The 142,663-nt window shown below is 45.9% G+C and overlaps 2 protein-coding genes across 2 annotated transcripts; both read left to right on the plus strand.

Annotated features, from left to right (window-relative positions):
* Positions 1-4,483: 4,483 nt before the first annotated feature.
* On the plus strand, positions 4,484-112,039 carry GDPD5 (glycerophosphodiester phosphodiesterase domain containing 5). Its single transcript, XM_084281550.1, has 15 exons — positions 4,484-4,603; positions 59,601-59,704; positions 73,795-73,888; positions 74,367-74,426; positions 77,426-77,524; positions 78,645-78,738; positions 82,362-82,507; positions 92,337-92,419; positions 95,204-95,354; positions 96,870-97,088; positions 98,702-98,859; positions 100,782-100,929; positions 103,667-103,749; positions 110,293-110,405; positions 111,715-112,039. Exons 1-15 carry the CDS (start codon positions 4,487-4,489, stop codon positions 111,828-111,830), a joined length of 1,785 nt encoding a protein of 594 aa, XP_084137676.1. The 5' UTR covers positions 4,484-4,486; the 3' UTR covers positions 111,831-112,039.
* Positions 112,040-119,666: 7,627 nt separating this feature from the next.
* Positions 119,667-125,237, plus strand: KLHL35 (kelch like family member 35; the record flags this gene model as incomplete). The annotated part of the gene is made up of 6 exons (XM_084291896.1): positions 119,667-120,556; positions 121,995-122,179; positions 122,756-122,874; positions 123,336-123,524; positions 124,063-124,251; positions 125,049-125,237. The coding sequence occupies 6 exons, from the start codon at positions 119,667-119,669 to the stop codon at positions 125,235-125,237; spliced, it is 1,761 nt and encodes a 586-aa protein (XP_084148022.1).
* Positions 125,238-142,663: the final 17,426 nt, after the last annotated feature.

Raw genomic sequence — 142,663 nt, forward strand, 5'->3', positions numbered from 1 at the left:
TTTGTGCTGCTGCTCTTCCCTTTGCTAAAATGATTACATAGAGATGGTTTAATGATGTTTAATGATCAGTCCTGCTTGCTCTGTTCTCTCCCAACTCCAGGCTTGTAAGGCTACAGCGATGGAGGAGTTAACTCATACAGGAAAAAAAAAAAAAAATCCAAATTTTTAGGCCAAATCTCCCCAGAGAGCTTCCCTTTTAAATTTGCAACGTGGATTCTCTTGCCGTTTTTTTTTGTTCCAAAGCTGTTTGGAAAGGAATAATGTGTCGCGGGCTGTAACGGATACCCACAGCCCAGGACCTCAGGAATGCAGTGTGTGCTAATTAGGCATCCCGGAGCCTTCAGAAAATGCTCCTACTGTATTTTCAGATGGATTCTTCCCTGCTCCCCCTTTTGGGACAAGCCGGCTTCCAAACTTGGTTATTCAGACCTAAGATGTTTGTAGCTATTGGCAGCTGATGCATCTTTAAAATCAAGGAGGATGGGCTATGTGCGTTTGCTTTATTTTATTTTTTTTTTCTCCTTCTGGTGCGTGTTGCTGGATTTGAATAATTAATGTATGTTGTCTTGCTTCCTGTTTTCATTTCTGTACGTAACGCTAACCAGCAGAGGTTTGAATCATTCATAGCCTGCTTTCTCCACCTCAAAGCTGTAGATGTCATGGGAACACTGATTGTAAGGTGCGGACTTTCTGTTTTTCTCCCTTAAATCCGTTTCTGGAGGCAGAAGTAAGTATGCAGTCTGTGATCTCAGCCGAGCAAGGAGCTCTGGTATCAGTTTGGCAACTTTATCCGTGGTTTGTCCTGAGCACCAGCATCGTGCTTGCTGTGCTTCAGTCTGTTCCCATACCTCCTGGTCTGTGTAGGTGTGGTGGGGAGGATGGGTGCTGTGTTGTTTATTTTCCTTTCTGCGTGGGGCTTCTGTGCATCTCCTAATGACATTGATGGAGAAGAGGGGATGATTTTAGGCCTGTAGGCTGTGCCTTGTGTAGTTCAAGGCAAAGGTGCTCAAGTTGCTATGTTCAGGAATGTCTTTTTCTAAACTTATGTCGGATTTCTTCTTTGGGCTTCTGACTTCTCTTATGGAAGGCAGTCTGAAATGGATGAAAGAGCTGCTGCACCCAAAATCTATGGGGTCCTATAGCGTGTGTCCCTGTAGTGGTTCAGCAAGAGGATGAGGGCAACAGCTTCACTTGGTGGGGCACGGAGCCTTCTCAGCTATATTTTGCCTTGCAAGTTTTATAAAACCTTCCAGAGGTGCCTTCTGGTGATGGTATTGATCAACAGATGTGCTTTTTTTGGCTGCCCTTTTACACCGAAAGCACTCAAACCCTCCAAAACTGTGTCAGGAGTCTGGGGGATGTTGGCTTAGATGCTGCTGTGGGAGGCTGGTGGATGCTTGTCAGAACTGGACATTAAACTTGAACAGTTTGCATCTCCTCTGGCTGCTGGTGAGGGTTTTTCTTTAGGAAGAAGGGTCAATTGCTGGTCCGTCTTCACCCGTGAAGTGCACTTGTACCTTATTAAAGCGATGCAATGCTATTTGAAAAGGCTCTGATACCTCTAGCTGTGGATGTGCAGCTTACCATGGTGAAAGCTCATGCCTTTAACTGTTGGCTTTGCTGGATAAGCCATCATGAGGAGGTGTGTGTGGGTCTTGAACTGCTTGATTCAGGGATCCTTGTGATAGCCCTGAGATGAAAGTTCTTTGTGTACCTGAAAATGTTAAACTGAAGCTTTATCCAAGCTTCCCATGCTTCCCCCTCCCCTGTATTTATGAGAGTCTGGGGTCCAAGTTGCATTCCCAGATAGACTTCTATTTAGTTCTTATTATTTTGGGAGAGGATGAACATGCAATCTGTGTCTCAGACCTGTCCTAGAAGACTTCTGGAAGCTTACGAGTATTCCCTTGCCTTGGTTTACTCTTTGACTATCTATAGCCCACCCCTGTCAAACAGCAGTACTGACTGTCATCTTCTCTTGCGTCCTATCCTTTTTTTCCCCCAGTCATTCATTTAGATTGTGTTCTCTTTTGGTGTGTAAGGATGTATGGATGGATGTAGCTCTTGTCTCTGGAAACCCCAGGTACATCATCGTGCTGTAATGATGCTAAGTCTGTAAAACTTTGAATTATAAAGCAAATGAAGCTTCATGTAGCTTCATTCATAAATGCTGTAGCTGTAACTTCCCTAAAGGACCGGTGGATCCAAGACTTGCACAGAATATGGGTTTTATTACTGCTGTAGGCACTTTCTGTTCACAGCTTCTTGGCATTTTGGATGAATTGGGTTTTTGTTTGAAAAGTCAGCCTTGCCGGCTTTGGCACTCTGCTGTATGGCACCACTTCTCCAGGTGTCTGGGCTGGACAAGAGCTAGTGGCTGCCGAGAAGAGTGGGGTGATGAAATGCTCAAGCGTAGCACTCCTGGTTGAGTTTGCAATGTGATTCCTGTAAGCCAGCAAATGAAACACCTGGTCAAAGCTCTTGAAGATGGAGAGGGTCTGTTTGTCCTCATCACTAAATAAAGAAGAGTTGGAAATGGGGAGAGATGCTGTCCTTTTGAAGTCAGTTCATGAAGGCTTTCTCATAACAACTGTGGTCTTCAGGACACTGATATGTGGCTTGGTGGTGGGGTTGTTAGACTGAGCATGATTTTTAAATCCTGCTTGTGTCCTGCATCTTAACATTACTTGCTGTTCAGGATCTTCATGTCAGACATCGTGGCTTTGTCCAAGTGCCTTAAATAGCATCAAGCTTCTCATGTCCTATTCCAGCTGACAGTTGTTTCTGCCTGCGGTGTGCTGCTGGCACGTGGGGAAGGCAGCCTGGGAAGCTCTGGTTAGGGACAAACCAAAGCAGACAGCAGCTGAGGGAAGGGAAGAGGCAACTTGTGCAGTAACTAATGCTGGGTTTTATAAACAACATGAGAAAAGATAAAGTGCAGGTGGGGAGGTGATCTCAGGCACGAGGCCATGGGGTTGTGGGGGCACAGAGCTTGGGGCAGATGAGTTGGGAGAGAGCAGATGTGATGTGATCAGCAAATAGCTCTGGTTTCAGACTGGATGTGCTTGTGCCTCCATCCTGTGTCCATCCTGAGGGGGATGAACTCAGGGGATGTGGCTAAAATGAGAAATAGGGGGTCAGCCTAGTTCTTCAAGGCTTCCCTCCATAGGACATGGCAATGAAGGGTTTTCAGATGGCTAAGATACTTTTTTCAAGCCACGTCAGGCTTTGCTGTCAGTGAGGATGTTGCTGCTCAAAGCTGTAGCAGCTTTTTGCAAGACCTGAGCACTGGGCATCCTACGTACATGGCCATGAAGCGGTTACCCTATAGAAAGTGCAATTTGCTTACTGCCCACATACTGCGTGCACTCTGGAAAGGTAGCAGAACACTTTGCAAGCTCAATGGCCCTTGAGCATCACTCAAACAGCACTGATTATCCAGAAGACAGCAGTGTGTGGGCTGTGGGTGTGTGCTTGTGCACGAGGAAACTGGAAAACCCCTGGTGGGAGTGAGTACAGCCGAAAGGCTGATGTGACGCCACGAGACTGGCGAGCGTTTGCTCTGAGGTTCCCATCCCCGAACGTTTACTCTATGAATTAGTAAGAATGTACAGTGACTCGGTCTGTTCTTGATATGAATCTCACCAGAGATAAAAGCAAAGCTTCTAAATATGTAATAATGAAAAAAAAAAAAAAGAAAAGCCCTGTGACGCACGGAGCCTGTAATCGATAGAGCAAAGTACTTTCCCTTCAAGCAGTGGTGTTCCCACGCGTGGCAAACTGAGCCTCAGAGTCAGGCTGGTCCTTTGGGAGTGGATGCTGCTTGGTAGAGAGGGAACCGTGCTGGGGGAAGGCTGCACCCAGCTCTGCATCCTGGTGAATGTTTGCTGTAAAGGTAGGGGGGTAATATCTGCCTCTTTGCAGCCTGCACGGAAGTGTTAGCTCCTTGCCTGGAACCGTTTTGCAGCCTCCATAGGATGCTCGCCGTAAACTGATGTAGCTTGGCAGGGTTTCAGCTTTGCAGAGGTCTCTGAATCAATTTTAAGGCTGTGCTTGCGGAGGGTACGGTTCTTTACATTTCAATCATTTCTATGAATCTAATCATCGGGCAGCAAGCAGTCTATCTCTTGCTCTTGTCCTTGTGTGGCTTCTCTCACCGGTAGCTCCCATGAATGCATTCCTCTTCAGTGGTGTGGGAGAAACAGCGCGAGGAAATAAAACTTGCAGACTAATTAAACTCCTCAGTCTTGTTGAGTAACAAGCTGGAGACATTAGCAGGGCTGGGAATAGATCTGATTATCATTTCTTCTCTCTCAATAGCCAGAGGACATGGTTAATTATTAAATTGCTTGTTAAAGTATTAAAACATCGCTTGGCACCTCTAACTTCCTTCCCCCCCTCTATCTTTTTTTTTTCCTCTTGCTGAAGGGCGCTCCCAGGACCTGATGGATTTCTGATACCCCATTCCTGAGGGGCTGGAAGGAGCATGGTTAAACACCAGCCGCTGCAGTACTATGAGCCGCAGCTATGCTTGTCCTGTCTGACGGGGATCTACGGCTGCCGCTGGAAACGGTACCAGCGCTCGCACGATGACACCACCAAGGTGGGTAGCGAACCGTGAAAACCCAGCCCAAGAGCTTTGAATGCAAGGGAGATGCTGGTTGAAAATGCTGGGTGCTTATTTTGTATGTGTGTTTTTTTTTCTGTTTTTATAAATTGCGTCTGGGAGAAGTCCTCGGCCTGTGGGTGATATAAGAGACGGGCATGGGTTGTTGGTCTTGGTGCTCCGTGGGGTTGAGTGGTATGGGTCTGGTTAAATCTGTCCTTTATTTTCCCTTTTGGTGCTGGGGAGAGTTTTGTTTTCTCCTTACTCCTCCATCATTTGTGCGTTTGCTCCATCTTTGGCCAAATATGTGGAACCTGCATTGCTTTGTACGCGTGGAAATACCTTTGTAGGTAGGTGAAGGCAGCGGGAGGTGAGAACCAGCTGGGGATGAACAGAGGAGCTGTTAGAAGTGACTGTTCCCTCCCCTGCACAAATGCAGCTTATATTCCCTCTGGCAGAGGGAATCCAGGCAGCTGGGGCCAGACTCGTGTGTCCCTGGTCATTTGGGGCTGGGAGATGGGTCCCTAGGACCCTCTGTGTTTGCAGTGAGGATGAAAAAACTGCTGTCAAAGCTTCAAAGCTGTCGTGTGAACAACAACTATTACCCAAAAGATGAAATTACTGCTCTTCTGTGCTCGTGTTGTCTTTTGTGTGTGTGTTTATTACTTAAAGAAGGAGGAAAAAAAAATCACAAAGCAAAACTTAAATCTCACTTGCTCTGGCAGTGCTCCCAGGAGACACTTTCATTGCTTTCTGAGGGCTCAGTTTTGCTCTGGTGACAGCTTGCTGTTTCACTTTTAAGTCTGTAACCAGGAATCTTTCAGGCTGTGGAGTGTCTCTCTGGAAAAGAGACTGTTAAGGAGAAAACACTTCTGGGCAGCGGATCCCATGCCAGAGTCCTCCTGGTTCTGAATCGCATCAATTGTTGGTGGCGCAGCTTGGCTGGGAGCTCCCATGTGAATTGAGAAGTCATGGCTTGTGTTTGTGCAGCGTAAAACAAATTTCCTTTTGCAGAGTAGAAGTGTTTGTGCTGTTTTCCCTCCTCTCTTTCTGGCCAGCTTATTCTCGGTGACTGTTTTTTCTGAGCCAGCAGCAAGTTTCCTTTGAGCAAACACCCAGGCACATCCGCAGCGGAGGGTGTAGTTGGGTTTTGAAGACTTGGTCAGGAAAACAGTGGGATGTAATGTCTTGGCATGCATGCGTGTACTAATTTAAATACTCAAAATGCCTTGTTCCTTACATCTTATGAACCAGAACATATGTATCTGAGCTAAAAATCCATAGGAAAAACTGTCATTGGCATAACTTCTCATTGAAATCCGGCTCCAATTGCACTGATTTTTCTTTTACCTGAAAATATAAGTGGCAGCTTTCCAATGCTACTTGGAATTTCAGTTGTTTTTCTGGTGCCGGATAAGAATTTGCTGTGTTTAAAGGTACCTTGGCTGGCCTCTGAGCCTGTTTTAAGCCTACATGGGGTCTCAACTTCCACTTCAAAGGCACAAATGGAGAAGGCTTATCTTTTGTGTGAGCAAGAGAAGGTCTAAAATTAGCTGCTGACTATGAAAAACCAAGGTGTGAAGAATCTGTCCCCATCTTGCTGTCAATAAACTGCCTCTCAGGTAGTCAGGTGCTGAGATAAACAGTTGTAGCACTATGGGGTGAGGGTAAAAAAAAAAAAAAAAAAGTGCAAATGAAAGCTGGTTGTCCTCTGAAGTGGTCTATTTGCATGTGTGTGAATACTGACACGGTATTTGGCTGTATCTGCGAGAGATTAGCTAGGAAAATATCATACCATAACTTAAGTGCCTATTTGCTTTGCACAAAGGCAGTGGCATATTGATGACAAGAGCTATGCTGTTACCCTGTATCCATCCCTATAGTAACTCAGCCACTGCAAACCCAGGGTAGAGCCAATTGCACTGTAATAAACCTCTGTAAGCATGGTTTCTATTATATATATTTATATAAATATATATATTCCATGCTTGGGAGGTCTTGCAAAAATCTAGAGCTACCTGAGAAGTGAAAAATAAGGTGTGTATATGTTACATCTATATATTCTGGATATGTGCTTTGCTTTCTGATAATTAGAGAGCAATTTATTTTAGATGGCTGTGATGTACCCTGCATTGCTTTCTATTCAAAAAATCAAGTTTTCTAGAATGAAGAGCTTTCACTTAACAGTGGGCTATGACCCAGCCTTGTAAAGAGCATCCTTGAAATGTGATGATCACGAACGTCTGTTTTCTGAATAGTGCTGCTGCTCAGCAGCCAGAGTTTTAATGATTCTGCTCCTCTTCCTCCAATTTTATGCAGCTCAGGCTTCCCATGAAACGCAAATTTGCATGAAAATAAGGATTTTAATTGTAAGCTTGAATCCCAAGTTTGTTTTGGGAGACTGCGTGCTGGAATTGTGATTATCTCTTGCCTTCCTAGAATGGCTTCGGTTGGAAGGGGCCCTAAGGATCACCCAGGCTGCCCCCAGCCCCATCCAGCCTGGCCTTGGGCACTGCCAGGGCTGGGGAACCCCCAGCTCCTCTGGGCAGCCTGGGCCAGGGCCTCAGTGCTCTCAGAGGGAAGAATGTGCCTCAGCTTTCCTGATCCCACCCCTATACTCTTCATTTCTCCTTTTGAGAGTGCAGGAGGGGGGCTGAAAGCAACCTGCACACTTGGTCTCCTTTTTAAATTGAGTTTAAACAGCTGTAAAATTTCTTCTTCTATTGCGTGGCTTCAGATTTACTGGCAAGGTCTCCTTTACTTTTTTTTTTTTCTTTTTAGTGAAAGGTATGTAAAAGAAAAATCGTCTTCCTGAAGTTCAGACCATGATAATCTCTGTAGCCACTGTGAAGGAGTGATTTCTGCTCTAACTACAGCTTGTTCAATGGTTATTCAACCAAGAAAGTCCTTAGGAAATCAGTGCATCTTCTTAACAGTGCTCTATCTCCCTGAAGGCAGAAAATGTGAATAAATAAGCTTTGGCTTGTAGTGGCCAGGCATGCTTTAAAAGGTCTAAAGTTCAGATGGCAACTTCCAAGGTAGCTCCTGGACAGCATGATCCTGTTGATGGATTGCCAGCAATTAAACACACAGAGAGCGGCACGGCTAATTGCTGTGTATAAACACAATGCTCCATGTGCAGCTTGTGTACTTCACCCGAAATGACCTGCTGCTGGGTATTACACCACCAGAACAGCTCTTGCTTCCAAGGAAGAGTCCAGAGCTGGCTGCAGCATCTTTTAAAATCCACCCAGAGCTCTTGCAGGATCGGTATCCACATGGGAGATATTGACGGGTTGCGTTGTATAAACATGAAGTTAGATTTATCAGCTGGTTTTGTTCTTTTTTAATTGATTCCAAAACCATGTTGTTTGTACACAGCAAATACCACACCTGGGAAATCATCCTGGGCAGGACTGGGGGAAGAGACGTTCTGCAGAAGAAAATTGCAATGATAATTTTTAATCTATCCAGCAATGAGAAGTAGCTATGTTCATTGGCTGGCTGTTTTTAGTGGTTACTAAATATTGAAGTCTTGAGAGTTTTGCAGTTCTATTTAATTTGCTGTCAAAGGGGATAAAATAATATAGCTATTTGCAAAGGACTTCTCTGCTTGGTGACAGGTTTGATTGATAACCATGCTTCCCAGCCATCAACCCTTCTGAGATACAAGTGGAGGTGAACAAAATGTCACGGGGATCTCTTCTTGTGTCCCCCATTGCTACTGAAACTTTCCATCTTGTCCTATTTTGGTGCATATACCATCTTCTTGGCAGTTTTGGAGAGGAAAAAGAGGCAAGGCTAGGTGCCTGGTTTGATTGCCTACAGAAGGAAGGGCTATCTCCTGGGACTGAAACCCAAATTGGCAGCTTTGGATCCCAGATGACTGAAATTGCAGGATTTCTGTGCTTTCTGTTCTTCAGTATCATTTACAATCTATTTAAATGGAGGTCTCTTCATCTACTGTGTGAATAGTGCCCTTCATGGGACTTGTACCATCTTTTTTACCTCCCGTTACTCTTGTGAACGCCCCTGGGATGTTGTGAGTGAAAAGAGCAGTGTTAGCGACGAAATCCCTTTCAGAAACTTGCAATCTGAATGCCCAAATCCTAGAGGTGTTAACCTGAGTGTCTAATAAACCACATTCTCATTAAGAACCTGGAAAGGTGGTGAAACTAGAGCTAATGAGGTGCAAATCCAAGTGCAGGAGTGGATTACTTTGCAAGCCTTCGAGGCAGTCAGGACTGATGGTCAATGAAACACGGGGCCCTCAAGGTTGGATTTTTGGGCATAACAGTAAGGTTTTTGTTGTCCTAAAAACATGACTTGTTCAGAATTTATCACAAAACAACAAAACAAAACCCCTCATCTTTCAGTGTAGCACAGAAGCAAGTTATTTAAAGTGGCTTTTTGCAGTGTCTGCTGCAATGCTTTCCTTTCTGCCTCCATCCTCTTCTGACATCTTCAGTAATTGCAGCGGAGACGTTTCCTCATTGCTGCTGCTTTGTAGGCATCCTGCTCCCATCAGTGAGGAGCTGTCAAGCCCTGAGCAATGCCTTGGCATGCATCAGCTCCTCTACACCCAGCAGCAGATGCTTCACGGTCCGTGGAGTTCAGGAGCTGTCAGGTTATGATATTAGAGGCTCTTTGGAAACACCTTGAGCCAGGAGTGTCACTCCGTCCCCTGTCCCTCTCAACTAGCAGGCTTTTATACCTGTGCTGGGCAAAATACTGAGAAGTGTTAGGAACACCTGGGGCTGCTCTGATTAAGTGCAATAAAAATTTCACAGGGCTTCGAGTGCCTCAAGCTCCCTGACCTGAGGCTTCTACAGAAGATGGGCACGTCCAAGTGGGAGGGAAGGGAGAATTTCCCAACGTGAACGGTTCTTGCACAGCACCCTTCTGGTTTCATCCTCCACCCCGTGGTCCAGTGTTAATGGCTGGAATTTCTAATCTTTGGGTGGAATGCCAAAGCTTTCAGCCCTCCCACATTCATTGTGCAGGGTGAAGCATCACTAGCCCCTCTACAAGCTTGCTTTTTTGTTCTGTAATAGCGTAAACTGAAGCACAGAAATCAAAGCTGATCTGTGGTGATGATCTGTGGTGACTTGGTGGTGGCCGGAACAGATGAATTTTGAATCCCAGGAGTCACACTAACATGGACACTTCTGAAATCTCACCAGGTCCCGTGAATATGCTTAGGGGCTGCCTGGTGGTGCTGGGTTTTTCCTGTCGGTTTTGAGGGGAGAAGCTGAGCACAGGGTCTGCAATGCCTTGGGAACTGCAGAAAGCTTGGTGGCTCAGGGTTGTTTGCTGTGACTATAACTTGGCTGCCTGTGGCTTCGTGTTCTGTGTAACAAGTGACCCACGGGCAAGGCTGATGTTTTCAGGGGTGATTGAATAGCTCTTAGAGCAACGGTTTGAAAATTTCTAATACTTTGTCATTACTGCTTTATTCAGAAACTTTGAAGCGATCCATGCGCAAGCTCCCTGCGATAAACAGCCAGACCAGCCCCCCTCGGATACACAAAGGTGCCTTGTGACTTTTCCAACGTTATGGGCCTCCAGGGTTTTATTCGGATTGTGGCATTTCCTCGTTATAGCTGCCAGATGTGCTCCTTCCAACTGTTTTTTCTTTATGCGTTGTACTAATTATCTGGGTGAATAATTACATTGCTGGAGCCCATTATTCCTCCCTCTCTCCTGCTTGCCCTCGTGCCTTTTTGAGGGGGGTGTAGCAGATGCTGCTGCTTCTGTCCTTCTTGAAGCCACTGCACACATCTTGTTGCCTTAAAATGCAATTTGGGAAGGTGAGCTCAGCATTACTGAGCATTGGTAGGTTGTTTGTCCACTTAAGATATACCAGAAAGTCTCAAAGTTGGCAAGGAATCTCCAGAAACACAGAATATCAACCTTAAAGAAGATTGTAGGGATGGACCTTTATCTTGCCCCAAGTTTTCATCCTGGATGGTAGTGAAAAGCAACCCTGAATTAACAGCTTAAAGCAGAGCTCAATAGTTGGTGTGCATGTAGTATGTAGAGACTAGTAAATCCAAGGACTGGTGGCCATATGCTCTCTGTGCAGGAAAAGGAGGCTTTGGGAAGTTGAGGTGGGAGAGAGGAAGAAAGAAAAGCGAGGAAAAAGTATAGGGGTAAAGGGTTTAGAAAATCCCTCTTAAATATTCCCAGGCAAGCTGGGACAAAAGGGGATTTCTCATTTTTTTCTGATATTCAAGAAATCTCCATGTTCTGTCTTTATTCCAGCAGCAGCTAGAGGAGGTAACTCTTCTACTCTCCCCTCCAAACCTCTTGTCTATGGTATCCAGAGAGGAGTAGGCTGCCTGTGTTACCCAGGGAATCCATTACATATTATCACGGGGTTAAGCCAAGTCTTTGCTAGGAAGTACTCAAGACATGATGACTTCAAGCTTGCTGTGCTCATCTTGGGGAGAAAAAAGGCCGAGAGCAGGTAGCATCGATGCCTTGGAGCTCTTGAGGATAAGCACAGCAGAAGGAGGAATTAAAGGCTCACGGTTGGCTGTGAGGACCCTGATTTCTGACCTGTTGCTGGAGTAAGCTTCTGGAGAGAGGGGCTGGAGTTTGCTGTGGGTTTCCAGGGTCAGATGTTGGAAGGGACAGGAAGAAGCTGCAGCCCATCGTGTTGTGCTATGTGCTAGGAAAGCTGATTGGAGACTTGGAAGCTGTGTTTGGTGCCGAAACAGCAAGAAAAATGACTTTGGGTGCTCTGGTTTCATTTGAGATGTTTTCACCCTGATTGTTTCCTTCAAGATTTTTCTCTGAATTCCTCCTTGGATGTTTGACTGTGCTGGTGTTTCCATGACAATCATCCAGATTTTGGTACTTGGAGGAAAATCTCGATGCGTCTACATCCTCCTAACACAGTGTGTCCCAGCTGGGATACTACAGACCAGGCTTGCTGAACACACCTTTTGCTTAAAATTTTTTTTTCTTTTTAAAGTCTAGAAAATTCCAAAGTGCTCTGTATCACCTGTTGACCAGTTATATTCTGCCCTTGGCATGTATATATGTGAGCTGATGCATCCTTCTACCCCTTCCTACCAGCCAACAAATGATGGCAGAGGGCAGTCATTATATGGGCAGGCAACACTTTAGGAACAAACCTGGTGAGGAGCAGAGCTACCCCAGTCTCTGCTCATGAAACTGATGCTGCATTACAGGGGGTGACAACGCTGGTCTAATTAGTGCTAATAAATGCTGTAGGTAGTGTTAGGGCACGCATTGGATGCTGCCAAGCTATCAAAGCATCTTCCTCTATGGGTATGTGCTCTCCTGTTGTGGTCAAAGCAAAGAAATTGGGACTGCTGGGGTACTTGAGAGAGCAGTGGGGAAAAGCAGAAATGCCCAGAGCCAGATGCATCTCCCTTGCATCCTTTTAACTTCAGCAGTGCTCATTTAGCAAGAAAAAGCAGAGAGCTGCTGTAACAGATTAGAAAGCAGACTGCCCCTTATGATTTAAATAAATGCTTTGTGCAAATGCCTTGGTTGGTGCGTGGTGTGCGAGGGAAAGGCAATGGGTTTGTTATGGCCCATGGGGCAGCTGAACATGCTCACCAGAAATCAGCGGTGTTGTTGGAGGAGGTGCACCACTGCTGTCCTCGATACGGTGTCTTGATGACACACATCTCCTAACCCTCTGGTTAAATAAATGTAAGGTGTCTGAAATGTGCAGATACGGGGGGAAGAAGACAGACTTACAATGTCTCTCCCTAACTTCAAAGTATCTAGTGCTGCTCGTGTAGCTGCAGGATGATATAAATTAGTTATCAAACCATTCCTAATAAATTAGGTGTTTGCTGTTAAAATTTATTCCCTTTGAGTAAAATGGTAATAATTCAAGATGGCTTAAAAACATCATGCGTCTTCAAGCTGGGGCTTCTGATGGCTTTTTTTTTTTTCCTTTTGGAAAATGATGAAGCTGTGAGAAGAATGCAGAGCTGCGATCCATCGACATAATGGATTGCTGTGCCGTGTCCATGATACGTGCATTAATTCACTTCGGAGTGAAATACTCTTGTAATTCCCGCTTGGTAAGAGCTGTTAAATGACTTGAACAGATGATCTGAGCCATGCTGGCGTGATACACCTGTGTGACTGGAGGGTTTGGAGCTGGGACTCTGCTGGGTCTTTGGTGTTAATCCCCCAATGGCCAAAGGTCACTGGTGTTAGCCCACAAAAATTGCTTGCTTTGCTGAAAACTGCAATTACAGGAAGGGTGAATTCACTCTTTTCAATGCAATTTCAGTTTGTTAATGTTCGTGACTGCAGACCTGAAGATATGGGAGCTTTTCATGAAAGATGCTCTTTGAAGCCTGTTTGCTTTGTGGTTGGCTCTAAGGCATCAGATGCTGGCTTCTGTGGTGGGACGTGACCAGTGATCCAGAGCTGGATCTCCATGACTGGATTTATCGGGTGATGTTGTAGTGGTGGGCTAAATTCAGGAAAAAATGCAGGAAACCCTAATTTTTTTAATTGTTGGATTAAATATTTGATTTACTTAATTTTAACCAATGCTTGCAATCAAAAGCAATGCTACCTTGTTGTCAGGGATTTACCCATCACTTAAACATCTTTTTAAATCTACCTTTTGAGCCATTCATTGGAAAGGGAGGCTATGAGATGACACAAGGAAGAGGTTTGGGGAGGGATGAGGTTTGAGATGCTCACAGCTGCATGCAGACACATCACCCAGCCCACATCACAGGGTCCAGTGCCTCCAGCTCCTGCTGCAGGTTTTACTGAACTCCCTTTGTTGTCGTGGCTGCCTTGTAGTAATTGTGCTATCTGTTTTTATGGCATCACTCACCCATAAAATCTTCCTTTTGGGTCTGGGAGATGCCCAGGAGTCAGGGAGAGGTGCTAAACCTCTCCTAGGGCTGCAGGTGGTTCTCCTGGGAATGTTGAGATTGTTCAAGTGTTTTCCTGTTCCGTGATGTACTTCAGAGGATGAATCCTAACAACATTAAGAGCTTCATCAGTAGTAGAAATTTCCTTCATGAATGAGCAGAATGTCTCTTAGTCTGGGCAGAAGTCCTACGGAAGACTGGCACAGAGCAGAGATGTCCTAGAGGCAAACTGGATCTCAGAAACTGGTCTTAACCTGGAGCTCGCTTATCACAGAGACCTACAATCTCAGCTCCTGGATGTCTGAGGCAGGGATGAACCTGCCACAGGGCAAGGCTGATGCCAAAACCATTGCCTGCTTAGACAAGTGAGTCTGCAGAAGACCATTGTTGGTCGCATCTAGATCCTACCATGGCTTTACAAGCCCAGAAAGCTGATGTGTTCATGATTGCTTGACCAAAAGTCCAGGCTGCTGGGCTGTGCTTCAAACAGCAGTCCATTAAATAGCTGCACTTCCACCCTTAATGGATTTGGGTTGCCCCCTGAGCTGTTCTTCAATGAAAAGTCACCGCTGACTGCAGATCTTGTGGCCTCTCTGAATTCCTTCCTGCTTGCTCCGTATGAAGGATGTTTCCTACTCCTGTAATGCTTGTTTGAAGGATGAGAAATCCCAAGCCCCAGGAAAGCCGCAGGGTTTGACTTGCTGCCTGGTGCAGCCTCACGCTGTCAGGGTGAGGATGTTTGACTAATGCTAAATCTCTGGCTTATTCCCCATGTAGGCAGAATGCCGGTGGGAGGGAGTCTGCAAAACCCATTGACTGCGCGCCTAGGTTCGGATTATGGGCTCAGACTGGGTGATTAACATGCCCTGTGATTTATAATGCTTTATAGGTGTCAAAGGTTTTTTACTGCAGAGCATCTGCAAAACGTGTTTCAGGCTGTAAACGGCCAGTGCTGAGCTGGAGCTGCATCTGGAGAAAGGGGAGAGGGAGGCAGGTGGAGATGCTTGGAAAAAGAGATGGGGAAGGGGGATCTTTGGGTCGTGGTCCCTTAGATCTGACCCTGTGCTTTGCTAATAAGAGCTGGTGGCTATAAAGTTTGGGTTTTGCCAGGGTATTTTCCCCAGGGACTTGGGGACAGTGATGTCCTTCCAGTCCAGAGGCAGTGGTGTGCAGCCACTCCTGCCAAATCTTCACTGATTTGAAAGATGCTGAGTTAGAGATAGGGTTTGGATGCTCAACCAGCATGGGGTTTAACCCATCACCACGTAGGGGAGAACGTCCCCCAGCTGCAGCAGCAAAAGCATCCCAAAGTGTGGTGGATTTCACCCAGCAGATTTTGTTATTGAGCTAATGCCTTAGCATTTCCACCAGGCTGTGGGAATTCAGCTCACTTGAGCTTTGTCATTGAAACTAAAGAGGCCAAAGGATGGCGTGTTGATTCCCTTAAATGCATGCACTGCTTTGCTTTGTCAATTTTTCTTTACATAAGCAAATACTTCACTTTCCCAGTACAGCACTTGTGGAGGGACTGGGGAATTCCAGCACTTGCAGGGAGGAAGGTGAAATATTTACCGAATGTTTTCTAAAAGGGGGAAAAAGGATATTATTTTTCTGCTTGCTTTCCAAAACAAATAAATATATTTTCTTTCTTGGCAGTGTATTTTCTTTCTGCCAGTGCTAGAGGTTGGTATTTTAGATTGAACTGGAAAACATCGTTTTTCAAAACAAGCAATGGAAACCAGGGCAAGCTTTAGAGCTTTAGCAGTGGCAGTGGCTCTAACACAGGTTAATTCGATGTCATGCTATTTACTTGAATATTTTGTCCTTTCCCATAAAGACAGCAAATGCTAGAAGTGAGGTGATATTAAAATCATGAAAGGTTGACCTGTTTTGGTGTGTGAAACCCTCTCTGATCCAGCGAAGGGTGGTGACAAAGCAGGGTCCTTCTCCAGAGGAGCCTTCACTTATCCTGATTCAGAGAGAACCAGGGTGTCCCTGCTGCCTATCAGATGAACTCCAGTGATTTATTTTTACTTTGGGGTTTGAATTCACTGGTCTACTGGTCCAAGTCTACTCTTGCAAAACCTTTCCCTGATTCCCAGGGGTGATGGTGCCAAAACACCTTTGGGAACTAAAGCTGCTGTGTTCCCCTGGGGATTGCTGGTGAGATGTCCTTTGCAAACAGCCTCCTGCTGGGGTCCTCTCTTCATTTTCAGCAGCAGATTAGATATTTATAAGAGCAATTTAAGCTTGGCACTGCTCTTGTTGGTGTTTTAAGTGGCTATGGATAGCAGCCTTCAGGGAAGGGAAACAAGAAAGTAAAGAGATTAAAGAGATTAAAGAGATCATTGAGTTGGAGGGGTTGAACTTCCCATAAAGACATGGATGGAGCCATAGATGGCCCAAAATTATGGTGTCCTGCCCCTATAGCTCTTCTTAGAGAGGTCTATCGGTGTCCAAGGGAGATGGAGATGTGTGGCTTTGAGGGTACTTCACCAGCAGGAGGGCAGACACAGTGACGAAGGGCCTGATTCTTGCCGGCTGGGATGGGTGGGAGATGCTGTGCAGATGTTGGGGCACAAGCTCATGTACAGGTTGTTGCTGTGGGAAGGGAATGTGGTGGAGCACCTAGCCAAGATTGGGATGGGAAGGCTTTAAGCATAGTGATGGGCTCCCAAATGCTTGGGGGTGTGAAAAGGGAGAACTGGAGGGAGGAGATGAGGCTTGGGCTGGGAGAGATGCTCACGTGTCCTGCATCATTTGAGAGAAACCCATCTTGGATGCTTGCTGTGTGAAAACATTTTGGAAGCCCTGCACTGCTCAGTACAGAGCTGCTTGTGCTGGGGCTTCAGATGTTTGCTGCAGAGTTCACAGAGCTGAACCTGCCCAGTATTTCTTTATTTCACCTAATTCCTCTGCCCAAAAAGTCACGTGCTGTCCTTCAACCCCATCCTTTTGGTATTGGATTAATTCAGAATTGAGAATAAAAGACTTGAAAAGAGCAGGTTTACAGTGACATAGGTAGTTGCTTTTGAAGGGTGAGAAATGTCTGTACAACTGGGAAAAAGGAGGATTATACCACTGCTCTCTTCTCTTTTGTCCTTTAAGCACTTGCTTCTTTGCAGAACATGGAGGGTTTTTATATACAAAGGTCTTTTGGCTAAAAATGGTAAGGGAAAAAAACACATCCTTCTGCAGAACTGTAAAGGTGTGAGGGATGGAGCTGTGCAATAAGCTTTGCTCAGAAATCTTGGCAGTGAGGGCAGCTTTTGGAGCTACTGAGTTCCTACAGATGCTGAAAATGAGCATCTGGGAAGAGTGGAGCAATGAATTGCTCTCCCACTGGGGAGCCTGCAGCTAAGAAACCTTTTTTCTGACTTGCCACGTGGCCCATGAATGTGAGCTCAGATAGCATCTGGTGGATGTGTATCCAGCCACTCCAAATGCTATGCCCAAATAGTAATTGGATTTTCTTCCTCTTGTCCAGCATAAGGACTGGTGTGTCTCAGTGGTCTCTGGTTTAGACCAGAAGTTGTAATCTGGGTCTAGGAAACCTCCTGATGAAAGATCTTGTGGTTTCCTGGAAAACTTCCCCAACCTGGCACTTTTTTTTTTTCTTTTTTGAAGGTCATGCTGAAAAATCCCGCTGCGCTGCTTTCTTCTAAGCTGACTTTTCTGAAAATTAAATTTCTTGGCAGTTGAGCCTGTAGCTCTCCTCCAAAGTTATGTATGTGGCTCTAAATGAAGAACATCTTGCTGTCTCTAAAGATGATGAGTGGTAATTGCATCGTGTTACAGTCCAATGGCGGACAAACTTGTGGGTTCTGGTGCTATGAATGCTTTTCAGTGGTGTTGGTGCTAGTTTGCAAATCAGCATCATCCCATATTGTGTTTGGTCTGATATTTTGGAGAGTGGGTCACCATATTTTAAGTTGAAAGTGATGTCCTCTGTGACCTTAAGCATGGAAGGGATAGTTTAAAGTCCATGTAACCATCTTCATTTGCATCTATGGATGATTTTGCTTGAACAAACTAACAATTCTTTGCACAAATGGGTTACTTGGACCTGTTTTTCCCTTCTCTACTGCTCTTTAGGATTCTCAGCCACCAAAACCATTGGGTCTCTTTCTGGAAAGTGTGCCTAGAAACCACGTTTAACTATAGCTCAGTACCCCAGTAAGGGGGTGACATTCAGTGGCATTTCTTGTACAGAAGTCAAGCTGGATGATTTAATAGTCCCTTTGGTTTTTCAAAATGTATGTGTTTTATTTTGTGATGTAAAAAGCTTCTAAATTGAGGGCAGAGGTTAGCTTGACAAATACATTGCAGCTGTTCATCCTAATTTGGAAGGAGAGGCTGCTAGAAGTTCTGGAACAGAAAGGCTTGGAAGCCAGAGTGCTTTTGCATAATATCTTCCTGCCTTTAATACAGATGTTCACATTCATGCCTCCTATTCTGGGAGTCTGGCCAAGCTTCCGTATAGAGTAACTGCACACAGTTCCTGGTCCTGTCCTTCACCCCAACATCATCCCAGAACAGGTACAGCCTGAGATTAATTTCCTTGCTGGAGTTTCCAATCCGTTTATTAATAAATCAAACAGCGCGCCGCTTCAGACACATGGCTGGCTTTTGCACTGGAGGGACGGATAGAGCATATTTCCCCACAGGGCAATCACTCTTCATAGCTTGCAAACTAGTCCCATTAAATTAAAAAGCCACCACAAACTGAAAGTCTGAAGCTTTCTTGCAGCATGTGGGTTATTGCAGTGATGCTCGTTCAGGGGATTGATTCTGATGGTTGCGGCTGTGGCTTCCTTCATCTTTACCAGGAAAAGACTGTAGCAGTTCAGCAGTTTTTGTTCTTTTTTTTTTTTTTTTTCTTTCTTGTATTCCTCTCGATTGCAAGCATTTTTTATTTTTTATTATTTTTTGAGAAGCAAAGCTCTGCATCAGAGAAGTCTCTATTCCCCAGGTAGCTTTACTACTCAAGCAAAGAGTTTTGGCATCCATAAATGTGGTTGACAGCACTAGCAAAGGCCAGCTGAAGCTAGGAAGCTCACAGCAAAGATTTGGAAGCACAAATGGGTTAGGAATTATAGTTTTGGAAATTGTTCTTATGAGCTTTTCTTAATAGAAGATGAATTTTCTTAATAGATGTTGAGCAAACATCCAGAGTGGCTGCCAGACCAGGTGTCCCGCGGTGCACACAGGTTTCCAATGCTTTCAGGAGTCATTGAGGTGTGGGCAAAAATGAAGCCATGCCCCATGACCACATGCATATGGGTGGTTTGGCTTCTGGTAGATAGCTCTATGGCACGCTGCGGTTAGGGGAGAAGAACTTGAAGAAATGTGGTGATGTGGCTTTCCTGGCATCCATCTAGGGCTCATTGCAAGGCGGTTTGTAGTCTGCCAGGAAGTCTTTTTGCAGATGACGTGGCTGCCTGTCATCTCTATGGGGATCCAGAGGGCCTCAACACCGAGGTGATCAACTTGGATGCCAAAAATGCTTGTGTTTTTATGGGCTGGAGACCTCTGTGTTAACTTGTTGGCTTATTTTAAAAAGAAAACGATTAGTAAAGCTTAAAAATGTAGATAACTGTTCTTCACTGTTGGCCATGAAGTTGACATACACTTGCCTGCCTCTTTGTCTTGTGAGTTCCTCTTGAAAACTTAGGAGCCTTGAATTTAGAGTTGTTTAAATGCAGATTCAAACTTCTTCTCCTGGTTGTTTCTAGGAGATCTGCTGCTGGGCTCCCAGGTGTGATTTCAAGGGTGGGTAGAAGCGACAGTAGGAGATGTGCAAGGAGAAGCTCTGCTTGTCTAGGGCTGGAGGTTTTAATAAGCTTTTTAGTGGCTGATACTTGTAGCTCATCTCAAGCTTGAAAATTTTTTTATCCCTTCGTGTCACCTCTACAAAGAGCTGTTAACAGGGAAGAGCTGATGAACTGGCCTGAACCCATAATTTGTCATGTTCTCCTTGACACACGGTTCTGAGCCTTTGTTTGGCGGTGTGCTTCTTTGCACATGACGTCAGGCAGCACTTGAGAATCAATTGACTTCAATACAGTCAAAAGAGGCCCTTTTACTGGGACAATTATAAGTGAGGGGGAAGAGAAAAGGAGAAAATAAAATTAAAAAAACCTCCCAAGATGCACCTTAAGGTCTTATTTGAAGTCTTTGCAACTTGGAGCATTCTGACTCTATTTAAAAATTGAGTCACCTGTGTTTAACTTCCTCGTGTGGTTTCCTGAAGCAAGCTTCCCAGAAGTCACAAAACTTGCTTATCTCAACCGGAGGAAATCACTGGGAGGCTTAGCAAAGGAACATGATGAGAAGCTGGGGCACTCCTCTCTACTAGAAGCAAGCAACCCCTCTCCTGATCAAGATGTTTGGGGTGATGCTTATTTTTTTGGTGTCGTGCAGGGCTCCAGCGCCATCATCCCCATCACCAGGTTGAACACCACCGGTTAATGGTGGAGGAAGAGCACGCGTTGGCTTTTCTGCTCTCCCAGACTGCTGGTTTCACCGCAAAGCTGTTCTTTCATTCTTGCTAGCTGCTGTCTCTTGTCTTTTTTTTTTTTTTTTTTTTGACTCAGCTATGCTGGGCTCTCTGGAAAAACAAACCACCTCCTGGTTCCTCTAATTCAGAACACGCTGCTATGCCTTGCTTTAGGGTTTGCTTAACAAGCCGACTTTGTAACCACCTAAACCGCTGCAGAGCTTGAGCAAACCGCGCTGCTGGGAGCTGCACTGTGTTGTCGTGGTGTTTTCCTTGCCAGGAAGGCCGAGAGCTCGAAGCTGAGCTGGGTGTGGTGGTGCAGCTTTTAGCTGAGTGATATCTGAAAAGGATATCTCATTTCATTGCTGTTCTTGAGGTCGATGTGAATTAGTGTGTGTGTGTTTGCAAGGGTTATTAGCAATGCGCTCGAGTCTGAACGAGTGATTTTATTGCATTTGTCTGCTGCCATCAGGGTTTGCTGCTCCTTCAGCAAGAAGGGAGTGATAAATGGGGCAATGCAAAATGAAACCTGCCTTGATGCTGTTGTGTTATGCTTTGGCGTGTTTTATCTGTGCTTGGTAAATGTGGCACTGCTGTGTGATGAGCAGACTCCAGCACTTATATTATAGCCATGCTGGTTGACTTTTTTTCCTCTATGTTCAGTCCTTGAGAGGTTAAAAAAAAAAAAAAAAAATTCTGCAAGGAAAACTTCTGTCCTTTCTCCTGATGGATGCTGGCTTTGGATACTCAGCTGCTGCTGAAGCTTGTGACTTCATTTGGTTCCCCTCTGGCAGTGCACTGAACCCGTTTAAATCTCTTACAGGCAAAAATAAGTAAATCCCTTCCATATGTCAAGTATTAGAAAAATACATGATTTCTTTGACTTGCACAAAGCGTCCCGTTGTCTGGCAGATAGAGAAACAAGTGCACCCTTGTTTCTGGGAAGCAGAGCTGTAACCTCACGCTGGTAAATCTGACATGTCACTGTCCACTGTTTCAGACGGTCTCTGTTCACGTTAACTTGGCATGTGGAGGCTGGGCAGGGCTCTGATCTTATCGATTTTTTTCCCCTTAAAAGAGAGAGACTTCAGTTTTCTCTGCTCTAAATCTCTTATTATAGTCTTTCAGGTCACTGGATTGCCCCCAAAGATGGGGGAGAAAGCGTTTTGTGTGTTAGCTTGCTCAATGGCTTTTGTTAGCAGATATGTCTTTGCCCTCTGGATCCCCCATCACATGGGATTAATGAGTCCGTGTATTGATGGGGCAGTGTCTCCTCAAGCAAAGTGCTAGCTTGTAGATCTTGCCAACTGGGTCAGACCAAAGGTCATTGTACACAGCATCCTGTCTCTTCGAGGGTCCAATGATTGATGCTGGAGAGAGGCAGGAGATCATCCTGGTTGTGCTCCCTTCTCTCAGCTCTTGGCAAGTACTTTTTGGATGCAAAACCATAAAACATCGCTCCATTAAAAAAATATAGTGTTGATCCATAAAGCTGCTTGTGCTCATCTGGAGTCACCTTGTGCCACCAGCTTGCTCCAGAAATATCGTAACTAGAAAATGCCCTGTGGTCTGAAAAATAATCATTGAGGAATTCCTGGGAATTCAGGAGCTGGCTTGTATCTGAATTGGGGTCTTCTTTGGAAGATCTCTTCCTGCTTCTAGCGCTTACTGTAACGGACGCTGCCCAGTGATGAATACACGGAATGAGACATGAACCTTGGGGTCTCTGGGCATCTCCTCTTCCCAGTGTGCTGGCTGGTCAATTTGGCCAAGAGGAAGATGAAAAGGAGATAAACTGGGCCTTGGGTGGGAAGGAGAGGAATAAATGGAGGTAGAAATGTGCAGAGAGCCTCAGCAAGAGCGTTAGGAGGTGCTGGCCAAGGGGCTGCAGCCTGTGCACTTGGTAAGCCCTTTTTCTAGTGTTTTCACCCCAGTAGAGGAGGTCTACATGCCAGGGACCCCTTGATCTCCTGCATGGATGATGGTCTACTATTAAGTTCCCTGTAATGATGGAAGCAGACCAGTGCAGTTGGTGGGAGGATGTCCCTTTTTTAGGGGGACATGAGGGTGCAGAGGTGATAAGGAACAAGACATTGGATTGAGCTTTTGGTCTGACCTAGGATGAGCTGGGGAAAAGTGCTCTACTACCAGGAAGATTATCCTTGTTCTCTTGTTCATCCCACTTTAAAAATAAATATAGAGAGGCTGCAACTTGCCTGGCACCCTTGTTTTATGAGGATTAAGAGCAGCCTGAGGGACAGATCCAGCTGAGCTTGGCTGCCTTCAAAAAAAAACTGATTAAAACACACCTGGAGACCCATGGACCTCAGAAATAAAACACCCAGAATACAGCAAGAGAAGGATTGAAGTTTGTATGTGGGTGATGAGGAATTCACTTGGCTAATCTGTGTCAAGACAAGAAAGTTTTCCAATGGCCAGGTATTTGAGCTAATGAATGACAAAAGGATGAAGGAGGTGAAGTAACTACAGGCTGCCCGTCAGCCTTGCTCCAGGTAGTCCATAGCATGAGTTTTGGTAGCCGAGGCATGGGAAGCTGGCAAAAAGAAGCCAAATTATAGGGTTGTACCTCTGATAGGCGAGTTCTGGTGGGAAGTCTTCCTTTGTGGCTCTTCCCCACCCAGCCCTTTTTGTTCCTTGCAGCACTCTTTAGCTAAACAAAAAGGGCTGGATTTCAGATGTTTTGTGCTGAAGAGGTTGAGTTACTTTTGTGGCTGCTGTCCTGAAGCAGTGAAACTTGTAAAACCTCAAGACAAGGCCTGGGGAAGAGGAAAGCAAGTAGAAAGACAAGTAAATAAAACAGAGGTGAGGAAGGATGTGCGTCTGATCCAGTAGTTGGCTGCACTTTTTGATTTTAATTACCTGATGTCTGTCAACTCACCTGGGAAGTGAACAGAAAAAACATTTCCAATTGAAAATATCTGGTGTGTGTGTGTGTGGGGACATTTTCTAATGAGATTATTCTGGATGGGCGCACTATTGCCTTAGAGTAAAAAAATGGCATTAGGGTAATTTCTGAGCATATTTCCTTTGAACACAGGAGAATTTTATGCGTGGTTGGAGCAGGAACCCCCTTAGGTATACAGGCTTTTCCACATACCTGTTAATCTAAGATATTGTTCTGCTGCTCTGAGCCCTTCTCAGGCTGAGCTTATTTTTGTGGGAGTAGAAATAAATTCAGGGTCACGTACTTTTGCTGGAGTTGTCTTGATACTCTGTAAAGACTCTTTTTTCTATATAGTTTAGTTTTGCTCAGGGATGCCATGATAAATACCAGCTTTGCAATATTTTTATTTAGGAAGCATGTGTTTTATTGGGTCTGAAACGAGTAAAACACTTTTTCTTCCCACTTCCAGTTCATAGTTCATTTATGGCTTGGTCGGGTTACTTTGCATCGTGGTTGCTCAGAAACATGAGCTGGGCACCCAAAATACTCACCCAAATCACTGCAGTTTGTTCATGTCTGACCCAGAGCCAAGCTGCAAGCTGTTCATGAATCATTTTGTTTTCTGAGACAGCCAGCATTGGTTAAGAACATTAGGCTGTGGGTGCTGTAATGCGTGAACTAGGGGAAACGAAACCCAAGTGTTTATTTCATGAAGAGCTTTCCCAATGGATGAAGCTTTTGGATCTGGATGCTTTTTCTATGTTATTTTTTTCTTCTATTGCTCAGCAGTAAATCCATATCTGCCTTTAACCAATGGAGTAACATGCTGATATTCTACAGCTTGTCTACATTTTTAATTTTTATTTATTTTTTTTTCTGGGTGGCACAAGCTGCTGCTGCTTTCATCCCAGCTCCTTAGGGATGCCATAGCAGGCCTGGTGCGATGCGGCTGTTTTGGTGGAAGATGTGATGAGATTTCTGCCCTGGTGGCAGAGGCGGATGCCAAGGCACGATCAGCACAGACACCAGGAGGAGGTGTCTGAGTGTTTATGGGTCTGTTTTTGATGGAAATGCTGGTCAATAATCATGACGGCTTGGATGATGCAGGAGGATTTGGTAGCTGAATATTTCCCAGGAGGCTGGTAGTGTAAATACATCCAGAAGAAGAGAGACAAGCACTGTCTGCATGCCTGGGTCCTCTTTGCAATGTTTGGCACAAAAAAAATCATCAAAGGGCACTGTTTCTCCACAATTTAGCAGGTGATGTGGGGAGCTTGGCTCCTCCAGGAGTGACCAGCCCATTTTGCTATTGGAGTAAAAATTTCCCTCAAAACAAAAACAAACAAACTTGGTTATTCTATTTTTTGATTATTATTATTTTTTTAAATCTGCATTACTGACTCTGGAATATAAACCTAAATCTCAACAATATCCCTTTAAAACTTCCAGCCAAGCTGGGAAATAGTCTTTTTTTTTTTTTTTTTTTTTTTCCTTCCCCATCTACCCTGGCTGGCTGGGATGGGGTTTTGAGTAACTCCCCGCTCTGTAATTCAGTGGGTATTCTCACTGGGTTTAATGTCATCAGCTCTAGCGTTGGCTCCTCTGCAGCAGCCTGTCACTGTTTCCATGATAAACTGCAATGTTTATGGGTGGCAGATAAGTCTGTGAAATACATCCTTTGTGTATGCATAAGCCTCCAAGCAGAGATCTGAGAGGAATTTTATATATTCAGTTATTTAAGTCAGAGCCAGAGGAAAAAGTTACCTGTTTCATATGTGGTTGTCTTGTATTATTATTTCAATAAGAGTTATAAATGATTTTTCTGTGTTTTCTTTGACTTGGACTGCTTGTGATTGTGGTGTACGGAAATTTGCTTGAGAGAAAGTATTTCTGAAGTTATGGGTAGTTTTCACCAGCACTTGTTGAAAACTTGGATTGCCAGCACTTCCAGTTTTATTTCTGGCCTTGTGATGAGAGATTTTTGTGATGGGGACAGCCAGAGCTCTGCAAATGTATTAAATCAAATGGGAGGTGGCCTGGCACTTATAAGAAGGCAGCTGAGAAAATGAAGTAAAAATAGTTCTCCTGCCCACCCTGGGCTAAAGTGACAGCAAAACACCATTAAAGCAACGTGTGCTCTTAGGGCAGCGTCCTCCTGTGGTTTCACTGGGATGAACCTGGAGGGATAGCTGGAAAATGAATTTCTTTGGGACAGATGACACACTCAGCTCAAAGCTGTCCCCGTAAATAGTTACTCAGAGCATTGGGTAACATCCTAAAATTGGCCAACCTCACAGCCCGGGTCTCTGCTCCCAGCCAGGCGTCTGGAAGGGTTTTGTATGGGAGAGGTGTAGACAGTCTTTCAGCCCTTGTCCAGAAACTGCAATTTATGAACCCAGCAATGTTCAGACACCGCAAAGTAAAGCATCTCTTGTGTAAATAAGTGCCTGCTGTTGCTGTGCAGCCGTCCCACGACTGGGGAGACAACTGGGGAAAGGGTGGATGTTTGTCTGCCTGAGCTGGCGTTCTCCCAAGCAATTCCCTCCCTACAGCTTAATGACAGCTAGAGCACCCAGCTGGGCTTTCATATGAATGAGGACAACGGCCTTCTCTCCTCTAACAAACTCATCTTTTGATATATAAGGAAATGGTACATGAGAGGATGTCCTAGATAAAGTGCTTACCAGTCAGCCTCTGGCCGTGCTTACGGGTTTTAATTGAGTTCAGTGGGAATAACCAGTGGGTAGATTGATGTGTAGCACCAGCACTTGCTTTCACAGGTTTTATGTCTGCAACAGTTCTTAATTAAGGAGAAAATGGGTGATCTCAAAGTGTTTTTCCCTCCTTTTCTCTTCTTCAAAGTCCTTTGTTGTACTTCCAGCCTAAAGCACATCTTTTGTGGTGCCGTACAGGGACATGTCCCAGGTGGATGCACCCTCTCCTATGGGAGGCAGGTGGTGGCTGTGCAGCAAAACTTGTAGAGACCATTGTAGGAAGTATAGCCTGGGCCATTTAGCTCAGCTCTGCAATTATGTGGCCCCTTTTATGAATAGGGTCATGGGTGTGAAAGGATGCCAACTGCCACCAGTGCATGAAGTGATGGCACAGCAGGTGGGGCGAGGAGTGCTTTGCCTTCACCCTCCATTTCTAGGCTGTAGGTAGAGGTGATGCAATGGATTTATCCTGATTTCATCCCACCAAGGTTTGATCTGGGTATAGGATAACACCCTCATGATCACCAGCCCGTATTCTGTTATTGTTGTTGGATAATGTCAAGCCAAACATCTGCATTTGGTTATTTCTTTCAACCTAAATTCTGCATTTGACTTTCTGATGCGCTTTGAGACCTGTCTGTGTGCCTGGTGTTTTGCAGTGTATGCTCTCCAGGCTGTTGCATGACCAAGATCTTGCTCCTCTGATGGAGTCTGGTGATATCTGTGCTCCTTGAATAGCAACCACATTACCCTAGCCTCTCCCCAGTGTGTTACAAACACGCAGAAAAATCGTTATCTGCCTTGTCTGATGGAGCCTGAGGTGAGGGACCAGCTGATTTTACAGTTGATCTATTAATATGAAATGCAAACTCATTTGGCTCTCCAGTTTTCTGAAATCAATGTTTTTGTCGAGGTTGTGTTGGGCTCCCTCAGGCCAGCAGAGCTGGTGGCCGAGCTGGAGAGAGAGGTGCCACTCAACTCAAACCTCTCCAATGCCTGAATGTGTCTGAGCTGGTTATCTTTCAGAAAATAAATGACTGATGTGAAACAAAACCACCTGGGAGTCTTTTTTTTTTTTTTTTTTACCAGGCTTGTTCCTGCGTGGGGAAGGCAGAGCACTACTGGGAGCTGCTGCTCTTCATTGTTCCCTTTGCTCTGGCTTTTTGACTACATTAAAATAAAGAATGGTGCATTTGCTTTGATGCTTATCACTAGCTCTTCCGCTGGTTTGCCAAGAACATCCCCATCCCAGACTGCAAGGTGTTTCCTCAGGCCCTATTGCCAAATCTCCATGAGCTGCTAATTCCTGGGGGCACAGGGAGCTGCTTGCTTCGTGCATGGCTTTTCTGAGCGAGCCCCGGAGTATGATGGCAGAGCCGAGTGTTATGCTAATAAACCATGATTCAGTGCATTTCATTGTGTTCTGTTGTGTGAAGACTGAAACTCACTGAATGAAAAAAAATGTGCTTGTTCCTAAGTTTTTTTTTTGTCATCTTATCTTTCTAAGCAGCCTGGACTGTGCCTGTGCTTCTTGCCTTAATATTCTGCATTTCTTTTCCCGTGGTTTTTTTTTTTTTTTTTTGTCTGTTTCTTTTTATAATGATAATAAAAGCCCTGAATGATAGATCTGGTGGGGAGTTGGTGAATTAAATACAGGCTCGGGATCTGGCCTTTTTATTGCCAGTCATTCTGTCTTTGGCTTTCAAGGTGGCAATTTAATCTTCCTTCCTCATCTGCTAATGGGGGAGGGCTGATCTGATATTGAGGAAACGGCATTTAACGCTTTACCATAGTTATCTCCAGAGTGGTGAAAGTGCTGGAGGTATGATGATGTTAAAGTTCATACCACTGTTTGGGGAATGGATGTTGCATTGGCCAAAAAGATGTGCTTTTGCCTGTGTTTAGGGGATGTGACTTGAAGTTGAGAGTGGCTGTGGGCGATGCCACCCACAATGAGGTTTGGAAATAAGGGAGGAATGGAAATAAGGTAGGAATGCATGTAATGCAGCTAAGCCTTAGTAGGCAGCACGTATTGATTTATTGATTTATTGCTTTTCTAGCATTTTAAGTAGAATCTTTTATGTTGGATATTTGCATATATACAAGTTTATTAGGATTCTTTCAGTGTCCTCCTGTGGTGTGTGGCCAAAGAACTGCCATCCTGAGATCTTGTAATGGAAGTGCTTAACACCTGCCTGGCACATGCGAAGTGTCTACAGGTGGATTTGGAGTGGCAGAAAGTCTACAAACACTTACTTATGGGGCATGGTGTCCTAAAGGGCTGTGAGATCTGCAGGAGCAGTTCTCCAGGCCTGATCTCTTCATCCTGAAACCAAATCTCCCCCGGGGAAACAGTGGCTGAATGTTTCTGTGCTCAGATACAGGGATCAGCAGATGAACTTCTCCGCGCAGTAGCCAGGATAAATTATTTAAAGTTATTCCTTTCTCTGTTTCCTAGAAACTTCTGCAAGTTTTAAGAAAGCACTTTTTCCTGCTCTAGGAAATAAAGATTTTTCTGTGCTGGTCTTGTTGCTTAAAAGCAGACCTGCGGGGAGCACCTCAGCAATTACTGTGGGAGAAGAATGAAGAAGTGACCATATCTGTCCTTTTTTTTTTTTTTTTTTTTTCCCCGTGCTCTTTCAGTTTGGTCAAAATTTGTTTTTTCTAGCCTGGCTTTGCAGGAAACACATTTAGGGGGGTGATGAGGGGACGGAGCCAGGCTCTGCTCAGGATGCCCAGAAGGGGGCTGGGGGCTCCTCCTTGGGAATCTCCAGCAGCTGCCTGGATGTGGGTCTGGGCCCTCTGCTTGTGGTGGCCCTGCTGGAGCAGGGCTGGCTCCAGATGACCTCCAGAGTCCCCTGCCAGCCTCAAACTTTGTGTGGAAAGGAGAGGGACTGGGAATCTTGCTTGGGGGCGAGCTGTTTTTGTGCACGGGCTTGGTTTGGGGCTCTGGATGGTGGATGCTCACTGGAGGCAAAGGCACCTTGTGACTCCATCATGAATCCGCACCAGCCTTGGGGAACGCGATGCTCTTAATCTGTTCCTCATCTCTTTGGCAAAATGCAAGTCCTCCAGTCTAAATTACAGAGTCCCTGATTGCAGGAGCCCATCCTCATTACCATTTCAATTGCCAATCTGTGGCAGTTGTCTGCCTGATACAACAGGGCCTGGAAGGGAGGCTCTGGCTGAGGCTCCCTGCAGTCGTCTTGGTTCAAATATTCTTTTTGCTGAGTGTTTTTAACCAATTCTGCACCCAGTTGCCATGTTTTTGCTTACATTTTGACTCCTTGTGTTCTAGCTCTTTGTTCCAACAAGTTGGAAGGGCATTTTGTTTGAATCTTGGACCATTACTAAAGGGATCAGTGTGTTGATGGCAAGAGGGAATTCTCATCTATGCCAACACAGGACACATTTTTGGTCCCCATCTGCATCAACCTGTAGGGATGCTTCAAGGCACTGAGTCAACTGGAGCTAAACCATTACGTTTTGCAACAGGGTTAAGGTCTAGAAAAGTTCTCCGCCCCCTCTGTCTAGGTGTGATTCATGAGATAATTCACTGCCTGTGCTCCTCGGTTGTCTTCCTTATCAACTATCACTTGTTCTCCAGCCTGTCATTACCAGCTGCTGGAAGTGCTGCTGCCGGCGTGGATAATGTGAGCTGCTGGAGCCGGGTGCACTGGTTGCCCAGGGGAATGCAATTTGCCTCCGTGGCTGCTGGCAGCAGTGATGGATGGGTTCACCTCAAGTCAGATGCTCCTGCCTTAAAACGATGCTGAGCAAGCGCAAAACCTGATGGATGGTGACACCCTGTCAGCAGGCGATGGGGTGATGTGGTTTGCAGCAACCCCAAGGGCTGCTGGAGCGAGTTGCTGGTTGCTTTTCCATTGACCTTTTGCTTCTGTGCTGCATGTAGGATGCTTTTGGACCCATTTTGTTTTCAGGACCAGCAGCAGAACCTGACTCACACCCGTTCTGCTTATTGAGGGCTATATTGTAAAGCACTCAGGCATCCCTGGAGATGAAGACCTCTCTTCCTTTCCTCCCTTCACTCCCTCTAACTAGTTTGCAAATGAGAATGCTCATCTTACCCTTACGATGCTGTCCTTGGAGCAGATTGCTTTATCTTCTGGCAACCTTTGCTTTGTAAACGACTCCCAGCGGCAGCACTGGATGTTGTACCGGAGGGAAATTTTGGAAAAAACTGCTGGTGTTTGCACATAAACTGGTTTATGAGAGGTTAGCAGTAAAGCTGCTCTATGAGAGGTCAGCACTCAACTTCTTATTAGTCCAGTGCCTCTGTGGCTTGGAAACAAATAAAATCTGATATTTTAAACACTTGCAACCAATGCTTGAAGCTATTAGGGAGCTAGAAGAGGCTGGAATGACTGCTGAAGCCCCCATTATAATCATTAAAACTGATTGAAGTGTTTCGCCAAGGTGCCTTGTAATGCTGCGTGTAAGTGCTTAATGTAGCAAGCAGAAAGCAATGATGTGCTGTAATGGCTTTTTGAAGCAGCTTCTGGACTTTCCTCCTCCAGGAATCTGTGGTGAAGCTGGGAGGGTGAACGTGGTCCAGGGACAAAGGTCTCCCAGGCCTGGGGGTGATGCCCAGTGGTGTCCTCTGGAGGGATGGCCATGGATAAGGGCAGAGCTCCTGCTGGGAACAACCCGTTAGAGGTCTCCTCAGGATCTGAGGTCAGAAAAAATAACAGGAGGAAAAGAAAAGGCCTCAACTTGTGACCACTTCTGCAATACACCACCAAGACAGGCTTGTTTAGCAATTTAATGTTGCCGTGAATGAACTCTTTTCTTTGGCAGTAAAATTACATGTTTTGCTTTCTGGTTTTAATTTAGATAGTGCACACCTTCTCCTTTCATTCCCTGCTCTGTTTGTGTCTGTTTTTCTGTATTTTTTTTAATATATTTTTTTTGCTTGTGGTGTCCCCTCCTCTGCCAAGGAAACAGCCAAAATCTCTCTCCCAGGAGCTGCCATGCTAAGTAATATCAGACTGTCTAAAGGCAAACTCTTTTAAAAGTCAGATATCTGTTTTTCACTACTGCTTGCTGAGGACAATGAGTTCTTGTACTCTTGTTCCTGATGGTGCTGATTTTACGACATCAGACAGATTGTTTTTCCCCTGCTTTGAGATCCATAAAGAAAAGAACTAGGTGGCATTCAGGCACTTCTCAGAAACAGGCAGAATGTGTTCCTGCTGCCAGGAAATGTTGTTAATATTTTTTTTACTTAAAGTGTGTGAGCAAATTCTTCAGGAGCAACCTGCCCCAATATCGCTGGGCAGTGGGTGTTAAAATTGGATGGAAGCTTCTGGTGGAAAAAGAAAAAAATAAATAATAATAATTTCAGGCTGTTATTTCTTCTGTGTATGTTTGTGTCCTCCTCTGGAGCAAATTAAAACCCACCTGAGCTCTGCAGCTCTGGTTTCTTCTCTGCTGATCTGCAGTGCCCTGTGTATCTGCTTCTTTTTCATAGCAAAGGGAGGTGATGATAACAGCGTAAAAACATGTAAAAGGCCAGAGGAGAGATGAGATCTAGCACATACAGCTCACAGGGTGCAAGTGCCCTGAAGTGATGAGTATAATACAGTGTTGGACTCTCATATGTATATTTGGCATCCTTTGTTCTTGCACAAACGAAGTTGTGGGGAATGGATATTGAGATTTTCCTCGCTCCATTGCACAAAATACAGGGGCTGGCTTTGGCCAGGTATACGCTTGCCAGGGAGCTAGGGGTCAGGGGGAGCTGTGCCAAATTGGGGCTGTCTTGTTACCCTGGGTCAGTGACGAGCCCAGCTGCTGTGTGATAGTGAATGTTGCCACCCATGTCACTTCCCAGCCCATCTGTGCAGCTGCTGTTTGTGCCCATGTTTAATTATAGCAGCAGTAGCTAAAGGTGCGAGCATCCCTCCTTGTGATGCCGCCCCCAAAACAACACCCACAAAGGAATTTCCCCTTTTTCCTCCTCCTGAACACGTGGCTGTCATTTGAGAAGAGCTCTTGCTTGCCACACAGGTGACCCATGAGACTGAATCAATTCATTGCTGTGCTCAGTGTCTCATGTCACCTGCCACCTGATCTGGCGTGCTCAGATGGCTGCACTGGCTAAAAGAACCTTGGAGGTTTAGGGGTGCATGGGGGAGCTAGGTCCGTGTGCTGAAATGTTTGTATGGGGAATATAAAGCCTGTAGAAACAGGGCTGACCACCTGGCAGAGTGGGGAGTATCAAGTTAATTTTGCAAACGTTATTTGAACCTTTAAAATCACCTTTTCTCCATACTGGAAGGCAAGAGACTATAGAGGCAGTGACAAAACTGTAGATTTAAGGAAAGCTTTGAAAAGGAGAGGGATTTGGGATCAGGAAAGATCTCTAGACATGGAGCTGAAGGCAAACTTTTGCAAGTGATGGTCTTCAAAACTGTGTCCCTCCTGTAGGTGGAAAAACCCTCAGAGATTCAAGACAAGCTGATACGTTAAATGCCATCCTGGTATCTCTAGAAAGTCAGTTTCTAGGTGAGAAAAAGATGTCCCTTAGGAAAGATGGGAATGATGATGCTCTGTGTAATGGAGGCTCTGATCTTAGCTGGCTCCTCTGAGCTCTTCTTCTACAAGTGGTTCAGGCTGGTTTATGGGCTGCTAGGACCATTTGGAGGGTTTTGAGAGGTTTTTCAGGTCTAGGACTGACTGCAGTATGTATAGTCTTTTATGAATATGCAGTATGTATAGTCTTTCATGAGCACATACAGAGGAATTGTAGTGTGTTACCTGTTTCTGGGGTGTCTGAATGTGTGCCTTTGCCCAGGGAGGAGGCTGGAGCCAAATGCCTGGATGAAGAGCTCAGTTCTGGTTTCATGTGAGAGAAGAGGATTGCACAATGACCACCCACCTCCCTGGAGCTAGCTGGGAATCCTTCATCTCCTTTACCTTCATCTCCTTTTTAAAGGAAGAAGGTTATTTGCATATTTTTTTTAAAAAAGTTCCAGTTTTTAGAGAGCACTGGAGCCCCAGGAATATAGTTCTCAGGGATGGATTGTGCTGCAAAACCAACTCTGAAAATGTTCTGCTTTGTTTGTTTAACCTAAAGCTGCTGCTGCTGCTTGCTGTGAAGGTGATGACGACTCTGCAATCACGTGTGCAGGAAGAAAGCTGAATTACTTCACTGGCCTGTCAAATATAGCAGCATTTGATTCAGACTTGGGGTTGAAAGGGCAGGACCAGAGGTTTTTGTCCCATTTTTTTCCTAAGATAATGTGATCATGGCATGCAGAGCATATCTCTTGGACCAGTGTATGGTATCAGCTACATAAAAGCTGTGCTCTTTCATGCTCTATGTAAGCAGGTACCAAGTGTTGTATCTGCCTGTGGTGGGTGTATTCATGTATAATGCTCTCTTCTATGTTCTCATATACCCCATCTCTATCTCCTGGCCATGTCTATCCCATGTCTTGTGTCAAATAACCACATGGCTACTGAACATAAGTTTGACATGTTTCGGTAGCTAAAGCTCCAGCTTTTCTGGAAGAAGGCCAATGAGTGTTGTGCAGCTAACTCCACTGAGCTGGTAGGTGGGCTCCTGTCAGAGAATCACAGAAAGGTTTAGGTTGGAAGGGACCTTAAAGCCCATTTAATTTAACCCCCTGTCATGGTCAGGGCCCCCAGCCTCTCCCAGCCTGGTCTTGGGCACTGCCAGGGCTGGGGCACCCCCAGCTCCTCTGGGCAGCCTGAGCCAGGCCCTCAGAGGGCAGAATTTCTTCCCAATTTCTTCCCAAAGCCTCCCCCCTGCCATGCTCCAGCCGCTGCCCCTCGTCCTGGCCCCCCAGCCCTGACCAAGAGTCCCTCCCCAGCTTTCCTGCCCCCGGGGCCTTCTCTTCCCCAGGTCCACCACCCCCAGCTCTCTCAGCCTGGCCCCACAGCAGAGCTGCTCCAGCCCCTGAGCTCTGTAAACCCTCAGCTCTTGTCTTTAGCTCCTGTTCTGCCACAGCTCTTGTCTGTGAAGGGGAGAGCCCTGCTGCTTTTCAGTCAATGCACTCAACATGGGCTTTTATCATTGCATCCAACCTGCCTCCATCATAGCCCTGAGGGGTTGGGTCTAGAGACTGCTTTTATTCTCCTATTCCTTTCTTCCTCTTTCTTTACCAGGCTTCTATTTTTCTGTAGTCTCTGCTCTGTGGGACAGTATGAATGAGGTGTTGGCCTCTAAAGGAGGGTGTAGGACCTCTCTTCAGGTTTTCTCATCTGATAGGAGCCATGCCTTTTGGAATTGATGCTTATATGCCCTTTGTTAGCTCTGACCATTCCTGCCTTCTGCATGTCTCCAAAGGTGCTGTATCCGATGTCACCCTTGGTATGCACAGGATCTGATCTTCCAAGGCCTATGAGAAATATTTGAAGTAAAAATAACCTAGATAACAGGTTCCCAACCAGCTTTTACCCTTACAGATTCATGCAGGCAAAAATCTAAAAAAAATAAATTGTGTTTGCTTCTTTTTGTGTACTGTCTCATTCTGAAAAAGCACTATTAAGTTCTGCATTGTGATTGGATTTTCAGTATCTTAGCATAACAGTTTTGGGTTAGAAAAGAGCATCTCTAGAAACATAAATGCATCCACGTGTATTATGTGTAAGGACAAGGTCCTGGTGTTTTGGCATTTTTTGTCTTTTGCACATAAATGTTTCTCCCTTTCCTGATGCTGTCTCAGCTGGTGTTGCTATTAAGTGATTTTACTGCTCCCTCCAGACCTTGCCTTTCTGCCCTTTGGGTATCACAGATGCAAGCTACAAAGGGTGTGGGGGCAGGATTTTGGTCATGTTTGGTCTGTCTTCTCTATTAACCTCTCAATGGAAAAGACACTCATAGTTGTTTTTTTTCAAATGAGTTGAGCAGTGGTGAATGAATTCAGCTCTTCTCAAACTCCAGCTCTAAGATCAATGGGCTGAAGAGAAGAAAGTGTGAAATTGGAAGCAGGGGAATATAACTTCCTCACCTTGGCATGGCACAAGATTACATGGTTTTCAAAGACTAGTGCAGAAATCAATTTCTGGTACTGCAAGGGCATTGGGGCACTCTAAAAATCTTTCCTGCCTCCAATTCAGTGGCAAACCCTTGTGTACGTCCTGCCTTGATGCTGGGTCAAATTGGGATGGTTCAGACATCAGAGAGGTACCAAGACACTTGCAAAACTGGGAGTGTCCCCAGATAAAAGGAGCACCCTTTATTTGTCATCATGCACTTAATGCTGCAGCTGGAGGATGGATGACCAGCCTGCTGGAGCACTTTGATTAAGGGGCACTTAAAATAATGAGGCTGCCTTCTAAGGACATTAAAGACTTGCATAGAACAATTTAAGCATTTCCCATCTGACCAAGACCAAAATCCTTTCTATTTTTGTGTCAGGATCGTGGTAGTTTAACAAATGCATTAAGGCAGCTGTGGTAAAAGCACCTGGAACTGCAAATCACTATACTGCATTTTAATCGCAAATTGTTTGGTTTTATTCAGCCATGGGGTCAAAACTGAGTGGATTAGCTAAAGGCAAGAAACGGCTCGCAAGCATTTTAACTTGCATGTAGCTTTCTGCATTTTGTCTGCTTCCCCCCAGGTCTTGGGTAGAGTAGGAAAATGCAGCTAAAAAATAATAAAATAAGAAATAATAAAATAGTTGGCTTTAGAGAGCGTTGTTGGGGAGCGACAGTGGAGGTTTAGTTAACAATTCATAATGACAGATTAGCTATCTTTTTGTTGCCTTTGTTATACTTTCATTGCCTTTAGATTATCTTGTGCAACAGTGAATCACTCTGGCAACTCTGGAAAAGTGAAATAATTGTTTGTCTCTTGACTTCAGAGAAAAGAAAACAAGGTGCTAAAGTGCCCTTTCTTTGGGGCTCTAGGAAGCTTTGAAAAAGAGTCTTGGGGATTTTCTTGGGAAATTCTTGGGAATTTTGTTTTCTAATCTCCCCTCTGAGTTTATTCCGTTCTTCTAGAAGTAATATTCTTAGAGATAGAACTTGCCTTTTTGAATTGCTTTGCATAGAGTTGAGAGGATGAACTGGTGCCATCCTCCTGGAGATGTGACAGAGAGAAGGTTCAACCTCTCCCAAAACTGAGAGCTCACTGTTTTCTGGGTGGCCAGAGACCAATTAAAAGCAGGAAAGGATTAGTAAATGGAGAAAAACTAAATATGTAGACATGCTCGGGGGAAAAGATCATTGAGCAAATGTAGATGCAAAATGAAACTGCAAAGTTTTGGACCGTTGACTTGCTTATGGGAATATGATGAAACGCTCTTTTTCACAGAATCAGAAAACACACAAAAAGGTTTTGAGCTTAGTAATTCATGCATCAACTTCTTGAGCTTTGTTTAAACACTTCTGCCTATGATTATAGCACTGGCTTGAAATAGGATTATGGTTTATTTTTCTTGGCATCCCAAAATTTTGCTTAAGGAGGACTTTATTATTAAGCCATGTTTACTCTGTAAGGACACTAACACCAATGATGAAAGCTTGTGAAATAATTCATGTGCTTCCTGTGTGTTTGGCTACTGCTTTATATTTATTATAGCTTTCTACAGTAGATTTGCTTTCATATAATTTGGGGGAGGAGGGTTACGTACATATGAACCTAATTATTTTAAATAGTAGTGAAGAAATCCTCCATCGCGGTGTCATTCCTGTCTGCAAAATTGCAGCTATTCATCCTCCTCGGGGTCCTGTTGCGGTAAAATTCCAGATGTCAGTGTTTGCAGGGTTTTAAAAATGATTTTAATTTTCTCAAAGGTCTAGAGAGTGTGTCAGGATTGATCTGCTGTCTGTGAATAGAGACTTCACCTCTGCGGGCTCTAAGCTTGAAAGACAACTTCAGGGCCACTGTGCATCTTTTTGATAAGCTTTGGGAATGTTGCAAACCAAATTATCCAGATCATTCTTGTTTTGAGAATGTTACTGCTGCTTAGAACCTGAGAAGGCTCGTGGGAGGACGAAATAGGTTGGGTTATCTTGATGCAAGGACTTGTCTGTGCCTACGAAGTCTATCTATTGCTGTAATCTCAGACCCAAACAAGTGTAGGCATCCTGTGAGGGCTTGATGCAAGAAGCACATTTTTTTGTGAGCTCTCATACAGGATCCTGCCTTAAAGCAACAAAGAGGTGTCTGAGTTGTAGACTCATGAAATATTCAAGGCTTGGCCTTTTGTTTCCCTGTTTCTGAACTGCAGGTAGGGGCAAAAGTAAAACAGATACACCCCAGATTTGCTTGGTTGCACTCTTGTGTGAACTTAATAACTGCAGATGCTCTGGAAGAACTTTCCTTGTGTCATTTTTTAGGGAAAATGTGACAAATTTCTGTGAACCTGTTATATGAATTTATCTCCACTCCCTTGGGCTGATGGAGTTTTTCTTGGTCCCAAAGCTAGGACTGATCTGCTTACTGTGCTCTGTATATAATACAGATTTTTGGTCTCCATGGCAGGGGCTGAATCCTCGCAAGCCCTCAGCATGCACAGTCCTCCCTGTTTGTAGGTGGGGAGGAAGTGCAAAAGGTTCAGGCTGTGTTTTGGGAGGCTTGCTGGGCTTCCTCACTGCCAGCACCACCTTCCTCTTGGCTGTCGAGGAGCATTTCTTCAGTGGCTGAAGGCAGGCGTGATGTCCTTTCTCACACATGAAACAGAGAAAGAGGAAAAATCCCCTGCAGAAAGCAGGGAGAGTTCACATCTAGGGCTTGCACGTGGTCCAAGCAAAACATCATGAAGGTATTGCTCCAGGCCAGCCTGCCTTGCTGGAGATCAGAGACCAATGTTTTCCCTTGCATTGCTCCACATATGGGATGGTCAATATGGGAGTTTCCAAGATATTTTTATTAGTTATTGGCTGCTATTCAAACCCTGATGCAGACCTGTTGATTCCTTCAGCCTTTCTGTGACTCTCATCTGATGATGGTTCGTCCTTGGAAAAGGCTGAACTGTTTTCCTTGAATACGTTACATTAAATTGCAGTCACAGAGTACAAAATGGGGTGAGAGCAGGCACACAGGGTGGGAAATGAGACAAAGTGAATTTTGGGGGGCTTGTAAAATCACTGGGCTGCTGGAGGATGGAGAGCTGGGTTGTGGACTGAGCAAACAGTAAATCTCTTTCCCATGTCTGCTCTGTCTTTTTAAGACAAATAAAGTTGTGTCTCTGCCCCCTGCTTTTTGGGGGTGGGTTTTTAGATTCAAGGGATCCCTCTAGCTGTTAGTTATTTTTATTTTTATTTTTATTTTTTTTCTCCTCCCTCTTAAATGTATTTTCTAGCATTGATGCTTCCAAGGACTTTCCTTTTCTTACAGTAGGAGATGTGGAAGGAGAAATGGAAACCACACACCCGCATGAATGTCTGAGGGTCTTGGTGTATGCTTGCCCAATCCTAGAGAAGAAAAGGGTGGAAACTGCTTGCCTCTCCCTTCCACACAACTCTTCTGGCTCGATAGACATCTCAGAGGCACTGACTTTAACCAAACAAACCCTCTGCAACTTCCAGAACCTATTCTTGCTGGTGCCCCACTGGGACAGGCTTGCTCCTTCACAGAACCCAATAAAAGCAGAATTTCCTAAGGCCAAATGCTTTCTCCTGATTTAACTAGATCATCTTCAGCTGCGCTGTAACAAGGGAGGTTAATGTGTTTCATGAAATCTGGCCACACTCCTGCTGTTTGGAGGAGTTTCTTCTCCTGCCTTCTCCATCACCCAGCCAAATGGGCTGGTGGAGATCCATATCCCCAGATCTCAGCCTGAGCTGTCTCTGCTTCCTGATTTATCATTATAGTGGACCTTTTTCCTCCAAATTCTGTGTATCTCCCCACATAAATACATAAATGTTCTCATTTGTGGGGTATTTCCTTAGCTTTTAGAGAAAGATGCTTTGCTCTTGGAGAAATTTCCATGCTGCAGAATAAAAGAGAGGTGCCATATATCACTCCTCCTGACGTTATGATAATTATGCTCCCAAAGCAGATTTTTAATTTGTGCCTTTCTAGGGTTGACCATAACTTATAATCCAATAAACCTATATATTGTTGCTCAAGGCAGGCAGGGATGTCGTATAGAGCCAAACCTAATAATTTAGAAGCTCTTTAGGAAGCTCAATAACATCTATAATGCAATTGCTTTTATGGGCTGGTTTATCCCATTTGGCAGTACCTAGTTTTTCCAACATGCTGCTATGTTCTAAATTTATTGCTACAACCCATGAATGGCTTGCCTAATTTATCTTGATTGGGGAAATGAGGCTGCCTGTGTGGTGAGAGGATGGGCCCCTAAAACCTCTCTGTGCTGAGAAGAGGAGGCTCGCTTAAATGGGATGTTTAAATGGGAACTTGTTTCTGGGAAGCACCTTTGTGGAAGAAACTCCTGGGGATTTTTGGTGACGTGAGAGACATAAGGCAGGAGTCTGCGTGCTCCATGGGGACTGTGGTCAAAGCTTTCGGTCACCCCGACTGCGTAGCTCTAAGAGCAGCTGAAAGCCTGGATGTGGTCAAGGTGCTTTTGTTGGCCATCCAGCTCAGTCCTGATGTCTGCGTTATACGTGAGGAATAAAGCCCTCGAATGGCCTTAAATTAAAGGAAAATGGGACTGGTTTGGCTGAATATTGTTGAATGAAGGGGTGAATCTTGCTCTAAAGTCATGTCCTGTGCTTTCAAAGCTGACTGGGGATGTTTAGCCCTTGCAAACAAGCTTTGTGTGGGGTACCACATGATCACCAAGTGGTTTGGGTTGGAAGGAGACCTTGTAGGCCACCTAATTCTGCCCCCAGCCCCACCCAGCCTGGCCTTGGGCACTACTCTGGGCAGCCTGGGACAGTTTTTTTTTTTCTTTTTTTTTTTTTCTTTTTTTTTTTTTAAGCAAGTGTTTAGCTACTCTAACCTAGGAAATCTCCCAGGCAGTGGTTGTTTGAGGTGTACACATAGATTCTGTTGAAAAAGTAAAGCTCAAAGACTCGAAAGAAAGCTGTGCTGGTCGTACTGAGCCTCTCCCAATCCACACAAGGAGCACTCCACCTCACAGGGAAGACTTCAGGTGGTAGCATAGCAAGATGCTTGGCTCTACTCCATCACTACAAGCAAGAAAATGCAAGAAATCCCCTTATATTTCACCACATCAAGCCCTGTGACAAAGCAGTGAAGATGTTTTTCTTTCACAACTGACTTGTGCATACCGTTTATTACCCAAGCACATGTGTAAAGCGTTTGTTGTGTGACACGGGACCTAAACTTTTGATAAGACGGAGAATTATTTTCTTAAATACCTGCTAGCAGAAAACTCTGGCTTCAGACCTTGTCTCCAAGCCGTCGTGTGACTCTGATACATTTATTTTATATTCTGTCTTGCCTGACCCCAGGCAGCTACTGCATCTCTCTTGCTGTTTTCTGCATCCACATCTGCTGCGTGAGGTGGCAGCAGCATGCTAATAGCTCGCTTTTGCAGATGGCATTGAGCACATCGAGAGGAGAATTGGCCACAGGAATAAACCTACCAGTTCCCTTGAAGTCCGAATCTTGGAGACCTTCCAACAATAATGCTGTGGATGTGTGAGGAGAAAGCTTTGCTCTGTATCTTGAGCAGAACACAAATTTCTGGACCTGCAAGTGTTACCCAAGGTGTCAGGGTGAGCACCCATAAGGAGGAAGCCCTGGGCACCACCTTCCCAGTTGCTGGATAAATAAATATTTTCTGCAAAGAGTCGGCATTGAGCAGGGCCATCTCCAATGCCAAGCTGGTCTGAGCTGATTCTGTTCTTATAATTGAATGAGCCCCTGGGCTTTGGGCTGAGTGGTGAGCGAATTTGGTTCGTAGCTTCCCATTCACATTACCGATGCCTTTGGGCATTTCCAAATGGAGAAGGATATTTCCATTCCAATATTGCTTGTTCCAGGTATGGATGTGTCGAGCCAGAGCAAGTTGTTGGGCTTTAAGATGAACCCAAGTACGTGGTGTGAATAATCTGCTCTTATTTAATCTGCTATATGGGTGATTTGGCTGAAGTGGATGTCTTAACTCCTGTCCCTGGCAGCAGTTCTCTTGCTGGAAATACCAACATCCACATGCAATTCTCCTGTGGCTTCCTAATTTGAGGCTGGGGGGTCATGTTCCACCTTTTTCCTGTCTCTCACCTCCTGCAAGCTCAACTGTAAATTACTTTGGGCTGCGGTTACAGCCTGCTTCCAGGCTGCTGCCATGTGATTTATGAACACTTTTTTTCTTTCTTTTTCTTTTTTTTTTTTTTTCTTTTCCTTTTTTTTTTTTTTCTGGCATGGTACAGTCGTTGCATTAGGCAGGTCTTTCATGGGGGTCCTGGGCTGGGGAAATCAGCCCCGATGTTGTTTCCTTAATGGATTAAGAGTCGTCAGCGAAGCTTTGCTCATCAAACATTCATGCTCTTTTTGCTGGTGGAAAAAACACTTCTGATGCCAGGCAGGAACTGGCTCCATCCTTTTATCCCCTCAGTCCTTTGTGATACTCCCAGGGCTTACTGGCCACAGCCAGCAAATGCTTTGGGAAATGCCCGCCTGTGATACGAGGCAGTAATTGGAAATTCAGCGGTCTTTCAGGCTTTCAGGTGCGGGTGGATGGTGCTGGCAATTGCTGAACTTTTGAGCATCTAATGGAGATCATTTGGGGCTAGGATGTCAGGGGAGATGATGGAGGAGCCTTTACTTGAATAATTCAGGCAGAGTCTGAATGGAGGAGACTGGGGGGGAGTAATCCTGCACCTGCTGGGCTGGGGATAGGAGGAGTTACTGGAAATCACAGCCCGTGTGCATGTGATTGCTGGACAGCAGAGCTCATTGAGGAGCTGGGGTTTGTGGCTCACCTTGCTTGTGACCAAAGCTCACAGTTCGAGTTCTTTTCTTTGTCCTGAGTTTCCTAATGAAACGTAAGCAATTCTGTATTAAATGCACCAGGAAAATGCAAAAGATTGTGTCCCTTAGGGAGTTCAGCTCGTGCACTTGGTGCGTGAATTGCTTTAGAGCGATCGCTTTTCATTTTATTTGTCTCTTCCAATAGCTGCAGCATGCTTGGCACTGCAGTAAGTCCAAGGACAGTCTCCTCTTGAGCCTGTGGACTTGAGCAGCGGCACACCTCCTGCCTCCGAGCATCCTTGCCTATTTTTGGATGGGAAGGAACAAAGAGTCCTTCCGCGCCTTTGTGAGCTACCTGTGATAGTTTCTTAGCGGGTTGGAGGTGTTAATAACCTGACTGATGAAGAGTGATTTTTATCGTGTGTATTTAAAAAAGAAAAAAAAAGAAAAGAAAACAACAACAACAACAAAATAGAAATATGGCTTTGCACATTCTATATTTAAAAGTCTCATCAGCGCTAGTGAAATAGGAGTAGAGGTGCTGTAGGTAATTTGGATAATCCAGATTTCTTTGTCACTGGAAGCATTTGGATGGGCTTCCTGCAGGCAGACAGTTGACAGCCTTGTGTTCGGTGGCGGGTTTGCAATTCAGGCTTTTCTTTTCCATTGTCCCATGCATTGTGTAGGCAACATCTCAGCTGCGTTGTTGGTAGGAGCAGTAAGCAGAGCATAACCAAAGTGTCCCAGACCCAGTGTATCTGGAGAAAATTGGAGCTGTGGCTCCCAGAGACACCAAAGAGCTCAGGGCCCAAAAAAAAAAAAAAAAAAGCTGACAAATAAAAGCAGAACTGCTGCACGCCATCCATTCCCGTCAAATGTCTAGCTCAACAAGTTAATCTTCTACTTAATGATTTTGATGTCAAAGCCCACGGAGATGACAGATGCCTTTTCGGTGACTGTGCAGATACCTTTCCTGCCATGGCTTTTATTGAACGAGCAATTATACTCTTGCACAGAGAGAGCTGGTTTGGAAAACTCCTTTTGGGGAGGTGCTGTTTTAACATGAAATCCAATTTTTTTCCCTCTCAACTATGCATTTGTTTTTTTTGTGCTACTCCTTCAAGCCCAAGATCTTTTTAAGGAGGAGAGTTGTTTCTGATAGCATTACAGTCGGCATCCCTACGAGCATCTTGACCTTCTGCCAAGGGTCTGCTCTGTTGTCTAACAAGAAACAAAGATTGAAGAGCTGCTTTTAAACTTTCTGAAGTGAAAAGCTGCCTGTAGCAACCTGCGTGCCCAAGCTGCCTGCTCAGCCTCTCTGCAAGGCTTTTACACCAGAGGAAAGTACCTTGGAGGGTGTCCATGTGTTGAGCTGTTAATTCCTGGATTGGCTTTGCCTCCTTGCTTCTCTCCTGCTGCTTCCACTGAAGTTCCTGTTAAGAAGATGCCTAGTGAATGCTTCTTTTGACTATTTTAATGCCAGCATGGGAAGGATTGCTGGCTGCAAAGGCCTTAGGTGAGCTTTTATAACTCTAGATACTGAGTCCTGCTGTCCCTTGCCCTGGCAATTCACTATCTACACTTGTTGAAAATATCAGTCTGTCTTAAGGGTTACCTTGTGCTTTAGGGATTTTCATGCAGACCCTAACCTGCTGCAGATTAATCATGGTAAAAGCACCTGCCAGCACTGGATGCAGCATACCATGGGTATTTTGTGGGGCTGTGCTGGGATGGCTGGGCTCACGTCCCCATGGTTCAGATTGTGGCCACATCTCTCTTGATGCCCAGTGAGAGAAAAAATAAACTAATACCAGATGTGAAACAGGCTGAAACTCGTCAGCCAGTGGGGAAACAACTTTACCTGTGATAATTAACGGGAGGAATAATGCTAGTGACATGCCAGGCAGAGAAGTTGCCTGGCACAGCTATCTATAAGACGAGAGACGATGCTCTTCTGAGCTCTGAGCTGCGGGGTGGGATGTTGCTGTGATCTCCTCCTCTTCCTTCCCCCCTGCTGTTCGCACTGGCTGGCTTCTCCTCCTGCATCTCTGATTCACAGTGAGGGGGGAGAACATACCATAAAACTTGGTGCCTGCAGAGCCTTGTGGCTGTCTCTGCGTTGCACCCGTGCTCCCGTAGCTGCAAACCCAGCGGTTCGCCCCAAGGAGACCCATCCTGTGCTTACTGAGCCATTCGTCACGCCCTGGGGCTTACGGCATTTTTGGCTCCCCTCTAAAGGAGCCTGTTTTTATGCCAATAAAAGCAACTTTGTGAGCAGTTAATTGCTTTAAAACTTGCGGAAGGTTGAGGATATGAGTAATGAATATATATATATATATATATATATATATATATATATATTAGTCCTCTGGACATGGTAAATCTGCGGTGACACGGGGGAGAGCTCAAACTGGGCTGTTATTTATCACAGAGGGTGGATTGTGACTTGACCTATGTCAAGGAAAGGCATTCCTTTGCTCCATGAGAAAGCTCGTGAAGGATAGCTGAATGCAGGCTTTATACCTTGCTACAATGCAGCTTGTGCCTAATTCGGGGCTGGAGCAAATGACAGCCTTGGTTTCTTCCGCAGCGGGAGAGGGGCTCTGGGTGGTGGCATCTTTTGGGACGGTGTTGTTGATGCCGTGGGCAGTGTGTGTGTCATGTTCTATTCTTGTACTTGGAAATATTTTTTATTAGCACGTGTCTGGGATGCGAAGCCAAAAGCCACGTTGTTTGTTGCCTACAAACTCCCAGGCTGATGCTTCAGGAAGTTTTTCCCTGCATGCTTCCCCTCGCTGTTTTCCCACGCACAGCGTGTGCCTGGTCCATCTATTTTGTGGCCAGAACAGTGGCTTTATCTGCAACTCAGGAAATATCTATTTTCTGGATAAATAGGTAAATATTGGATATGAAAAATGGATAAATTTTTCAGGAAATATCTATTTTCTAAGGCAATTTTGTGAAAGCAGGTCGCTCCTGCAAGGTGTCCAGAGTCCTGTAGGAAAGCTGTAAGATTCGTGGCATATTTCTGCAACCAGTCAATGCAGAGCCAGGAGAGAGCCTGAGCTTCAGCTGTCTGGGTTATTTTCCGGGCGAGTTCTTTTAAACTTCCACCAAATGCTCTGTTCAGGCTAGCTTATTAGAGGACAGTGGAAAAATCAGGCTGGCTTTGGTGCTGCTTTGAGAAATCTCGAGTTCAGCAAGCTCCAGAAAGAGTGGCACTGCAGAGACTTGCTATTTCTGGAACGCCTTCCAGTGGAGGGATTGGAGTGCTCTAATCAATGAGCAGCTCTTGATGAGAGGGATAATTATTTCCATTTTTATGGAGTGGGAATATGAGAGAGTTTAAAATGGCTTCTCTGAAATTGCAGATAATTCTATGGCAAGGAAATGAACTGAGCCTTCCCTCCAAGGATTGTCCTCCCAGTGTGCCTGGGCTGTCTCCATCTGACATCCCAGCAGAGATGTGAAATTTGCTCTGTTTTTGGGAGGTGAATCAGGAATGCCTCTCCTGTGTTACCTGGAGGCCCAGTACTTCATCTCACTACATCCCCTGTCCCTTGCATGTCTTTGTGCTTTAGCTGCAGATGATTCTTTGGCTTCTTACTCAGATAACTCCATGAGAAATTTCAGGATTTGAAGGGTTCATGTGCTGGCTTGCCACTGGAAAGCACCAGGACACCGAGCAGTTGTGATGCCTTTATTGACATGCGTAGAGCAATCGGGCTCTTGCTTAAAACAGGATGGAAACAACTTGCCTCTCGTGTCTGCAAGTAGGCTGCCTGCATTTCAGTCATGGTAATGGGTACTGAAAGGAGATAGCTGCAGGGGAATCTCATGGCTCCCCTCTAGACACGCGTGGCAGAGCTGCTGTTATGTAATTTGGCTTTGCTACGCCAGAATTATGAACATCACAGAAAATGCCCAACTGCAACAACAGCGATGTGCGATTTGTCAGAGCCGATGGAAAGCAGAAAAAGGGGCCTTGCGTAAGGCAGAGCCTCAGCTTCTCTGCAGGTTTTATTGGCCAATAATTTTTGCTTAACGTCATCAGCATTTCTGTGCCTTCCAGACATTGAATTTCTGAATAATGCAGGCGTTTGGGTATCTATTGCTTTATAGTTTTCCTCGCTGCTTCCTCAGCTGGGGTTCAGCTGACCCACTGGGTGGGATGCCTGGACAGTCTGCCCTCAGATGCCTTTTTGAGCTGTCACTGCCTGTTACTTCTGATGTGGATGGAGACAGGAGGAATAGCATGTGGACAACTGTGTAGGGAGATGTTCTGGCCTGCCTTTTGGCACCACTTTTGTTGATGCTCGTATTTTTAGCTTTTTCCTCCTGTATTTGTATGGGCATGGCCCTACCCGCACCAAAATGAGCAATGTGAGACGAGTGGGGCTTTGGGGATGGCAGATATCACGTGCAGAGCCTGTTATCTTGTGTGGAGGTGGGATGTGCTGGTCTCTGTCATTCCCAGGGCATCAATAGGATTTTCCCAGATACAGAGTCATAGCTGGGGTGTAATATAGAAGCCTTCTTGAATCACCACCACCAGGGTGAACTTCTTGGTTATTCTGTGAACATCTGGTCCTGCCCTTTTGGCTTCTTTCAGCTTGAATATAAATCCTCTTCCAGTTTGAGGGAAGACTTCTCCTTGATATCAAGAGTCACTCGTTGCCTCACCAGTGCAGGGTTTCAGCACTTGCTGGTGATGCTTTCGCCCACTGAGAGCAAAGAAACATGTGGTGTTTGTGCCCAGCATCGTGACAAAGTAGTATTCTGCAGCTGGGTTTTCAGGGATTTTCTGCAAAGAACAAGATTTGGCAGAGGAAAGAAATTATCCAAGGAATAAGTTGACTGGCTGTTTGTTCTCCTTGTCGTATCCTTCACCCTTGAATCCACTTGACATCTGTGTCAGGCTCTTTGGGTGAGAACTATTTGTTCTGAACCAGAGCATTTTACAACAGAATTCCTGTGAGCACTCCAGTAATGACAGTAATTCTCTTTAAATATGCATTCAGTATTCATTCTCTTCACTGTTGTTCCTAATGAAAGCCATACTTATTAAGCTCATAAACACCACCCAGGAAAGAGCTGGAGGCATGTCAGAGCCTGGGATGAGACTGAGCTGGACAGAGCAGGCTGGGGCAGAAATAGGAGCAGCAAAGGCTAATGCAGAGCTTTATCCTCATGTAGGTGATTTGGCTCTATTGTAAGATAACTTGCATATATCTCCCCCCCTTTTTTTTTTTAGAAAAAAATATAATAAAAAGTTATGTATATGTATTTTTATTCTGAAAACTCATTGCCCCAGGGTGTCAGTGCTTTAATTAAAGTGAACCATAAGCTGAATGCAAGTCGACAACATTGTGTGTCTGGGAAAAGGACTAACATGAGACTAGGATGTGATAGCAGGAGTTACATCCTCAGGAGACATCGAGGATGCGGTCCTCCTGCTGCTTGATGCTGATGAGACCTCAGCAGGGATGCTGTGCTCAGCAAGGTGCTCCGCTCCCGGCAAGGCTCCAACTTCCTCCACTTGGTTTGCAGGAGAGCAGTGGGATATATATATATATTATTTTTTTTTTTTCCAGATGAGCCTCATCAGTAGAGACAGAAAGACCTGGACCTATTTAGACTAGAAAAGAGCTGCCTTCCCATGCCCTCCAAGTATGCAATATATGTACCATTCCCTTTCTCTTTACAACATTATTAGCACCAGTAATAGTTTTGCAGTGCACTGGAGTCCCCAGTACTTGAATCCATCCATCATTGTGGTCAGAAGTACTGCGTGTCTCTGGTTATGTTGTCCAGGGTAGATGCACTAAGCTAAAAACCCAGAGGCAGGTGCTGTGAAGGTAGAGAACATGCTGCAGGGAATAGATTGGGGAGCTCCTGATGCTCTGTCCTGTTCCCTCGTGAATCAGAGTCTCCCTAAGGAGTTCGGTTTACTGTGCTGAATGAAAGAGGGAGGATGTAATTGCAAGAGGCAGAGCTGGTCCAGGACGTTATTATTGCTGCTGAATGTCCCTTGGGGCCGCTAATAGCACCGTCTCCAGCTGTGCATCGTCTCTGCTCTGGTGTAGGAATTCCCATCACAGTGCCGTTGGGATTTGCCAGTGTTTTCTGTGTTGATCAGAGCTGCTGGGATCCCGTTAAACATTGTCTCTGTGCAATGAAATGCACCTGGAGAGAAAATGGTCTTCTCTAAAGGGGGCAGAGCACAGGGGGAAAGAAGGACACGCAGGTAGTGTCATCCCTTTGTTTGGAAGAAGGGTGCCTGGGCAAGAAAAACAGCCCAGTTGCTCCTTAGCTTTGCAAAGGTGCAAGCTCTGAATTAGTAGTCCTGCCTGACTACCATTTCTGGTTGTGTTTTTGGAAGCTGGGAGCAGCGGCGTTTTGCGAAGTGTAATAATGTTATTTTTAGAGATTTGGCTCTCTTTCTGTTGCATCTGTTGGTCTTTGGTTCAATTATGGCAGCCCCAGCAGGAACCCATATTTCAGTAATATGTTTTCTGCCACTTTCTCTGACCTGCTAAATTGAATTGTAAATGGAGCATGTCACAGCTCAGAAATCTCATTCATGGCCTTCTCTAACAAGGTGTGCAGAGAGCTATTAGCCTGGTCTTTACAATAATCAAATAAGATCTATCTGAGATTTGCAATGACTTTCGGAAGCATTGGGTTAGCTATCGAAGCCTCAGTAGCCAGAACAGTAGGTATATTTTTTTCCTTCTTACTTTGGTCCCATTGTTTGTCAGATCCAATTTCTTCATTTTCCTGCCCATTTACGAGATTACTGGCAGATGTCTCTCACGCAAGACCATCATGTGCATACTAGGAGTAGTAAACTGGCCAAAACCTTTGCAGTGCTTCTGAAGTGGCTGGATGGACTCAAATTTATGTTGACACACGTTTTCTTCTGCTTAGCCCCATCTTCTGCCCTGAGAAGGCTGTAGTAAATGGAAAAACGTTGTATACTGTATGAGATCTGAAGTACTAAGCAAAGAAGAGGAGAAGATGAGAATGAAGAGTAAAGCAAGAAGTGGGGAATGTGTTGCAGCGGAGTTTTGTACTCAGTGTTTGTGGTCTTGGTTGTTAGATGGAGGGATAATGATGCCTTTGGGCAGATTACAAAGTGCTACGAGAGCCAACTGATGCATTGTGGAGTCCTGCTCGCTGCTGTGTGCTCTCTCTTGGGCTCGTGAGTCTTCAATCTGACAAAAAGACGAAAGACTGATCCCTCTGTGGCCTCTTAAGGCGAGGAAATCGAAGAGTAGGCGCCTTGATTCTGTTCCCAATGTATGTAAGGTCTGTTTAGGTCAACATCTACGAGTCAGGTATTGATCTGGTCACTGAAATGCTTCGGGTCTTTGGGAGTGCAAGGTGCACTCCCTTTATTAAATCCCTCTGCAGTACGAGGTTCAGCTACTGGATACACTTTGAGCAGTGAAAGCTGATTGCATTTTGGCCTGCTGTAGTGGAAGTACAGCCAGCAGCTTGAGGGATGGGCTTTTCCTCCCTACTGATGTTTGAGATCTGAGCACTGGGTTTGATTTGGGGTTCCCCAAAACCAGGTGGGCAGTAACAGCCAGGTGAGCCCAGTGGGGTAACCAAACTGGAGCCTGCAACCTACAAGGAGAAGCTGAAGGTTGTGCAGTGGCGGAAGGGGAATGAAGGGGAAGTTATAACTATAGAGTGGTCAGGGAGAAAGAGAGGGAGCCAGGCAAGAGGCAAGGGATGCAAAATGCATCAAGGGAAATTGTGGTGCCATGAGTTGGACTCGATGATCCTTATGTGTCCCAACTTGGGATATTCCATGATTCTATGAAATTACAGTTGCTGTGAAAGCTGCTCCTCACGATGGTGGCCAAACCCTGGAGCAGGGTCTGGGAATTGTCATCCTTGGAGACATTCAGACCTTGCTGGGACACTGCACTGAGCAGCCTGACCTGCACTGGCCCTGCTTTCAGCAGGAGTTTGGAGCCCCTTGTACCCTCACTTATTCTGCCTTTAAATGTTCATTAGTGTCCAAGTTTGATCTTGGATAGTGTGGTCAGAGATAATAAGCTCAAAACTGGCTGGGGTGAAGAACTGTCCATGTTTCTGGTACATGATTTTGCTGTAAGGACTATGCATTTATACCCCATAAGTTATTCGTGAAATTGTAACTTGGCTGTAGGAGCCGAAGTATTGCTCACTGACAAAATCCTTCAGCTGATGTTTGCTTTTGTTCCTCTCATCTCCTGGTTCGAATGGGCGCAGCTGGAAGATGTAGTCATCTTTCATCTTCAGAGATGATTTAATAACTTGCTTGAAGATGATTTTCTTTTGTTAGTGCAAAGGAGGTCCAATTGGGTAATCCGGAAATGAAGAATCATGCCTTCAATTTTTCTTTTGTATTTACTGGATAAATGTTAGCTTGTCTCCTTCCCTCTCTAAGCTAATGCTGATAAATGTCTGCAGGAAATTGATTCTTGAAGATGTCAGAAAATAGTGTAGTGAAGGCTCATTAGTAAACTCTTTGTACCCGGGAGTGGGTTTAAATGACCTGAAATCACACGTGAGTAATGGTGGTGCTCCAATTTGAGTTCGGCTCTTGCGTTTGCTCTTGAGGTAGAGAGCAATTATTTAGGACTACGTGGCCTTGATCCTTCAGTGAAATCTAGTCACTTGTTAAAGGTAGGTGCAGCCCTGGGCCAGTGGATATTTAGGGACACACGGATGATGTGCACTGCAGGAAGGTAAAAGATCTTCCCAGTCTTGCTGCGTTTGCAAGTATGAAGATCTGTTTTTCTTGGATGTCTCTGAAAATAAAGCCTCCAGTGGGAAAATGATGAATATCTTGTGGCAGGAGGATGGAGAAAGAGATTTATCCACAGGCCACATGGCTGCTGCTGTTAATAGAGCTTACCTCTTTTGAAAGCTCTGCACTTAAACTCATAGGTGCTTTCTTCTGGAGTGAAAGCTTGAATTTAAAGCAAGTGATGGGAGAAGAAGTGTTAGATGTGTAACAGTATGGCTGAGGACAGTGGAGAAAACCTCCCAGTATCTCAAGCGAAACCAGTGGGCATCAGGATATCCAATCTGCATGGAGTTGCAGAGGTACTAATGCAACTTGTTTCAAGTCACTGCTTGCTCTTGTGTTTTTGTTTGTTTGTTTGTTTGTTTGTTTTTTTATGTTCTTTTATCAGTGCTGGGAAGCCCTGGTTCCTCCTGGGTTATGTCCTTAGAATAGTAATCAGGTGTGATCAGGGTGCCTTAAGTCAATCGGGTAGTCTGGAGTAGCTGTTGGCTGGAGATCCCAGTGCTGGCAGGGTAGAACTGATGTTGGATGGCTTGCTCTGGTTATGGATGTGGTCTTTGATGGGGAGAAGACTGAAGCCAACTAAACCTTGACCCAAGGTTGGGTTTGGATGCAAATAAAAAGCCAGTTAGGTTCATAGCTAGAGTTACAACAGCAGCCTTCAGGAGGCTGAGGTCTGTTCCTCCTCATGTCGTGTCGTCACCCCTCCAGGCTTCTGTGTTTCCCCCTCTAACTTCCCATATCACCCAGCCCTCAGCTGTTCCAACAGCATTGTTGGACAGGTAGAGGTGAAGAAAGATGTGTGGGTTGGTTTCTTTGTGCTTGTGCTGTTGTTCTCCATCCTAAGTGAAGCACTACCAGGCTGGGGGAGGGCTTGGTGTGCCCTGGGTTTCCTCTGAGCAGAAATTCCAACCTCCAGCCGAGATGCCCTTCAGCAAGAATTTGCTTTCAAATGGCATGCTTCCTATGAAAGACTTCAGTTCTTGACAATTGGGATTTTTCTAACCAAGAAAGAAGGGGGAAAAAAAGTCAAAAAGCTCCTTCCTGCTTTAGTTTGATATATTATTTTTTTTTTTTTTGGAATGAATAGGAGGCTTACTGTGCTCAGGAGACAGAATGGGTGGGATCTGGCACGAGGGCCAAAAGCCGTGAATTCCCAGGGGCGCTTTGGCTTGAACAAGAGCCCTCTTCATGTCGAGTGATGGGCATTTCTAGCTGCCAGCCGGTCCCTCCAATCGCCGTTTGGTTTCTGGCTGGGGAGCAAAAGTTGTGCCAGGAGAGGCTCCCCAGCTTGCATCTGCCACCTTGTGTGGTGTGCCCAGGTCCTGGTTCAGATGGTGGCATTCCCAGAGACACCACAGGGAGCAGACAAAAGGCTGAGACTGTTTTGCACCCCTTGTGCACAAAATTATCATGCAAACCCTCTGTGATCATGGGGACAGGAGGTGAAACGTGTTTCCATCAGCCTTGATGGAAAGAGACCCATAGAATCCCAGAATCATTAAGGTTAGAAAAGCCCTCCAAGATCATTTGGTCCAACCACCCCCCTACCACCAATGTCACCCACCAAACCATGTCCCTAAGCACCACGTCCAACTTTTCCTTGAACACCCCCAGGGACGTTGACTCAATGAGTTGGATGGTGGGGAGGAATTCAAGCTATCTGGGTATAATTTTTAGAAGTTAGAGGGTGCTCTCAGAGGCTCTTTATGTAGCCAGCAAAGAGGGACAGCTTTCTCCAGAACAAATTTAGATTGATATGTTGTACATCTAGAGATTTGGATTGAAATTTTAGATTGAAACCCTTGCTTGTAGCAAACCTCTGGATAACTGTATGTGGAGACCACTATAACCTCACATATGCATAGATAATTTTGTTTGGGGTAGCTACACATAAATATACTATTTTTTTCAGTGTGGTGCAACTTCCTTCCACATCTTTCTGTAGCTGGTTCTATTTGTTAGAAATAGGCTGAAACTTTTCTGGTCTCGGAAACCTCTGACCAGAAAACAGATGCTATCAGCAGGTGAAATGGAAAAAATAATTTTCTGCTCTGCCTGATTTTTAGGATTGTTTGCTCTGCGCAATGTTTATTATAACTTAATGCTCATGCGGAGAGGTGAGTCAGATGTTTTTAGTGCTCTGGTTTGCACTGAATTTTCAAAATACGGTACCATGGAGCACTCGGGGTTTGGATTTATGAAGAAGGTTGAAAAAAAATATGTGCATTTAACAGAAGGAAGGTGATCTCTGAACAGTTTTGGCAGAATAATCCTCAGTTCTGCTTGAAGTAGCAGCGAGACAGGGAAGGCGCCCGCTCTGCCAGTAGCACTTAATGACGAGAGATTTCCTGGTGCGGTGTGAAATATAAATTAACGGCAGAGAGGAATGTGGAATTGAAAGGAAACTCAATTTATCCACCTTCCTGAAATAATGAATCTAGCAATAAAAGGTTCTGGTTCAAAGCCAGGGCACAGGGAAGTGACTTGGAGTTTTTCTATTGATTTCAGTGGGTTTGTCTGATCCTTTTGCTGGCCTCCAGCCCCCGGCCGTCATGCTGTCTTTTTTTGGCTGGTAGCAACCTCTACCCATCCTTCCTGTCTTTGCTTTTCAAGTGCAGGTTGCATCCCTGCATAGCGATCTCTGGCGAAGGGCTTTTCTTCTTGCTCTCAGCGGTTTAGGTTTGTAAATGCTAGCGATGATCCTTCTTGATTTGAGGCCCTTTGGGGTAAGGGAGCTTTGAGTCTGAAGGGAATCAATAGAGAGTATTGTTTTTCTCTCTCTCTCTTTTTTTTTTTTTTTTCCTTTTGCATTTTGCTGGTTGAGCCCTGCTTTCGAAGAACTGTCTTTCTGCTTTATTGAACTTTGTTAAAAGACTGAGGCACCTGGAGAGCAGACTCGCTTCAGTTGTGAACGCCAGTCTGTTCTTGCCTTGTTTCAAGCCCCTTTTTTCTCCATTAAAGGCTTGGCGGTGTTTTGTGAAAAAGCAAAGCATGGTACCCCACCCGGTGCATTCGTCTGACCCAACAACCTGCTAGTTTGTGGAGGATTTTTTCCTCTGAATGGCTTTTGGTGTAAATGTTTCTCTGGTTTTTAGTCTTTTAAAGAAAATTAGATTTTAATCAAGGAAGAAAAAAAAAATCTGCTTTATTCTGCATCTCCTCACTCTCAGGAACCCCTGACCTCACCCCTGTTTTAAGGCCTGTAGGTGAAATCTTGCTCACCGTGATTTTGGCTGCTCTGGGGGACATTTGGAACCTACTACGGGGGAAGGATTGATGTAAGGAGCTGTACAATCCTCATGGTGAGGTGTGAATCAAAACAGGGGCTGCACAAAACGCTTGCTTGCACCCATCAGCTGCTAAAATTAACTACCCCAGTACAAATCAGGGCAAGCTCCCAGTGCATTTGTCCCGGAAGGCTTCGAGGGACGTGCAGGTTGGAAGGGACCCAACTTCACCCACGTTGGCTGAGCGAGTGGCTGTTTGCTGTGAGCTGTCCGTGGAGGAATGGAGCCCTTAATCCTTCCGGCGCTGGCATTTCCTCTTGCTGCTCACAGTTCGGAGCTGGCTTCTCTCCTTCCCCTTCATTTTGAAACCCTACGCTGCTTCTGTTTGCTAGGGAGGATGCTGGAGGCGGTGGGTTTGCTTTTAGAGGGGCTCCCATGGTTTTGTGCCAATGCCAGGGGGTGCAGGCACATCTCAAGGACATTAAGCCATGCTGCTTTCATGGGGCGAGCTGACAAGTTTCTGACAACTTTGCAGGCTTGGTGATGACCGGGGTGAGTCCAGCAGCTTCAGTGGAGCAAACTGTTTATGCTCGGCTTCATCCGTAAGCTGCCAGTAAATCAGCTGGCTGCAGTCTTGGCTTTTTTTGGCTTTAGCAGAGTAGGCCTCAAGCCAACAGTGTAGTGTCCCTTCTGAAAATGCAGTGACTTCCTCCAGCTGAGCGCAAAGGAGGGGTGAAGGGAGCAGCTTAGCTCGTGTTTGAGCATTGCACGGCATTTCTGTGAGCTTTGGGAATAAATCTGGGGGTAAATAAGCAAGCTAATGTGGTCTTGCAACACGTTGTACCCCACTGTTTTGTCTGTGTGATCCAGATGGGGGTTTAGGACATATTTTAGATAGATCTAGCTTGCTTTAAAAATAATAATGATTTAAACTTAGAAGGACACATGTTTCTTTCAATCACTGGGCTCTCACCCTTTTAATATTTTAAATATTTCCTTGCTTTTCTGAGACCAAATCACACCCTATTCAGATAATTACACTGCACTGATCTGCTTTTCTTGGGGAGAATATAGTGGCCAATTTGGTGATCTAGAGACTTGATGAGGGTTCTTCAAGTAAATTATCAAATGGACATGATGGTTCTTTCATCTCCAGAACAGCACAGCACTGAAATGTGTTCATCCTGTAATTCAGCAGGGAATAGCTGTGGCAGATGGGCATTAGTTCTGCACATGGCTAGTTTTGGCAGAGGATCACCCTCTAGTGATAGCCAGGGCATCTCCTCTAAAGAAACTTTAAAAAACAAAAGAAAAACCAAAAGACCACCATCGTGGCTTCGTTGTTTAACAAATTTCTTTGGTTTAAAAATGATATCACACCAAGGGTTGTCTTCCAGCATGAATGCAATAGTCAGGCTGTAGAATTGGGTGAGAAATCTCATTGTTTCTGATACAGCAGGCTTGACTAAATTACGTCTACTCTGTAGGAGGGGTAGGTGGGATTTGTGTGCAGATGAATTTCATTTCATCTCCTACAGATCCTGTAGGAAATCAAAATAATCTTCCTGAGCCTGTCTGCTTTCCTGCTCCGCTGGTGCCAGGTGGTAAATAAAGTTGTGACCTTCATCTGTATTGGGGAGTTGCAGCAGAAGAGGCTGGTTCAGTTCACCAAAGCCTGAAATCCCCAAAGTGGAGAATCTATTCCGTGCACCGCGGTATGAAGCTCAGGGCTGTTTCTAACAACTTAGATTATCTTCTCCTGAGATGTGAGTTTTAAAGTGCTCAAGCCAACTTCACAACTGAACCACGAGCTGGCTCTTTCCGTGGCTTTCTTTCAATTTGTCTTTTACCATCCTGATCACTTTGGACTTGGTCACACTCCCACCTGGCATAGGGTGGGCATTTGGGAGGAACAAAAATAGTGAGAATGTAGATAAAACACTAATATTTTTGAAATATTCTTACTTCAAAGCCACTTCTGTCATATTAAATGAGATTCTCTCCGTCTTTCTTTGGGCTGTGGCCATGTTGCTGTGTGCTCCTGGCAAAGGTCCACTCCATGCATCTGTTGGCTTTTTTTAGCTTAACTGGCACGTGGCACATGGCCTGTCCAGCCTCTTAGCTGGAGAAAAAATGGTGACTTTTCATTTATTCCTTTTATTTAGCATTACATTTTTGTGTAATAAGACAAATTCTGTTTTTCTCGTTCCACGAGCCACCGTGGCCGTATTTGCATTAGCAAATAGTGTCATCCTGAGATTCATTGTCTGTGATCCAAGCCTTCTGGAGGAGGAGGAGGTGATGATGTGGTCACTTAGGACTTACTCTAGTCTCATCCTGTGGACTGAGTGTGTCAGAGATGCATTGGGTTCACTCCTCTAGATTATCTTCTGGTTTAGCTGCACCCAGAACCCTTCTGCTCCAAACCAGAGCACAAAGAGAAGGACCAAAGGACAAGCTGCTTCCAAAACGCATCCTGAGAGGATGCTAATGCAAATGTGCTCAGCTGGGTTCCATAGCAGGACAATTCTGAGCGCTGTGTGAGATGAGCATGGTAAAGCTCAGTTATAGATAACCAGCAATTACTCATCGTATCCCAGTGGGAAGAGAAGGGAAGGAGAATGAGAAAGGGGTGGGAGGAGCACACTTTCTACAAGACCTGCCAAAAACGTCAGCTCTGTCATACTTGTGAAGTCTAACAGAGCTGAAAATGTAGACATCTTTTTCTCGAGCACCTTCCAAACTTGTGGTGGCTCTGCCTGAAATTCTGTAGGTGAGGTAGCACCATTTCCTCCACCTACCGTGGCTGTGATTGAGTGATGGGGAAGGCATGATTTTAAGTCCTTTATTTTTGGCAGTAGAGGTTAGAAGCTGCTGCACGTAGCAGATTGCAACCTTCCATAAAGCACGTGGGAGCCTGCAAAGTAGGGGCCTGTACAGCAATTTGGATGAGGGACTGTTGGACGGAGGTTGTGCAGGACCCAGACCACATCCAATGCACGTGGCTCAGGCTCGCCCTGGTTCAGTTGGTGTTAAATCACCTTAGTGGTGCTGGGGAGATGTTCTCTCTTCTTCTAAAGACCCATCCAAGCCTGTGCTTTAACTCGCTAGAGTATTTTGACTTACAAAGAGTCTGACGGGGTTTTCACAGAATCAGCCAGGCAAGTGTATCTGGCAGGTGTACCATCATGGAACAGACCCAAAATAGCTTTTGGAGAGCTTGACGTCAGCTATGCTGCTTGCATGTCAATGAATAATATATATATATATATATATATATATATATATATATATATATATATATTCCATGTACATATATATAGGAGGGGAAAAAAAAAACCTCTTCTGAAATGTTTTCTTTGTCTTGTTTATCGGATCAGTGTCATCCGGTGCATGAATACTGGCCAAAGTTATCCCATAAAGACCTTTTAAAGACAAATGATTTCTTTTTTTGAAGCCATGCTGATGCAAAATCAAGGATTGCTTTCTAACTTTCACTCATTTTCTTCAAAACATGTAGTAATTGTATTAGCAAAGAACAATTTAACTTTATTTTCTTTAATACATGTAGATAATTTTCCACAACTGTGGTTTTGGTAGTGTTTTTAGAGCCAGCAAAGACTCAGATTCATATAATAGACTGATATCTCAGCACTTGAGTTGCTTTAAACCTTATTTGCCATGGAAAACCGGTTAATTGATTCAACAGTGTCAATACTGATGTGTACAAGGGGGTGTTAGACTCAGAAGGGGAGGAGAACACAGCAAACAACAGGGAAAATGGGATTTGAAGGTTTGGAGATCTACAGACTAGAAGGCACCTAGGAAAACAGTCTGCAGAAAGGGTAAGGAATCGCTTCCTCCTGGAGAGCTCTGGTGGGATGGAGCAGAGCTGTGAAAGGGTTTTGGGTTGGGTGTTTACAGAACCCAGATGTTGTGTGGGTGGCTTTTAATCCACAATTTCTCAGGTGGAGAGGCATGGTTCAGCTGTGCTGTGGTGGTTGGGTGTGGAGGTGGTTCATCATGGAGAGATGTTGCAGCCTCACTGCTGCTTCTGGTGCTAGGGAAGGCTGGCGTGTGTTGTTGATACAAACACCAAGCCTGGCACCTGCTACTAAAGGTGTGTTTTTTGAGGTGGAAAGCCCAAATTCCAATTTTAGTGTTTTCTCTCAGAGAACCCAACTGTGCCTGTAGATGCAGGTGTGTGTGTGAAGTGGGGAGAGGGTAGTCTCTAAGCTCATGCCAAAGTAGTTTGGCCATGTAGGTCTGATTGTACTCAGTAGTTGCACTGTAGAGGTTCCTACTTACCTTATTCTCGTCCCTTTTACCCCATTTTTCTGGGGTGCAAAGCCCCTAATGGGAATTAGACACCTGGTGTCACTGAGATTGGATAGAAGTTGGGTAATAAACAGCTAAAATGAAGACAAATTTTAACCATAATCCCTGGCCAAGAACTGGAAATTTCTGGTACAAAACATATTTTTTTGGCACAGCAAAAGTTAAATAATTCCAACCCTTTATTGCTTTCTTTTTGGCACTTTTTATAAGACGGAGCATACGAGGAAGAACTGTATCACAAGACTGGTATCCAGGGTGATGCATGATGAAACAGGCAACACAGTCAAGTAAATAGCTTCAGCCCTTAAGATGGAAAGGGAGGGCAGAGAATTGTAGGATTTCTTATATATCACCAAAACAGTGTTTATACTGGTTATGTTTTGCATAATTGAAAAGCCGTGAGACAGTTCACTAGAGAAAAGGACATTTTGAAAAGAGATTAATGGTGTGCGCTCGGGGTTTGGAAGGAGATTATAGTAGTAAAGTTGCTCATGCACTTCTTCAATTTTTCATCCCTTCTCACTCATTCTGGGAAGAGAGGATTCATTTGAATTTTTTCCATAACTAATTTATTTCAGTGTTTTGTTCTGAACAAACTGGATGCTATTTGAAGCGGAAACATGTGTGGACTATTTAATGCCTGCAGGGTAAAACCAACAAGGAACACATGGAAACAATGCTGGTTAGGGACAGTCTTCTTGCAACACTGTTCTCTCCATGGATGTCCTTGTGGTTTAGGATTTTACCCATGCTATTGGAGAGGGGTACTCAACAGCTCTGTTAGGGATTTTTTATTTTGGGTGGTGGTTGCTATTTGGAACATTTATCAAAACGCAATATTGGTGCAAACATCTTTCATCCGGCGCTGGTGTGGTCTCTTCTGCTGCTGTTATTATTTCCTAAAGACTTGCATATGTGGTGGTGGTGGGAATAAATGTTGTGGTTGGGTGGTTTGGCTCTACAGGATGAGTGCCCCGGGGGAAGGAGAGGAAGAGTTTGTGTGTCTGTATTGCAGTATCATCCCTAACCTGTCATGGAGAGTCGTTACCGTGTGATAATTGCTCGGTTATTTAGGCTGAACTGATGGCAGAATAAGATGCCATGTTGCATATCTCACAAGTGGATGGAAAAGTTAAACAATTTCCTTAAAAAACAGAAACATCCAGCCCTAACCAACATAAAAAACCCATCTCTGTACACAGAAAGGCTCCCTTGTTCCGCCTGCCCCAAGTGCAGGAGAAATGCCATCCCAGCCCTGCACAGCACTCACCTACGTGATGCAAACCCTCTGCCCAGACCTGGGGAGAAGGGGCAGATCTCCCATTTCCTGGGCGGGAGATGAGGTTACTGTCTCCCCTCTCCTGCTCTGTTGATGCTGAGAGAGAAGAAGAGGTGGGATCTTCACCCAGCTAGCAGAGCCGAGTGGTTTTTGACATTGTGTTGCCTTCAGCTGTCATTGCTAACATCTCTGTATTAACACAGTTCCTCCTCTTTGTGCAAGCTCCCCCAAATACGTGGCATGTTAGGCTGTTGGTATCTGTCAAAATCAGTGGGAAAAGATCTGATCTAATTAACTTGAGGCTTTTGGGGCAGCTGCATCAAGTGTTTGACCCATAAAGTTTGTAACCTAGAAGTAACCCAAAAGCCTCTTGCAGTCAGGTTCATGCTCCTTGCCTTGGAGATGCCCAATTACACCATCCAACCCCAACAGCCTATAGATGAGATGTGGAAATGGAATACTATTAATGTGATTTCTCTTTCTGTCCACAGTGGGAGCGCCTCTGGTTCCTGATCCTCACCTTGTCCTTCTTCCTGACCCTGGTCTGGTTTTACTTCTGGTGGGAAGTTCGCAATGACTACAATGAAATCAACTGGTGAGCACAGCCTCCATGCTGCGGGGAGGCAAGCCCTTAACTGATCTGGCTGCTATTGTATGCCTCTAAAAGGCTTTTTCAATACCAGGTCGGATGCATTTGGGTCCTTCTGATGGACTTGTTAATGACAAGTAAATGGAAAGCGAGGTGGAGAGAGAGGGCAGAGAGCTGCTCCTGCCCATCTGTGCTGATAGACACAATGTGCTCTCCTATCTCCATTTCTCGGCTGTGAGAGCTTGGGGCAGGTGTGCACCCTGAAACAGCTTGAGAAAACAAAGTGGAGCTGAAATCATGTAGAAGCTTTTTGTATTTCTTTCATTTGTTTGTTTCTATGATTGTCTCTTTTTGGAAGCAGCTGAGCAATCTGGCCAAAACTTTCCACAATATAAATATAAATGAAAAAAATATTCAGCCTGAAGCAGACATGGGTGTGGAAAATTTTGCAATGTTGGAAGAAGCTGTAAAGCTTTCCACGGGAATGTGCTGGGCAGTTTGGGGTATTGCCAACTCCCCCTCAGTGCTGGAAATCATCCTCTCTTTTACCATCTCAGCAGCATCCTAAAACATTTTTATAGTACCTTGGGCTCTGTTCTAACTGAACTGCTTTGACAACATCTTCATGTCAAAAATAATATTTAAACAGAATTTTAAAACACAGCGGGTAGTTGATCTCTTAAATAAACTGCCTGCTTTAGATACTAGAGTTATGTGAGGAAGAATGTTTACTAACTTAATGATGTGAGCTCTCTCCTCCCAGGAGAGTGTTTTTTCTTTGCTCAGACCAACACTCGGAACCGAATCCAATCACTACTGCTCTTGCTGTTTCTAACAAGAACATGAAGAAAATGCTTGATTATTTTTTCATTTTTAAGGCTATTTTGCTAGTCCCCTTTCAGCTTATACCTTCAGGATGCGAACGCTCTTGTTCTGCTCTAGTACAAAGCCAAATTGGTTTTAACTCAAAGTTGAGAAAGGTCTACAAAATCATGTAAAGATGATGAATGCCCTGGAAATGCTGTGAGTGGACAATGAAGCTGTGGTGCTGCAAAGTTTTGGGTTCCCAAATATTAATGTGGGGACGGGAGGAGATGGGGAAGGCTGCTCCATGTACAAAAGAGGTATTTGGGCTTTGGTGCATTTTACTTGCCCTGTGCATACTGGTTGCATGGTATTGGAAGCACTTCTGGCTTGACAGCACTGGAAAAGCAAAAACTATGTGCACAAGAGCCATGGAAAAGTCTCTCTGGATGCCAAATAACAGGGCTACATCTGTCCATTCAAGCATTGTCATTCAGTGCTGAAAATGGGTCAGTGCTTTGCATGCACTGTAACCCCAATTAGACCCCTGCTCCATGCACTGGCACTGGAGGTTGAGGAGAACAGCAGGGTTTCTTAACAACAGCCTGAAATGCTGCAGAAAGGCTGGGAGGGGAGGATGGTAACATGGGGTGAGGTTTTAATTGCAGCTACGTCAGTTGCAGGAAGAGAGGAAACAATTTCCACTGTGGGTCCGTGCAGGCTGAGCCTGCCCCCTTCCCTCCCCACACAGATGGGTGGGCTCCATTAAAAGATGATGGTAATTAGGGGAAAGTTCCCAGCCAGATGGGACACACTGAAGAGATAAAAGCACCATTTCGGTCCCGGCAGAGCTGTGAGCCTGTTGCTGACTGGATACGGCTATCGCTTCTGGGGTCAATGTTCTTTTGATACTTGTTCCTATTGCCTCCCTCTCTGCTCCGTTACCTATTTGCAAGCCATGAACTCTCCCTGACTAGTACAGAATAGAATGGTTCATTTGGCAAGGACCTAAAAGATTAAGTCCAACTGCCTGACCACTTCAGGGCTAACCAAAAGTTAGAGCACATTATTGAGGGCGCTATCCTCATTATTATTTTAAACACTGACAGGCTTGGGGCAACAACCACCTCCCTAAGTCTCTGTCTGACCACCCTCATGGTAAAGAAATTTTTCCATACATCCAGTCTGACCCTCTCTGGTACAACTTTGGGCTGTTCCCATGTGTCCTGCTGTTGGTGACCAGGGAGCAGAGGCCTGCACCTCCCTCTCTGCTTCATCTCCTCTGGGAATTACAGAGCAATGAGGCCACCTCTCAGCCTCCTTTTCTCCAAACTGGACAACCCAGCCTCTTCTCAACCACATGCCCTCCTCTGGATGCATTCAAATATCTTAAAATCCTTTTCATATTTACGTATTTTTGTAATTATATAAGAAGGGCTCTTTGGGGCAAACATAGTCCTTGTGCAAGGTCTAGTGCACTGAGGTGGTGACAGGCTTCATGGAGACCCTGGGACAAGAAATTGCCTTCATATTGGTGTGATGAGCTGCTGAGCTCAGTCGTGCCTCATGAAGCTCATCCTCATGAGCTGCCCTTCATCACATGGTGTACAGATAATACCACTGAGCCTCCTTGGCCTGCCTCATCAAGGCAGGTGAAGGAACATGTCCAGCCAGCCCTTGAAGTAGGACTGTCACCGGTACTAAGCCAGGTTGACTCTGAAGTCCTCCTGAAACCCCAAGAATGAAAACTTCCATCTCTGGGACTTGTTCCAGCTCCACACCACCCCCTGTGAGGAGTTTTTCCAACCTAAACCTCCAAGGGCCATTTCCCATTGTGACAATGTCACCACAAAGAGATTGGTTTCACCATCTTCGCTGCTGTCTGTCAGCGTAGGCAGCAATTAGATCATCTATTAACCTCTTTTCTGTGAGACTAAACAAGTTCAGCTTCCTCAAGCTTTCCTAGGAAGCCTTGTTTCCCAGGTGCCTCTTCACCTTGGTTTGGTAGCTCTCTGTTGGACCTCCTCCAACGTCCTCCTTGAACTGGGAGGCCCCGACCAGGACAGGGTGGTTCTGGTGGCACCTCACCGGTGTTGAGTAGATGGGAGAGCAACCTTCCCTTGGTCTGCTGATCCCTTTCCTCTTAATGCAGCCTGATGTATGGGTTGACTTACAACTGAGGTACCCTGTTGGTTCCCACAACCTTATGTCCTCCATAACCTCAGCATCCTTCTCAGTGTGCTACCCTCTCAGTTTGTTGGGCTGAAATGACACTTGAAACCTGGATTCATTAAGAAGTTCTTCATTTCTTAGCCCACATGTGCAAGGCATTGCTAAATGCTGCTGAACATGTTTATAGGGATGAATTAAGAGGAAGCAGAAACCTACAAGTGACCATAGCAAAGTCTGCCTGAAGTTCAGGCCATGCAGCCAGGGTTCTGTAGTGGATGCACCTGCCTAAGTAGAAACCAAATTGACCTCTTAATTAAATCGTGGTAGTGGTAGGGTTTACCTACATAAATGTGTGTACTTGGCCTTTAAGCTTGTAGAGACTTAAGGGACTATTCTGGGATTGAAATGGGCTTTGGAGAAAGACAAGGTAAAATTATAGCCTGGCATGTATTGCTGCAGGCTTTTAACCTTTTTCTGTGAGGTTTGCTGCCTGAATATGCAATGAGGTCTTTGTCAGTGAAAGCCCTTTGTGTCTCTTAAATGGAGAGTAAAATCTTTTTTTTTTTTTTTTTTTTTTTTTTGCTTTGGGCATTTCCTTTTTTTGTGTCAACATTTTGTTGCATTATACTTCAGATCTGTGCAAGGTCAAAGCCTACATACTGCGACAAAACTCTTGACCTTCATTAACGAGAGATGCAGAAGGTGCTGTAACTTGTGAACCTGGCTGTATTTCCTCTAGAGCAAGACTATAAATTTAGCAATTTTTTTCCCCTTCTTTAGTTCTAGAGATGGTTCATCTGGTTTGTGACTACCATGGAAACAGCATTTTAAAACAGTCATTTGCACATCAAGCGAAGACCTGAAGGCCACTTTGAAGGGGCATCAGAGCAAAATTCAAAATGTACTGAAGCTGAGCTAAGGAAAGTGCTAGTGCTGTCATAAGCAAAGAATGCACAGGAACCTTATTATTATTATTTTTTTTTCTTGGACTCCTAGAGCAGAACCTGAACATAGATTGTGTTTGTCTAGCCCAAAGATTTGCTCTGCAGATCCTTTGTGGGAGTTTTTTTTCTGGGTACAACAAACTGGGGAAGTCATCAGGCCAGAGTTTGTGGCTGATGAATGATGCAAAATTTTTAGTGATGGGAAGGGGGCTGTGGAGGAGGTTGAGTCTTTGAGCTGCTTACATGCAGTATTTGTAGTTTGTTCTAACAAAAAAGTCTTGGCCAGTTCATGAGCTCTCAGTTTTCACATACTGGGGAAGCCCAGTACCTACTGTGTTATGGAATCCCTTATTACATGGATTTACATGGAGGTAATTAACACAAATCCAGTCAACCTAGTGTCGTGGTTTAACCCGACCGGCAGCTAAACACCACGCAGCCGTTCGCTCACCCTCCCCCCTCCCTCTCTGGGACGGGGGAGAGAAATGGAAAGTGAAGCCCGTGAGTTGAGATAAAGACAGTTTAATAAGACAGGAAAAAAAAAAAAAATAACAAAAATAATAATAACAATAATAATAATGATGATACAATGGGGATAATACGAAAGTAATAATAGTATGTACAAACAAGTGATGCACAATGCAATTGCTCACCACCCGCTGACCGATGCCCAGCCTAACCCCGAGCAGTCCGGCCCCCTCCCCCCGGCTAGCCACCCCTATATATTGTTTAGCATGACGTCAGATGGTATGGAATACCCCTTTGGCTAGTTTGGGTCACCTGTCCTGGGTCTGTCCCCTCCCAGCTCTTACTGCACCCCCCAGCCTGCCCGTTGGCAGGACAGAGCAAAGGCTGAGATGTCCTTGGCTTAGTATAAGCACTGCTCTGCAACAATTAAAGCATCGGGGTGTTATCAGCACTCTTCTCATTCTAAGCCAAAACACAGCATTCCACCAGCTACTAGGAAGAAAATTAATTCTGTGCTAACTGAAACCAGGACATCTATCCACCCCTTATTCCATACCATTTATGTCATGCTCAGGTTACACTCTTTTCCATACATTCTAATTAGTCACCTATAGTAATCATGGTAGTGATAACATACAGTATAATATACTATTTAACATGGTGCAATTCAGTTCATGGGCTATTCTCACCCAGTATTAAATCTCCTTGAGGTACACACCGGACCTCTCCGTTCTTTTGCATCACCCACCAAGTATATCCAGGTCCCTGAGCGAAAACAATTCCACGAATAGGTTTGCCTTTTCCTGAGGCAGGAGTAGCCCAGACTGTTTTACCCAGCATATTTTTTACATGCACTACAGGAACTTTATCCCCATCTAAAGTACGTAACAGGTTTGATTGGGCAGGTCCAGCTCGGTTGGTAGATCCCCTAGTATTGACTAACCAGGTGGCCTTTGCCAAATGCGTATCCCAGTTTTTGAACGTCCCAGCGCCCATTGCTTTCAAGGTAGTCTTTAACAGGCCATTGTATCGTTCAACTTTCCCGGAGGCTGGTGCATGATAGGGGATGTGATACACCCATTCAATACCATGTTCTTTGGCCCAAGTGTCTATAAGGTTGTTTCGGAAGTGAGTCCCATTATCTGATTCTATTCTTTCTGGGGTGCCATGTCGCCATAGGACTTGCTTTTCAAGGCCCAGGATGGTGTTCCGGGCGGTAGCATGAGGCACAGGATATGTTTCCAGCCATCCGGTGGTTGCTTCCACCATTGTAAGTACGTGGCGCTTGCCATTGCGAGTTTGAGGGAGTGTGATGTAATCAATCTGCCAGGCCTCTCCATATTTATATTTCAGCCATCGTCCTCCATACCAAAGAGGCTTTGACCGTTTGGCTTGCTTGATTGCAGCACACGTTTCACAGTCATGAATAACCTGTGCTATAGCGTCCATGGTCAAGTCCACCCCTCGATCACGAGCCCATCTGTATGTTGCATCTCTACCTTGATGGCCTGAGGTGTCATGGGCCCATCGGGCTATAAATAATTCACCTTTATGCTGCCAATCCAGGTCCACCTGAGCTACTTCAATCTTAGCAGCCTGATCCACCTGCTGGTTGTTTCGATGTTCTTCAGTAGCCCGATTCTTGGGCACATGAGCATCTACGTGGCGTACTTTCACAGCCAGGTTCTCTACCCGAGCAGCAATATCTTGCCACAATGCAGCAGCCCAGATAGGTTTGCCCCTACGCTGCCAGTTGTTTTGCTTCCATTGCTGTAACCATCCCCACAGGGCATTTGCTACCATCCATGAATCGGTGTAGAGATAGAGAACTGGCCATTTTTCTCGTTCAGCAATGTCTAAAGCCAGCTGAATGGCTTTCACTTCTGCAAACTGACTCGATTCACCTTCTCCCTCAGCAGCTTCTGCAACTCGTCGCGTAGGACTCCATACAGCAGCCTTCCATCTCCGATGCTTCCCCACAATACGACAGGACCCATCAGTGAACAGGGCATATTTCTTTTCATTCTCTGGCAACTGGTTGTACAGTGGGGCTTCTTCAGCACGACCCACCTCCTCCTCTGATGATATCCCAAAGTATTTGCCTTCTGGCCAGTCCATGATCACTTCCAATATTCCTGGGCGACTGGGGTTTCCTATTCGAGCCCGCTGAGTAATCAGTGCAACCCACTTGCTCCATGTAGCATCAGTTGCATGATGCGTAGAGGGGACCCTTCCCTTGAACATCCAGCCTAGTACCGGTAATCGGGGTGCTAGGAGGAGCTGCGCTTCAGTACCGACCACCTCCGAAGCAGATCGAACTCCTTCATATGCTGCCAATATCTCCTTTTCAGTTGGAGTATAGCGGGCCTCAGATCCTCTGTATCCCCGACTCCAAAACCCCAGAGGCCGACCTCGAGTTTCCCCAGGTTCTTTCTGCCAGAGGCTCCAGGTGGGGCCGTTCTCCCCGGCTGCAGTGTAGAGCACATTCTTTACATCTGGTCCTGTTCGAACTGGCCCAAGGGCTACTGCATGGACTATTTCCTGCTTGATTTGTTCAAAGGCTTGTCGTTGTTCAGGGCCCCATTCAAACTCATTCTTCTTGCGAGTTACTTGGTAGAGTGGGTTTACAATCAGACTGTAATTTGGGATGTGCATTCTCCAAAACCCCACAACACCTAGGAAAGTCTGTGTTTCTTTTTTGTTAGTTGGTGGAGACATAGCTGTTATTTTGTTGATCACATCCATTGGGATTTGACGACGTCCATCTTGCCATTTTATTCCTAAAAACTGGATCTCCCGTGCAGGTCCTTTGACTTTATTTTGTTTTATGGCAAAACCGGCTTTCAGAAGGATTTGGACTATTTTCTTCCCTTTCTCGAAAACTTCCTCTGCTGTGTCACCCCACACAATAATGTCATCGATGTACTGCAGGTGTTCAGGAGCTTCCCCCTGCTCTAGTGCAGACTGGATCAGCCCATGGCAAATGGTAGGGCTGTGTTTCCACCCCTGGGGCAGCCTATTCCAAGTATATTGGACTCCCCTCCAAGTGAAGGCAAATTGTGGCCTGCACTCTGCTGCTAGAGGGATGGAGAAAAATGCATTAGCGATATCAATTGTGGCGTACCACTTGGCTGCCTTCGATTCAAGTTCATACTGAAGTTCCAGCATGTCCGGCACTGCAGCACTCAGTGGTGGCGTGACTTCGTTCAAGCCGCGATAGTCCACTGTTAGTCTCCACTCGCCATTAGACTTTCGCACTGGCCATATGGGACTATTGAAAGGTGAATGAGTCTTGCTGATCACTCCTTGGCTCTCCAATTGACGAATTAGCTTATGGATGGGAATCAGGGAGTCTCGGTTGGTGCGATATTGCCGCCGGTGCACAGTTGTGGTAGCAATTGGCACTTGCTGTTCTTCGACCCTCAGCAACCCCACAACAGAGGGGTCCTCTGAGAGACCAGGCAAGGTAGATAATTGTTTAATGCCCTCTGTCTCTAAGGCAGCAATACCAAAAGCCCACCGGAACCCTTTTGGGTCCTTGCAGTATCCTCTTCTAAGATAGTCTATGCCAAGGATACATGGAGCATCCGGACCAGTCACAATGCGGTGCTTTTCCCACTCATTCCCAGTCAGACTCACTTCAGCCTCCAATACAGTCAACTGCTGAGATCCCCCTGTCACTCCACAAATATAGATGGGCTCTGGTCCTTTATAGCTCGATGGCATTATAGTACATTGTGCACCGGTGTCTACTAAAGCCTTATACTTCTGTGCGCGTGATGTGCCAGGCCATCGAATCCACACAGTCCAATAAACTCGATTGTCCCTTTCCTCCCCCTGGCTGGAGGCAGGGCCCCCCTAATCCTGGTCAGAATCTTCCTCGTTTCTGTGTTTGAAGGACTGTCTGCTGGAAGTTGGAGCAGCAAACTTTTCGGAGAATCCCTTTTTCCTGATTGTTTTCTTTTGCAACTCACGTACCCGTGCCTCTAGGGTCGCGGTAGATTTTCCATCCCACTTTCTCATGTCCTCTCCATGGTCTCGTAAGTAAAACCACAGGGTGGCACGGGGTGAGTACCCACCATATCGTCTTCCTTGTGTGGGTGAACGCCTACCCCTGACAGCTGAGACACTGCTTTGTACAGGTGCGAAGGAGAATAATCTCTCTTCAAGTTGGTGAACCTTTTCAGAAAGTTTCTCCCAAGTGTTCTCCTTTGGTCGGTGGGCACTGGTTGGTTCAGGTGGGGAGGACAATAGATTCTCTTCAAGTTGGTGAACCTTTTCAGAAAGTTTCTCCACAGCTGAGACGCAGGCCTGTAAGGAAGAGGAGAGACTTTCTTCGTACTGCCGGAGTTGTTTAGCCGCTTCACCCACTGTGGGTTCCTCATCCTCTTTCCAGGCCATTATTGCCAATGAGCTGGCATATGATGATGGTGCACTCCGTACAAACTTCCGCCACATGGGTCGTGTACACTTGACTTCATCTGGATCTGTGGATGTTTGATTGAGGTCTGGATCCTCATAAATCACTTCCCGTACGGCTAATTCCCTCAGGTACTGGATTCCCTTCTCCATAGTGGTCCACTTGCCTGGTAGACATAAAATATCTTCCTTGAAGGGATACCTTTCCCTCACAGCTGAGAGGAGACGCCTCCAGAGGCTGGTGGGTCGTGCTCCATCTGCAATTGCTTTGTCAATGCCGGCGTCTCGAGCAAGGGATCCCAGCCGCTTGGCTTCCCTGCCGTCTAATTCCACACAATTGGCTCCAGAGTCCCAGCACCGGAGCAGCCAGGTGACAAGCTGCTCACCTATACAGCGACCAAAATCTTTTCGCACATCTCGTAGCTCGCGCTCGTTTAGGCTTCGGGTAGTTACTGTTGCTCTTTCGGCATCCTCATCTTCCTCCTCCTGAATCCTTGACGGCCCAGCGTCGTCATCATCTTCGTCATCTCTATACTTAGTTTTGGCAGAAGCCTTACCTGGATTGGCAGAAGACTCTCTGCGTTCTAAACGACTTGAATTTCTGTACCATATTTTCACCTTCTCTACAGGGGCAGCTTGCACTGCTACTGCTCGTTTCTCTGACTTTGTTACAGGGTCTGCCACAGGGGTTGGAATGCCCTCTGCAGGGTCAACTTGCACTGCTACAGCTCGTTTCTCTGACACGGCCACAGGAGCTGGAGCAGTTGCAGGAACCGGAGCTGTAGCGGCTACAGGAGCTGGAGCTGGAGCTGGAGCAGTTGCAGGAGCTGGGACTGGAGCAGCAGTAGGAGCTGGAGCTGGAGCGGCTTCAGGAGCTGGAGCTGGAGCGGCTTCAGAAGCTGGGACTGGAGCAGTTGCAGGAACTGGGACTGGAGTAGCGGCCGGAGCTGGAACTGGAGCGACTGCAGGAACTGGGACTGGAGTAGCGGCCGGAGCTGGAACTGGAGCGACTGCAGGAGCTGGGACTGGAGCGGCTGCAGGAGCTGGGACTGGAGCGGCTGCAGGAGCTGGGACTGGAGCGGCTGCAGGAGCTGGGACTGGAGCGGCTGCAGGAGCTGGGACTGGAGCGGCTGCAGAATCCACCGTAGGGGTCACAGTGGCCGTTGGATCTGTCACAGGGTTTGGAGTGGCCGCAGGGTCTGTCACTAAGTTGACAGCAGTATCAATGGCAGCTCGATAGGCATGAGCCAGGCCCCAGCACGTTACAATGATTTGTGTTACTTTGGAACTGCCAGAATCATTACACCTTTTTTTCAAGCATTCTGCCAGTTTTTGAGGATTTTGCCATTGTTCAGGGGTGAATTTCCAACACACTGGGGGTGCCAACTGCTCTAGATGCCTGCCCATATCCACCCATACTCCCTGCCACCCACAACTATACTGCCTCCGGGCAGATCTCCGGATGAGCTTCATAAGTAGTTGTTTAACTTTAAGCAGAATCTGAAGTGCATTCATGAGGCAGAACAACAAGACTATGGTATTCTGAGTATTCCAGAAATATTCAATATCTTGGAGAGCTATTGTAACAAGCTCAGGGGATAAGAGGGTGGTGAAGGAGGAAGGCAGAGTGACCCAGGAGGATACAGGGGTGGTGAAGGAGAAAGGGAGAGTAAGCAAGTAAGGAAAAATATCCTCCCCTTTCCCCTCCACAGATTGACTCTCTAATGGAGAAAAACAATAGGTATAATTGCTAATAGTTCCCAAGATGCTGTTTCCAAAGTACAGAGTCCACGATGTTACTGAGTATAAATACCAAGTTAGAGTCATGACCAGATATCTTATCGTCTCATAAGCCATTGCTATAACACTTAGTACCATAATGGTCTGAAACCAGGGCCCGGAGAGGAGAAACAACACTACAGAGAGCAAATACGGAAAATAATGTACTATAATACTCAATTTGGAAAACAGGCGCAGCAGAGTTGTGATTAAAGCAATCAGCATCATGACAAGTGACTATTAAGCAGGTCTAATCCTTACACCAATTTTAGTTTAACACACTCTGATCAGATCTGCCGTTATCTCAACCTTTCGGGCCCCACGTTGGGCGCCAAAAAGACTGTCGTGGTTTAACCCGACCGGCAGCTAAACACCACGCAGCCGTTCGCTCACCCTCCCCCCTCCCTCTCTGGGACGGGGGAGAGAAATGGAAAGTGAAGCCCGTGAGTTGAGATAAAGACAGTTTAATAAGACAGGAAAAAAAAAAAAAATAACAAAAATAATAATAACAATAATAATAATGATGATACAATGGGGATAATACGAAAGTAATAATAGTATGTACAAACAAGTGATGCACAATGCAATTGCTCACCACCCGCTGACCGATGCCCAGCCTAACCCCGAGCAGTCCGGCCCCCTCCCCCCGGCTAGCCACCCCTATATATTGTTTAGCATGACGTCAGATGGTATGGAATACCCCTTTGGCTAGTTTGGGTCACCTGTCCTGGGTCTGTCCCCTCCCAGCTCTTACTGCACCCCCCAGCCTGCCCGTTGGCAGGACAGAGCAAAGGCTGAGATGTCCTTGGCTTAGTATAAGCACTGCTCTGCAACAATTAAAGCATCGGGGTGTTATCAGCACTCTTCTCATTCTAAGCCAAAACACAGCATTCCACCAGCTACTAGGAAGAAAATTAATTCTGTGCTAACTGAAACCAGGACACCTAGTGATGTCTTTTTCTAAAAATTCACTGGAAAACACTTTAGTCCAGGTCAGACTTGAACTCTCAGAAGTTTCAAGAAGTGTTCTGGGATTTGGCTGCCTCTCTGCTGGTGCAGTGGGACCTGGCTACTTTTGGGATGTTCTCTGCTTATTTTAATGGGAGCCCGATTGAATGTATAGGACTCCATGGTGGCCCTAGATAACATTGGTGCACGAAATAAAGGGAAGACTGAGGATCCTGCAAGTGTCTGGCCTGCTGTGGTGAAAAGGTGATGCTTCAAGAAAAACGTGCAAAAGCATCCCAAAACATGATTTAAAAAACAAAACAAACTAACAAAAAAAAAAAAACACAGATTTTGTTCTTTGTGATTCATATGGCTGCTCTTTTAAGGGTGTTTTCTTCTGCCTCCTTCCTCCAGGCCTCACTGAAGTATAGCTACAGCTGCATGCAGTGGTGTCTGTCTCCTCTTTTAAACACCGTAGTGCGTGAGACTGAGGGTCACGTCAGTTCTGGGGATGCTGTTTTATAAAACTAATCCCTATGGTGTTCGTTTCAGCTTTTTGACAGCTCCTGCTCAGGTTCTTTGAGCTCAGTCTCAGTTGCTTTGCCATCTTGGCTGTTTTTTTCAGGGAGGAGAAGGGGGTCCTTTTGGACACTGACAGAAGCACCAATTTTGGTAGGCATGTGTCTGGAGTACCATGGAAACATGCACGTGCTATAATTGTATTATCAGTAGTGCATGGGGATATGAAGAGTTCTCAAAAGCCTTTGCACCCCAAAATCCTGTTGGTTATACCAGCTTTTGTCTGGGAGGTAGGGATGGGGAAGAAGGGGCACCTCTATTTTGGGGAGGATGCTGTTCCCTGGGGCTGTATTTACATCAGCTTTTCTGGACAGTCTTCTAGGCCAGGGACAGTACAGGACTTAGTCTGTCATGAGTTTTTCTACAGCTTTGCCGTAATGTGCTTTAATGACTCTCCAGTCCATCTCCAGGATAGCTTTACTGGGAAGTGTATTGCTATTTAAATGCAAATTTGACATTTGAGACCCACTGCTGGGCACAAGGGACTGTCTCTGGCAGTGCTGCCAGTAATGGACTGCTTCACCTGATGCTGCTGTTCACAAAGCTCTTCTTGTGCTGTGGCTTCGTGAACGTGATGGAGAGAGGCAGGCTGCTGAGCCAGATCTGCCCTCTGAAGTATAGGGTTGGGAAACCTGATAACTGAGAACAGAGAGGGTGCCTGGGTGAATGCAGGAGAGGAGAGGACAAAAATCAGCTTCAGCAGGAGAACAAAGCCTGCCAAGCAGCAGAGAGCTGGTAGGGATTGAGCACTGCAATTCCAGCAGCTAAGGCAGGGAACAAGCATGGGCTTCTCTGGTTTTAGAGCCGTTCTGGAAAAAAATATGGCCTCTGTTTTTTGTTCTGCTACACCTCAGTGAGATGGCAAGTCTTCTGTGTGTTCTCAGGGGAACTGAAGGAAATTTGCTTGTGAGTGATGGTCTAGAGGAACCAGAGAAGCTGTTTTGGAGATAAATGCTTTGGAGATAGACCTGTAGGATGCAGAAAAGGATTTAAGAGCTCTCGTGGACACCAAGATGAACATGAGAAAGCCATGTGCTCTTGCTGTGAAGAAAGTTAACAGAATTCTTGGCTGCGCGAGGCAAAGTGTTGCCAGCAGATCAAGGGAGGTGATCCTTCCCCTATGCTCAGCACTGCTGAGGCTGCACCTGGAGTGCTGGGTCCAGTCCTGTGGCTGCCCCTTGCAAAGATTGGATCGTGGAGCCATCGAATGGCTCATCTCTTACATAGCTTTAAGGTAACCAGAAGGGCTGGGACAAGGGAACTCGCTGGGCCAAGAACCCCCATGGCATCCTTCAGGCTTTGCGGACAGACCCTTGAGTTGGTTGGAGAAAATCAGAAGGATGTGGATCCTCTTCCAGCCTCATTTTGGGAAGCTCCAAGCCCACTTCTTGACCATCTCCACTCTTGCAGGATTGGACTTTCTCTCCAGACCACTGGAATAAAAGGCACTGTCTCCGATACACACAGAAGATCCAATTTCTTCCATCACCTTATCCCTCTGCAAAGAGTTAGTGCCTTGAGTACAAAGCACAGTTAAGTGCAGCAAGACTTTTCTTCCCCTGTCCTTGATACCATCTCTATATTGTGTTTATTACTTTGTGAACACACCGGACAGCTTTGGTCTTATTGTTTAGGCAAACAACAGCAAATATAAGGATACTTTTCTCTTGTTTATAGGGAATATTTTTCTGAAAACTCATCCTGTATGTTGTTTTTTTTTTTTTTTTTTTTTTTTTTCCCCGAGTAACAATGTTGCTGTGTTTGATATAATTGTCGGATTCCTCTTTGCAGAGTTAATTTCCCACGAGGGATCAAAGCACAAAAGCTGCTTTTTTGTTTTACTTTTCAGAATGATTTGTGCTTTTTTTGCTGCCTATCCGTGCAGTAGAAGCTGAAAGGCCCATTTTCTACAGACTTGTCTAATCCTAGTGGCGTTGCTATGTCGTTGAGTCCCTTAATCTCTATTTCATATTTACCTTTCAGGTTTTTATATAACCGAATGGGATATTGGAGTGACTGGTCCATTCCAATACTTGTAACGACTGCTGCTGGCTTTACATACATTACAGTGTTATTGGTGAGTACAACACCATTTGCTGAAGGTCTTTGCATTTGTTTTTAAAAAAAGGGCACGAGCTTCTTACCCTATCTACAACTTGAGCAATTTTTCTTTCGGAAGGAATTTCTTTCTCCTCTCTCCCTCAGCCTTCAGTTGCCTAAAATAAAGTGAAAAATGTGTGGTCTCTGACCCCAGCTGATTAAGTGCAAAGTTAGACACCCTGGAACAGCCTTGTCCCATGTGGGATTTCCAGGAGCTGTGCACCCAAGGACCAGACTCTCCAACTCCATGCTTCTTGGAGGTCGAAGTCTCTTCATCCCCATCCCTTCCATTTAGAAGGACCTGGGTGTTGCCCGCTGGACCATCCCCACCCCAACCCTGCTTTCTGACGGAGCTCATTTGGCTGTATTTTGGGGGTGGGTGGTGTGTTCTTGCATGTGCCAGCACTGAATGGCCTTGACGTGCTGGTGTCTGACTCTTGTGTTCTTCTTTCCAGATACTAGCACTATGTCACATAGCTGTGGGACAGCAGATGAACCTGCACTGGCTTCACAAGGTAAATGGATCTTCCAAGCTCAAAAGCAAGCAGGGTCTCAACGACAAGGGTGCTGAATGGGGTACTCACTGTCATGTTTTGGGGAAAAATTATAGTCTTTAGATGTCTGTGGTGCTTGTCCCCATCTTGGAGGACTGAGAAAATTATGCAGCAGTGGCAATCAAAGCCTGGGGACAAGGATTTTTTTCTATGTTTGGGGAAATGCTTTGAGGTCCCTGTTGACAGAGGGCCCACTTTTGGAGATTGAGAACTGTTTCATTAAGGCAACCTGAATTTGGTCTTGGCTCATCATGGAGCTCTGCTATGAACCTTTTATGCTCCTTTCCATGCTGAACCCAGCCCCAGAGGAGAGGCTGGGTGGATGTGAAGCTGTTCAGGATGTGGTTGGAGCCAGTGACTGAGGAACAGCTTTGGAGATGATGTAGGTGTTAGGGCTGAGGGTGCACAATGTGCAGGTTGGAGCTTGCTGAAACCCAAGGAGGTCCCAATTTGCATTTAAATCAGTTTGAAAAAGATTTCTGAGAAATGTAAGAGAAGATACAGATCTGGTGTTTGGAACACAGAAGGGGAGAGGAAGGGTTGCTAGCAAGCTGCAGAGAGAGGCAGTGCCAAAGAAAATGGCTTGGCAGGATTAAATTGTAACTGGCAATTTGCTAATAGGTAATTAAGGGACCTGTCCTCAATCTGCCAATATGCAGCTCCTCCTGAAACCAGTTCTGCATATGAAAGGTCTTGCAGGATCGGAGCATGAGCAGATGTACCTTCCCCTTGGACAGGGAGAGCACAGACATCCCCTCCTTCTTTTTTTTTTTTTTTTTATTTTTTATTTTTTTTTAATTGATTTAGAAATGATAGAAATGGTGCTTCCTCAGGAGGAGGGAAGGATGCGCTGCAAAGAGGGGGTGGAGGCCGTCTGACTGGTGCTGGAAAATAAGTTGTTGATCCTTGAGTCTAACATATGTTTCCTCATCGGGGGAGACGGTATTTTCAGACACGCTCCAGGTGGCTGGTGGGCTTGGATGAGCAAGTCCAGAAGAGGAATGTGTTGGAGATGCATCAGTTCTTGCCTACAGAAACCCACCCTTCCTTCCCGTTGAAAAAAATCACCTTTCAGAACAATTAAGACATCTTGCTCTGTCACTCTTCCCTTCCCCACACCACCTTCATTGAGATTTCCAGGAAGGGAGAGACAAGAGGCTGGAATAAGTTAATATTCTCCCTGTAACCGCGCTGAAATGCCTTCAAAACCAAATTAAAGCGGGTGGCAAAGGCCGATATGTGCAGACAGCACGATTCCTTCCAACTTTCTCCTGTGCAGAAAGAGCTGAGGATTGTAGGATGAGCTGGAGCTGCACAGGGAAGAAGTGATAAATCTGAGCTGACGGGAGAAGAAGATGATGAAATGGAGATGGACTTGTGGTCTGACAGCACTGTGCTGCACAGAGCAGCAACATCGTGGGCAATTTGGTGTGTTCTGAGGAAATCCAGTGGGCGAAATCTAGTTGGCAAATTTTTTTTATTTGCCACTGGGTTGGAAGTTCAGCTTTGGGGGATAAAAATGGATGAAAAGTGGATTGGATCGTGATGTGTGCTGGTGTTAGGCTGTGGCAGCGGGCCCAGAGGTCTGACCGCAGGATGGAGGAGCAGAATGACTGTTACATGTAAGCCCCATGGCAAAATACAATTGTTTTTGCATTGCTTTGTGCTTTGGTTACTCGGAGCCCTTAATGAGGAGAACTCTTGAAATAGTGTGGCTCAGCAGGGAGCTGGGAGTGTCTTTTAAATGGGCAAGTACACTCAGAGATGCGTAGTACGTGGTTTGCAAGCAGCGTTTTGGTTTGTAAGTCCTTTTCAGTGGGGAGCAGCCAGATCTTGTGGCCCCATGTGCTTGGCTCATGTTCCCCCGAAGGTGGAGGCTGAGGGTAAAGCACTGCTGTCCCATGGACATCTGCTGTGCTGTTGGCAGATCCCTGGGGGAAGCCAGGAGAGGAATGGCAGGAGTGCTAAACTGCTAAAAGAAATCCTGTCCTTGTGTACCAAGCTGATTTCTGTAAATGTTTGAGGATGCGCGGTGTTTATTTGTCTAGGGTATTAAGAAAACCTGAAATTAGCCTAGAGATGTCCTGTATGAACTAGATGATCAATTCATTGCTGTGTATCAGCTGGCCTTTTCTGCCTGAGTCTCCTGCATGGATTTCAGATGTAGACAGTGTGTGGGATGGGGAGGCAGAGCAGCAGCATCCTTTGGATCCAGCAGGCACGCAGCACAGCAGAGGCTGAGATACCAGACGGAGAGGCGGAGGATGGCGAACTATTTTTTGACAGACAGCCCAGATTTAGTCCCTCGGATCTTTACAGGAGGAGTTATTTCTGAGGCAGATTGTGGTGAACTTTTTACCTTCAGAATGGAGGCGACGTTTCCTTTCTGATGGCTCTGCTCAGACTTCTGAGGGTTTCCACGTGGAGATGGCAGGGAGGGCTAGGGGAGGTTGCTGATGGACTGGGGCTCATCCTGCCACTTCATTTCAGCCACTGCATCATCCAGAGCCTCTTCTCATGCTGTATTATCTGTTATCCCTGCTCTGTCAATGTGGCTTGGATGCTGACCACACAACTCTTTCCATTTCAAACCCAAGTGAAGTCACATCCATGCACAAAGTTGTGCTGAACCATCGCAGGGATGACCACTTGGTGATGGGGATGCACAGCCTTGCTTTGCACGTTCACCCTTTGCTGAAGGGCAATTTTCATTGTCTGCCTGGAGTGTCCAAGGTTTATTCCTGAAAGGAACTGTTGGAGAGGCAAGCTGGGTGAAATCCAGCAATCCCCCATAGCACTGGTGCATCACAGGCCCACAGGACTCTGGCAGAGCCCACTCTCTATTTAAACTGCCATTTGTTAAATGCAAAAAGTTCTCTTTCTCCATTTCTCTATCTGTAAAACTGCTATAATAACAATGCAAAGGCTCCAGTAAGTAAATACTCTCACATTTGCTGCAGATTGGCCTGATGACGACCTTGATAACTACCGTGGTGACCATGTCATCGATAGCACAGCTTTGGGACGACGAATGGGAGATGGTATTTATTTCACTGCAAGTAAGTTGCGTGCAGGGATGTTTCTCTGGGTGGGGACAAAAGCGATCACTCTGTTTCCATCCCCTGGGCTCTCTCCTTTAAAATCAAACCAGGGCTTGGCTGCAGGGTTAGAGGTGGGAAATTCTGAAGCTGGGGGCGACTCGGAGCTGCTGGAGGGTGAGAGCGATTCCACTTGGAAAAATCCATGATCTTGGTGTGGGCAGCAGTGCTCAGGGCATGGTGTCCACTTCTGGAGTGTCTCTGGCTGTTCCCAGTGCCGTGGGAGTGATCCCCGGATTTATTTTTGCCTAGTGTATAAGTGTGTATATATCTAAAAAATAATGGAACTTCTGTGCTTGAGTCCTTTTTTAAGAAAGACTTGTGGTATGCTGCAGGGCTGTTTAGAGGAAAATAGTTAAGAAATGAATTTCTTGATAGACTCGCTCTCTCTTCCTTCTTTTCTCTTCCTCAAAAAGTTATATGAAAAATATTTTGTCCATGAAAGGCTTGAGGTTTTACTGGTGATTACTGCTTCTTGTTTGGTAGTATGCAAATATGGGGGGAAAAATAGCCTTCACGCAAGTGACTAACGTTTCTCAGAAGTGTTTCCCTTTTTTTCCTTGCTTTTTAAAGATATAGGCAGGCAGTTGGAGAGCAGAAGCATGACTCAGAGGGCCTATCTCAAACTTTCTCTCATGATGATGCTCCATGGCGAAGTCCAGTCCAACACATTCAGTTGGACAACAAGGAATTTAAAACTCAGTTGGCACCAAGAGCCTTACCGAAAATGGTGCGGTGTTTAAGGGTCCTGTATCAAATATTATTTATCAAATTTAAGGGTCCTGTATCAAATATTATTTATCAAATTATCAAATATTGAGATATTATGGGGTGAGCTGTTTCCATAGAATGGGGGTTAGAACTTTCCTCCATTTTCTTCATAGTGGTTTGAATGCTAAAGGCTACAGTGGGATTTGGAAGAAGAGATCCAAAACAGATGCACTAGACTGAAGCAGAAATATTGCAAAATCCAACTCAAAATGGAATCGTCTGATGTCCTATGGAGCCTGCAAGATGAGTGAATTTGGAGGGTGTTGGGATGTTTAATCATTTTTTTCTCTCCTATTCTCGTGTCCTGCAGGCCACAGCCCCTTTCCTGCACATAGGAGCGCTTGCGGCGGTCACAGCCCTGTCGTGGTTGATAGCTGGGCAGTTTGCACGAACAGAGAAAGCCAGTGAGTACCCGCTGGACATCTCTTCTTTCACCCTGTAGACCACTTCTGTGCTTGTGTGGTGGTCAGGGGCTGGTGGGTGGCCACCATGGTGGTGAATCCAGCCAGCAGAAGCCAGGGCTGGCCCCTCCGGGTTCCCTTCCAAGGTGGTAAGCAACCTCCAGCTCAGCTGTGCTGGGGAAGTGGATGTTTACAGAGAAAACAGGCCGAAGCTGGTCTGGGAATGCACCCAGATCCCATAGCTGATGCTTAGCTGTTGGAACAACAGCCCAGTTGGAGGTGGCAGGACCGTTCTCAACAATGTAATGAATAAAAGCACCTAGACTTCCCCTAATCCGCATTACAATACATAATTGCATCCTCTCCAGATAACGTGCAATGTTCTACGTGGTTTAGTGAGTGACACTGGTAGGAGGATGGTTGGACCAGATGAACTTGAAGGTCTTTTCCAACCTTTCTGATTCTACATTTCTAAGTGCTGCTTGAAAGCCTCACTACCTGAGCAGAGATCTGACCCCCTGGTGGTTAGGTGCTTCTGAAATATGTGAGATGTTGAAGGTCACGCTTAACCCAGCTCTTCTGGTTGATGAGCCCGTCCACGGAAACAAGTTCTTCTCATTTCCCCTTCCCCACCTCATTGCCAGGGGCTCTCCCAAGCCTGGACTGTTCCTTCAGGTTTCCTTGGGAAATAAGTTGCTCCTTCTGTACCCACAGGGCTTTTTTTCCTAAGGGTGTCTGTGGATGTCCTCAGACACTTGTGCCAGCTGCAGAACAATGATTTTAATTGGTATTTAACCTGTAGGAAAATACAAGCCCTGGAAGGATTTGGCAGCACTTGTGAAAGGCTTCCAAGAAGTGGCTGTTCAACATGAAGAAGTGATGTCTGGAGATGGTGACTGGAGATTGAAAGATTTTGATATCCAGAGAGACCTTTCAAAGAAAGAATTGTTCTGCCTTAATTTATAAATATGCCAAAAGAGCTGAACCTGGTTCTTCTTAAATACTTCCTAGCATGTAATTAGGCTGCCAGTTGGGGGAGGATTTGTGGTTGCACCTAGAGCAGAGACTGCATATGCTCCTGAATTCTTCATACCTTTCCTCTTGCAGTTGCATTCCCTGAATTATTTTAATATATAGGTTAGGAAGCTGTTTTGCTTCTCTTCTTCTGTTCCTGATTTCTTTTTTAATTTTTGAAAGAAGACCATGCATCTCACCTGTATCATTGGCTCTTAAAACTCCCCGTTTCTTTCAGGTTCATTTTACTTATGAAAAATATACGAATGAGTTCACATACTTCTTGGTGCAGATATGTTTGACATGGTGGTGTTGAAAAAAAAAGTGAAATCTCTGAGAACATACAGCTCCTTATAATGGGAAAATAGTATTTCACTCAATAATAACCTTTTGGAAATAATTGGTGCAGCTAGAGTCATTGCTGCAACAGTATGTTCTTGGTCTTCCTTTAAGGCATCTGATACTCTTTGGCATTTGGCTTTTTTTTTTTTTTTTTCCCTTGAGTAAATTGCTTCCCCCCCCCCCCTTTTAGTCTTCTGAATTAAAAAATTAACATCTAGGTGTTTTTCAGATCTGCAGAATTAATACTTCTTGAATGACTCTAGTGGTTTAACAAATAAAATAATTGCAGGTTGTTCTCAAAGCTTGTTTCTGAGGTCAGATAAAGAACAGTGAACTCAAAGCAGGAGGAGTAGAGAAAGAAGGCTTGCATCAAAAACTGTCATTGGGACTTTTCATGTTGCACAAAATGGGAGATCTGTCCTGCTTGCTTAGCTTGGGTGGTCACCAGGGGACCTTCTTCCAAACAGACTATCTAATTGCCAAGGTACAGAATCACAGAATCATTTAGGTTGGAAGAGACCTCCAAGATCACCTAGTCCAACCCATGACCTAACACTAACAAGTCCTCCACAAAACCATATCACTAAGCTCAACATCTAAACGTCTTTTAAATACCTCCAGGGATGGTGACTCAACCACTTCCCTGGGCAGCCCATGTTAACAGCAAGTACTTTGTATTTAATTTTTTTTTTTTTTTTGGTGTGTGCATTGTCTCAATTGCCCTGAATGCACAGTTGGGTGTAGTTTTTATGGATCATTTTTATAACGATGCATGTTGGGGCATCATTTCCTTGAACCTGCAGGCAATGATCAAGAGATAATTCAAGCCCATGCATTTCTTTGGTCTGAATCTGAGCTGCTTAATCCCTAAACTGCAGTGACATGAAGGAAGGGACCAGATTCTTTGCACAGCCTGGGACTTTTCAAAATCAGCCCGATTGCCGGCAAGCCTGGCTGGTGTGTGGTGTTCCTAGGGTGCACAGCAACTGGGATCACCTCCTATGTCCTTCTGGTGGTTTTGATGCCAGTAACTCAAGCCATTCACATCCTTGAGTGCTCTGTGGGTGATTGACATCTCTGCCAGAGAGAGGAGGAAAAATTATCTGGCAAAGTTACTAGTGTTACATCCTGGCTTGTAGGAACATGCATGAACAAGGCTGTTAGATGCTGGACTCAAAAAGAAGTTGATTTGTGTGTTGAAACCAGATCAGTTGTGGTCAGGACCATAGCTGGGTTGGGCTGACCTTCGCCTTTAAAAAAAACAAAACCAACCTTTTCCTACCTTGTGTTCATTACAAATATATGTTTAATTTTTTTTTTTTGAGGCTTTCCCTAAAGTTCCAAAGCCTTAAGGAGTTAAAAAAAAAAATGTTAAAAGAACAGAGAACCAAAAAGCAACTTTTGCTTTAATACCTGTGTATTCAATTAAATCTAAATATCTTGGCAGTTCAAAGGTGCCTGCTGTTCTTTGTAAGGAATATGCATTTGCTGTGGACAAGGGGTGCTTGTGTTGTGCTGTCAGCACCTTTGAAAGATTCCCAGGCACTGTGAGAAGTCTGTAATGCAGCTGCTTGCAGAGACCCCGGGGAGTGCAGCACCATCACAATTCAAATGTGCCCATCGTAATTAGTAAAACATCACTGCAAATGAACTCGGTTCTACTGGCAGAAGTTGTTAAAGTGCCTTTACCCTGGCTGAAACAGGTGGTGGTGGTGAATGATCAGTATAAACCCAGGTGATGTGAAGTGCACCATGGTGCCACGACTTGCAGATATTATTTATTTTATTATTATTTATTAATTTACTATATTTACTATTATTTAGCGAGTGCCCTGTTCCTGCTGTCGGGCAGGGCAAAACTTGGTGCTGGCCTGCCTGTAGGGCTAGAAATAATCAGGTTTGGGGCTGTATGGCAGGGGCTTTTAAGCAGTTTTAATTTTTGTTTCTCCAGTGTAAATTGAAATCACAGAATCATAGAATCTCCTGAGTTGGAAGGGACCCATAAAGATCATCGAGTCCTACTCCTGGCTCCACACAGGTCTACCTAAAATTGGGTACCAAATGAAACCTCCCACAGAACTTGACTAGTCCAAACAGATTTTCTTTTATAACATATTATGTTTTTCCCTAAACAAGGACCCTGTTGTTCTAGGGGCAGTGGCTGCAGACTGGTCTCCCCTCTGGAGGAGGAGGAAGGTCTTTTGACTTCGCTCTTGTAGTAGGATGAGTTCATGACCAATGTCCTCACCATCTTTCTCTTTCCACTCCAGCTTCGCAGATGCTGATGTTCACTGCATACCTTGCGGTCGTAGTTGCACTTTACCTCGTCCCCCTCACCATCTCGTCCCCTTGCATCATGGAGAAGAAGGCTCTGGGCCCAAAGCCAGCCATCATAGGTCACCGTGGAGCACCAATGGTGAGTGGCTTCACATTAGTCGTGCTGTGGTGCCTGCCTAAAATATGATACTGGACCTGTTGATCTCCAGACTGCTCTCAGGAAAATATATATGGCACTTGGAGGCAGCCCTCCTGGCTAGAATTACTGTGGGGTGGGTATAGCAGGACATGAACCCAGAGTCAAAGCATGGCCTGGCTGTGCTGGATGCCTTACAAGCAAAAGGACAGTCCTTGCCTTGTTCAGGGGGTTCTGTGCCATTGCATTTCTCTGTGTGTTGGTTCTTCCCTTTGTCTGGGTGTTGTTTATTTTTTTTTTTACTTTATTTTATTTTTTTCCTCTGCTGGCTTGGCTTTTGAGCTGCAGCAGAAATTTGTGACTTTTAGATCTTCAGGCTTGGGCTTTGTGTCCTTTGCAGGACCTCACCAGTAATGATTAAATTCAACTCCCAGCAAGATGCCTTGTGTATGTGGTAATCTGCAGAAACAAAAAAACAAGGGAGCTGTGCTTGACCCTACATGACTGCACTGTACTCTTGCAGTGCAGATCATCGTGAGACAGAGGGAGGTGATGAAACAGTCCAGTCACCTGTCTCTGGGCAGACCTTAAAGTCGTAATCCTTTCTCCTCCAACATTTCTGGTCATGTCCAGGCTAAAGATGGGCTTGTTGGCGTGGGCACAGCTCTGGGCTTAGATGACGCTCTCCTGTGGTTTTTGGATATACTGGTCTGGGACTGAAATTTGTGTGCTTCTGTTCCTGGGCCTCCATTTCTCTCTGCTGGTTAATTGATCTCATACAAGATGGCACACTGCAGTGTTGCCACTGGCCTTGCAAATGTTCTTTTTAGGCATCCAACTAACTTTTCTACTTACAAAGAAAAAAAATCTCTACAGGTTGTCAAAACCTATTTGGCAAGCTGGATTGTGCTTGAGCTCCTCTCCAAATCCAAGAGTGCACTGGGAGAGATTAACATCTGCCATGACCCAGAAGTATTTCATTTCAGTTCTCTCTCTTTAATGATTTCTTTCTTTAAGAACCCCCTTGAAATGCCAACTTGCACCGCTCTTCTAACTGTATTGCTTCTGTGGGTGATGGAATGAAGTTCTGGGCATGACAGATTTTTTATTTTTATTTTTTTCCCGTCCTGCTGAGTTTGTACCAACTTTGAAGGCCAGACGGCTGTGTGAGAACCTGGTCTCTGCATGCTTCCTGCATGGCAGGAAACTGCAAAAATTTGTTAGACTTTATTCCTGTAGGGTTTCTAGGCCTGTGCAGCCCCCTGTAGCCATCTAAAGGCATCAAACAGCAGCAGACAAAACACTTCTGTTCCCCAGATCGAACTAGTTAACAGAAAACTCAGCATGCCTTACCTGGAACGAGATTCCTAGCAAAGACTTGGTAGTTTGCTTTGCTTCATATTCTTCCTTGGAGCCAACAAACAGTCCTGACAGTATGGAATAACCATGTCTAAGATGCTTCTTGCACGTTAGGGTGAAGAGGGCTGCAAAGACTGATCAAAAGCAGTGATAGAGGCTGCTTGGTGCAGCGTGTGGAACTGTGGCCCGGGTGTTGTTCAGCAGGATGTAGCCCTTCACCATTCCCTGATACAAAGAGCTGGTTGTCTGCTACCAGCAGATGGTTTGCCCTGAAACCTGCAAGAAGCAAGACCAGAGGCTATCAAGCCTTGCTCCAAGCTCCAACAGCAGTCTGCATGTCTCATCGTGCGTTGGCAGTAGGCTTACACGACTTTTATCTTTGCCGTATGTGTAGGGAGTGTGCTCTGGCTGTGCCCTTGAATGGCAAAAAAGAAGGATGAGAACCAGATAGAGAAGGTCAAAATGTTCTTCTGGACTTCCATCAGTGCCTGGCTTTTCACTTTATCAAATGTCACCTTGACTTTGAAAAGCTTCATCTAGTATATGTAGTGCAAGTCTTCATGTCTGCTTGGAAGCTCATGATCCTGAAGCCTTGCCAAAAGGCATTTTTGCTGACAGAGTCAGGGTTTCACAGGGCTATTTACTATGTAGGTGTTTGAAGAGATGGCCAAGCAGAGCTGGAGAGAAGAAAATAGCTGAGAGAAGAGTCTGAGCTGTGGGACACAGACATCCACCCTTGGGCAATATCAAGATCAAAAGTCTGGAGCCCTGGGAGTTTGGGTCCTGAGGTGATACTGCATCTAGTGGGACTGGAGATGATAAATAGCAATGCAATGCTTCTTTCAAATCTCCTGAAGCAAGACAAATCGACCTGGGAGCTGTGCTCTCTGGTACAGCCTGATAGCTGGCTGTTTCACCAGTCTGGCAGGAATGGGTCTGTAAATGCTGCATTTGCATGACCAGTGCTCTTCTGCTAGAAAGAAGCACATAGCTGAGTGCTGTTCTGATGAGTAGGGGATCCATGGCATGGCTGAAGATGCTTGCTGTCCTTAAAGGATTTGTTGGGGTGATGGCATGTGGTATATGTGGCAAAAGGTGGTGAAATTGAGAGTTCCCAGGAAAGCCCATATATATGTGCTTCTTGAGGGCTACAGTACCTGGCACGTTGGCTCATCAGTGTATGGAGACTGCTTCTTGTAGAGGGGCAATGAACTTCTCTCGTGCTCTAGAGCCTGCTGGCCTCCATGCGTGCACACACCCTGTCTCTCTTCTTTCCTCTCTTTAGGATTTCTGAGAGTGTAATTTGCAGCATCTGAGTGCAATTCAACTGCTGTCCTTGTTCAGTGGAGGAAAAAAGCGAGGAACAGAGGCCATATGGCTCATATAAATTGTCTCAAAACACCAGTGCAGGGAAATGTCCTTGCATTTTAAGTAGCGAGAGAAAATTGGAAAGCATCCTGGCATCAGTACCTAGATGAAGTGTGGCTTTTTGCAGTACAGGAGAGCTACAGGCCCCACAATGGCTGACACCTGGTGCTCCTCCAAAAACAATGTCTCTTTGGTATCATCCTTCCCCTTCCTCCCCCCCATGTGCTTTAATTCATCACTAGAAATGCTCTTCTGCCTAATTCCTTCTACCTTCTATTACCTAAATGTCACCAGTCATCCCCACTTTTCACTGTGCTAAATGTCTTTTCCCATCAGGGCGCTAACCAAAAGCCCCTTCTTCTAGCAGGCATTTAATCAATTAGTTTCTTTTCAGGGGCTCTTCCAAAGTTAACTATTCAGCCTCCGTGTCTGTTTCTGTCCATCTGGAGCCCTATCAGGAGAGCACGAGGATGTTGGCAGCAGTGTGCTGGGCATTGAAGGCACCCAGACCTCACTTGATGTCTATCAGTTTAAAAGGGTCTTGTCCTGATGGGAGCAAGAATTATCTGACACCCAGGTCTGAATCATGAGATGGGGGCTCTGCAACTCGTTCGTGTTAATAAGTTAAGCACATCAGATGGTTTTATAAACAGGCGTCTGGTGTCTTTGGTCTTGATTTATTCTTCTTTCATCGATCTAGCTGTGTTCTGTCTTCAGTGCCAATGGATTTGTCTTCTCTTTCTGATGGTTAGTGTTCTGCCCGTGCTGAGGATGAGCTGAAACAAGGGTGAGAGGTAGAAACTTCGGACCAACTCTAATATGAAAATGAGGAACTTCATCCAGTAGGTCACCAGCTTCTACTGCTGTTTGTGCCTTTGAAGTATTCTCCCAGATGGTTCTGTTTGCATGGTGCTGGGAGTGGAGGCAATTTGTCTTTGGGTTTGGGATCCGAAGAAGGTGCTCTTCATGATGTTGAATGATATTTGATTTTAGGCATAGTCCTTAATTCCTAATCCTAATTTAGTCCTTAATTCCTGGTCTCCTAATTCCTTAGGTGAAAAATTAGGCTCATCATGATGATCTTTGATGTCAAATTGTAAGTAAATCACCCCCAAAATTAATAACATTAAGAACTTATTTCAGCTTTATCTGTCTTCCTTGGAAACGGCATGAAGCCTAGAAATTCACCTCCTATTACTGTGGCCAAAAGAGAAGAAAGAAAACAAATCGGGGCTAAACCTGTGGAAATTGTCCAAGCATGTCGGAGGCAAGAACGGCTCCTGATTTCAGAGCTGGAGGCTACAAATAGCATGGAAATAAATGCTTTTGGCAAGCCACCCAGACAGCTGGTTTTCGGCATGTCTCGACAGCACTGTCTCAACATCTGTCTGCGTGCTGCGAAGCACGTGGGGCTTGCATGCCGTCGACCTCCTTCCTTCTTGGCAGGCAGCAGCTGTCTCGGCGCCGCGCACAGGCACGGTGCAGGGAAGAGCATTTTTGGGCAGCGCTGACTCATGGGCTTTGCACAAGTTCAGAATGGAAAAATACCCATTGTTGGGACATAGTGCTTTGGGGAGCCAGTGTTTAATTGTGCTTAGGATCTGCCTTTTGGGGCGTTGCAGGGGAATATTTTGCCTTGGCAGGGAGGACACCATAGCGGTCCCAGGAAAATTCTAGCAAATGCATCCTTGCACATGTGGGGTGTTGTTTTTTTATCACCCCTTAAAGGTGAAGCCTCCAACATACTGGCATTTCTGGGGTGCTGTTTTTGTCATCTTATAATATCAACTATTGATAAAACCAATGGTGAAGATTTGCTCCATCACTGGGGGTGTTCAAGGCCAGGTTGGATGGTGCCTTGGCCAACTTGATCTAGTGGGTGGCATCCTTGCCCATGGCAGGGGTTTGGAGTTGGGTGATCTTTAAGGTTCCTTCCAACCCAAGCCATTCTATGACTTTTGGTTGGAACTGTGGCTTACTGAGAGCCTTGTTGAGCTAATGAAGATCTGGTGATTTTTATTATTTATTTATTTTTTATTGCTATATTTTGTTTGTTTTAGGTGTGTTGGAGGGCCTTTCTTTCATTTTAAACTTGGATACCAAAACGTTGCAGCCACCTAATTGGGATGGCTTTGGTTTTTAAGGGCTCAGACTGAAATGGTTCAGTTTGTACTGCTTGTGCTGCTGAAATCAGTACATCTTTGCTGTCTGCTTTATGCACCCCCACCTGTTAGATATGGCCAAGTAACCTGTCCACTGCTCCAACTAATAGCAACAATCACGATTTGTGTCTTCTGTCAGGCCTGGAGAAAGGCTTGAGTTCATTGAAACCATTCTATATGATTAGGTAGTCTTTCATTAAATCAATCTTCAGTGCTAGCATGTGATGCAAGATTAGACCTCATGATTGCTGTATGCCTAGTAATTAAATCTCTAATGGCTTTTTGCTTAAAATCCTATCCTGTTGTCCAAGACAATCTTTTTTTTTTTTCTTTATTTTACTCCTTCACTACTTTTCAGTCTAGCTGAGATGTTTCCAGAAATGCTGGATGTGGATGTTCTCTAAAATACCTTGAATTCCTGGGGATTAAAGATGCATATTTTTAAAACAGTATTGTTACTGCTTCCTAGTGAGCTGGCATAGTGGGACCTAATCCTGAAAACCAAAGTACTGACAGATCCCAGGCTTAGTCCCACAAAGGGAACTTCCAAAAAGCATCTTTTTATAGCAGGAAAAACTCCAATTCTCAGCTATTGTTGTAATCATGCCTTACTTTTTAGTCCAGTTATTGGCTTATGAGGAGATGAAAGGGAAGGGAGAATTCAAAATGAATTTTAAAATGATGGAAATGGATGAAAAATATCCTTAAAGCTTGCTGTAGCTGCAGGTGCGGTTTGGAACAAATTTAATTTTTGGGTGCAAGCTTCTTTGTTAGCCTCTCTAACATGCAAATGATACGGTGATTTATTTACTTATGTTTTAAGTCCTGGCAAGCTGGCTGTTAGAGGGAAAAAGGAGTGTAGTGATGTCCAACTGGCCGTGCTGTTACCTAGCATACTTTCCCAGTATTTGTTAAGGAAGGTCCAAAGCTCCTGACTTCAGAGCTCCATTTGAAAGCACTTGCAATTGACTTCTGAGCACAAAAATAGTCAAAAATAAGTTCATTCATGGGCAATTTTCTAGAAATTACCTCCTGCGTCTCCTAGCAGGAAAATATGAATAGCAGGCTGATTTTTTTGCAAGGGATGAGCCAATCAAACCAATTGCAAAGAAACTCTTAGAAACTTTGCACGGGGGCTGTCCGTGGCTTTCAGGGGATGTTGGCATGGTTTGTAGGATGGATTTTGGGGTGAAATCATTGCCTCGTGCCCCAGGGCTTCCTTCATTTCAATGTTGGCTTCTTAAGAAACGTATTGTGTCCAGTTGCTGTGGCTGGATTTGGGTTTTAGATGTAATTTACTTGACTGTGTTGTACAAGGAGGAGAGCCAAAAAACAAACTGGAGGGAGAGAGGGTAATGCAAGCAGAAAGATTATGTATTTATTTATTGCAGTTTTGCTGTAAAACACTAAATCAGCACTAAGCAAAAAACATCTTGCGCCAGCAATTGTCCCATTTAGACATCTCTGTACTAAACAGTCTGACTTATTTATATATATTTTTTTTACCTCCATCTTTCTTGGAAAAAGACAGATGCAGGCAGGGATGATGGAAATATCTGTTACTGATTCTCCCTGTTCACAACAAGCTCACGCTGTAGGGAGTGTGAACTTGATTAAGAGCACTGTGGTGTGACAGAGGCTATCTGTAACACCTGCTATCATGGGGCACGGCATTGAGGAGGGCACTTCTGCTGCCATCCGTGCTGCTTGCTGATTCAGAGCAGCCAGGGATGTTCACCCATCTGTGACGCTCTTCAGGATGACGCTCTTCACGTCTAGTGGTGTCGTGATGAAGGTGACGTTGCAGCTCCAAAGCGTGCATTTTGATGGCCGGATCTGAAGTGCCAGCCTATTTGTGGAATAATTTCGAGCACTGCTTCCTCTGCACAGCTGCAAAACTCAATGTGAATCAGCATGAAGTTTAGTGAGTTCATCTAACTTGCCTTTGGGGGTCAAGTTCCTGGGAAAGGAATGGATAAGCCTCATATCTAACCAGCTGCATGCAGCCCTGATAGGGTTCAGCTAAGTTTTGTCCCTCTTAACAAGCAAAGTTTGATCTGCAAGCTCTGTAGGGGCAGGAGTGGAATATTCCACTCAGGGGCTGGGATCTTCTCTCCGTGGGGTCAGGACCTGTGGCATCTTTTTGAGCACTGAGGATGGGACAGCCATGGTGCACCAAATCTTGAAACTCAGTCTCGGTTTTTAGCTCACTGCAATCTGTTTTATAGCACTGCCTTTAAGATGTATGAATGTCACTGCTATCTTTATGTGGCCAAAATTATCCAGGCTGACAAACTGAAATCCTATCCCCAAGATACTGCCTTTTTTTTTCTTTCTCTCTCTTTTTTTTTTTTTTCTTTTTTCTACGTATCTTTCATCTATCTCATCTATTGCTTCTATATGCAGTCTTGGCTCTGCTCTAACTAACGTTTCCCCAGTCTGATGAGGAGGGTGATGAAGGCTTGTGTGTACTGACTTGCTTCCTCAGATCTGTTTTGCTCGGTTTCCTTCCAATAATGCCTCCAGCAGTGCAGGCTGTGACTTCCCCACCATTCAGGTTAAAGCTTCCTCTGCGTCTCCAGCCAGCTGCAACCTAGGAGGGCTGGTGCCCAACTGATCCTGGCCCTAAAAAAAAGACAAAATACACTTCAGAGGCAACAACAGCCAGTGTCCTTTCTGCATGAGGACTGCTGTGCCAGAATTTGATGTTTAGCTAAGACGTAAGACCTTGGCCAGGTCTTATTAGAGGGAGAATATGTTCTGGCCAGGCTTGCTTGCCCTCTTTAGCCCTGCTTTGTGCAACATGAGCTCTTAATTGCATAGGGGGGTGACAGCAGTGTCATTCCTCTTTGTCCTACCCTTGTTGAAGGCTTTAACATTGATTGCTTAGTGGAGGTAGTTCAACCTGTCCTCTCCAGTCTCCCTTAGCCCAAGAGATGATTTATAACTCAGTACACTTTGCTTTTCTGTTCCTGGTACATTCACATCCCTGATGAGGATGCTCAGAAGGGCGTGGGCTTGGTGGCTGCTTGATGTGGTGTCACCTCCTGAGCTGGGACTTGGGTTGCATCCATTCATCAACCCTTCGTGACTTGGGCTGGTGGTCTCCCATCGCCCTTCAGCTTCTTTTCCTCAGCTGCTTATGGTTTGAACGCTGCCTGCTTTGTTTCCTTGTGGCTGCTGCAGTCTGAGAGCAAACATCGAGCACTGCTCTGCGCCCAGCGGATCACCTTGCAGTGCTCACCCGGAGGAAACTCGAGCTACTTCGGGACGAAACCCGAGATGCTCAAAGCAACCCAAGGAGATGGAGCAGGTTTTCCATGGCTGGGATCTTTATGGGGCTGCTGCTCCCTGCTGACAGCTCTGAGCATCGTGCAAAAATGCTGAAAAAAGCTCTCCTAGCCTGACCTGGTGTGACCCAGCACTGGGCTGTGCGAGGGGGTGTGATGGGGGTGATGCCTCTCGCCTTCTCCTAGACAACTCAGGTATTGATCAGGAGCCTTTTCGGGGAAGATAACACGCCTCCGTGTTGCTTTTTGTTGAACAAACAGAAAAATGAACCAATATTGATGTGCGGTTTGAGCCAGGGGAATTCAGCAGAGAGATGCTGTATCTATATAAAGGTTGTGTTGCTCCTGTTTCAGAACAGAGTGTGTGGTTGGGTTATTTTACCCCAAAGCTTTGCTGACCTGGGTGTTTAAATTGCTCAGTTCACAAGAAAACGAATGCTCCTTATATATGTTTATATATGTTATATATAAGTTTAAATAGAAGTTTATTGTGCAATTTACTTGCATGGTGCATTTAGGTCTTTATTTATAAAATGATTCATCTTTCCCAATTCCTCAAGAAATGTTGAAAAACATGGATTGTGAATGCTCATTGTCTCTTGTAAATTGGTGGAAATTTACTGTTCCTGATGGTGGCAGGGATGGGTGGGGAAAAATAGGATGTTAGAGGTGCTCTAAACCTGAAAGCAAAATTGGAAAATAAGAAAATGATTTTTCAAAATAGAGCTATTTTGATGTGTGTGATGTGCACATTTCAGTGCAGCCTGTCAGGTTTTTCTTTTTTCCTGGTCTGCCTCTTGTTGGTTTATGGACATTTTTTGGGCTAGCTATGCTGTACTGGTTTTGTAGAAAAACACAGTATGAAGATAAATACTTTATTGTTTTTAACAGATCCTAATTCGGCTGTCATCTGTTTCATTCAAAACAATGGAATTTGAACTACAATTTGTGTCCGTATCTGTGATAGCTATAAAGGACTCATTTTGTAGGTTTAATATTTTTTTTTTTTAGTATTATTGTTGATAAGAACTTACTTGAAAATTTGTTATTAAGAGAAATCAACTGATTTTTAGTTTTAGCAATAGATTGCTTTATTGACTGGGTATATGAGAAAATAAAATGTGTGCTACAGAACCTGTGGTCTGGTTGTTCTCCATGGTATGGATGATACATTGGTTTATGGACTTACGTCTTTCTATGAGGGCATTGTGGTCACTGTTTGCATAGAAAAATAGGAAAATAAAACTATTAAGGTGTTTTTGGTAGCTCTATCTGTGGATAGAGAATTAGCATCAGATTAACAATCACTTTGTGGGTCCTCAACAAGCCAGTCTGGGGACCACACTGGTGAGCAAACATCTCATACACTAATTTTGTGACAGACCTTGGGCTCACTGGGTTTCTGGCGTTGTAGGCAATGATAACTGCACTAACCTCCATCCTGTGTGTGAAAGACCATCAGTGGGATCATCCTCAGGCTTCAGTTCTGTGTGGGGGATGCTGGTCCTCCAGCATAACTGGCCAGCATGTAGTCTGTGAAACAAAGTTGTTTTGGCTCCCTAATTTTTCTATGCCTTCTTCACAGCACTTACTGATGCTGCTTTGTAGACATGCCTACTTTCTGCTAATCTCTCGTTGCTCTTTCTGTCCCAGTTGGCACCAGAAAACACCCTGATGTCCTTCCAGAAGGCAGTGGAGCAGAAGACGTATGGAGTCCAAGCTGATGTCGTACTGAGGTAAGCCCCAGTGTTTCTTGCTCTCAGCATGGATGCTTTGTGGACAGCCCAAACTCTGCTTTTGGGTCTCTTCTATCTGCTATCTGGATGTTACTGCTCTCTCCCATTGAATGGTGAATGTATCATATAACTCCCAGCTGTCTCCACTTACACTGCATGGACACCACAAATTGTTCCACTTAAACGTGACTTCTGCTGGGAGAGGTGCAGAGAGTGAAGACCCAAACTGCCTTCCTCGTGCTGCAGGTCTTCAGGAGGGTTTTACCAGCCTTGCAAAACTGTCACAAGAATTTAGCAGCCCAGGAGTAAAATCCTTCTCCTCCTGCCTTCCTTCGCATGACAACAGTGCTGGGAGAAGGAGGAACCTGGCCATACTGCGCCTGTCAAAGTCTTTCCTTGCAGGCAGATGTTGAGCAGAATTGACAAGGCCAATTTAGACATCATTTAAAGAGGATTATTTCAAGAACCGTGCTTCGTGCCAGGAGTGTGATCCTTGTCTAGTATTATTACTCCTTTTCCTTGTATATTTTACATAAATGTGCAAGAGGGTTAGAAGCGGCATGAAGGGAACTGTGGTGCTTTATCTTGGTGATCCCTCAGTTTGTCTTAGTTCCAGTTATAAACACAAGGGAAACACTGAGCTGATTTATTTTTTTTTCATGACCCGTTTGAAGGTTGATGTTGATGGGAAGATCTTTTTGTCTGGTGGAAGATGGGCTTCTGGAGCCTAATTGTCATGGTGCTTTCTACTTTCCATCGCTGTTTGAGAGCAAATGATGTGAAAACTAAAGGAATTTCTTCCCCTTGGGGTGTGGAATGTCATTGTGGGTGGATGAACGATAAACTGGGATGTATACAATAAAGTTGTTCCTTCAAAAATTCCTTTGTTAACAGTTGTGAAGGAAGAACAGCTTGGCTATCCAGAATCACAGATGAGCACTTAATTTATCTGGTGGCCAAATAGGTTGCTTCCCTTAGCCCTGGCCAAGGAGAAGGTTGGACTCTGGGAGGAAGAGATCTTGAAAAGCTCCAAGAGCTTCCCACGTTGCCACCCATCAGACATCCCAGAGGAGCATCCCAAGTGTCCCACAGCTTAAATAATGCCCTTAATGGCTCAATTTTGTGAGGCCCATTAGGTGACCCAAGCTGCTTTATAAAAAGAGGACCTCAGTGACCTTCAGACCAAAAGCAGAGCTGTCAATACAGCCGGCAGCAATTTTGGGAAGGGTTTGCAGCACACTGCTGTCCTTATCACTTTGAAAGATGCTTCTTGTGCCTGTGGCTTGATGGGCCTCCCATCTTCCACCTCCTCCTCTGTCTCTTACAAAGCTCTGGTTTCTCTCCATTATTTTTAAAAACCAGTGCCTGCTTACACTTCATGGTGAGCCCTGCATGGCACTGAGTAACTCCATAAGTGGAAGGATTAGAGACAGGAGGGAGTGAATGTTAAGCACTCCATCAGATTTCCACGCTGTGTTTAAGGCTTAGCCCTATCTGATGATGCTCTGCTGTAAGACATTGAGACTTGAGCTCCTGTCTCCCTTAAACGCTCCATGCTCTTAATTCTGCAGTTGCTTAGCATCTTTTTTTTAGCTGTAAATACCAAAAACCCTTCTGATTGCAGCAGCATGGTGGTGCTGTGTCAGCATGTTGCTTTGGGTGGAGAGGGGGAGGGAAGCAGTTGGCATAATGCACACTAGAAATAGCAAATGAGATGCAAGTGACCTTTGTGACAAGGGACTTCTGCAGGCAATGGGAAAGCTGAGGCAGCATTTGCTCCATCATCCAAAATCTTTTTTTGTTCTCCTTATAGCTCTGGGGGAGTGCTTGTCCCTTAGTTCATATGGGTTTCGTTTAACTCCATCTCCTTTCCAGATCTTATTTTCTGAATATGAAGATGGGAATCTTGCTTTGGAAAATGTTGTAGAAGCCTGCATGGCCAGTCAGATATCTTGATATCTGAGTGCAGACAGCTGTCCCCCAGCTGTCCCCCAAACCTTTATTGCTCTGGGTGGTGTCACCACTGATCCAGCCACAGAAAACTGGGCTGAAAAAGAGGTTGAAGAGCATTTTAGGTTTCCCAGAGCAGCTCTTCTGTAATGTCTAGGTGGCTTAAAATAGCATTTGGCTGGTTAGATTCTTCCAAGAGGTGGGCTTTCTTCAAGATGCTTGAACTTAGCTACTCACACGAGCCTGGCTGATTCCTGAAACCTATTTCAAATTGGAAAAGGTTATTTCAGAGCAATTTTGGTAGCTTGGGGCCCTTGAATCATGCTGAAAGTCCATGAACATTAAGTTCCTATATAGTCTGAGAGCCTTACTCATCATCTACTATTAACAATTTGAGAATAGCTTGTGCATGTGTGGATGTGTCTGTGGATACAGGGTATGGGAAACCTCTGACAGCTTTGGAGCTACAGAATTTGCAGGCATTTTTGGTTGATGTGAGCGTTCAGGGTGTCTCCTTTTGGCCAAGCTACGTGAGTCTGGCACTCTAGACATTTCTGAGTCAGAGAAACTTGGGCTGGATGGGGTTATGCCAGCAACTGAATTAATGCAAACATCTAGAAGATATCTAACTGTTTTTCCCCTCTGGTTGCATCTCATTTCAACTGCTTTTGAGGGGGCTGAGGATGTGTTAAGCTGGTCAGGGTCTTCACAATGACTTTGATGTGGTCCTCAAAGCTGTGGGAGAAGCTGGAGTGTGGGGATGGGCATTTCTCTAGGATGATTTAAGGGTTGTTCATCTCCACCTGTAACGAGGCCCTCTGTCTGTCCATACAGCTACGATGGAGTGCCATTTCTGATGCACGACAAGACACTCAGGAGAACAACCAACGTGGAAGAAGTGTTTCCTGAGAGGGCCTACGAGCTCGCCTCCATGTTCAACTGGACTGACCTGGAAAAGCTCAATGCTGGGGAGTGGTTCCTACGGGTGGGTATGGGTCCTGAAGTCATAACTGTGGGATGAAGCACATACCTAAACCCACTTTGAGGTGAAGAACAGCTGCTTGATAGAGTGGTCTGAAGTGCAGCTCAACCAAATCTCCATGAACTATTTAATTCTGTCCTCTATCAAATTAATGCTGTCATTTTCTTTGCTGTTTGGAGCATCTTGGTAGGTAATCAGACCCTATCAAATCCAGGAATCTTTTCACTTGGTGGATTTAAATATATATATTTATATAAATATATATAAATATATATATATATATATATACACACATATATATTAACAGGCCTCTGTGGTGTTTGTGCAGTTAATTTTAGGATGTTGGTCTGCTTGTTCATGTTGCAAGCCACAGAGCCTGGCATCCCACCCTTTGCATTCATAGCCTTTTTGGGGCTGAGGAGAAATTGTATCATCTTTCTGTGCCTCTTCCACCACTTGGAAGGAGGGAACCTAATGCCTGGTTGATACCACACAGAGCGTAAAGATCTCTGATCTGATTATAAGGAAAACAGAAGAGAGCATGCCATACCATTCCTTTTTCCTTCATTTGATTTTGGAGACAGTTGTTCTTGGGGGAAAAAAACAAAACAAAACAAAGCACGTTCAGCTTTCAAAGTCTCAAAGAAGAAACTGCTGTGGGATGGGCTGATCCACCTTTTGGCGTGCAGCCAGCTTGCAGGTGGGGTTTCTTTCTCTAGCCTGCAGCTGTAACCTTCTTGGAGAGCATTAACTGTGGTCTGGAAGGAGGGCTGCAGCCCTCTGGCACGCTTCTGCAAGCTCAGACAAGGCTTTCTGCAGTGCTGTGAGCTCAGATACTGGTTTCATGTCTCTGTTTGAAGCTCCCTGAGTGCTTGCTCAGTGGCAGCCTGAGCCATAGTAGCATCACTGCTGCTCTGATCTGAGCTGGTCTGAAGATGTGTTGGGGGTGCCCATGTATTATAGCTGCATGTGCTGTTTCACAGAAGCTTGCTGGAGTGGCAATGCTGTGAAAATACCTCTTGTCACATGAGAAGGACCAAGATAGCAGCTGGAAGGCTGCTTTCAGGGGTGTCCTTTGAGCCATAATCATTCCTGAATGTCCATACGTCAGAAGGATCCATCTTCTCCAACATCCCATAGCTCCTCTCTGATCCTCTTAGTTATTTAAAAAAGGTGCTTCTTTTTATTTTTGGATTCTGAAGGATCTTTGGTGAACACACAGTGTGGGAAAGTACATTTTCAGCTTACTCCTTGCCCTAAAACTCTTCTCTTCTCCTGGAAAAGAAGGGTGAGGAAAAATAGGGTGACATGCCCAGCTTGCCTTGCTTTCATTAAGACTATGTGACTTACCCGTGGGTGAGGAAACTGAGGCACAGAGAAATGCTCAAGCAGGATGGGCAATGAGTGTAGCTATCAGCATCCCCTGCTGTGGCCACAGTGGGATGGAAAAGGAGCTTCTCCTGGAGATGGAGACTCCGTGCTTCGTGGTGGTAACGCTGGGATGTGCTTTGCTTTCAGAACGATCCTTTCTGGACGGCTGGGTCTCTCTCGAGGTCTGACTACTTGGAAGCTGCCAACCAGTCGGTCTGCAAGCTGGCAGATATGCTGGAGGTGATCAAGGATAACACCTCGCTCATCCTGAACTTTCGGGACCTGCCCCCGGCCCATCCCTACTACAGCACTTACATCAACATCACCCTGAAAACCATCCTGGCGTCAGGAATTCGGCAACAGGCTGTGAGTACTGCGGGGTTGGTGATGGTTTCAAAATTGTACTCGTTATGGGTTCCCTGCAGCCTTGAGTGCCTCATTTGATCCGTTTGGATGCTTTGTAATTCTATTTGGTGCCAGGAAATTGTATTGGGGAAGACATTACCTCCAGGCCAGTGGTCCCAGAGATGGTGGTAAGCATGGACCTTCGAAAGCCTGGTACCTGCTGATGCAGCAAAATGCCCTGGTAGCAAGGAGACTTAAAAATCTTGGGCTGTACTACTGGTAGGATAGCTGGGAGAAGGAGAGATGTGATTATTCCCATTACTCAGAAATCATGTGTCCAGTGTGGGGCTTCCACAAGGCAGATGTTGATAAACTGGGGTCTGTCCTGCAGAGGCCACTGGACTGGCTAGGAGGCTGGATGTTTGTGTAGGGGCTGAGTGAACTGGATCTCTTCATCCTGGAAGAAAAAATAAAAAGGTTTTGGGAAGGCCTACTAGCAGCTCTCCAGAACCATCAAGAAAATTGCTGAGAAGTTGGACCCAAACTCCTCCCTCAGCTCCATGTCTGGAGAATGGGAGGTGGTGGTTGTAAATTAAACCAGGGGAAGTTCCTGCTGGATGTAAATAAACTAGTTTTCCCTGCGATGGCAGGGAAGTGTAGAGACAGGGACCCAGAGAGATCGAGGAGGCCCCCAGGCAGACGTGGACTGCTTCAGAGCTGTGTCCTGAGGCTGGTGAGGGAGGTAGCTTGAGTATTTCCTCTGTGCCAGTTAGGTGCATCTGCACGAACAGGCAAGTTCAGCACTGACTTGTGCAATGATGGGTCCAGCTACTTTTAATTTCCGTCTGTTTTTTAATATCCAACACTGCCCCACAACGTCTAGTTAACTCTGGTCACAGTGGCAGCATTACCCACCACCCAACTTTGCTAGACCGAGGGGAGGACCACGCTGTCTTCCCCTTGAATATTGCACAAAGAGATGGAAGAAAAAACAGTTAAAACATGTATATGAGGTGGTGAAGTCGTGTTTCTCACCCAAATCTGATGGTTCCTTATTGAACCAAATTCTCATGCTGGTCTGATGCTTCAGTAAACGAGTGTTGGTGAGTTATTAAGCATGGGTTAAAGCAAAGCAAGTAGGGCACGGCACGAGCCATAAAACTGGCCTTCTTGGCTCCAGTATCCCCTTTACATCGTGCCCTGGGTTGGGGGTTGGAATAGATGTAGCCCTGATAAACGAGGGTGAATGAAACTGGTCTCAAACATGGGACCATGGAAGGTTTCTCCTGTGTGTCCTGTCTTGTGCTGTCAGTTTTAGCCTCTGTGCTAAAAAGGGGAGGCAGGTTTTTAGGGGTACACCATAGTCATGAGCCCTTGGCTTGATCTCTTTGTACTTCAACCCTTTTTTCCTCCAAAGCTGTATGTTCCAGTCCTCTGGACTTGCCAGCTGTCCTGAAATGCATTTATACAGAGATGTGGGAGGCTGTATGCGTCTTCTAGACAATTTATACGACAAATAAAGCAAAGTCTCTTGTGGTTTTGCTTCTGACTCGGTGTAAACTGGCTGTCAGCAGCCCTGCCTGGTGTTCCTCTCATTTTTGCCATAGCCACCCTCTGTCTGTCTGCCTCTGCAGGTGATGTGGCTGCCGGATGCGGAGCGGCAGCTGGTCAGGCAGATTGCTCCGGGATTCCAGCAGACTTCTGGCCTCAAGCTGGACGCAGAACGCATGAGAGAGAAAGGCATCATGAGGCTCAACCTGCGCTACACCAAGGTCACGAACGAGGATGTCAGGTACGGTCCTCCGTTTGGATGCTCTGACAGCCCGTTTGCACCACAGTGGGTGTCCACAGCTCCTTTCTAACATCGTGCCCTGCACGCATCCCTGGCCCAGCAGCATCTTTCTTGGCAATTCCAGTCCTTGTCTGCATACAGGTATTGTTTCAGATGGACTTGCTGTTAAAAACTTGAGCTGTGCAAGCTTGTCCCTACCCGTTAACCACAAACCAGTCCGTTCCCAGGATCGCACAGCTGACTCATGATGACCAAGTGCACAATGATCCTTTCTGAAACACAAATACACGAACAGTCTGATTCTTATTCCACTGTCATCCTTGGGGAAAAGTGAAGGTGTTCACTTCATTTTCATCCTCATTAGTAGCTGCCCTTTGCTTCTGTGAATCTGCTCCGGAGCTGCTATGACAGAATTTTTGATTAGTCCAACGTCTAAACTTGCTTTTAGAAATTTCTTTCTTACAGAAAATTCACCTGATTTGTTATTTTTTGTCACCTATTTAGACTGGTCAGTTCTCTTATTTAATTAGAGTGGTACACCATGTGCAGCCTTCTTCCTAAGTATATATTTGAGACATGTAATTTTATCTTGTGGCTTGGCCTTTTTCTAAGAAAAAGATAGATTGTAGTAGAGCTTTTTTTCTTATTATTTTTGAGTTTGAATTTATTTCACAAAGAAATATTTGAAAAAAGAAGCATTTTCAGAGGAAATAAGTATTTTTGAAGGAGTTGTCTTATTATATGTTAGGTGCTGGAAGTAGGGAGGAAGAATTGAGCCTGCAGGTCTTTGAGACTGGTCGTATTTGGTGGTCCTGTTTAGTGTAATCTTTCTGTGGCTGCCAGCACTTGGTCTATCTGACCTTAAAATCAAGTCTGTGCTTTACCTCCAGGATAATTCCTGCCTCTTTTCCCCGACTTGTTTGCTTCTTTTCATGGAGAGGACCATTTGCCAACTCTCATCTTCCCCACCTCATAAATCCCAAACTCTCATCAATCATGCCTCAGCTGTCTCCAAAATCAGACCTGCCACCTGAGTGTTTCTGGAACCCTAAAAGCTTTGTGGTGCCTGGTCAAACACCGCTCAAGTCCTGCAGTGCAAGCTGAGTAGGTTCAAAAAGCCCTGGTGTAGCACAGTCTTCTCACCTCAACGTTGCTGTGACCACACTTGAGACTTCCCTAGCCTCCAGAGCAGCTTGATCGTGTGAGCTTTGCCTTGTCCACATCCTGTACAGCTGCTTTCTTCCTCAAAGTGCTTTGGTAGTTATTAAATTGCAAAAGTTAATCTCTGTGCTGTCCATGCCAGGGAGACTAGTGATGTTTCTGCTTTGTGGGTAAGAAAACAGCAATTTATGCAAATTGTAGGGGTAAAAAAGGTCCAATATTTGCTCTTGGTTCACTGCTGATGGCTCCTGTACCCCAGCTTTAAGTTTCTAGCCTCTTACACAAAATGACCTCTGGAGACTGGAAGCTGTAACCTCGCAACTGTCCCCAAAACAAGGGCATAGGAGCTGTAGGAATTGATGCTGCAAACCCAGTCAGTTTTTAATTAAGTAGATTGCCTTCGAAGCGTGACAGGCATCTGAGCCAGATGTTAATTGTACATCAACATGATGAGGTGGTGGTTAGAGAAACATGGTGCATCTATCTTTCACGAGGATGTGTCTGAAATGGGCTGTGGCCTTGGGCAGATAGTGGCTGCGGCCTTGGGCAGAGGATAAGAAAGCTTTCAAGTTCAAACCACTCGATTGCAATGCCCTTGGGTTGCTTATGAGGTGACTGTGCCCTATTAAAAACCCATTTCATGCACTTCTAACCCAATAAATCTGGATTTCAGCAGAGCAGCTGGTGTGGGAGCTCTCCTCTTTGAGCTGAGGGTCTGATGCTCGCAAGACTCACCCCTCGCCCCATCTGTCTCCTGGCAGGGACTACACCACGGCGAACCTGAGTGTGAATCTCTACACTGTGAACGAGCCCTGGCTGTACTCCATCCTCTGGTGCACTGGTGTCCAGTCGGTCACCTCCGACAGCTCCCACATCCTTCGCAAGGTGCCTTTTCCCATCTGGCTGATGGTAAGCACGAAGGCCAGGAAGGTGCTGGGAGCCTCTGGAGGGAGGGGACACCGTGGAGGGGTGGCCATGAAACACAGCATCCATACAGCTGGGGGGTTTCTCCAAGAAGGGTTCAATGTGCTGTTGAGGTTTTTCACCCTCTGTATGCCTGAGACCTGCAAAGGGAAAGGATTAAAGCACCTCTTGCACAACCCCTTCCTTCAGGTGGCCTCACTTCTCCCCATGCAGGGTTTGGAGTCCTTGGAGAACACAACACACATCCTGTTTAATCCACTCACCTTTTCCATATTCCTCCAATGGGGAAAAAAAAAAATAATCCAGACCTGCTGCTAGATATGCAGAAGCAGCAAACATGGCTTTGTGTTTTAGGCAAGATGTAGAACTAGGTTTTTCACTGCTTTTAATACCAGACGCGGACAGGTTTACCTCTGGCTATTGCCAGATACCCATCACGTAGCCAACAAACCCTCTGAAATCTCTGCCGGCACTTTGGTTCTCTGAGTCAAACAGAAATATTTGTGCTGGAGCAGAGGGAAAATATCTACATCAAAACATTCCCAAAGCACGAGCTCAGCTATGGAGGCATACATGCATGCGATGGGGCTCTTTTTTTGATAACAGATCCTGATGGGGGTAGGACAGGAGACAGCTGTTTTGCCCACTGTTCTGGCAGATCCCTTGGGAAAAGGGAGGTAAGATGAGCACAAGAAGAAGTTAACAGGCTTTAGTGAGTTATCCACATCTTTAGTGGGAGGTAGGAGCTTAAGGTTATGAACATCTGTGCACAGTGTCCTTAGCCTTAGCTTAACCTTCTGCTTGTGTCTGACTACACAAATTCACACTGGTGTGCGCTGGAAAATTGAAAAAGGTCACCAGTCTGAGGCTGCTGGAAGAAGAGATTATCATTGTCTAAACGCTGCTGCGGCAAACATCTGTCCTCTGCTACAGCTGGCAGGAGCTGTGAGCACATCACTGGCAGCTTTTTGCTGCAAAAGCCTCATTGTCAGAGATGAAATGCAGCTGGTGTAGCTGGAGCCCTCCTCAAAGGGCTCTGCCATTTGCTGTATTTCCAAGTGAGCCCTCTGCTGTGAGCACATACCCCTAAATCCTCTGACATGCTGTAGAGGAGGCGTTTGAAAAGCTCAAGCCTGGGGTTCAGACCCCAGCTCGATATTCTCAAAGTGGGTGCCCAGTAGGGTGGCACTCCCTGCTTTTTTGGGGATTCTCCCTCAGATTTGAGCTGCCCTCTGGCTGGTTACGCTGAATTGATGAAGATTTTGAAGGGTTGCAAATGGGAGGCTTTCAGGAATAGGTCTTAAGCTGAGTAAAGACTATTTAAAAAAAAAATTAAATATATGGACCCCAAAGGAAGAGTCCTGCCCCAAAATTGTCAACTGTGGGTGACACAGAAAATTCCTGAGCAGATCTTAGTGTGGATGAGGCAGCACAATGAGTTGTCTCTGCATGATAGATGTCTGCTGGCCCATGCTCCCCTCTAAAGAGGTGAGAGCATGTCTTGAGTGCATGTCTTTAAACAATAAAAGTAAGTAATTCAAAAAAAAAAAAAAAAGACAAAATCAAAAAACACCACTTTTCTGTTTTTGACCATATTGAAATTCCAATTTCAATAAACCTGCTCATAAAACCTTGTTTTGGTATCAAATCCTGCTAGCTGTGAGCCTTCTGCAGGACTTTACAGGTATTGCAGATTTTTATTTTTATTTTACTTTTTAAATCATCAACATAGGGTCCTAGAGTTTGCCCAGAAAGTCATGTCTACAAATTGCTTGGGATATATCATCCAACCTTTGACCCACAAAATAACCTGATGTTTGTATCTTCAGTCGTGAAATGCTGTTGCTTGGATAAATTAAAAATTTAAATGCGTAGGTTTTCTTCTAACCTAGAAGACTCCTGAGTTATCCTTCAAAACAATTATAATGGCATTCTTCTGCCAAGAAAATGTGAAATATCAATTTTGCATCTGTTGTTTTAGCAAATGCAGCAAATGTAACATTACAGAGAGATCTTCGTGCAATGTCTACACCCTGCCAAATGTCACCTTTCTGTAATTAAGCTGGGAAACACAAGGATTAAATCTCCATCAGAAGCTTTGGCTAATTAAAGAATTGCCCTGCCAGCTCTGCAGTACATTTTCACAGAGTTACTCAAAGATAAAGAGGTGGTGACCAGAAATCAAGTTGTTCTCTGCTGGGAGAGGGAGGCAGCAGAACTGATGGCTCCCAACTGGTGTTGCCCATGTCACCCTACTGTTGCATGAGCTCCTCTTTTTGCATTATGTATTTTATTCCTCTAATGAAACATTACTTGTATGTGTTAATGATGGTTGTGATGGATCTGCCTGGTAAGAAACCAGCATCCTGGTTGGAGCCATGTTGTTCAGGCTTGGTCTGGCAAAGCAGAAGTTTGTTGGCCTATTACCTCACCTAGGGGTACAGCTGAGATAGGAAACTCAACTCCAGCCCACAAAGCTCTGAGAACACATCAGCACGTGAAAAGAGGCAGAGATTAAAATTGTTCCTTTTTGTGATTCTTCCTGATAACATCACTTTGGGTCATAGGCAAACATTAGAAATGTCATAAACTTTGTGATTTATACGTGACTCCTTCATCTCTGTGCTTTTCTTTCCGCCCTGGTGGTAACTTTAGCAACGTGTGGTCTCCGTGTGATTATGCCAAACTTTCAGATGTGCTCCTGTTTTTTTTTGTCTTCCAGCCTCCAGACGAGTACCGCCTAATCTGGATCACTTCTGATCTCATTTCATTTATCATAATTGTAGGAGTTTTTATATTCCAGAAGTAAGTAGCATTGTTATGGCTCAACTCTCGTGTATTTGTGGAGTGTGCTTTCATTGAGAGCGTGGGGTGGAGATGGAAGAGAGGGCTGCAGTGCTCCTCAGGCACTTGGATTGCAAATGCAGGAAAACTGTTTATTGAAACTTCCTACAAAGACTGCAAACAATAAGTCATTCCACTCCTGTGATGACACTGAATTGGGTGAAGTCACTGTTTTTAAGAAGAGTGAGACATCTCACAGTAGGAGTGACAGACTCCTCGCTCCTCTCATAAATGCGTGTGGTAGAGAAACCGTAAATGTTTTCTGGGGAAATGGATTTAAATGCTTTAAAGAAAAAAGAGAATATTATGAGATTCCACAGTTTTTATAATGTAGGCTTTTTTTAAATTTTCTTAATTTATTTGGTTTCCACTTGATGAAGAAATGGAAACGTTTTAAAGCAATGTATTAAGTGATGCAAAGCTGTTATGACTGAACAGATCAAATCAGTTGCTTAGCCTGATGCTTTGAGAAAATTCTCCCATTTTTCAAACAAAATAGGGAGCAATGAGTGCATGGCAGAAGCCTCTCGTCAGCCCAGGTCACTGAAAACAAAACGTTTTCAGAGCATAGAGCCCAGGAGCAGGGCTAGCTAAGACACTGATAAGTCAGTAGGAGATAAATCAACTTGCTAATGGCAGAGCTAGCCAAACTACCCTCCTCTTGATTATAAGGGAGGAAACCATGGTCTCCTCCCGGTGATGAGCCTTTTCTCCTAGGAGGCATTTTCGCTGTCAGTGATGACAGTGTAATAACCCTCTCTGGGAAAATGCAAGCTCAGGAGGGGGGAGATGTGCTCCCTCCGGCGAGAACAGCAGCCTTCTCCTGGGAAAATGTGTCATTTTGAAATTGCACCCCTCTCTTCCCTCAGCTTTATAATCTCATCTGCTTTAGCATGCACAAACTACTGTCCTAGAGACATCAAGGGGCTTACGCTTTCCTTCCCTCTTGAGCTCCGAAATGCCTTTGTGTCAGGAGTAGCAATTTCATTTCCTTCAGCCTTATGAGCTGGTGATTTTGCTGTCGCATCGTCCCAGATCATCTGCCTGCAGCAATCCCTTTCCCTCCCCAGGGTAGATAATTACCTGGGTAGTTTTGCCATGCTACAGCAGGCTATTGCTCCTGCCAGCACCTGCTATGGGTTTGACTTCAGGCCATATGTCGGCTCTGGTGATAATTGTCCCTCTAAATTCGTGACTTGCACAGTCCCAGACCAGTCACCGATTCCAGCACAGGAAGATAGAATGAGAAACAGATACAGAACCCTCTTCTCAGATTAGATTTACCAACACTTAATGAAACCAATGACCCAAATGAGATTTGCCAATGTGTTTGTAATTTTGCTAAGAATGATGGTGATTCAAATTGCGGCCATTTAAACCTTTCCTCCAGAAGGGCAGTGTGGCTGCGTTGTCTGGAAGCTTTCTCCCCCCCTTCAGATTCATCAGCTGGTTTAATGAGAGATTTCCCTACAAGAGATTTCCCTACTCTTCAGGCCCTGTATTTCTCTGCCAGTTACAGAAAGGCAGTGAGGAGTCAGGAGGCAGGGACCGACCTCTCTCAATGCTCCTCTCTCAAGAGCAGTATTCAAAGGCCAAGGCAATAAGACACTTGAAGTCTTTTGCATCATCTCCCAAAGCTGGTTTTAGCAGGCTTTCTGAATCAGAAGGCCACGGCTGAAGAAATTAGACTGAGTCATACTGCTGAATGTAAGCTGTAGGTCCCAGAGCAGAGTGAGCCGATGCATGCCTGGAGAGCAGAAGTCCTAGCTATATGGACACTGCAATATCTGGACTCTTCCTCTCTTCACAAGTTGAATTTCTCCCAGCTTGGAGATGGTTTGAAGGAGTAGGGTGAGAGGAAGGAGGGTAAAGGATGGAAGGATTAATATGGCGAGGGTCAAATGTCTTCTGTTGGATCTCTGCCTTGGGACAGCCCAACCCCAAGTTAGCAGAATCAGGGAGAAACTCTAGTACCAGAAATTGCATTTTCTACAGCAAGGCTTGCTCTTTTGAGAGCTCCTGCTTTGCGCATCCCGGCTAGGAGACCCCCAGCTCCCTGCTGTTCACGGCTTCTCCACCACGCAGACGAATGAGTAGCAGCACGGAGGATAAACCAAAACTAAGCTGCAGCAGAACTGCCCAGCTGCCTGCTGACGTGGCTCAGCTCCAAGAAACAGGGCTCGACGTTTGGCCTCCAATGTGTCGTGGTGTGGTTTAGTTTGGTTTTCTGAAGCCCTCTTTTTGGGGCGAAATGGAGCCGCTTCCTTCATGTGAGGGACGAGGGGGTGGGTGGGAACAGAGGCACTGCTTCGATGTGCTCGTCGTCTCCTCTCCGCATGGCTTCTCTCTCCTTTGTAGCCACGGGCAGGGGTTGCTCCTGCTCTTCTGCTTCAGCTCTGGTGACCGGATCCTGGCAGCCTCTCCAGAGGGGGAAATACCGAGCGTGATGACTTCTAACCAATCTCTTTTGCCTCTTTGCCTTGTTTATTTTCTTACTGCTCTGACTGTTGTGCATGTTCCTCCTCTTTCTCTCTGCTGCATTCTGGCATCTCACAGCTATCACATGATCAGGTAATTCTGGTGCTTTCTTCCTCTTTCTCTTTTTCATTCAACCTTCCTTTCTCTCTTTCTTTCTCCCTCTCTGCTACGGCTTCACTGCAGAAGGACAGTGCAGGGCCCAGCTTTTTTGGGATGCTTTCAAACATCCGGCTTCAGAGGGGGACCAGGAGGGTCTGAACTTTGCATGGTCCATAGCCATGAGCACCACAGGAGCCTGATGCTGAAGCTGGTGGATGTTTTGAAGGCAATCTGACCTTTTGTTGCAGTGATCCAAGTCACTGCCTTTTAAAACAACCCTGATTCTGAGCTCCTGCAGTGTGTTGAAATTGGGAAATTCCCAGTGGAGATAGTGCTTTCTCCATGGAATTAATCTCACTGCAAAATATCTCCCTCCTTTCTGCATTTATCAGAGGTTTTTAAGACAAACCTCTTCTAAGCTGGCCAACTCTATAGAGGAAAAAGTAAAACTTATATGAAGTATCACTTCTCCAGCCCTGGAAATGAATGAATAGGGCTAATATCTGACAAGTTTTGGCTCAGCAATTGCTGTACTCATTGAGTCTGTTCCCAGCCACACTACTATGAAACTGGAAGAAATACAGTATGAAAATGAAAATAGTGCTGCAGCCAGGAATGGGATGAGCCTGGGATGTTGAAGTGCCATCAGTTGGACACCCAGATTTCTCCTTGCATTGGCTGTTTTCTCCCCAGTAGTTTTTATCCCACTGGAAGGAAGCGCTGCCACCTTTCTGCAGTAAAGCCTTTACCACGTCCGTCCTCGGACCAAACTCTTCACGCGTTACCTTCTCCATTCCTTCCGCTTTGTGCCATGGGGTTGTATTTCTGAGGGCTGGCTACTCCCTACGTGTGCTTAGCCCTCCCCTCTTCCCCTGCCCACCCACTGCCTTGGGGTTTGGGGTTGGCCACCTGGAAGCATTGCCTGCTCCTCGAGGTACCTTGGACTTGCGGCGTTGTGTCCTCGCGTCACCTCCCTGAGATGGGGCCAGGCTGAGCCCTCCAGCGGTGCAGGGAGGTTGGGTGTTTGCCTCCTGCCACCTCTCCATTGCTTTTTTCACGGGGGTAGGGAGAGGAGAGAGGCATGGAGGAGTGGGGCAGGCTTTAGAGAAGAGCTGTAGCAGGATGGGGATGTGCCGTTGTGGCTGGCTTGGCTCCTTGCTCCCTTCCATTTTATCACCTTGGCACCAATCACCTCTATTTTCCTCCCAGTCTGCCATTTCCCATCTCCTTCCCCTGCCATTTCTCCTCCAACCCAACGGCCCCGGTGGTGGCCCTAACACTCTGTGTGCTGTCTCTGTGTTGTTGTCCCAGTATTTTTTAGTCTGTTCCCACCCCGTGTCCGTCTGGTCTGCTTTGTTGCCAACCTCCCAGAACAAGACCTCCCTGCAGTCTGGCTGGCACAACGAGCCCCTCTCTGGGCTGCCCTTTTTGCACACTGCTGTCCTAACTGTGGCCGATCACAACAGAGTCCAAGGGGGTAGGAGAGGTGTTATTTTCTATTAAACAAGCTTTCTGGCATCCCAACTCTACTGAGCACAGCAGCAAGTGTTTCATATGGTGTAGCTGGAATTGCATCACAGTTAAATGCTGATGGCTTCCCTGCTAAGAGGGTGTTTAAAAAATGGGGGTGGCTACTGAAAGCTTGGCTTACTGTTGTAGCTGCCAGCGGTCCCATGCAGAAGCTAAAAGAGTAATTGCATGACCCCTGCAAATTTGGGCTGGTTTTGGTGTTGTGTCTTGGGTGGGTCCCATTTGAAAACACATCCCTGCTGTGAGCTGCTCCTCTTACCCAGCACTGAAATTCTCACCTGGATGCCCAAGAAATCCTGGCTGGATCTGCTGTCACCCTCTACTAGCCCAGTAAAAGGCCCTCGGATTTTGGGAGTGAGGACTTGGGATTCCTGGGGTCCCTCTCTTCCAGCTCAGGTTGCAAAGACATTGCCCAGAGAAGTGGTGCAAGAGCTGTTGGAGAGCCTGAGTTGGGATATCCCGTTTGGGGCTAAGAGAGGAAAGATTTGTTGACAGAGCCTTGAGGTTATATGGATGGAAAACTCAATTTTAAACCTTCTTAGCTTATTCAAGCAGAGCAGTGCACTCCTGCAAGAGTTACAGGCCCCTCGTGCACGTTTAGCTGGCCTGGGTCTGACCACAGCCACCATGCAAGATGGGGAGCAGAGGGCAGTAGTCTTTCTTCTTGGCAAGAGGTTTCAGAAAAGGACCCTGCAGCCCTTTGAGGCTGGGCTGTCCAGGCCCCAAAATGGCCCATGCCCTCCATGGGATGTGTAGGATCTGGGGGCAAGAGATGGTTGTGCCTCTTGGCCATGCAGTGCATCAGGATTTTCATCATTAGGTTGTTGTGGGCATGGAGAAGACGTGCAGCAATGTTTTGATTTGATTGTGGAATGTCTTATCCTGTGAGATCCTGTGCACGTATTGATTTTAGGATCTGCCTATGTGGGACATTAAGGGCAGAAATGGTCGCCTTCTAAGTAAGAGCAGCTCAGCTTAGATGAAAAAGAAAAATGTTTTAAGTTTTGTAATGCTTTAATGTCTTCTCCACTGCGTGCTTCTATGTTGCTTCTGTCCATGGGCCCGTGCGTGGTGCAGTGTTGCCATCCCAGCAGCCACCTTCATCTGTACCTCAGTTATAGCTTGACAGTCACCTGCTGAGATTTGGGAAAAAGAGGGAAAACAGAGGGAATCAGCACCAGCTAGGTTTGGAAGAGCTGCAGAACCTCATCTGTGGGTGTTGCTTTGTCGGGCTGAGATCTGGGGGGTGCTCTTCAGGTTTTCTGCCCCCGGAATGGGGAGGAGGTTATGCATTTAAGAGAAGGCAGCTGTCACCCCAAACCAGAAAAATCACATTCTCCTGAGTGGGTAAGCCACTAGATGGTGCCAGAAGATCAGAAACCCCATAAACCACTGTAAATCTCTGCTCTTTTTCCATCAAATAGCTTTGTTACATCCCTGGTTCTGGCAGGGAGAATGGGAATAACTGAAAGCCTTCCTCTCTGGGCAGGAGATAGGGAGAATTGGTGGGTTTGGGGCCACGAAAGCCCACCAAGCCCTGCTTTTCCCCTATTTGCAGTAGCCTGCCTTTCTCTCTTAATGCCAGCAGCTCTGCAGCTGAGGTTCTGTGATCCAGGGAAGCTCCCAGGATGAAAAAGAGGTTTAAAAGGAAAATCCTGTGACTTGGCCTTGCTGCAATCGCTTGCTGCAATTGCAATTACTAGCATCAGTCAGTTTATTTACATGCATTCAGTAATTAGAATAAAAGCCTGGCTGACTTTAATGGGGAGCCAGGTTCCCATCAGCCTCATTGTATTCATGAAGTTTTGTTTTTATAAGAAGTTTGCGTTTTGGGTAAAAGCCTGTAAGCAAAGACCTGGCATTTGGGGAGGCAAGTGCTCTGGGAGAAATTATGATCAGAGGCATCATATGTGGCAGCAACCCGTGTTGAGACTGCTTTGAGTTCCCTTTAGAGAATCTCATGGTGATGTCTCAGGCTTGAGACGTTTATTTGACTTTGAGCTCTCTTCTCCTACAAGCGTGAGGGTGCCACATAGTGAGGGAAAGGTTCTGGTTTCTTTACTTGGCTTGGTCTCTGTTCCCTATTTCCAACCCTAAGAATCAAAATAGTTCACCTCTACAGGGCAGTTGGGTAGCTGATGTGGTCCTCGGTGAAATTAATGCAATTAGGATGCTCAAGGTGGTTAGAGATGACCAGTTTTTATGTCTGTACCCTCCCTGAGATAACACACTCATCTCCAAACATCTTCCTATCATGCGGGGTTGTGTAGGCACCAGGGCAGGAAGGCGTGAGGGTCTTTGGGACTCGGTCTCCCCAGTGTTGGTGGCCACTTGCTTGGAGAGGACGCTCCTGGGGCTGAGGACTCCAGCCCCTGATAACCCCTTCTTCTCTTGCAGGTGGCGTTTAGGAAGCATCAGGACCTACAACCCGGAGCAGATCATGCTCAGTGCTGCTGTCCGCCGGTCCAGCCGGGATGTCAAGATCATGAAGGAGAAGCTGATCTTCTCGGGTATGAATGGGGCCGGTCGCACGAAGCTATTCGCTCCATCCTACAGCTGCTACCTGTTGGAGGAGAGATGGTTTTGATATGGGTGTCATCTCCCACAGCTGGGACAGGGCAGCTGGACCGATCCAGCTGCACTGAACCACTTGTGGGACATGGTCCTGGCTCACCCATCCCAAAATATTCCAGGCCTGAGCACCGATTTGCTCATAAATCCTGCTTTTAACTTCCCAAGCTGTGCTATGCAGCTGTCTTACGCTGTCTCACATCTCCTCTCTTAATTGCCAACAGTGTCAAAACTGTAAATTAAAGCAGTGCTGTGAGTTGCTGCAGATAATGGTGACGAGTTTGAGGTAGACCTGGATCCCTGTCATCCTCCCAGCCTTTCTGTGTTAGTGTATGCTGGCTTCCTCTCAATGATCCAGCCTCCAAGAAAGATCTCAAAAATGTGTACAAAGAAAGAAATGTTTAGCTTTAAAAGATTAAAGTTGGCACATGAAGCTGGAGAGCTCACATTAGAAGGGATGTGAATATAAATTGCCCCTGGAGCTCTGTTGTTGGTGTTCATTCCTCGTATCAGGGGCTAGAGACCTCCAACAGGGATCAGGGTTTATTGTCCTGGATGCACACACACACAGCCAAAAAGACAACTCTTGCTTCAAAGAACTTATTGTGGGCACGGCAAGCCTGATTCTGCCCTCCAGAAACAGTCAAAATGGGGAATAAATCCAGGGAAAACAGAGTGAGAAAGCAGTGGGTCATAGCAAAATTAACTATTTCCACTATTTTCTAGACATAAAATGTCTTCGACACAAACCACCCTGTGAGATAGGGGATGTGTGTTAAGGATTTGTGCCTCTGAAACAAATGGTTTTGCTTAGGGTTGGAGTTTAACTATTAGAACATTGATGGGTGCACGGTTTTCCCAGTGAAACCAGTGACCACTGGAGTCTCCCCAGTTCTAGAAGAGTGGCTGGGGTAGGGATTAAGTTTGAGTATCTTGCATCCTCATCTCCAAAGGCAAGTAATTCAGTCTGTGGCATAGCATCACTTATATGGGGGGTTCCAGTTTTGCTTCTGATATTGACAGGACACTCAGGGTCTGAAATTTAGAGGTGAGCCAAAATCTGGGGGCAGATCATATTCACAACTGGTTTAAGATGGTGGCAATGTCACTAAAGCCAGGGATTAAATCCCTGTAGGATCAGACAGACCTCACGTGCTGGCTGCTCGATGCCTGTTCCCTCATCCACGAGCTTTCTCCTGGGTCTTTTCACCCCTGTGACGATGCCCTCTCCTTCTTTACCCTCCCCAGAGATCAACAACGGCGTGGAGACCACGGACGAGCTGTCCCTCTGCTCCGAGAATGGCTACGCCAACGAGATGGTCACCCCCACGGATCACCGGGACACCAAGCTGCGGATGAACTGAGGGGCTTCCAGCCCAAGCCCACGGGTGGCCAACCCCACGTTCGCTCCGGCAACGAGAGCCGTGCTCTCCTGCTGGCCATGGGACGGGACTTTGAAGGAACTGCTGGCTGGGCAGCTCGCCCCTTCCCGTTCCACCATCAGTGGCTGCTCCACCTCCCTGGTTGCGAGGTTGGGGGGGCTTTTGTTTTTTGTAAATATGTAAAAAAAAAAAAAAAAAAAAAAAAAAAAATCCGAATTTTGTCTTTTTTTGGTGTAATTTTTCCAGGGCATGAGTGGAAATACCACGTTCATTAAATCCTCTACCCTTATGGCTGAAGTTATTTGAATTTTGATGTGACAGCCTGAGTCCCGGGGGGGAGCTGGGACAGCTCTCCCCACCCTGCTCCATTCCTTCCCTCGGTGCAGCGACGGTGTAGCTGAATTGTTTAAACCGTATGTTGTGAAGTTCTTGTGAAATGTCACTTTTGTTCTGTTTTCCTTGTTTTTCTTTCTTTCTTTTTTTTTTTTTTTGTTTGTTCCCTTTCCTCTCCCCCTTCCTGGGCAATGAAGTTTTAGCTCTAATTTAACTGGTTGGAGGAGAGAAGCTTTCCTAGGAGAGGAGACTGCTCTTCCCTGCTGAAGCTCAGAGCTGGGGAAGGAGCTGCACTGGCTCAGTCACTTGGGCACCTTCTCCCCATCCTGTCCCCCTTCCCCAAACCCTGGATGTTCACGAAGAATGGCCTTGAGATGTTCTGCTGTAGTCTGAAGGCAAACCCTGTGTGGCAGCTGAAGCTTGGCCTCTGCTGGCAGCAATGCTTGGATTTTGTCCTTGCTCTTTCTATCTTCATGAGTTGGGCTCTGTTGGCAGCCCAGATGGCTTGCAAAAAGCAACGCCACGGGCACCATCACCCCTCACGTCTGGCTAAAGTGCCTGCCACTCCGAGTGGTGTCTGCAGATGCTCCTTGCTTCGCCGTGCAGGAAGAAGGGGTGGTGATGGTGCAGTGTCAGCCCCTCCGTGCCAAACAGATGCCCGTGCATGAAGGAGTTGTAAATAGTCTGGAAGGCGAAGCAGCCCAGGAGAGTAATTTATTCCCACAAGGAGACTTCTCCTCCTTGCTTCGAAAGCAGGATCTCTAAAGCTGCATGTTGGTGTCCTCCAACGGAGTGATGTTTTTTTTTGCAGCAGCAGCAGATGCTGACAAGCTGACAACAGAGAGAGCTCTCAGCAGTGTGTTTCCAATACAAAAGGCTTTAAACCAAAATCCTAGATGAGAGATTTAAGCAAATAAAAGCTCAGAAACCAAGTAGATGGCAGTTACATTTCATCCCCTCCCTGAAACAGCCCGCAGCCAGCCCAAGGGCAGGCTCAGTTCGCTAGAGGAGCCTGGTTTTGGGTCACTGCTGTTCACACAGAGCTGGTTCCCAAGGCAGCTGAAGCCATCCCGAAGGCTGCTGGTGATGTGAATGGGGCTTGGCTCCGTCCCCGCAGCCTTCTGCTGCTGGGTCGCTCCCTGCCTCGCTGGATCTCGGTCGACACAACGTGCAAAGTGGGAAATCCCATTGAGCACGAGCTTCCTTTGAAGCCCTGAAAATGCCAGGACCATGAAAGTCGTTTCCCATGGAGGGGATGGGATCCAAAACTCGGTCTTTGGGCTCTGGCTGAGCCGGGCTGCAAAGCCCTTGCTTGGCTGGGAGAAGTCACCTTGCAGAAAAAGAAGGGAGGTTTGGGGATGCTGATGTGCATCACGTTCAACACCTAAAGCCAACAGAAAAGCCGGAAGCAAGCCTCAATAAACAGCTTTGAGCAGTTTGTGCTTGTTTTGGCAGTACTGAACTACTTTTTTTTTAGTTTACGGAAGTAGTGTTCTGAAGCACCAAAGTTTTGGGTTCAGTGTGTAAGAAATGGGGATGAAAGTGGCAATCTTAGCTGTAGAAAACAAAAGAAGCTGTGTCAAAGTAATGTAAAAAAATACTCCTATTATGCAAGTAAAATCTGAGTTGTGCTGCTTAGGAGAGTTTAATTTATTTGCATTTACCCTGTTTTTTATGAGTGTAGGTGGAACAAGCCCATGGTCCATGCACCCTCTTACCTTCCCCAAATGTTGTTCTTCTATATGGTACTCTCTCGAGTCTGTGAAACATAGTATTTTTTTTTCCTCCAGAATTGCAAATTTTGGTGGATTTGAAGGCTTTTGAGAACAACGTTGCTTCTCCCTTTAATGCGGTTGTTGTACTGAAACATTCCCGGTGGATTGTCATTGCCAAGTGAGAGATGTTAAATCTCGGCACCTGTCAATAATCACCTGCATGTTCTGTTTTTATCCTTGGAGATGACTTTATTGAAAAGTGAAGTGCTTAAAAAGCTTGGAAGTGTTAAAAGGCAATCCAGCAAAGAGTTGTTGTTTCCACAATTCATTTTTTTAATGATGAGACCCGAACTTTACGCGTGATGCACTGACTGTTACCGTTATCGTCCTGAAGATTTGCTACTTTTTTTTTTTTTTTTTTTAAAGGATGATACTTTTTTGATGAAAATAGAGCTAGACCAAAATGAACTCTGCGATCCTCTGTGAAATAAACTGTCAGTATTCCCCTGCCAGTCTGTGGTGCTGTCGTGTGTTCTGCAAAATGGTGGTGCCTTGCTCTTCTTGCGTTGATCTCCGTGGTTTGGCATTTTTATGCATTGTTGGGGGGGAACCTTGTGGTCTGAGCAGGGGGAGGGTTGGTGACCCATCCTTCTTGAGATCAATTGTGTTTCATCCTCTCTCCCATCCAGATTTTATGAGACAGCAGCTGATAACCAGGCAAGTGGAGAAGTGACTCTGCAGGCCTGAATCTTGAATGATAACTGGAATAATTGCCTGGTGCTTGTGGCTGTGTGGGGACAATGATGCACCCATATAAGAGCTCTGGCCACAGTTGTCAGCCAAACGAACGGGAAGCAATTTATTTCTAACAAACTTTATGCAAGTCATCGCCCCAGGGTGCTGTGGAGGCCGAAAACCAAGAGCACGTTCAAAGAGGAGTAAATGGCTCGTACATCCATTAGCACTTATTAAACACAGCAGTCCGGATGCAAGATCCAGCTTGAGAAGACCCTGAGCAGTCGTTTGCTAAATGCGTATGTTAAGGGAAAGGCTTGCTTTGTGCTTGCTCTCCTTCTTATTCCTAACCCCCGGATCTGCTCCCAGCTGCAAACGGCGGAGGGTGCTTTGGGTTAGGAGGGGCTCTCGTCTGGGCCAGCCTGGGATTGTTCTTTGTTAAGCAGCTGTTTTCTCCAGGCCATGAATAGCTGCATTTAAGGGATAGATGAAAGGGATTAAAGTAAATACAGCACTATCTCATTGGTTGGTGATGGGTAGGCAGTACTGTGTCGAGGATTTGACTGGTTCGGGGAATACCATTTGAGTGTTAAAAATGATCTAGCCCCAGGGGACAGGGCGTATCCAGGGTATATATATCAGGTGGACAACTGATATCCACATTATGGAATAATCCAAAATGGGGGGCTGTCACTGCTGTACCCTGCGGAGAGATACTGAAACCTTGGAGGAAGAAAAATGTGAGTCGTGGACTCTGTTATTCAAACAAAAGAGCTGAGGATTGGGCGCTGGCTCTAAGCCCGAATGGCTTGGGACAGCCAACATTGTGCTATTTAACTCTTTCTTCCTAAAACTGCCCTCATTTGTAGGAGCTTAGGGGTACAGCTGGGATAGTTCTCAGAGCATCTGGGAACCATTCCAGCACTTCACATTTGCTGGTAGAGCTGCAGCCCCGGGGTCTGGGAGGCGATACCCTTGTGACCATGCCCTAGGTCTGCACGGGTATCTGCCATCAGAAGGACCTCTTCTATCTCTGTTAAAGCCTTCATGGGATGCAGTGGCTCAGAGTTTCTGAGGTTCAAACTGGGTACAAAAAGCCCAGTTGTGATGTGAGCAGCTGCAGTGGCACAGGGTCTTCTTTCTTTCTTCTTTCTTCTTTCTTCTTTCTTCTTTCTTCTTTCTTCTTTCTTCTTTCTTCTTTCTTCTTTCTTCTTTCTTCTTTCTTCTTCCTTTTCTTCCCTTTTTCTTTTCTTCTTTCCTCTTTCTTCCCCTTTTCTTCCCTTTTTCTTCTTTCTTTTTTCTTCCCCTTTTCTTCTTTCTTCTTTCTTCTTTCTTCTTTCTTCTTTCTTCTTTCTTCTTTCTTCTTTCTTCTTTCTTCTTTTCTTCCCCTTTTCTTTTCTTCTTTCCTCTTTCTTCCCCTTTTCTTTTCTTCCCTTTTTATTCTTTCTTTTTTTTTTTCTTCCCCTTTTCTTCTTTCTTCTTCTTCCTTCTTTTTTCTTCTTCTTTCTTCTTCTTTCTCCCTTTCCCTTTCCCTTTCCCTTTCCCTTTCCCTTTCCCTTTCCCTTTCCCTTTCCCTTTCCCTTTCCCTTTCCCTTTCCCTTTCCCTTTCCCTTTCCCTTTCCCTTTCCCTTTCCCTTTCCCTTTCCCTTTCCCTTTCCCTTTCCCTTTCCCTTTCCCTTTCTTTTTTTCTTCCCTTAAGTTACTTTTTTTTTTTTCTCCCTCTCTTCCTCCTGAGCCCTCTTTCCTCTTCACTTACTGCTCTACCCCCCTCACCTGCATGGCTCCCTCCTGCTTTTTCTCTTCTCCTGGATGCTGGTGACTGCCCTTCACCTCTGCTAACTGGCTGTGAGCAGGAAGGGAGGGTTCTGACTCTCTCCATGGCAAGCTGGAGCACACAGACAGCTGTCCTGGGTAGGATTCGTTTCATCCCTGGGGCGTGCAATGGGAAGGTACAGACCATGGTGTGACCAGGTCCTAAGTGACTGTCTCCATCGAGACATCTCACTTGATTTATCCAAAATTGTCTCCTACTTTTCCACTTGCCTTTCCCACTTTTTCTACTCGTTTTCTTCTTAGCTTAGCTGCATCCCTCCTCCTTCCTATTTCTTTCTTCTCCCGACACAGTCACTCTGCTGTTCCTGCAGGAAGCTTTCACTCCGCATTCACATAGAGCTTTTCGCGAAATTCCTGATCCTACAAACACTTATTTTATTTTTAATGCTCACAGCTTTGTGCCTAATGGCTTCTGTGGGCCACATGCCATGGGTTGAGTGTTTTTAATGTGACGAAGTGGCTTTACGGCGGAGCACGACTCAGCTCACAGCCCCTGCACTTTCAGGCTACAGGGTCCTAGCCCCATGCTGCACAACACTGGCAGCTTTATAACCTCACTGAAGGGTATCCAAACCCCAAGAGATCTGGTTTTGGTGCCCCACAGGACAGGGTCAGAGCCTGTGCATCCTGATGACCCAGATCCCAACCGTCTTTAGCTTCATCCATGCCTGGATGTGGCCCAGCACAGCCAACTCGATCATGGTGGAAGGTCCCAAGGGCAAAAATTCCCCAACCTTCCCATCCCACAGCACAGGCTGGGAAACCACAATCCTTTCCAGGTTGCTGCTAATTTATATGCTGGGAGTGAGCAGGATGCCAGCTTGCATCCCAGCAAAGGGAGAGGAGCAGAAAGGATCCATCCAGCACACGTGGTGGTGGTGCTCCAGGGAAAGGTGATTTTACTGGAATAACAACGTGCAGGGAGTGGTGGTTATTAATATTTCCTTTCTGTTTACTATGAAATAATGCAACTTGTTCAAAGTGATGCTGGGCACGGGAGGGAAGACAGCCTGCAGGCTGCTGGTTACTTCATGGTGCAAATATTGGCCTCCCCAGGGCTGCTTTGCTCCCTGCTGAGAGTATTTACAAATTCAGCCAACAACTAGGATTAAGGTGGAGGGGGAGCGTGCTGAAAGCCACTTGGGACAAGCCTTCCCTTCTGTCCTCAGCGTCCTTACGGACCTAATTATCCCACATTAACGAGGGGCACTGCCGCTCCTAACTCCCCCAATCCGTTCCTGCTATGGGCGCCTTTTTTTGCTCGCAGAGCCGTATTTTATTTATCAGCTTTATTGTGGCTTCCAGCGGGATGGAGTCTCCTCCAAATGAATCGTTCCACCTGGACCCCAATTTGCTCTCCAGATGGCTGGGCCCTCCGAAGCAGCCCTGGTGTGATATATTTTCCCCGAGCCTCCATGGGCTTTCCCTGGGTTTTGGCTCCTCCCTGGCTGCCTGTTATTGACAGCTGCACAGCTAATGCCCTGTAGCTCTCCGGCGTGTCATTCGGGAGAAACAAAAGCAGATTTATCCCCCTCCTCTTTAGCAGCGAGGATAAAAGCAGGGCTTTTGTGCTTCCCCCAGCATTGCTGAAGAAGGGCTGAGCACGCTTTGCGGAGAGGACCCGTCTCTGCGCCGAGCCACGGCGTGGATGGGAGCTCTCCGAGAGGGAAGCTGAGGCTTCACGAGGTCCCACCTGGAGGACACAACCTGTGGGCCAGGTAACATTGGGCTTCCTGGGGAGCTACCCCAAAATATCCAGTGCTTGCTGCTGGGCTGTGCTCGGATGGAGAGCAATGTGGAGAGGAGTGCGCGTGGGCAGTAGGGGAACTCAGTCCCTCCTTGGAGCTGGATTTGTATCTTGGGTAGACAGGAGGACTGTGAGCTGGGGAAAGGAATTTGGATTAATCCAGGGTGGGGACACGTCTCTTTGTAAGCTGTGAGCGATCCCAAGGGCTTGGAAACTTGGAATTAGGGAGGGAGGCAGGGAGATAAATGTATTTATCCTTCTTGGCTGGAGTGCCGGCAGAACACGGAGCTCGCTGTGCTGTCCAGAAAGCTGCCTTTGTTGTAACTTCTCTAAATCACTTCGAACTAACTAACAGCATTTCCCCTCTGTGCGTAGCCCTGAGCACCCATCGGTGCCATTTGGGATGTTTGGAGCCTTCACTGTCTCCCCCAGGGTTTCTTAGATATTTACATAGGGCTCGTCACGCTGCTTCACTGCTCTTTGGGGCTCTGCAACACCCCATGGTGGGAGTAGAGATGTTTTTGTGTGTGTTTTCGCAAGCATGGAGGATATGTTGACATTTTACCAAGGTAGTGGGGCAGGAATCCTCAGGATGAGGATGGGTTGTCCTACACGTGGCCACTCAGTGCAGGTGAGGTGCAGATGTCCTGCTGAGGACTGGGTGGATGCCACAGAGCAGCTGATGTCTGCCGGTTTGTGACCCCGTCTGGGGACCTGTGCTTCTGCCAGAGGCACTTGGTGAGATGCTCCAGAGTCTGGTTCAAGGAGCCAGACACTTACAAGCAGAGCCTGAGCCCCCAAAATGTGCTTTTTTCTGTTACAGAGCCTCAGAAAACCAATCTAAAACCTGCATGGCCGTGATAGAAGCCATGATAAAGAGTGCTGAGCTGGCTGCCCTTGCTGGCACCCAGCTCAAGAGGTGAATCATAGAATCACAAAATATCCTAAGTTGGAGGAGACCCATAAAGACCATCGAGTCCAACTCCTGGCTCCACACAAGACCACCCAAAAAACAGACCCTATATCTGAGAACGCTGGCTCCTTGAGCTCTTGCAGCTCAGTGCTGTGACCATGTCCCTGGGCAGCCTGTCCCAGTGCCTGACCTCCTTTTGGGTTCCTAACACCCAGCCTGAGCCTCCCCTTTCCGAGCTGTTAGTAACTGCCTTAGAAAAAAAACAAAAATCTCCTAAAAACAGAAAGTTTGTTCTACTGGGATGGTGTTGGGTTGGAAATAGCCTAGTGCCCACTTCTGTGTTGTGCTTTGGAGGAAATGGTTACTGAGGATGAGTTATGGATGTGGGTAAAGGGGTGTAGTCCCTCTAGATTTTTGGATGGAATCTGCACTTCCCCATGATGCTGAGAAAGCTGCAGAAACCACAATGGTGTTGGACGTCATGGGAAGATGTTTTAATGAACACGCTATTCTCTTGCTTCCTTCACTGCTTCCCAATCAGGATGCATCGAATGATGAAGGAAGAGTCCAGTTACAGGACGAGCAGCCTGGAGAATGCAATGTGTGACCCGAGCAAAGAAAAGCTGCACATGAAGCTCTGCAGTGGGTCCTGCCATGCTGAACAAATCCTCCAGACGCTAAACTCCTACCGGCAGAGCGGCATCTTCACAGACGTGGTGCTATTAATCGATGGGCAAGAATTCCCCTGTCACCGTGCTACGTTGTCAGCCAACAGCACGTATTTTCGGGCTATGTTTGGTGGCAATCTCAAGGAAGGCCACCAGAATATCATCAACATCCAGAAGATTTCTGCCTCTACCATGTCTCTCCTTCTTGACTACATGTATGGGGGGAACATCGTCATTCAGGAAGACAATGTTGAAGGCATCTTGGAACTGTCTGACTTGCTGCAGATCTCCAAGCTCAGAGATGCTTGTATCACCTTCCTTGAAGGCCAGCTCCACCCGTGCAATTGTTTGGGCATCATGAAGTTCGCCGACTCATTCTCCATCGCTTCCCTGACCGAAAAGAGCAAGAGGTTTATGCTGGAGTGTTTTGTGGAGGTGTCATGTCATGAAGAGTTCCTAGAGATGGGTGTGAAGGAGCTGGTTGAGTACTTGTCTGATGAGCAGCTGGTGGTCCCCAAGGAGGAAGTGGTCTTTGAAGCAGTCATGCGCTGGGTACGGCATGATGTCCCTGCCAGGAAGGGAGCCTTGAAGGACCTCCTAGAGCATGTGCGACTGCCACTGCTTGATCCCACATATTTCCTGGAGAAGGTGGAGATGGACGGACTCATCCAGGACTCAAAGGAGTGCATTCCTCTACTGCACGAAGCCCGCAAGTACTACATCCTTGGGAATGAGGTCAGCTCCTTGAGATCAAGGCCCAGAAGGTAAAACCCAGAGTTGTGTTTCCTAGACCTGCGTGGCCTAAGTTCATGGATCTTAAAGCTGGTGGGGTGGAATTCTTTTTTTTTTTTTTTTTTGTTTATTTATTTATTTATTTATTTATTTTTAATTTTGTTTATTTCCTATTATTTTTAATTTTTTCCTCCAATTACTTGTAGCCTCTTAGGCATCAGCATCATCCTAGCTCAAAGGCATTGCTGCTGGGTCAGGAGTTAATGTCCACTGGAAAAAGTTGATTTTTTGATCAACAAGAAGATAAAGAACTCCTGGCCTAGGCAGCTGACAGTGTTAAGTGAAAATGAAAAGGAAAATGAAAAGGAAAATGAAAAGGAAAAACAGTTCCTGGGGATGGGTGTGTGTGGAAATCTTGCACCTTTCTGTCACTTTGGCATTTGGATCTGCTAGATTTGGCCAGATATTTTGGAGGCCTCTGCTGTTTTTTCATGGTCACAGAGGTCCCTCTGCTTGTGTTTGGTAAGAGCACCGATGGAGACCTCTGCTCTGGGGTGGGTAGCCATATCAAACCAGGTGGTTTGCAAGGCTCCCCATTCTTTTCTAGAAGAGACCAAGTTCTTGAGCTCTCCTGCCCTTTGGCTCAAGCTGTTTTTTTTGCTGCTCAGTGGAGAAGCCTGAGCAAAAGGATGCAATTTGAACCAATGCCTTTCAGAAGGTCCAGCCTGGAATTTAGGGTTTCTGTCAGGTGGAAGAGCTAGTTTGAACCCTTTCAAACTGGTGTGAGACTTGAAGCTGGCTCTTTGTGCTGAATGACACAACAGGTTGTTATCTAAAGGACTGCTCAATAGCAGAGTCTGTGCTGACCTCCTCAAGGACGCAGACCATTAAAATTCACTGGGAATAAATCCCACCCCCAGCATCTACATTTTAATTCACCTCCTTCTACAGCTTTGGCCTTAAGTGAGTTGTCTCAGGCTGTGCAAACCATGGCAGGGCTGGGGATTGGACCAAGTCCTTCAAATCCCCTTCCACCCTCCTCCCTCCTCTCCTTCCCCTCCTGCAGAGCTGTCCCTCTCTTGCCACCTACCAGCTGGCAGGATTTTCCTTCCCCTGCTGTCTCTCACGTCTGCTCACTGCTATTGGGGCTGGAGAGAGTGAGATTTCCTGGAAACACTTCTCTCTCCAGGCAGAGAGCGTGTGGCGGGCCGGCTGCCAGGAACAGCTTTGCACGTCTGTGGCCGTGCATTGAGGATTAAGCTTGGAAGTAATGAAGGGAGAGGGTGAGGGGCAGGGGGCAATGCCACGATTTGGACCCTTTGGATCCAAGCTGAGAGATGTCTTTAATTTGTGCATGCCCGTAAGAGGGAAGGTGCAGGGAGGAGAATGATTTGCCTAGAAAAATCAGTGACTGATGAAGGAAATAGCCTAAATGGGTTAGGGGACTTACCCTTGTCTTTCATGTTCTAGGTTCATGGAGCTGGCAGAAGTCATTGTCATCATTGGGGGCTGCGACAAGAAAGGTCTTCTGAAGCTGCCCTTCACAGACCTCTACCACCCGAAGAGCAGGCAGTGGACAGCCCTCTCCAGCGTGCCCGGTTACACCAAGTCAGAATTTGCTGCCTGCACACTGAAGAACGACGTGTACATATCAGGTGAGATGCCCTGGGATGGATCCTTCCTTCCTGCTTACAATAAGCAGTTGGGGCAGCCACTCTCCATGTCTGTTTCGTGGGACTCATTCATGTTTTGACTCCATAGCAAAGTCATTTCTTCTGAGTGAAGTTTACTCTTAGGTGGTTTGCATTTTGGTGTCCCAAGGAGCCGATTTCAGCTCTGGGAGAGGATGGCACTATTAAAAAGCCTTTTTTTTTTTTTTTTTTTTTTTCTGTGCTTACTGGGGCATCTGCCCAAAGTGTCCAGCTGTGGAATGAGCAGCTTTTGGTGCGTACTGTCAGGACTACCTATAACATCAGGGTCTCCTGCCTGTCCTTCATTTAAAATAAAATGCCTATCAGAAGAGTTCTGTAGAAGGGATGGAGTAGTGTAATAAGTGTCTTAACCTTCATAGGGTATCTTCCTTGGGATGCTGAGTTTACATGGGTATATCCCAACAGCCATATTTTGGCCTTGATTGTTCCATTGCATTGAGGAGCTATATAGTACAGTGGTTTAACAAGATGATGGGATTGTCTTTGGGATTACAACAGCTCTCCACCCCTGTTTTTCAGGGGGACACATCAGCAGCAATGATGTTTGGGTGCTGAGCTCCCAGCTGAACGTCTGGATCAAGGTCGCTTGTCTGCAGAAAGGCCGATGGAGGCACAAAATGGCAACGCTTCAGGGCAAGGTAGGCCTGAATTTGGGAACAACCCTTACAGATTGCAGTCCCCGGCTTCTCCCAGTGTCAAGTATAATGAGAAACTGTCAGTATTTGGTTGTCTTCTGGCTCATTTGGAGCTGATTTTGATGAGAGAAACCTAGGACATAACTAAGGTGTCATTAGTCTTTGGCTGTGTTGCCACCTGAGGTAGCCAGCAATGAGGCCACAGCAATAAGATCTACCACGGGATGGTGGAAGACTTCTGAAGATGGTTGTGTTGAGTTTTGGGGTGAAAACCATGCAGGGTTGGGTATTTCAAACTGGTCAATCTGTGTGATGACACTGGATTCAAGGAGAAGGTTTTGCCAGGGCCGGATCTCTGCCCTTCTGGCCTAGCGTTAGCCTTGCCTCGTGCACACCATGACAGCGCAGCCCATTAGGTGATTCCGGGAGTTTCTAATCAGCTTGCTTTGCTCCTTTTGTGGCAGATCTACGCTGTGGGAGGCTTTGATGGTTTTTACCGCCTCTCCAGCGTGGAGTGCTATGACACCTTCTCCAACAGCTGGTCAACCTTGGCCCCGCTGCCTCAGGCCGTGAGCTCGGCGGCTGTGGTCTCCTGCCTGAACAAGCTCTATGTGCTGGGCGGCGCTGTGGACGACACTGCTAACACCGACAAGGTATCGCTGGTGAGGATGACTGTGAAGTAGAAGCAGGGCTGCGAGGTGTAAATAAACCTTTGGAAAGCTCAGGCATGGGAGGTTTCAGCTCAGCTTTGGTCTGGTTTCAGGCATGGTGCTTTGAGAGAGAGGATTGAAAGAAAAGCCTGCAAGGAGCATCAAGGATGGCCAGAGACCTAAAAATCATGGTTCATGAGGGAACGTTGGCAACTGAGCTGTGCTGAGAGTTTTAATGGCACTCAGCTCAATCCCTGAATGTTTAATAATGTTTGGGTCAGGAGCATCCACCCTGGGGGCTTGTAATTTGTCTGGGAGAGTTGAACACATAGGCCCACAGAGACACTGCCTGAGGTCCCAGCCAGTTGAAAAAGGAATACTGGAAACCCTCATCCCTTTGATCATTGCACAGGTCTTTGGGTGTTGAAGCTCACTTCTGTGTTTCTGGGTCTATTTTCTTTTATTTCTAGTGGGTATCAGATTTATCCAAGCAGGGAGATGGGGTAAAGTCGTGTTCCCACAACTGTGTTTCTCCTCCCAGGTCCAGTGTTATGATCCAGAGGAGAACAAATGGACGCTTTTGTCTCCCACTCCTTTTTACCAGAGGTGCATCAGTGCTGTCTGCTTGGACAACATCATTTATGTCGTAGGTGGACTCCTCAGTAAAATCTTCAGCTATGATCCAAGGGAAGACAGCTGGCAAGAAGTGGCCACACTCCCTGGGCCTCTGGTAAGGAAAAGATTTAAGAAAGAAACCCTGAGCCTTCCTTCTCTCTAGAACAAAAGTACTCATCTGTGCTTTGCTGAAACTGAAGGTAAAATACAATGGGGGGTTGGCATTGAGCATGAGAACATACCCACTGACCTCTGTATTTCAAGTCAAATTATGTACTTACCATCAATGACTGCTTGGAAGATGTGTTTCCAAGATAAATCCCAATTTTTTTTGCTGAGGCTGGGTCCATACTAGCTGTTAAAGCCCTGGGAGAGGATTTGCGGGGTTAGAAGGTGGGTGTTGAGGACCTTTTCTCCACACTACATGTTGCAGGGAGAGGGGTTACGCTGGCTCTAACCTGGTGTGTGGACTGAACACGCGCCAGCTGCGGGTGTGCATCTTGGTTTAACTTCATCACACCTGGTTTAGTGTTTTTGTGCTCCAAGGCCACACTGTAATGTAAGCCGTGACACAGTGAGTGGGGAGGAATGATGAGGGACAGCTCACCCCAATATGAGTTAAAATGCCACTGTCGGTGTGTCTGTACAAGTGGCTCTTGCACAGACGTGGTGGGTGACTCTGGGCTTTCATCGTCCTTGTGAATCTGGGGAGCTGCCAGGAACAGCAAAACTCCCATCACCAGCTCAAGTTATTTCAAATGCCTGAAACCCTAAGACTGCAGGAGCCAGACCCCACTTATCCTACGGACTTACCATCCTTTCTTCAGAGCAGGTAGCAGCTGAGCCCATTGAAATGGTGCACAAAGCTGGAGGGCTGTTTCTCAACTCTTAGTCTTTCCTTCTGCTTTCCAGGAGAGCTGTGGCCTGACAGTGTGTGGAGGGAAGATTTACATCCTGGGCGGTCGAGACGAGAATGGGGAAGGCACAGACAAAGCGTTCACTTTCGACCCCGCAACGGGCAGCGTGGAGCAGCAGCCACCACTGCAGCGTTGCACCAGTTATCACGGCTGCGTGACCATCCTGCAGCGCATGAACAGATGACCGTGGGGCTTTGGCAGCATCCTTCTCCCACCCAGAGCCTCCCCTTGAGACAGTGGCCACCGGTGCATGGACAGACAGCCCAGCTCTCTGCGGGGAAGGGCAATACAAGCTGCTGAAGATGTGCTCCACCCAGGCCCTGAGCACTGTTTTGTTTTTCCAGGCCTGGTGATGCCAGTGATTTTGTTGCTGATCTAGGTGAGAGGATGAAAGGGTGAAGGGCTGTGTGAAAGCTGCATTGCAGAACTTGCACAGGAGGATTCAAGTATTGTTACAGCCCCTGGAGCTACTGGATTTTTCTCTTTTTTAGGTTTCCTTGGATGTAGATTATGGTTTTCTGTAATGTTGCCAACAGAGGCTCTCTGTCCTGCAAGGACATGTATTGTTGCTGCTCTCTGATGCCCGAGGCTGTTGCAGTCACGATTACAATTATAGGATCTAATTCTTTAGCTAAAGCTATCAGATATTTGTGCGTTTAGCTCTCTAGAGCCAAGTGTCAAACCATGGTGCTGGCCTAAATGGCCGCTGACATCCACGAACAGCCCTACTACAGCAGAGAGCTGAGACCTCATAGCTGATACCCCAAGAAAATCTCTCTGCTAAATCCCTAAAAGCCTGGTTAAGTAGGGTGAGCTCTGACTCCAACCTGCACATGGTGTATGAGGGTCCATCCCCTGAAAGCACAGAGTGCTGTATTTCTTTATTCATGTTGCATAGTTGGACTGTCCAGTGAATTGTGTAGCCAAGAGTTTCTTCTTCAGAGAGCAGAGGTAGGCTAATGTGTAGGAATTAGGCAAGAAGTTCTGAAGCACGGTAGCCACAGAATTGTATCTGTCTCCTTTTGGCTCTGAAATACGCTGGTAAGTAGGAAAATAAACTCAATATTTAACAGGTTGGACACAGGACCCCTGGGAACCCAAATGTGCAGCCTGCTTGGAGGGCAAGCGTTCAACAGCACAAACTGTTCAGCACCAGGCCAGTAGGCCTCAGGTCTAAAAATGATCCTGAGCACATTCAATTTGTTAGAATAGCCGTAACTTTTGGTGTCTTTAGTCCATAACTGGACCTGGTAATTTCTGATGGGTCCACGTAGGTGTCCACATTGTTCCAATAGGGATGTAGGTGCTGCCAAATGTAGAGTGGGATCTCTTAAAAACTCCCGTGACTTGTATGTTGTAGGGTGCACCCCTCTACAGCAGGCTGCTGGCTGGCTGCTGTTCTCTCTGCACCTTGTGTTCCTTACCCCATTGATGACTTCTTCCTGAAGCAGAGGAGACTGCCATTGCTGTTGGCCCAGATACTCCTCTTTTCAGGGCCTTCTAATGATCTTAAACCTCCTGTAATTGCTTTGTTCCCCTTTAAGTCTGGATTTTTTTTTTTTTTTTTTTTCTGGTGCTCTTTAGTACTTCTGTCTTCTCTGAGATCTGAGAAGGTTCACCTCTTCTTCATGATGATATCAGGATCACCTGTTAAACATGGCAAAAAAAGTTCCTGCTGAAGAACCCAAACTGGCTAGAACCTGAGCACGCTCATTTCCTCTTTTCATTAGGAAATGTATTTTTTTCCATTGTCCAAATGAAGAGCAGGGTGTTTCATTGCACAAAATGTACCTTACCCTCCTCATAGTCACCTCTGAAAAGTCTCAGGGCTATGGTAGCTTTTTTGTTCATCAAGGTACACTATTTACCTGTTCTTAGCCTCAAATTCTCCTCAAGGCCTGTGCGCATAGATTAGGTGTTTTATATATAGGATATGTCCTTCAAGCAACATAAAGGTGATTCAATGCTGTTATAGATTATTCCTCTGAGAAGAGAAAAGGAAAAGCACGCTGGTAAAAGGCAATTTTATTTGTAATCAAATCCCAGATGGGCCTTTAATAGGAATTGTTATTTCACTGGGAACTGGCACCTTTCATTGATTTAGTTAAATTAGCACAGAAGAAAGCACAAGCATATCAACCCATGGGGAGACCTTTATCTTCCTATAGCCTGATTTCCTCAGGAGCATCTCCCCACAGCAATTCTGCCTCTCTTACTGCTCCCTGTGCCTTGAGCAATTCACTGCTTTGGTATAGGGGCCCTTCAAAGTGTATGGATTGGGACCCTCTGTCTCCACCTCACTCATCTGGCCAAGGACATTCATAGTTCTCCACAGACTGGCCACCTCTTGAGTTGCACTTTGGAAACCACTGCTGGTGTTTCAAGAAGAGGATTGCACCCCAAGCTTGCAAGGGCATTATTGAACAAAGGCTGAGGACGCTGAGCAGTGCAAGGAATCAGCCTTATTGAAGGGTTGATCCCAGTGACAAATATATACCTTGCCCAGTGTATTTATTTTTTAGGGTTGTAAACACAACCTAAATAGGTTGTTTGGCTGCTGGCAGATCTTTGTGCTCATTCTTGGAAGGAGCACAGTAATGTATTTGGACATAGCAATAGCCTTGATGGGAAAGTGAGTTTTCCAGTTACAGTTTTTGGGTAAACATCCCTACTTTTACACCTGGCTGAAACACCCCTGAGAGAGCCTTGCTGAGGCGTGTTGATGCTTGTGTTTTGTAACCCTGTTTTGGGGGACCTAATATTGGGTCTTAAACTTATGGACCCGGATTTTCCTTGTCTTACAATTGGGCTTTTTCTTTAACCATCTGGCAAGAGAGCTGCACTGAAGAAGATTTGGCATGCTGGATGGTGTGGTTTGGGTTTCTTTTTTGGGGTGGGGGTGGGAGTGGAGGGGCAACGTTCAGAAATTTGTGGTTTCATTCCAATGGCAAATAAAGATGAGTGAGGAAAGCTCCAACATTGCTGCACCACGGAATTGTTGCTCTCCTTACAACTTCTCTTTCCACTGTCTTTCCTGATTTTCCTAATTCCTCCAGGAGTCTCTTGCTATACTTCACACTTTTAGTCCCGTAGACATAAGCAACTCCAAAGAGTAGACGTTCTGGTCACCTTTCCCATGTGCTTTTGACGTGTGTGATACGTTGCAATAGGTGTAACATGGCGGTGGAAGTTGTGGCATAGGTACTAAAACATTCGCTTTGTTCTTGATCCTGATATTCATTGTACCCCTGAAACGTGTTTGTATTTTGTAAGGGCTGTGGGTGTGCAGGGGAGGGGAGGGGGAGGAATTTAACTTGTTATTCTTAGAAATAAATGTTTTCCTTGACACCAAAATGCTTTTGCTGCAGGAATTTCATTTGTGCGTATTTTATCATGGTTTTCCAAAAATACGTTGTTGATGGAGCATCAGAGGAGCTTTGGGAGCACTATCCTTGAGGAGTCCCAGCCTCTGCCTGGATTCTCACTATGCAGGGAGGAATTTCAACGTATTACAATATATTGGTCTGCAGGGGATAATATCTAAGTACTAGGTCAAGTATTAGTCTAAGGTCATGGCCAAGGCGGTGTAGAGAAGGTGCCAGGATCATTCAAAATCAGCTGAAGGATGGGGAAGCTCTGATATTTTGGCATGACAGAAAGTGTATTCTCAGAGAATTTGGAAAATGGGCTGTCTTGCCCAATTTTTGTTCTTCCTTGCTGTGGTAGAAGAGTGTGAAATATGGAGCTGGCTGCCACTACAATCTGCTCCGGCTTCTGAAAAGACTTTTTCCAACCCACGTGTAAATCACTGCCTTGCTTGTGTTTACAATAAGACACAGACTGACTGTTGGAGCTTTCTAAAGGAAAGAAGTAGAAGATGATCATCTGCAGAGCATATGCAGTATTGTAAGCTTTCTGTAATTAAGCTTTTAGATAATGAAGAAAGACTTTTTGCACTCCAAACCAGCAACTCTCAATCATTTTAAGTAGTACTTGGAACCTCATCCCATTCTTTTGATTTTCCTGCTGCTTGTCTCAGCAGTTGTGTTATTTTGGGTATGTTTGCATTTTGGAGGGGATCCAGAGGGAAGAAAAAGCTTTTGTGAACAAATCACATGGAGGATGTAGACAGCAAGATCTGCGGGGCTTGATAACATTTGTCTGTGACACACATGGACAGAAGAATAACAAATAACCTGGAAGACAGAGGCTGAACTGCTTGGTAGCCTTGGTTACACAGCCCAAAAATACTTTCTTCATGAAGGCAAATGAGACGTGATGCAACTGGGCAAGACAGAAACACTACCCAGACCTAGAGAAGGATCCTGGGGAGAAGCCTTCAGAGAGGGATTTGGTGAGCAGGGTGGACAAGCAGCTGAAATAATTTCCAGTGTGATACCACGAGCAGGGACGTGGTACTGCAATGTGAGCAGAAGGATAACATCTTTTGTGAGCAGGAGGATGACATGGAGGGCTGTGCTGGCTGACTGTGATGGAGAAAGGACCATGGGAGAAGAACCAGAGTTTGCACTTGGTGGAGCCCATGACAATCCCAAGGAGCAGAAGAGCCATCCAAATTATTCAGGAGTGGAATGAGGGTCACAAAGGGCTTAGTGTGGGATATTTAGCAGAAAGGAGGAACAGATATAAGTAACTATACTGATACTTATGCAGATGTAAGTAACTATAGCACTTGTCTCAAAGACGGTTTGAGCTTGCTGTCCCATGGAGTGAAGTCCTCCTCTCTCCCCCCTTTCACCTTTCTCTAGCCCAAACTTTCCTTCCCCAGTCTTGGCTTGTCTTGCACAGGCTGGGCTTTCAGAGGTGTATCCCTCACCCCATGACATCCCCCTGGCCTGGGCTGTTTTGCTCACTCCCATTCTTCCTTGTCTCCTTCAGGCTCTATTCATGCGCTCTCCCTAATGAATCTAGTTTATTTGCACGTACGCTAATTGTTGTTGTGAATGCACAGGGCTGCAAAAACACCTCCCCAGCACGAAGGTGGCAGGAGATCACCACGGTCCAGCCCCTGGAGCTGCTGAAGCTGCCTTTTTTTGCATTTTGCTGCCCAGCTGGCAGGAGGTGATAGCACTGCGGGCAGGAGAGCAGCGCTCAGGGGTGCAAGCCCCATCTGAAAAGATGAGCTAGTGCTGATTAACTCAGATTAAGGGCCACAATAGGCAGCTGGGCATGGTGGGCAGAGATAATAGCAGTTTCAGGGGCCGTGTCTCTAGCTTTAAATATTCCTACAAGGCAGAAGGGGAGGAGGGGAACTGTATCCCATTTATCACAAGATTATTGATGTAACCAGATCTGTTTCCTATTAAATGTGAATAATGGTAGTAGCATCAGCAGGATCATTCAGACCCAGCGCCTGGCTTTGAGTCCCAAATCATGTGGAATAAGATATTTATCAGATTACAGTGGCAAGAATTGAATCCTACTTTTAGGACTCACCACAGCTGTTCATGGGTGCCAGCGCTGGGTTTTGCAAGTAGGCACAGCAGGGCTTGTCCAGCTGTGGACTTAATGTGTTAGTTCCTACCTGCTTCTGCATCACACGTGTGGCGTAAAGGCTTACCTGGGAGCTTGTGTCTGAATGCAGACAGAGGATTTCCTCACCCTTGCATTCAGTACTGAGCAGCAGCAGACATTTTATGGGTTGTAAGTTGTTTTTTACCCTGTGTTTCACTAGAAGATAGACTGAGAACCATTGCAAAGCAGAGGAAAGAAATGTATTCCTAGGCAAGCAAACGCCAGACAAAACTGGATGACATAAAAGTTTTAAACATTTCAAACTGAACTGAATATTTATTTGTGAGAAAGACAGTGTTGCACTGAGAACATAAATCCTCTCTAAGTTTTGTGGTCTCCAAGTATTTCCTCCCTGGCATTGTGTGTGTGTATTGGATTAATGAGAAAAATGAAAAATACTGATTTAGCAATTGTGGACATTTAAGAATTGATTAAAATCTTAAGACTATACCCGAATAAATGAAACAAAAAAGAGGGCAACTTCCCCTGGAAGGAGGGTGAGGGACTTGGTGTTTTTCCACAAAGCAATCAGTTAATTCATGAAGCAAAGTATTGCTGGAAGAAGGGCACCCAAAAATGCATCCACAAGATCTGGAGCACAAATGAGAGCAGATGACATGAAGGAAACCTTCATCAGCCAAATTCCAGGGTTGGAGCAAGCATTGTCCCACCGCTCATTTACAGAGAGAGAGATGGGAATGTGCATCTTAGTGATCTTGGCATGAGCATCATGCCCCAAAACACCACAGAAGAGCTGAAAAGAGTTGGGGCTGTCCCCAGGGACACCCATTGTCAGGAATTACTGCACGTAAATCTCTGAGGGAGGTGGTACTGGTCCCCTGGAGCTTGCCCAGGGTATCCCAGTGCTCTGCATGGGAAGGTTACCTGGGCCCCCATCCAGCCCGGGCTTGGCAAAGCGCTGGCCGTTGACAATCTGTGCTGGGTCTCCGGTGTTAGTTCCCATTAATCTCTGCAGAAAAGGGATTCAGAGCGTGCCTGGGCTGGGGCCAGCTGCCTTTGTGATCACTGCTTTGGGGCCGCAGCCTGTTTTCAATGAACCCCCGAGACACCGAAAGGGAGACTGAGAGCCTCTGTGCAGCGAGCCCCATCGGCAGCAGGACCCGTGGTCTGCTGCTGGCCCCTGTTCTACCCATGCAAGCTCCTTGGGTGGCTCTGCTGGGTGCAAAAGCTGATGAGGAGGGGAAAGGATGTGGGGTGAAATGGAGGTGGCTATTAAAGTACGATAAAAGTATGTAAGAGCCAAGCTGGGGTTGCTTCGGGAATTAAGTAGGTCCATCAGGCTCGCCACACATAACTCCTGGTGTTGAAATACCAGAGTGATTTGCAGCTTTTAGTACTCTTGTGAGGTGGGGAAATGTGATGGCTGAGTAGTGGAGGTATAGGAGATGTGAAGACCCAGCACTGCACAGCCACCAGGTACCCCAAAATCCTAGAATCATCAAGGTTGGAAGTGGCCTTCAAGATCACTTGGTCCAACCATCACCCTACCACCAATGTCACCCCTCAAGTCCCTCACCTGTTTAAGGCATGGGTGAACTCAATATAAGGGGAGTCAATATCAGGTCGGGTGATGCTTTTAGATTCCTCTGCTGACTATCTAAAGCCAGGAGAGAGTCATCTGAGCCTGGTGCAAGTGTGTGACTACTTTTAGTCTTGAACCCTAATACAGCATTTTAATATCCATTCTCTTGATGCACCTTTAGCCATCTCTGAAGTCACACTGCTGAAATCTGTCACGTCAAACTTGTTTCTTCCTGAAGAAAAAGCTGCAGTTGGATCAAATTGAATTCTTCACAGTGCTGGAAGAGGTCTGGAGAAGCACTGAATGACAACCTTCTCCTGGAATAGGTGGGTGATGTGCAAAAATAAAATCAAACATGGTTTTAAATATAAGAATCATCCCTCCAATATCTACAAAAATTCTTCAAGCAGTTCCATTAGCAAATAACTGAAAGGACAACTACTCGGCAGTCTATTGTGATTGCTTTGTCAAAAACTATTTGTATTTGAAATTTAAATAAATATAGGGAATGCAAGATGTAGAACTAAGATGAACGCTTACACTACAAAGCTCAGTAGGATTAGCCCCTCAATAAGGGGACTACAGCAAATTTAGTTTGGCGAGAGACCATTACCTTTTCCAGGTAAGATACTGAGCTAGGAGCCCCACAATCACACAGACGTTGTGGTCACTTAGAATGAGCAGAAAACTGTCGGCAGTGCAACAATCTTTGACCAAATTATGCAACCCAAGCCATAGAATCATTCAGGTTGGGAAAGATCTCTAAGGTCATCTAGTCCAACCTTTAACCTAGTACTAAAGTCCACCACTAAACCATGTCTCTAAGTTCTACATCTACACATTTCTTGAAGACCTCCAGGGATGGTGACTCAACCACTTCCCTGGGCAGCCAATTCCATGATAGGGAATACATTTAGTGGATAGGGAAAACATTTAGGGGATAGGAGATAAAACATTTGTGAGGCCCTTGAACTGATGCCATAATCTCTTCCCAGCTGGCTCCAAGGAACTTCCTATCATCTTGTTCCCATCTCTATCCTGCCACTGTAAGCCCACAGGGAGCCAGCATGTGTGGTCATTTCTCCAGAGAAAAGCACGTTTCTCTGCTTTCTCCAGCTCCCCTTTCAGACGCTTTCCATCATTTCTCTGGCTCTCCCATATCTTGGAGAGCTCTCCCAGTGCCTCCTGTAGCTGGGAGGTCTGTTGCTTCTCTTTCTTATATTGCTGCTGGACACTTTCCAATATGTCCTTGAGATACTGAGCACAATTTTTGATTTTTTGAGCTTCACTTCTCTTTCTTAGCATCTCTGTTACAGCTTGATAGCCTTCATATACAGCCAGTGAGTTGGCTGTATCATTGATTTGCAGGGTGAGACGTTTATTGGCATTCTTTGGGGTTTTGTTTGTATGTTCTAGTAGTTTGAGCCTCCCTTCCCTTTGTTGCAATGTGTCTTGGATGTTCTTCATTCCCTTCTGCAACTCTTCCACCAATGTCTTGAAATAGCTGTTCGGGATTTGCAGGTCTTTGATTTCTTCTTTCAGCTCACAGTTTCTGGTGCTGAGATTGGCAACCAGATCTCCGAGATCCCCTATTTGATTTTTGCAACATTTTGCTGGAAGAGGTCAGATATTGAAATGATGTTTGCTGGGGAGGTCTGTGCTCATGGTGGAGTGCGCTTTATTGGGGTGAAGCTTTGGAAACCTGTTAGAGGAAGAAAAAGAAAAGTCAAATATTGAATTAATTATTCCAAATCTGATGCTTAGCATTACTGCATTTGGCCATGCATCCTGGTCCTAATGACTGTTTCTCTTCAGCAGCAGGACCACTTTTAGCACAAGTACTCATGTTGGCTAGAGATGTTCTGAAGTGGGAGGCCATACACTTTGGGACCATCCCTCTGGCCCTGGAAGAACATCACTTTGCAGTAAGAGATCTGGGTCTCATCTAAAGCTTATGGCATGTGTTGAAGCAAACCAGGCTGCAATCACATTCAAATCCGGTTTAAAACATAAATAGAGAGAAAGCAAGCCCACCTCTTCCCTAGTCTCACTCCCTTTCCTCCCTTTTAAGAAGCCATTGACTAAGAGCATTTTAACCGAGCAGCCCAGGTTGAACCAAGCTCCTGTTAAGACAATGAAACAATAAGCACAACAAAGCCTATTTTCTCAAAAGCAGAATTTTTGCCCCCTTCACCCAAGCTGTATACTCCCAGATCTCCCATTTCAAGAAGATATTACAACCAGTGGAGATTTGTGCTTTTGAGGGACAGCACCCTCTCTCTTTTCCTTTAATTAAGACATTCCAGGAGTTATTACAGGAGGTGTTAGTGACAGTACCAAAGCTCTCCATACTGACTCACCCCTCTCCAATTTTTTCCTCTTAGGGCCTGATTCAGCATGCTGGGGAGAGGTAATGATTTACTGACTACAGCAGTCTCATGGCCAGGCTCTCTTTCAGCCCCTCCTGTGAACAAGATGCATGTGGTGTCATCAAAACCTGCACCTAAAATTGCAGAATGGCTCTGAATCAATGCTATTTTCATAATGAGTCAGGGAAAGGGAAAGGAGAAGGGAAGGAAAAAGGAGAAGGGAAGGAAAAAGGGAAGGGAAGGGAAGGGAAGGGAAGGGAAGGGAAGGGAAGGGAAGGGAAGGGAAGGGAAGGGAAGGGAAGGGAAGGGAAGGGAAGGGAAGGGAAGGGAAGGGAAGGGAAGGAAAAAGGGAAGGAAAAAGGGAAGGAAAAAGGGAAGGAAAAAGGGAAGGGAAGGGAAGGGAAGGGAAGGGAAGGGAAGGGAAGGGAAGGGAAGGGAAGGGAAGGGAAGGGAAGGGAAGGGAAGGGAAGGGAAGGGAAGGGAAGGGAAGGGAAGGGAAGGGAAGGGAAGGGAAGGGAAGGGAAGGGAAGGGAAGGGAAGGGAAGGGAAAAGGGAAGGAAAAAGGGAAGGGAAGGGAAGGGAAGGGAAGGGAAGGGAAGGGAAGGGAAGGGAAGGGAAGGGAAGGGAAGGGAAGGGAAGGGAAGGGAAGGGAAGGGAAGGGAAGGGAAGGGAAGGGAAGGGAAGGGAAGGGAAGGGAAGGGAAGGGAAGGGAAGGGAAGGGAAGGGAAGGGAAGGGAAGGGACAAGCTGTCTTTATACACACGCAGCAGGTCTTATGTGCTGCAAAGATGCATATGAAGTCCAGTGAGGATGATGAGGGCAGTGTGGTGAGCCCCTGAGGATGCTTTTGCCCCTCTGCACCTCATCCATCATCCATTAATGGCTCCATCACAGGAGCTGTTGTTCTGCACTGTTTGCTCAGCAAGTCAGTGGCAGAACATGGATTTAAACGTACATCTCCCATAGCCCGTGCCAGGGCTTTTGCAGCCTCAAGTCTTTCAGCTCCTGCAGTCTGCTGCTGGCATGCAAACACGAGCTTGCCTGGTTACAATCCCTCACATTGTCTGCAATGCCTTGGCCAAAAAGAATTGAAGCAGGCTTTGCATGACTCCAATGCAAAACCACGGGCTGGCTGGGGGAGCCTGGAAAGGCACCACTACATGAGCAAAGACATTTTAGCCCTGAAAAGAGGAATATAACAGATGCCACAAGTGGTTAAAAGGCAGAAAATAAGGAATAGTTGGTCATGCTCATAGTGTACAAACTAGAGGGTGTTTAGTAATGGGAAGCTAACACCACGCTGAAGATGATGCTTGTACATTGTCATCTGGTGGAACCCATTGCCACAAGAAGCTTTTGATGCCAAAAATTTGCACGTGCTCAGGAGAGCAAATAGACAAAGTTTGTGGAAAATAAATACAATAGGGTGAATTAACATGCCAATACCATTTCTAGCTCAAGAAAACCACAAGCTACAAAATACTGGGGGAATATACACTGAAAGCATCAGTATCTGCTTGGATCCCCGACTGCTCTTGAAACCCTGGATTAGGAAAATGTTTATCCTGAACCAAAACATCTGTTTGTGGGGTCTTAAAGGCTGAGATTACCAAGGGCACATGTAACCCCTGCCGCAAACCCAGGAGCAGGCTCCTTGTGAGCTGCTGAGCATCCCCAGCCTTTACGTTGCGTGCAATATGAATTATTGTAAAATCCTGTTGGGCTGAGCTGAATTCACCTTGGAGAGATGGTTTGGCCTTAAACAGCCAGAGACTGAGGGATGTGGCTGCTGCAAAGATGGGTATAAAGCAGCCCCTGAAAAAAAGATTAAGAGGGAGGAATGATCCTGATGATGGGCCTTTTATTTGGATGCAGTGGAAACAACACGGATTTATTCAGGTCAGGGGAATACTGAGCAGCTGATCGCATGCTAAATATTTATGTCCAGCTGGGGGATTCCCCAGAATGACTTTTTTTCCACCCATCTGTAATGAAGCTGGCAGCAGACGCTCTCCAGAGCTCATTAGTGTCGTGGCAGCTATGCCTATAAATCCAGGCGTCGGGGCTTGCTGGGGCAGAGGACAGGGCTGGGTTTGTTTTGGCTGCAGATGAGCTTTTGAGAACAGGTCAGAAGCTTTTCCAGCTCTGAAATGGCGAGAGTTTGTCCTTTGCTTGCCTGGTGACAATTTGCTTTCCAACCAAAAGCTGCTGGCTTTGACTGCAAAGTCAATCCCTCTAACAGTAGATAAAATTGATTGTGAAGGCTCCTTGCCTGCTCTTCTTCCTCATCCCCTATTTCATCTCTGACACCAGCAATATTTCTGGTCCCACCAGGACTGTCCCCTCCACCAGACCATGGTGGGGGAAACCTCCTGGGGAAGGCTCTATCATGGGTCTTGGCTTGTTTTTGCTTTAAGCGTGTTCAGATGGATTTGCCTAAACCTGGTTATGTTATTAGCAGTTGTATGACCAGCACAGCACCTTAAGGAATGGTCTATTTGGGGACAAGCAGCTCTTTCAGGACACCTCAGCCTGTCTGTGGAGACACCGGCAGGGGCCAGAGGATGCTTTTGCCTCAGAGGAGAAGGATTTGGGAGAGAATTGGTGGAAGGGATCGCCCAAAGAGGATGTTCAAGCTCCATCCTGGAGCACCCAGCAGAGCCCATCAGGGTGCTGGGGACAAAGCACTGACCTGCAGGTGTAGCATAGGACTGAAAAGCTCTCAAATGCATACGAAGCCCCGTCCTCATTTTACAGCCTTTGTTTCAATCTTATTAGTCACACTGGCTAAACACGTTCCACGCCAATGGAGCTGCAGTTTTTTCTCCTTTGAAAAGGCTTTCTTCGAAGGGTTGGTTAATCCTCTCCACCCCCAGGAGCACGCAGGCTTGGTACCAATCCCATATCTAACCCCCCCCCCCCTATAATTGCACAGATATTAGAAAGAAATGTTGCTCCCATTAAGGTCAGTAGGGTCAAAATGGAAATGCGGAAATCTCAGCGTGACATTTATTTCTCCTCCAGCTCATACACATGGAAAGTGTCAGAAAAAGGGGTTGATGGGGCTGAGCATTGCCCAGCCAGAGGGGACAGCCAAACCAGCCTGGGGACCCCTCTTTGTGCTCAGACCGGTCCCCAGACCCACTGCTAAATAAATTCATATGCAAATGAAACGAGAACACCTCATCTCCTATGCGTGCACATGAGAAGGAATAAGAAATATTTACTCCCTCAGCTGTCTCAGTCTTTAACCAATTTATTCCAGGAAAAATGGAGCGAGTGAGGAAAATGAAGTGAGTAATAAGGCAGGAATGGAGCTACCCTGCTGGGAATTCATCTGAACAGATGGATCTCCCCCTGTATAAATATTTGATTGTGTTTTTGATCAAAGGCACGCAGAATAATTCAGAAACCTGTGTTCAAGCAGGAAAAGAGAAAAACCTTGCTGTTAATATAAATCTTGCCTCTCTCAAGCCTGCACCTTTAAAGAACAGCAATTACAGGAGGGGAAAAAAAAAATGATTATAATACAGATGTGTTCAAGGAAGAGCAAAAAGGTCAAAAATTGCAATTTTCATGTGTCACCAGTGGGGCAGGAGCAGTGGACAGGAGCAGGTTATTAGCATGGGCATGGCCATTCACACCCAGCCTGATTTGCCACTGGGGCTGGGTTTTGGCTTGGTTTCAGTGCCTGCTGTGCAAGCAGATGTGCATGTGGTTGGGGGCAAACTCCACCTTGTGACTGACCTTTCCTTCTTCTTCAAAAAAAACCCAAACCTTATTTTTCCCTCTCTCCAAGCAATTATGATCACTCGGATAACTCAAGTAACGAGCTTGCCATCTGACAGGTTCTCAGTTCATTATTTCACTGTGCGCTTAGGCTCACAGCTGGAATGGAACTGATTTATTAATTTTATCTCAGCTTCGAATCCCTATTATCTGATGCATCATTCAGCTCCTTAAAATGGTGGTTTTGGAAAAAAAAAGAAAAAGAAAAAGAAAAAGAAAAAGAAAAAGAAAAAGAAAAAGAAAAAGAAAAAGAAAAAGAAAAAGAAAAAGAAAAAGAAAAAGAAAAGGTCAAGAAGTTGGATAAAACTTGCAAGGTTCCAAATCTTAGCTGGCGTGGATGGAGAGCAGGTGCATGTATGTGTATAAATATGAGTAAATTTTGGGGTTGTTTGATGTTTCTGGGCTGAGTTGATATAAAATTTAGTGGGTAATACTGGTGGTTGAGGGACAGTTGGACCAGATGATCTTGGAGGTCTTTTCCAACCTAAACGATTCTATGAAAATAAAAATTGCAAACAGAGCTGAACTTTTGAATTGAAAGATTTGTCCTCCATTTTATTGAATCAATAAAAAGACCAATAAAAGCATAACCTTTCTATGAAAGACCATTTATATTTTTAGACTGACAGAAATATTTTCCTGTATTGTTCGCACAACAATCAAGAACAACAGGATCAATATAAAGTAATTTGGCTAAAATACTGAAAACACTGCTTCCAGCTGTAGATAGCCAAATGTGATATCTGATTTCATTGAAAGCTTTCCTTCTGTGTTTTTTGTTTTTTGTTTTTTTTCCTTCTCCTCTCCTCTCCTCTCCTCTCCTCTCCTCTCCTCTCCTCTCCTCTCCTCTCCTCTCCTCTCCTCTCCTCTCCTCTCCTCTCCTCTCCTCTCCTCTCCTCTCCTCTCCTCTCCTCTCCTCTCCTCTCCTCTCCTCTCCTCTCCTCTCCTCTCCTCTCCTCTCCTCTCCTCTCCTCTCCTCTCCACACAAAATTTCATTATGAAGAAAGTGTTTGAAGATATTTGGTTCCTTTTTTTTTTTTATTTTATTTTATTTTATTTTATTTTATTTTATTTTATTTTATTTTATTTTATTTTATTTTATTTTATTTTATTTTATTTTATTTTATTTTATTTTATTTTATTTTATTTTATATTTTATTATTTATTTTAATTATTTTCCCTAAAAGCCATCATAAATATACATAAAGAGCATCTCAAAGCAGGGGTTGGTTTGCTTGTGCAAATATTCTTCCTTGGGGTGAGCGATGTATTTCCAATGCATCAAGAGGTGGTAAAAGAGAACCACGAAGTCCTTCTCAAATACACAGAGAAGTTAGGGCAGCAAGGCTGAATTTGGGGTGTTTTCAGGCCACACCTGCCCTCTCTGATGGTGATGAACATGATGAAAGCTTGGGAGCCACCGCCTCTTTCCGAGGACCAAGTACTTTATTCCTGGCTCCATCTCTTAGGCAGAAGCGCCATCTGCTGCAAGATCAGCTCTTCTCCACCCCAAAACTCGAAGATTTTCTCAAACAATATCTGATTTGGGAAAAAAGATGGGGAAGGAGAAGGTGTTTCCTGTCTCCTGGAAGAAATGGGGACTTGGTAATGCAGAAAGCTTCTCCCCAAGCCTTGGTCCTTGGCCAGCCAGCCAAGAGAGGAGAAACTTCTGCAAGTTTCTCCTCTCTTGGCTGGCACGATCCTTCTCCAAGGATCGTGCCAGCCCCTATAAACCTGCCATGCAAAGCTCCTGAGCTGCCTCCAGCTTTACACCTGATCTGGGAACCACCTTTGAAAGCCAAGGCTCCAGTGCATGTAAAATCTTCCCCGTGCTCACGTACTGCAGCTGCTCCTGCTGGAAACGTCCCACTGATGCTTTTTCACATCATTTTTCACTCCTTTCTTTTTCTTTCTAAATTTTGTTTGCTTATAAGCTTTCTGGGGCAGGCTTCCCAGATTTATGCCCTGCATATGGAGGTGTTATATGACCACCTTCCACACCTGGACAGTGCCAGGACCCTTGTCCACGACCCAATCTTTTAAATGCTCTGCTGATACAAAAAACAATCACTGTGAAACCTTTCTGGGCATCTCTAAAGCAGGGACAGGGGGTCCCAGATCAGCCATAGGCTGCAGTTAAATGTGCAACCACTCCTTGGCATATTCCTCTTGATGTATTGGTTAAATCTGCTCTCTCCTGAGGATATTTTGCTGAAATGGAAACCTCCAGGGGTGTTTCCATGCAGCATGGCCAAGAAACCTCAGCCTGCATGCTAGTCCTGCTCCTCACCAGTGGGTGTCACCTGAAAACCACCATTCCCAGGGTTGGGGAGCTCCAGCCAGGGAATTCTTCACCTGCTGGGCTTTCCAGGAGGGTTTTCTCTGCCTGGCAAGGGTGTTGTCCCCTTCTCCCTGCTGCCACATCCGTCCTTATCTTTGCAACTGTTCTGGCTTTAACCCTCAGGTCTTGAAAACCCACAGTATCGACAACAGAAGACTGGGATGGGGTGCTGGGGAAAAGAATATGTTTGGGGCATTTTATTTCAGCACAGGTGGGGTTTTTATGCAAACCTTGATCTGGAGCATAGCCTGTGCAAGGACCAAAACACTGGAGGGTGTTTTAAGCCAGATTACCAGGTAGTGGAAATGGCTCTGCACATCCTCCTTCATGGGTTTTCCAGGCTGAGCCTCAGCATCCAGCTCCACAAGAAACCATCCACCTCATCCTGGCCAAATCCCTCAGCCTCACTGTAGACAGGTCCCCAAATGCAAAATGGGGACTGCCACAGCAGCTTCCAGCACCTAGAAAAGAAACAACTACCCATTACTCAACCAAACAGTAAAATAAATCCCCTAATAATTGAGGAGGGATGGGCTGATGCAGGGAAGTGTCTCAGGACCTTGCCACTGCTTCCCACTTTATTTTCATCAGCATCCCATCAGCTCAGGAAGGAAAAGACCCTAATAACATCCCACTGTCTCTTGCCATGGAAACGGCTGAGCCAGAGCCATCAGCAGGGGGTTAAGCAGTGTGTTGCACCGCAGTGTTCATGCACAGCCCTTGGTGGGTAGGTTTGGAAAGAAAACATGGCCAAATTTTGCTGGGCAGCACTGTGTGTGTCTGCTGGGTTGCTGTCTGTAAGGAAGAGATGATATGAAAGCTCCGAACACATCTGCAGCTCCTCCCTCTCTCCTTTTTCCTGGAAGAAAAGGGCTGGGATCAGGGTGCTGAATATGGCACCATCGCTCCCAACTACCCATTGCTGGCAAGGCCAGCCCAAACAGACCATGAGCACTCTGAAAAGCCCTCCCAGCACATTCCTGTACCTCAAGCAATCCAAAATCACCACTGTGCTAAGGGCTTTGCTTTGAACATGTCTTTGCCACCATGGCTTGGCTGTGACCCCTTAAAGGAGGGTGCCCCCCTGGTGCCCTAGACTGCACTAACTCTCCCTGCTGACCCCAGCATGAAAGGGGACCTGGTTCTCCTTCGTGCCTTCGAATACTATTGAAAGAAACTCTCTCACTTCCCTATTAGCTTTTATTGCTTCCTCCTGACCACCACCTATGAGCTGGCACTCATCCACCAGCAAATTTTGGGGCTCTTCACACATTCCATCACGGCACTCCAGCAGAACGCCAGCCCAGCCATGTCCAGGAGCCTTAAACCCATGAATCTCCCTGACTTGCTATTTTTTTTCCTCCCTCCCCCGTCTCATTCTGTAAGATCAATTGTCAGCTCTGACCTCTGGGATTTTCTAACGATGATTTATGGGGATGCTGGTGCTGAGCCTTTGTCCCTGTGCCTGTTGTCACAAGGGGACACATTTTCCCTGGTCCTCTGTTCCATCCACGGTGATGATGGAGCTGTGGTTGGGCACTAAACCATGTTGCTGTGTTGGGGGAAGAGCAGGACCGTGTTATTGCATGGGGAAAAACACAATTGGGATTCCTTTTGGATGGGGGAGGAAGCTTTGCAATGCTTTTATCCTCCTGTGTTGGTTCCTGCTCAGAGGACCACATCTGAGCAGCACCGGGATCAAATAAATGCCAGCTATAAGGCTCACAAAGACCCAGATCTACAATTTTTGAGCATCAATTCACCTCCACATCTACAAAAAAGCTCAGCAGCCCCCAAATCACAATTATAGGGCAGCAGCCAAGTCCCCCTCTGCTCACTTAGGTGCCCTGTTGGGTTGTGGTGGGGCTGGAAAGGAAAGCAAGTGCCGGTCCCTTGGGAGCCTGGCCTGGATCCTCCCTGTCCCTGGGGCTGTTGCCCTCACTGGTGTCACTGGGTGGGTTCTGGTGTCCTCTGCAAGTGGCCAGGAAGGAAATGAGTTGCTCCAGCCTCAAATTATTTTGCCGGGATGCTACA

The sequence above is a fragment of the Netta rufina genome (genome assembly GCF_964035555.1).
Source record: "Netta rufina genome assembly, chromosome: 1".
Classification (NCBI taxonomy): domain Eukaryota; kingdom Metazoa; phylum Chordata; class Aves; order Anseriformes; family Anatidae; genus Netta; species Netta rufina.

Excerpts from the sequence above, each read along its gene's own strand:
- GDPD5 (XM_084281550.1), top strand. The coding sequence starts at position 4,487 with ATGGTTAAACACCAGCCGCTGCAGTACTATGAGCCGCAGCTATGCTTG. Across the intron at positions 95,355-96,869 it reads CTGGGGAGTGGTTCCTACGG|AACGATCCTTTCTGGACGGC; the intron begins GTGGGTATGGGT and ends CTTTGCTTTCAG. Across the intron at positions 100,930-103,666 it reads CTTTTCCCATCTGGCTGATG|CCTCCAGACGAGTACCGCCT; the intron begins GTAAGCACGAAG and ends TTTGTCTTCCAG.